This window comes from Myodes glareolus, chromosome 5, assembly GCF_982192425.1.
Source record: "Myodes glareolus chromosome 5, mMyoGla1.1, whole genome shotgun sequence".
In the NCBI taxonomy this organism is placed as follows: domain Eukaryota; kingdom Metazoa; phylum Chordata; class Mammalia; order Rodentia; family Cricetidae; genus Myodes; species Myodes glareolus.
In genome coordinates, this window is record NC_142030.1 from 104,181,434 (window position 1) to 104,303,329 (window position 121,896).

At 48.1% G+C, this 121,896-nt stretch overlaps 1 protein-coding gene across 1 annotated transcript; it reads left to right on the forward strand.

Moving 5' to 3' along the window:
• Positions 1 to 45,720: 45,720 nt before the first annotated feature.
• Steap3 (STEAP3 metalloreductase) lies at positions 45,721 to 98,853 on the forward strand. The gene is made up of 7 exons (XM_087906594.1): positions 45,721 to 45,838; positions 46,376 to 46,724; positions 70,515 to 71,014; positions 73,314 to 73,841; positions 81,028 to 81,192; positions 89,045 to 89,210; positions 97,876 to 98,853. The coding sequence occupies exons 2-7, from the start codon at positions 46,637 to 46,639 to the stop codon at positions 98,082 to 98,084; spliced, it is 1,656 nt and encodes a 551-aa protein (XP_087762720.1). The 5' UTR covers positions 45,721 to 45,838; positions 46,376 to 46,636; the 3' UTR covers positions 98,085 to 98,853.
• Positions 98,854 to 121,896: the final 23,043 nt, after the last annotated feature.

Consider the following 121,896-nt stretch of genomic DNA (forward strand, 5'->3'; position numbering starts at 1 on the left):
ATTGAAGAGGCAGGGTCTTGAAGCAGCTAGTCACATCATAGCCACAGTTGAGTGTAAACGGAGACTGCTTGTTTGTTTCCCAGCCACACACAGAAACTATATTAATGATATCACTACCTGGCCTGTTAGCTCAGGCTTTTTATTAACTAACTCTTACATCTTAAATTAACCCATTTCTATTAATCAGTGTATTACCATGAGGCTGTGGCCTACCGGTAAATTCTGGCGTCTTTCTCCTTCGGCAGCTAACTCTGACCATTCCCTCTATAGATCTCTGCTCTGTTTTCCTGCTTGACATTGTTCTGCCCTGCTATAGGCCAAAGCATCTTTCTTATCAACCAATGGTAATAAAACATAGTCATGGCATACAGAGGGGAATCCCACATCAGTGGAAAATATACAACAATGAATTAATGTATAAATTTCTAAACTCTTTAAAAACTTTTTTTGTTTTGTTTTGTTTTGGTTTGGTTTTTCGAGACGGGTTTATCACTGTGTAACTTTTGTGCCTGTCCTGGAACTAGCTCTTGCAGACCAGATTGGCCTTGAACTCACAACAGAAATCTGCCTGCCTCTGCCTCCCGAGTGCTGGGATTAAAGGCACCGTGTATGTGTGTCCTGCATGTGTATCTATTCCACATTCCTGCAGGGCCCATGGAGGCCAGAAAGGGGCATTGGATCCCTGGAACAAGCCTGACAGACAACTATGAGCTGCCAAATGGGTGCTGGAAATGAACCCTAGACCTCTGGAAGAGCAGCAAGAGCTCTTAAATACCAATCCATTTCTTTCAGTCCCTCCAGTTTTAAACAGTTGAGACTAATATACCCATGTATAAATAGATTAAGTAAACATGTACATATATTTAACATATGCATCTATATAATTCATATATGGACACACACGTCTGTGTATGGGGAAGGAGAGATGGTTTGGAGAGGAAGAGTGTTTGTTATGCAAGCATGAGGACCTGAGTTCAGATTTGGATTCATGGAGATTCACCTCCCTCTGCCTGCTGAGCACTGGGATTAAAGGCATGAACCACCACATTCGGTCAAATTTTAGTTCTATAAGGGGCACATCAAGATTTGTACATCTCAAATGACCAAGGTTCAGTAAATCACAGGAGCGAGCTTTTCAGCACTAGCCATAAAACAGGCTTTGTGGATTGGGGTGCAGCTCAGTTGGTAGAACACTCTCCTGGCATGCACAGAGCCTGGGGTTCCATCCCCAACACCACAGAACCAAGCTTGGCGACATGTTGTGGAATATTACTTTGGCTATGTAAAGATGTGTTACATTTGTTTATGATGCATTTGTTCACTTATGTAAAGATGTGTTGCTTTGACTGCCTAAGGCACCTGATTGGTCGAATAAAAAGCTGAACGGGCAATAGCTAGGCAGTAGAGGAATAGGCAGGACCAGTAGGCAGAGAGAATAGGCAGGAGGAGAAATCCAGGCTTGAGAGAGAACAAGGGAGAAAGAGGGAGACACCTGGGGCCAGCCACCCAGGCAGCTGCCAGACAGACAGACTCGGCTGCCAGACAGACAGACTCGGAGGAAGCAGGGAAGGAGGACGAATAGAATGAAGCAAAGGTAAAACGGCCCCCAAGGCAAAACATCGATGAAGAGAAACAGGTTAAATTAAGTTATAAGATCTGGTGGGACAAACACAAGATAAGGCCAAACACTCATAACTGATAAAAAGTCTTTATGTCATGATTCGGGAGTTGGTTGATGGCCTAAAAGAAAGCCTGCACACATGTAGTCCCAGCACTCAGGAAGTGGAGAAAGGAGAATCAGAAGTTCAGGGTCGTTCTTGGGTGGCATGGCAAGTTTGAGGTTAACCTGAGACACAGGAGACTCTGCCTCTAAAAGATAAAGCTTTAAAAAAGAAAAGAAAAGAAAAACTCAGATGTGTGTTGGATGATTTGCCGGTTGTCAGCTAACGGCAGTGCTCTGGCCACAGTTGAAGCAGGCTGCACCCGGCCAGATTTGTCCAGAGAATTTTCTACCCATGTGTTTTGTGTATATATAGTGGTGGGGGTGAGAGTGTGCAGGGGCCAAGGAGGATGTTGGTGCCCACCCTCCATCACTCTCTGCCTTCTTCCCTTGAGACAAGGAGTTCAGATAGGCTGGCGCCCAACAAGCCCATTTCTGCCCCCACTGGAGTTACAGCCGTGTGTGGACACACCCGGCTTTTAGTGCCTGCTGGGGATTAAAACCCAGGTCCTCATGCTTGAATAACAAGTACTCTTACTTATTTGGAGACAGTCTTACAAACTTACCCAGACTAGCCCTGTGCCATCTTCCCAACCACACTTTCTCTTTGAAAGAAATTATTTATTTTATGTGTGTATGTGTGTGCCCAAGTGTATATGCATATGTGGAGGAGCCCCCAGAGGTCAGACGAGGCATTCGATCCTCTGGAACTGGAGTTACAGATGGTTGTGAGTCACTATGTGGGTGCTGGGAACTGAACTCAGGTTCTCTCCTAAAGCAGCCAAGTAAGTGTTCTTAACCTCTGAGCCATCTCTACTCTTTTTTTTTTTTTTTTAGACAAAATGTCACAGTGTACTTGTGGCTGGCAGGGAACTCACTATACAGACCAGGTTGACCTTAAAGATCCGCCTGCTTCTGCCTCTTAAGTACTGGGATTGAAGCTGTGTGTCGCTATGCCCAGCTAACTTACTCACAGTTTTTGATTGACAATGGATTAAACACGACATTGTCCCAGCAGATGCACGTGTATGAATATACATAGATGTACATGCTTGGATATGCACAAACTATTTCTAGAAAGACATGCGAGAGGTTGGTGCCGTTGTTGCCTCTGCAGGCCAGACTGGCATCTGCTAGAAGAGAAGCAACTTGTCACTGTGCTTCATGTTAATCAGGTGTTATTACTTCCTTCTGTCGGAGGAGATTTGGGTTTGTTGGTTCTGTTCTGTCTGGAGAGGCAAATTTTAGCAGTAACAAAACCAAATGGCAGTGCCATCCAGTTCTTGTGCCCTCCCAGAGTCTCTCATAACTTCTGGTTTGCAAGCAGATTAAATACAAATGAAGAGCGGTCCCGTGGAGCTGGTTGTTTAGCAGCAAACGTGACAGGTGATGTGGCCTCTGCTTCACTGAGCTCAACCACCTCATCTTCCAGACCCTGTCTTCCACTTCTTAGCCTCGTGGCCTGGAGTCCAGCACGTAATTGGGGGTGGGAGGAGATGTCATCTCTTCCCTTCCATTTTTAGGAGTGAAGAAAACCCACAAATCTAGACATAGTGATCCATGCCTGTAACTTAGCACCAAGGAGGTGGAGGCAGGAGGATCTCCGGTTTGAGGACTAGCCTGGGCTTTATACCAGAATCTTGCTCAAGAAGAAAAGGAAGCAGGGCCTGGTGATCCAGGCCTATGATCGGAGCTGTCTGAGAGTTGAGGCAGGAGAATCATAAGATCAAGGCCAACTTTAGTGACATAGTGAGTTCAGGACCAACATGGGTAAGTTTTCAAGATTGTCTCCAAATTTATATATGTATGTGTATACACACACACACACACACACACACACACACACACACACACACACACACACTGTGGATGTGGCTCAGGAATAGTGGTGAGAGGGTCTAGCTTGTGCAAAAGCCCTGAGTTCAACCTCCAATATTTTGGGGGAAATGAAAACAACTGAAGAGAGAAAGAAGGGAAAGAGAGAAAGAAAGACCCATAGCTACTCAAGGACGCCCCTCGCCCCATTTATCTCACTGTACTAAAGCACATAAAAGATTCATCACCGAAACAATCTCTGTCGAAGGAAATAGAGCACTTTGAACTTCCTGGAGCAGGCAGGCTGTCCAAGCAGACTGCCCTTCTTAAAAATGATATTCTTACAACCCCTCTCTTTCAGAAAACGACTGTTCTTAGAACAGCTCTCCCTCAATCCCCAAGCCAAAATTCATAGATAAAACAATCCACCTGCAAAGACACATTTCAAAAAACAACCAGAATAAAGCCCTGTTGTAATAAAAAGAGAATTAAAAGCAATTTATAACCTGGGGGTGTAGCTGGGTGGCACAGAGCTTGCCCAGTACAAGCAAAGCCCAGAGTTTGATGCCTTGTCCTGCAAAGAACAATACCAACAGCTTAGAATAAGAGGTCTTTCGCCAAACAGACGCTCAGGACACTGCAAGATGCACTGAGGGAGGCAGGTGCTTGCAGATGTATTGGAAATGCCAAGGCCAAACCAGTGTTACTACATGGGGATGCAAGGATGACTCAGCCAGCACAAGGCCACTGGCATTCATAGAACGCACTCCAAGGTGGCAAATAGATCTGGTGACGCTTTGAACAAAACACAGTACGATCTCTCTTGACTGGCAGAGTGGCTGTGTTCCTAGGAGAGCCTGGGTATTAAAGCCAGGCAGAAGGCTGCCCACAGCTTAAATACCACACAGAATGACGTCTGAGGCTTCAAAGGGCATTAACGCACATGAAAGTCTCATGGGATATCAGGGTTCTCATTCCGTGTGAAGTCCACCCATGGGGGGGGGCAATGGCTAGTTGGTAAAGTGCCAGCTACTTGAGCATGAAACCCCAAGTTCTTTCCCAGCGCCCATGAAGAAGTCAAGCCTGGGGTACACTTATTGTCCCAGAGCTGGAGTGGTCGAGACAGGAGGATTCCTGGGGCTCACTCTACAGCTGGCCTACCTTAAAAACAGTGAGCCCTGGCTTCCAGCATAGACCCTGTCTCAAAAACTCAGATGCAGCCAGGTAGTGGTGGCGCATGCCTTCAATCCCAGCACTCAGGAGGCAGAAGCAGCAAGATCTCTGTGAGTTCAAGGCCAGCCTGGTCTACGGAGTAGTTCCAGAACAACAAAGGCTACACAGAGAAACCCTGTCTTGAAAAAACAAACAAACAAAAAAGATGCATAGTTCCTGAAGAATGAGCCCTGAAGTTGACCTTTTTTCCTCTCCAGACACGTATCCATGCAAGCATGCATGTGTGAGTGTACCTGTGTGTGTGCACGCGCACACACACACATGGTGAGAGGCTCAGCACCGTGTGTTGTCTTCCTCCCTGTCCTGCTGGTGTGTGTTTGTTTGTTTTTGTCAACTTGACACAAAATAGAGTTATTTAGGAAGAGGGACCTCAATTGAGAAAATGTCTCCATCACACAAGATAACCCTAGCCTGTGTCATGTTTTCCTGATTGCTAATTGGTAGAGGGGAGCCCAGCCTACTGCTGGCAGTGCCACTCCTGGGCAGGTAGCCCTGGGTTGTATAAATAAAAAGTGGACAGAACAAGCCATGAGGAGCAAGCCAGAAAGCAGAGTTCTCCCATGGCCTCTGCTTCAGTTCCTGCCTCCAGGTTCCTGCCCTGGCTTCCCACCATGATGGGATGTATACTGAGTGTTGTAAGCTGAAAGTCGCTTTTGGTTATAGAGTTTTATATCACATCAACAGAAGCCCTACTTAATATGCTCCCCAAATGTCAAATCTCCCCCGAGTTCCAGAGCACACTTACGCACCTCCTTGAAATCTGTTGCTTCATCAAGCAGCTTCTCCCTGTCCACATGACTCCACAGAGCTGCAGGAACACCTGGCTAAAACTGGGGTACCCCCTCAACTCGGGGCTCAGGGAGCTATGGAGAAGAGGAGGCAGAAAGATTGGAAGGGCCAGAAGGGATGGAGGGCTCCAAAGAAGTGTCTTCCAATTACAGCAGGATTGATGCACACAGAACTCACAGAGATCGTGGCAGCCTGCGTGTGTGTGTATGTGTGTGTGTGTGTGTGTGGTGTTTATATGTGCTTTATATGTATTTAAAACATTTGTGGAGAGGGTCAAGTAAGACAAATAGTTAAAAATAGAAAAAATAAGAAACATTTAGATATATCTACACTGACTTCTTCTATATGTACATAATTGTTTGTTTGTTTTCCTATATTCCCAGGGTAATCTCAAACCCCTGGTGTTTGACCCTTCTATCTTAGTCTCTCAAATATCTGTAAGTATGACAAAGACCCCAACTATATTGCAATTTTTTTGGCAATTAAGTCTCATATAACTCAAGAAGGCCTTTGACACTTTGTAGCCAAGGGCAGTCTTGTCGTTCCAACTCCCGCCTCCACCTCTAGTCCTGGACAAGGGACACCAAGTCTAGTTAATGAAGTACTAGGGACTGAACACAAACACAGGGCCTGGTCTGTTCTAGGCTAGCTGCCTTAGCAACTTTACACACCGGTGTGACTAAATACCCAACCAAAGCAACTCAAGGGAAAAAGGTTTATTCTAGCTGACATTTCCAAGAGGGCTACAGCTCATGGCAGGGAAGGCACAGAGGCAGGGGCATGATGCTGGGTTGCCACCTTGCATTGCCTGGGCCCAGGGCTATGAAGCCTCAAGATGTCACTGAAGTGATGAGTCATTTCTTCCAGCAAAGCTCCACCTCCTAAAGGTTCCGTAGCCTTCCTTTACAGCTCCACCAGCTGGGGACCAAGTGTCCAACCCCATGAGCCTAAGTGGGACATTTCACATTTAAACCCCAACATGACACTCTACCACCACAGCCACAGTCTGGCTGTGAACGTAAGGAAAAACATCTGACTTACAGAATGGCAGAACTCTACGGGCACAGCCGAGAAATGGCTCCAACCTGCTCTCCTGACTCTCAGCTCTGCATTACCAGGTCCCCTTTTCCAGGCTCTGAGTGACAGTCTGGGCAGCAGAATCTCAGGTACTTTGCACAACTTACCCCAGTAGTATTCTCAAGCACAGGGCACAGCCTTGTCTAAAGTCAGCCTTGCATGAACTTTTTTCTCCTAGCTCAGACCTACACCGTGGCCTAGAGGAGGGTTGATCAGCCTATTCCAACTCCCCTTTGCATTCCCAAATTTGACTTTGATGGTACCGGTACTTTGGTATGCCTTTGGTTCCCTATCTGGGGTGAATAGACTTCTCATATCTCAGCAGGATCAGCATCACACAATGATGCTAACTGAACAATCTACAGCTCAGCCATGTCCCCAGCCCTGGTTGGATGATTTAATCTTTGTGTAAACATCAGCTTGTGCCTACACAAACTAAGGCAGTGATGATAACACTGAGTGATAAATACTATGGGACCACTTTCTTCACCACCTCATTATGCAAAGGATGACTACGCATATAGAGAGAAAAGATGTTATTTGGTAATTTTATTATTTACAGAGAGGCTGTCTTGCTACTTGCAATATTCTGAGACTTTCCCACATAAGGTCAGACATCTTTTCAGCCCTGTCTCACATTCTCTTGGCTTATTTGTACACAGAGGTTACTGTGGCAACCAGCTTTTCCCAGGTGTGGCTACTGGCTTCCCCTTAGCAACACCAAATATACCCATCTTCTGTTCCACCCCAGCCTTCTGCTTCACTGGCAAATCCGGAAGTTTTGGGGAAGTTCTTGCCCAATCAAAGATGGGTCAGTGAATAAACACTGCACACCTCCAGGTCAGCTACAGATTTCTAAGGCAAATTCCACTTGATCTCCCTGAGAGTCCCCACAGTAATAACGGACTCCTCGGCTTCCCCAGCACATTTCTCCAGTATCCTGACACATCACCCCGGAATCAATCCCCGAGATAAATTACCTGAATGCAATCGCTCGTGTCATGCTCTTGACAGAATCCAGACTAAAGCGCCAAGTTCAGAATATTGTTAAAAACACAAATCTATGTTGACTGATATTGATCTGTTTTCACTGTCTTCGAGTGTGCGCAGGAACTCTGTCTTAAGATGGTGACTGAGCACTCATAAGGTCAAGACCATCTCAGTTAACATACCAAGAAGCTATTGGCTTACTCACTCTTATGCCCACACAAGTCTACAGTGTTTTCAGGGGACAGCTTCACATACAGAAGTTCCATGTGCTCCGTCTGGGAGCAGACAGCAGAATGCAGCTGGATCTGCCAATCAAGTTTGGTACGCTAATAGGCTGACCTGAGTTCAGCGACTCTGCACATTTTCTGTGCGCTCTGGCTGCTGTATACGATTGCCATTAGCTCCTTCTTGAACACAGAGCAGAATCTACCCAGAAGCAGTATCTGCCTAGTGTCTTCAGCAGGGTGGGTCTGCCTGTCAACCTGTTCCCTCCAGTGTCGTTGTGGTATTTTTACTTTTTAACCCCTTGGGGGATGTTTACTGGGTACATCATCCACGCTTTGGGGTTACCCACATGTCTGTAAGCAGCGTCTCTGTAAATAAGCCTAATAAACTCACTGGTTTCTGGGGTGAACCCTTGGGTGGAAACCTTGTTTGCTTTGTTCCTGGGAACCTATGAAGAGGAGACAAGTGTTTGTCTCAGGGAAGGATCTCACGGGAGCAGAAGCAGCACCACTTCAGTGTCATCGATGTTAGTACATTTAGTGTCACTAAAGATTGGGGACTTAACGTTCATGTTATAAATAGCTGTATCTATTTGCTAAGAAAGTGTATTCTTTTCACATATACACCTACAAAACAGAAAGGGTAACATCACCCAGCTTGACCCCAAAGCCCCTCATCTACTCCTGTTTGGGGTTCTGGATACACATGAACCAAGAGGTCGTCCTGATTTCTCCTCAAGTCTAGTCCTGGGTTGGTGCTTATCATTTTTCTCCCTTTCTTTATGACTCCAAAAGGAAGACTTCAGCCTGTACCATTCTATCATCCTGAATCTATTGTCTTTCAAGGGCAAAGCTCTCTGCTGCATCAAGGAGCTACAGAGGCACTCGGACATGCAGCTGAACCATCCATTTTGCTTTAATGATGCCAGGAAGGTGGCAGGTTCACACGTGGGAGACTGAGACAGCTGCTGCTCTCCGAGGAATGCAAGGGCAGGCGCAGTACAGAGGGCAGTGCTGACTGTGGAGGGGACAAAAGACGGCCAACTTTCTGCCCCCCCGACCCCATACTGGGGATCGAGCTGAGGACTCATGCATGCGGGTCAAGTGCCCATCCACTGAACTACGTTCCCAGCAGTAAAGTGTCTGCTTTTTAAAGTGACAACCAAGAAGTAATTAAGGGCTGCCTAGACGGCTCAGTGGGTGAAGGCACTGCCGCCAAGCCTAACAATCTGGGATCAATTCCGGGACCCACGTGGTGGATGGAGAGAACTCGCCTGTAAGTTGTCTTCTGACCTCTACATGCAAGGCACGGTATGCATGTGGCCTCACACATGCAAAGGTGCACAGACACATATAGATAGATGATAGATAGGTAGATAGATAGATAGATAGATAGATAGATAGATAGATAGATAATTGATAAACAGACAAACAGACAGATGAACAAATATAATAAAATTTCAAAATAACATTTTTTAAAAATGTAGTTAGCTGGAAAATAAAAAATCAATCAAGCTTTGTCTGTTGCCAATGATACAATGATTAATTATTTACCCTTAAAATACAAGTTAACTATTTCAGGTTAAGACAAAAAGAGGCAAGAAGGGGCTGGGGATAGGGTCTACCATGCATAGAGCCCTTGGGTTTGATCCCCACACCACATAAACTGAGCATGGTGGCACACACCTGTAATCCCAGCGCTTGGGAAGTAGAGGTGGAAGGATTGCAAGTTCAAGGTCATCCTTGACTATATAGTAGGCTCAAGGCCAGCTGGAGATACATGAAACCCTACCTAAGCTGGGGAGGGGGGTGTTTAGGATGCACTCATTTCCTAAGTCCAGTCGGGACAGAATGACTCAGCTCTGAGTACTGACTGCCTGGGCAGAGAGCTCACACATTCCAGAACCAGATGGACAGCTGTGTGTGACCTTGGCCAAGTCACTCGTCTGCCCTTCTGGACCTCATCAATTTAGAAATGGGGATGTACACATAAATTAAAAATAAAGTGAATCCTAAGAAGTAAAGGAAAAATCAGAAGAGGACAAAGGAAGCAGACACTGCCACGGTCCACCCCATGGACACTGCTGTGGCCAGCGGGTGACCTGGGTCACTTTTCTGTCATTGTGAAAGCATTTTGTGGAGTAAGGGTTGCCTTTGGCTCATAGTTACAGAGGAACAGAGTCTAACATGGCAGGGTAAGCATGCCTACCTACAGGAACGGGAGGTCAGCCAGCAGAGACAACAAGAGGTGGGGACCACATTCCTCTTTCAAAGCCTACCCTCAGTGATGTAGTTCCTCCAGCAAGACTCCACCCCTAAAGGCCCTGTAGCTTTCCCAAACAGCACCACTGTCTGGGAATCAAGTATTCAAACACATGTAGGAAATTTTATGCTCAAACCACAACAGATATGGTTTGTTCCCTAAGAGTCATGGCTTGGTCCTCTCTGTGGTGAGGGATTAAGGTGACACATGACATTACCCATCACAGCTGCTGTCTCTGTGTGTGTGAAGAAGGGGAGGGACAGTCCCTGGCTGTTTTCTCCTCTTCCAGTCGGGGTGGCTGTTGAGATTCTGTGGCCTCTGACAAGTGAAAGCTGCAAGGAAAGGAAGGTGACCATGGCATGGAGGAGCGGAAAACCAGATTGCCCAACCCAAGTCTCAGCCCAGTGCTGTGGGAGCTCCTTCCGCTCCTTCAGCCAATCACCACTGAGTTACCAGCCCATTGGGGCGTGGTCTCTCTCTCTTTAAAAAAAAAGCAGCAGCTGTCCTCCACTCTCTCTCTGGCTTCCGGCTCTGCTTCCGGCTCCTAGACTCCTTTCCTGTTTGCGCGGAGGGGCTGTTGTCTGGGACGGTAATCTGTAAGTTTTTTCCCCTTTGAATAAATGACCATTCTATTAATCATAATTCCAAACTGGTGTGGGATTGTCTGTGACTTATGCCTTCATCTGGCGCCCAATGTGGCACCAGTCCAGGAGGCTGGACTGCCAGAGGACTGAAAAGATCTCCTGCTCAGGCTGCTGCTAGGCACGGCTGGTCTGAGACAGGACCTTTTGTTTAACAGCACCGAGGATACACCAACACTTGCTGTATCCTGAAATCACCAAAAGAACAGGCCTGAGAAGAACTTCTGTATTTGTTTGGAAGGGGCAAGGCAGATAACTCCACAAGTGAGGTTTTCAAGTATAAAGCAAGTGTTCCTCCATCAAACCAATGGTGAGAAGGACACCACATGCCACGGTGAGCATGTGGAGCTCTGTGGACAGCTTGTGGGAAGCGGTCCTCTCCTTCTACCATGTGGCTTCCCAGGATCCAAGCCATCAGGCTTGGCAGCAAGCTCCCTTATCCACTGAGCCATCTCACTGGTCCGAGACTGTTGGCAAGCTCCATGAAGTACACTGGGCTTTCACACTCACGTGCAGAAGCTGACACGGTGGCTTCTGTGTTTTATCAGCAATAGGAAGCCCCCAACGATGGCGCTTGCAGTTTTTGCTACCCCTGCACTTTATTTCTTGTACATTACATCAGCTTTCTCATGGCGACAAAATTGCTAACAAAATTCAGTTTAAGAAAGACAGAGTTTGCCTTGGCTCACAGTTTAAGAATACAATCCACCATGGCAGGAGCGTGAGGCAGCTGGTCACATGGCATCCACAGTCAGGAAGCAGGGAGTGAAGACACTTGCTGCTCAGCATATTCTCTCTCTCTCTCTCTGTCTCTGTCTCTGTCTCTCTCTCTCTGTCTCTGTCTCTCTCTCTCTCTCTCTCTCTCACACACACACACACACACACACAATGAAAGGCTTTTTTATTAGGAGTGAGGAAATACACACATGCAGCAAGGTACACAAACTGTCTGCAGAGCATAGGGGGCGCTCTGGGGCCTGAAGCATGGACTCTTGAAGGCTCATCTTCTCCTGTTTCCACAGCCCCTCTCCAGCCCATGCCATGTGCAGCCTACCTTCAGGGTGAAATCTCCCACCTCCATCAGCCCTATCTAACAACTTCCTCACAGACACAGCCACAGGTAATTCTCGGTTCTCTCAACTTGACAGTATTAACCAGCACATACTTGAAGCCACTAAGCTACCTGCACCAGCAAATGTCTTCCTTCTGTTTAAAGCATGAAATAGGTTTTGATGGGTATCAGATGGAGACAGGGCGAGGCAAAGAATGATGTAAAAGAAGCCCTTCCCGTCCCGCCCCCTCCAGTCACTGACTTCCTTATTCAAATCTCATCTCTCTCTCTGAGTACAGACTTTGCTCTCTGTGTTTAACATAAAGCCCAAAAAAATCCTCCAGGCTCCTGCCTGAAGAACTGCAGCAGCATCTCCACTTTCGAAAAGACACAGAGACAGCTTTGCATCTCTTTGTGTCTGTCTCTGTTGTTTGGAGATGGCTATGGATGGTTGCAGAGTAGCTCTCAGCTGTGGCAGCAGAATCACAGGGCTGCTAGTTCCTTTCTCAGCAGATCATGAAGCAGAAAGAGGCTGGGGCTAGACAGGGGACAGGCACTGTAACCCTCAAGCTCCCAGAAACCCACTTCCTCCAGCAAGGCTCCACCCGCTAAGGTCCTACAAACTCCTGAAACCGCACCACCAGCTGGGGACCATGCTTCAAACACACACACACACACACACACACACACACAGAGGCACATGCATACACACGCACACATGTGCATGAGCATGCGTCTGTAGCACACGTCTTACTTCCACACCATGACAGAGCCTGCCGCTGACTTTTTAAAAGTAGAGACAACCTCAGAAACACCAGCAGGATCCCGCTACCAGCTTGCTGCCATGGAGTGCCAGGAGAAGAGGAGAAGAGCGCTTCCACTTCAGCTCATTGCACAGGGCTGGGCAGGATGCGGGTTTGGTGCTCGGGCTCTGTAGTCTTCCTGGCAGGAGAGCTTGTATTTTAAAGAGATGTTTATGCTATCAGACTCTTGAAACAATGGACCCCAAAGGATCAAAATTTCCTCAGGAATCTCATGCTAAGGAAAGGAAAGGCTGAAACCATGGTGCCCACTAGAGGGTGAACTTGTCTCCCAAGAAGAGTTCACACAGGTCTGACAGCTTATCAAAGCAGCTGGAGACACTGGAGCCCAGAAAATGATGGGTCAGTAATGCACAGACCATACCTCGAGCAGGACTAACTGGCTTTGCATACCTCATGCCCTCTATTTAACCCCCGATCTCATGTTGGCTCCCCAAAGATAAACTCGGTCACTAGACTTCTTCATTTGTTCCTCTTCCCGATGTGACCACAATGAATTATTGTACAGGGATATCTTCCCTGTCACACTCTTTGGGAGTTCATCTGGGTCTGTTCACAGAAGGTCATTGTCTTAGTTAGGGTTTCTCTTGTGTGAAGAGACACCATGATCACAGCAACTCATTCAAGAAAACATTTAATTGGGGCTAGCTTCAGTGCAGAGATTTAGTCCACTGTCATTGTGGTGGGAAGCATGGTAACATGCAGGCAGACATGATGCTGGAGAGCTAGCTGACAGTTTTACATCTAGACTGGCAGGCAGTAGGAAGAGAGGGTGACATTGGGCCTGGCTTGAGTTTCTGAAACCTCAAAGCCTGCCCCCAGTGACATACTTTCTCTAACAAGGTCACACTTCCTAATAGTGCCACTCCCTATGGGCCTATGGGGGCCATTTTCATTCAAACCACCATAATCATCAGAGTTGGACTTGCTAACTGTTGAAGCTCCCCTGTAGAAGGATGAGGTAGGGAGGGTCATGGGACCCTTCTGAGCATTCAAACATCCCTTCCAAGTGTATGTGGCCTCAGGGTCTCAGGGAAGGGCTAGAGTATATAGATATAGATATGGATAGATATAGAAATAGAGAGAGCGTATAGGTGGAAAAAGACTAGAGGAGGGGCTTTATCTACATAGCCATGGGGTAGTCAGCATCTATGTTGGGCATAGATATTCCAGTGTGGCTCTTATAAGATCATCCATGCTCTTGCCCATAACCCTTCCCCCACCACTCTGTAAGCAAGTCTAATACGCTCATTGGTTCCTCAGAGAGAACTTGGTGCCTTGGTTTGTGGTTTGGACTGTAGGAGGGGTAGGCATTGTTTACAGCTCCCACAGGGAAGGAGACTCAGCCACAGAACAATCTCCTTTCTCTGCTTTTCACTGTTACTCGTCTATCTCATTGGCACATTGGGGACAGGTGACTGAGCCTTGCTTCCTGTGGCTACCAAGGTGCAGGCTTTAGTCTAAAGCTCACACAGCAGGCATGTCCTCTGACTGCTGCCAATCCAGACTGGCATCGTGTAGCAGAAAACTTCTGTGGAGAGAAGCCAGTCAGCAGGGAAACATGAAACCCTTCCCTGACTAGGCAACAGGAAACAAAAGAAACAAGAGGAAAGCCAGGATGCACAAACACAGAAGGGGGCGCTATGCAGTGACCTGTCAAGGAACATGACTGACTCAGGCGTGTTTTCTTCCCACTCACTAGCCTTCACTTCCATCCTCACGGATGCCTTTGTTCCTTCTTGTAATAAACTGCCTCTATTATTTCTATTATTACCTCTTTGTCCCTGATCCATTCATTGTTCAAGACACAGAGACCCGTACATCTCGGCAGGTGCCCTCCAGACCCATGCCTATTATGTGTTGACACACCACAATGGGTGCTTCATAAGAATGGGCGGGGGCAATTTCCGTGTGCTCTAGTTTCATTTCTGTCGCTGTGATAAAATACCCTTAACAAAATTCAATTCGGGGAATAAAGGCTTTGTTTTGGCTCACAGTTCCTGGTTCTTGGGCATCATCAGAGTCAGTCACAGTGACAGGAGTTTGAACCAGCTGGTCACCTCATGGCTACAGCTCGAAGCAAAGAGAGATGAATGCGTGCATGCACACACACATGCTCACCCGCTTACTTACTTGCATGCGCTCAGTTCAATTCCTCCTTTCTTAGACAGTTCAGAACCCCTTGGCTAGGGAATGGTGTTGCCCACATTGGGCTGAGACTTCCCACACCAGTTAATGTAATTAAGACAATTTCTCACAGACATGCCCAGAGACCTACCCAATGTAAACAATTCCGCCCTGAGATTCTCTCTCTCGCAGGTGATTTAGGTTATGTCAAGCTGACAAAGATAGCCATTCCATCACCTATCTTGCCCATGACCAGACTCCCCCACAAGATCTGCCTCCTAGATGGTCACCCAGATTTCTTCTGCTCGGTCCCAAGAGTGGCCTGACGGGTGTGCTGAGGCCTGAGCTGGAGGATGTTGATGTAAGCAGCCTGGACAAGAGGCAGATAAATTGACCATCAGTCCTTCTCAGCACACAGAACCACATTCTCCAACCTCTGCAGCCTGGGGCACCCAATCACCCAGCAGGGTCATCCCTTCCCACTAGGCAGAGCACTGGGACTCAGATATGGCATTCTGCCTCACTGTGACCCTCCTCCTCCTCTCTGCGTCCAACTCCCCACCCCCACCCTCCCCTGGGAAACACTCAGGACCCTTTTAGCTCCTTCTCCTCAGGAGACAAAGGCTCTTGTTACAGCTGTGGGTAATTTCCGGCTCTTTTCAACGCACAGTCTCTCATCACTCCTGAACCTGACATTGTCTGCCTGTCTCTGGCAGATTACTCAGAGAGCAGGACACAGACAATAGCCCAGGGAACAATTCCACTCCTTCCGGACAGGGATTCATTTTTCAATTATTTTGTTATCCCATTTACTTAATGAGCAAATCTAGTGTCATCCCATATTTTACGGCCATGGGCAGACTCATGATGATGGGAAACAGTTCAGATCATTGCCAGCGAGGAACACTGTTGCACTGAGCATGCAGGGACCAGAGAAACTTCCAGACTCTCCTCTCTCTGAGCCTATGCACTTGCCGCTGCCCCTCGGCCCTATGTCCTCTTTCCATGACCCAGTCTTTCCCTCCACCCACTCCTGGGCCCTCTCCTCCTCAAAGGGCAGGTGCAATGGGCACCCTTCACAAAGATCACACATGTGCCCCCCAACAAGCCAATTATTCCTTTTTTAATGAGGGAGGGGTTTATTTTGGTTTACAGGTTGGGGATACAGTCTGTTGTGAAGGGGAAGACAAGGCTGGCAACAGTGGCTTGAAGCTGCTGGTCGTCACATCCACACTGAGGAAGCGGAGGGCTGGGGGGGGGGGGAGCCAGTGCAGAGAAAGGCATGAGAGGGAGGTGTGACCTGGGAGACACTGGAGAATGGTTGTCAGGAGGCTTGCGCTCTGGATCATTTGCAGGAAGAAGGTGATGGGAGCAAATCGATCCTGACCTTGAGAGATGAGTTCCCTGGCATTCTGCCTCCACGTTAGAGAGATCAGAGAGATCCGAGTTCCTTACCTGTAGCTCTGGCATCTCAAGCATGTGGCTTCTATTGGCACCAAGTTTCAACTAAAATAGGCAAATTCATAATGGAATGGGAGAGAGAGAGAGAGAGAGAGAGAGGTTTCTTTAGTGTTCACTCTGAAAAGAAGGACAAATACATTCAGTGATATCCCCACATCCAAGTCCATCTTTGGAGGTTCTGAGACGAAGTTAAGGTTTAAGTCAAGGCAGAGTCTGCACAGCTCTGCAATCCCAGGCAAGATGTGTGGTTCCACCACACTGACCCACCAATGCCTCTCTCTCTGACAAGCTGTGAGTCTCTTTCCAGAGAAGAGTTCCCTCTCTGGCCAATCCAGGTTTTAAGCTTTCTCTTCTCACAGTATGAAATTCCTGGGGGAATTCCAGTGTCTTGGGGTCCATTTTAGCAATGGTTTGTTAACCAAAGTAAGGGATATGATAGTCTCTTTATCTTCTTCCTGTCCTGCTTCTGCCGCAATGACACCAGCTGCATGGTCTCCATGGTAAGGTGAAAGTGACTATGTCTGTCTTAGTCATTGTTCTATAGCTCTAAAGAGACCATGGAAACTCTTATAAAAGAGGGCATTTAACTGAGGATGGCTTACAGTTTCAGAGGTTTCATTATTGTCATGGCAGCACGCAGGCAGACATGGTGCTGGAGAAGTACCTGAGAGTTCTGTATCTGGATCCAAAGGCAGCAGGAAGAGAGAGAGACTGGGCCTGGCTTGAGCATTTGACACCTCAAAGCTCACCCTAGTGACACATTTTCTCCAGCAAGGTCACACCTGCTCCAACCTCCTGGTCTTTCTAAAATATTGCTACTTTGTAGTGACCAAACATTCCAATATATGAACCTATGGGGTGGGTGGGTGAACATTCCTATTCGAACCACCACAGTGTTCTTACAACAACTACAGGGACCAGAGAAGCCAGTAATTCCTCAAAGGCCACAAGTGCATCAGAGAAGGAAGCCCGACTCTAAGCCATTACCTTCACTAACAACCACACCCCCTCGGACAATCCCAAATCCAAATCCATCACTCTTTAAACCTCACTGTCTCAGTTAGGGTTTTTATTGCTGTAAAAAGACAACATGACCACAGCAATTCTTATAAAAGGAAGAACATTTAATTGGATGGTTTACATTTTCAGAGGTTTTGTCCATTATCATCATGATACAACAAGATGGCATGCAGGCAGACATGGTGCTAGCAAAGAAGCTGAGAGCCCTACACCTTTGATCCACAGACAACAGGAAGTGAGCTGAGATACTGGACATGGCTTGAGCATATATGAGACCTCAGCACCTACCTCCACAGTGACACACTTCCTCCAACAAGGCCAAACCTACTCTAATAAAGCCACACCTCTGTTGTGGGAATTCTTTCAGCCAATAGCCTTTTGGGTACTAGCCCATTAAGGCATGGTCTGAGGTACTACATGTGGACTGATAAGCAGAGAGGGGAGGCACGCTCACTCTCTTGGGTAGTGGTCTGAGTTCTATTCGCAGCTTCCAGCACCCACAGAGCAGAGGACCGTGACTGTCTACCCTTATTGTGAGTTTTTTCCTAAATAAATATTTGTTATCCTTTATTCTGGGCTCTCGTGCTCTTTCTTAATTACACCTACACACCTCCCAATATTGCCATTCCCTGTGAGCTTATGGGGACCAAATACATTCAAACTACCACATTCCACTCCCTGGCCCTCACAAACTTGTAACAATATCACAATGCAAAATGCATTTGGTCCAACTTCAGAAGTGCCTATAGTCTGTCACAGTCTCAACATTGTTTAAAAGTCCTAAATTCCAAGTGTCTTCTGAGATTTATGAAACACCTTGTTTGTTTGTTTGTTTTTGAGACAGGGTTTCTCTGTGTAGCTTTGGTGCCTGTTCTGGAACTAGCTCTTGTAGAGCAGGCTGGCCTCAAACTCACAGAGATCCACCTGCCTCTGCCTCCCGAGTGCTGGAATTAAAGGTGTCACCACCACTGCCCGGCTATAAAATATCTTAAGTATAATTGATTCCCTATTAAAAAAAAAAGCAGATCACACACTTTCAACATACAATGACACGGGATATACATTACATTCTAAAACATAGGGAAGGGAGTGCAGTGAGGAAAGCAGGACTGAAAGCCAGCTGGACAAACTCCAAACTTCGCATCTCCGTGTCTGATGTCAAAAGGCTCTTCAGACCTTCATCTCCTTCCAGCTTTGTTGACAGCAACGTATTTCTCTCTCTGGTTCCACTCCCTGCTAGCAGCTTCTCTCAGTGGGTATCCCATGGCTCTGGCATCTCCAAGATAATCCAGCTCCAACTTCACAATTTCAAGCAATGGCCTCTTTAGGCCTCCATTCAGGGACACCCCTAACACATGCCTGACCTCAGCAGCTTTCCTTAGTCACAGAAAGAGATTCCATAATTTCTTTCTTTTATCCTTGACTGTAAAACCAGAACCACATGGCCAAAGCTGCCAAGTTCTGCTGCTTGCTGGGGCTGGAACATGGCCCCCTTGTTCAGTTGCATCTTCACCAGTTTTCTGGTTTCCATGGTTTCCTTCACTGCCTAAACTTGGCTATTCTGGAACTTGCTCTGTAGACCAGGCTGGCCTCAAACTCAGAGATCCCCCAGCCTCTGCCTCTGGTGTGCTGGGATTAAAGGTGTGCACCACCACACCTGCCTCTAAGTATTTCTTTAATTCCTTTTCACAAATGGAAATTTAGCTGAGTAGGATATTGCCCTGAGGTCACTACTCCCTTTGTTTCATTTCTTAATCCATTTATCTCCTTAAACACAGGATTTATCTCCAGTCCACTTCCTGGTGTTCCTTTTCTCCTCAAATTATACATTTTTTTTTATTTTTCCTTGTTTAGCTTGCTCTTTTTTCATTATAAATCCTTGTAAGAATGGACACTAGTAACCACATAACAGAGTCTGTACTAGGCTGTTCTGAGATTTCCTCTGACAATAGAATTAATCCAAATCTCTTCACTTTAGGCCCAGGCAGACTCTTCAGACAAGAGCAAAAAGTAGCCACATTCTTCACCAAAATATTACAAGAATAATCTCAAGGCAACATACTAAAATTCTTCTCTGAAACCTCTTACTCTAGGCCCCTACAGTCCTACTCACACCCAGCACCCCTGTCTTCCATGCTCCTACTAGGATGGCCCATAAGGCAGCACTTAAAGCCTTCAGCTGCTTTTCTAATCCACAGTCCCAAGGTCCATATTCCTTCAGACGGAAGCGTGGTCAAGCTTATCAAAGCAATACCCTGGTACCCACTTCTATCTTAGCTTGAGGTTCTATTGCTGTAAAAGAGAGACCTTGATCATGGCAACTCTTGTAAAGGAAAAACATTTAATTAGGGTGGTTTACATTTTCAGAGGTTTTGTTCATTATCATCATTATCATGATGAAACATGGTGGCATGCAGGCAGATGTGGGACTGGAGAAAGAGCTGAGAGTCCTACATCTTTGATCTGTAAACAACAGGAAGTGAACTGAGATACTGGGCATGGTTTGAGCATATGTAAGACCTCAAATCCCACCCCACAGTGACACACTTCCTCCAACAAGGCCATACCTACTCCAGCAAATCCACACCTCCTAATAGTGCCATTTCCTGTGAGCTTATGGGGGCCAAAGACATTCAAACCATCACACTCGCTTTCCTTGACCTCCAAGCAAGATATGACCCATATAAAGCTCTCGTTCCCTTGTCTGACACCCGCTACCTCTTGGTGCTTCTCTCTGCTAGCAGAGAGACAGATGGACAAATAGATGGATAGACAGGAAGATGAATAAACAGCTGGGTGGATGCTTGGATGGATACGTGCATGAATAGATGGACAGGTGGATGGACGGATGATGGAGGGAGGATGGATAGATGGATAGACGGACAGGATAGTCAGACAGATACTGCTAGTAGCAAGTGAAGGAATGCTTACCTCAGAGTGATCTATTTGGGCCACTGCCATTTCCTGTTGGCTCAGCAATGAGAACACCACAGGGCCTATCAGCTCCAAATGCAAGAGAGTGCATGGCCAGAGGAAAGCTCCCATGTCCCTCTTTCACCCTGACAGCTGTCACCCTGAAGGCTAACAGGACTTTGAGGCCAATTCTGCCATCAGAAAGGAAAAGCCCTGGCACAATATTTTGTATTCAGGAAATTAACATTCCTAGCCCAATTAAATAACTATGAGAAAAGCTTCACAGCCACTGGGCAGTGCCCTTTCAGTGGGCTCAGAGGAATGCTGGCACACTCAACAACATCTTTCCTTCTCTGCCATCCCCATTACAAATACCCCTACATAGAACAAAGGGCTCAGGGCAGATGCAGGGAGGCCAGAGGATACAGAAAATACAGGAGGAGTCCCTGGATTTCAGAATGAGCCTTGGGGGGAAATTTGAGAAGGCCCTGATTTGCTCACCTCTGCCTGGCCTGGGCATCTGGGCAGCAGGCAGTATCCCGTGTTCAGGCAGGCAGATGAGCCAGCCAGGGACTCCCAGAAGCAGGTCAGCTCAGAAGTCCTAACAGAACAGGACCCCCCCAAGTGCATAGATGACAGTGAGTGGTGGCACTTGTTACCTACACAGCTGGCTGCAGTGTTCTACTAGACAATCTCCAGCCCAGACCTGGCTGCCTGGGACCCTGCCTATCTCCCCTCAGCCTCCCTAGTTTGGGTGAGAAGCCCTTCTCTCATGCCGGGTCATCAGAGTCCCATCTGTGTAAATGGAACCCCGACAAAGGGAAAGGAAACATGATGCAAACAGACCACTCGGTGGGGCTTCTGGGATTTCAGATTACTTACACACACACACACACACACACACACGGACACACATACACCACCACCACCACCATAGCACAGGATTCAGATGATAGCATGGGGTCTGGTTTAAAGGACCTGCCTGTCACCTCTTTCACCAATGCTCAAGTCCCGTTCCGCATCACTGCTCTGAGGCTCCTTCCCCAACATCGCTTAATTGTCTGCCTTCTGCATTTTCTTATGAGTATTGGGGAGAGCTCCGTATTTTTCCTCCTCAGTTTCTTCATCTTTAAGAGAGGTAATTAGAACCAGGCATGGTGGCACAGACCGTTCATTCCAGTTCCCCCAGTCCCCACCCAACCACATGCACTCAGAAATCAGGTACACCTCCTATGTTGGCTAGTTTGATGTCAACTGGACACAAGCTGAAACCATCTGAGAGGAGAAAACCTCAGGTGAGAAAATGTCTCTATAAGATCAGGCTGCAAACAATCCTGTGAGGGATTTTTCTCAGTGATTGATGTGAAGCACTCAGCCCACAGTGTGTGGGACCACTCCTGGACTGATGATCCTGGGTTCGATGAGGAACCAGGCTGAACAAGCCAGTAAGCAGTTTTATACTTTAAAAATATTGGCATGCCCCAGGCGGCAGCTATAGGCAGGCAGCAGACTCTAGTCCCAAGACAGAGACAACTGTGGGAGCCATGTGAGCAGGCGGCGAGCTCACAGAGTAGCGGAAGCCCTATGGGTCCCCAGGGGCTCGCTCGAAGGTCCCCAGTGAGCCGGCAGAGACAGCTCGCAGCAGATCCGGGAGACAGGAGACACAGACAGACTCAGCATGTGAAATATTTATTCAGGGGGTTATGAAGGGGAAGAGAGAGAGAGAGAGAGAGAGAGAGAGAGAGAGACAGAGACAGAGACAGAGACACAGACACAGACAGACAGAGAAAAGAGAAAGAGAAAGGGAAACAGGGAGATGCACAGACGCCAAGAGAAGAGTAGTAAGAATGTGTGATCCAAGATGGCGGGGAGAGGTCAGGGGTTGCTGGGAGTGGGCGTGGCTTGCCCCTTAAAGGGTCAAAAGAATAACAAGCAGCACCTCTCCGTGGCCTCCGCATCAGCTCCTGCCTCCAGGTTCCTGCCCTGTATGACTTCCTGCCCTGGCTTCCTTCGATGGCAAACAGCAATGCAGAAGCATAGGTCAAATAAGCCCTTCCCTCTGCAAGTCGCTTTGCCTGTGGTTTCCTCACAGCAGTAGTAACCCCGGCAAGGATACCTCCCCTGCCGCTCTGCTCACTATCTCTGGTGGGTGCACCAGGCCTGCTTCCTTATCTCTGCTGTCCACACTGCTCTGTAGCTCTGAACACATGACCTCTGCCCCCAAACTGGCTGAACCATGGCCAGACTCTCTATCCCTAGGAAAAGTTAGAAAAGCTGCACCCCCACTCTCTCCTTCTCTGTCCCCTTACTTCAGGTCCCCCTTCACTGGATCCATGACACTATTTCTTATACGCTTTCATACTAAGTGAGATTTCTTGGTGTTTTTATAAAGTCTATAATGTTGTCCTGTAGGTGGAGACTACTCGTTCGTTTCCCAGTTGCCCAGAACCAAATAGTCACACAGAAACTATATTAATTAAAGCACTGCTTGGCCTATTAGCTCAGGCTTCTTATTAACTAATGCTTACATCTTTAATTAACCCATTTCTATTATTTTGTATTTTACCACAAAGCTTGTGGTTTACCAGTAAGTTTTCCGGGCATCTGTCTCCTTCGGCAGCTACATGGCGTATCCCTGATTCTGCCTTCTTTTCTCCTCTATCTCTGCTTGGAACTCCCATCTTACTCTATTCTGGGCTGCTATAGGCCCAAAGTAGCTTCTTTATTAACCAATGATAATAAAACATATTCCCAGCATACAGAGGGGAATCCCACATCATTGTCCCTTTTCACGTATGTGTCATACTGCCTCTGTTATGATATACTGTCCCTCATAATGCTCTCCTACATCACGGCCCCATGGCCCTCATGATTGTGTGGTGCCCCACCACCACCTCTCTTTGAGACCGGGCTTTCTACATAGCCTTGGCTATCTTGGAACTCACTGTGTAGACCAGACTGACCTCATAGTCACAAAGACCAGATTCATGTGCTTCTGTCTCAGGTCTGGCCAGCCCTCCCTCTCCTAAGCCCATTTTCTGAAGGGTACATTTCCTGTCACCTCCCTTCCCAACATGCCACTCTGTCTCTCCTTGCCACAGGTTGTGTTTACCAATTGTTCTGCAGCCCATACACTGGGGCCAGGCATTCTGCCATTAATCACTGAGCAAGACTCAGGGGGAAGCATGGGGAAACAGGCCCAGAGAGGGGAATGAGACATTCACCCAAGGTTAACAATACAGAACTGGAGCTAGGCATTGAAAGGAACCTCGAAGTTGACTCAAGACACCCTAAGACCAAGTTCTCAATGCAAAGGAGATTTATTTGCCCCAGAGGGACAGGAGACAGGGAAGAAAAGACAAAGCTAGGAGATAAAGGATGAGGAAGGATGGGAAAGGAACAAGGGAGAAGGGGCAGGGGTATTTGTCCCAGGGACTCAGGACTGCCTCTAGATAGAGAGGAGACAGACACGGACCATAGACAAATGACAGTTTATAAAGGAAAAGGGAAAATCCCGTGTTAGGATGAGGTGTTTAATTTTAATTGGGCATGTTAATTAGGTGAGCCAAAAAGGGCATCCGATTGATGGACTTCAATACTTTGATAGCTGGACCTTGGTGGTCAGCCTCAGGACGTAGAAGTGGCCAAATAAGTGAGTAGACCTTGGGGGCAGCTTTAGGAATGTAATCTAGTAGATTTTAGCCAAGCAGAGGGTCTGGGGGAGAGGGGCAAGGCCTGTCAGGCTATGTTGGCCGTGCTCAGGCTGTCTAGACCTCCTTCAGCCATGGTGGTGCGTGCTGATAATTAATCCCAGTAGCACATGGGAGAACGAGGCAGGGGGATTGCCAAAACCAATGCTAACATAGGTTATGTAGTGAGTTTGAGACAAACCTGGATTACATAGCAAGACCCTGTCCAAATAAAGGAGAGAAAGAAAGAAAGAAAGAAAGAAAGAAAGAAAGAAAGAAAGAAAGAGAGAGAGAGAAAGAGAGAAAGGGGAGGGAGGGAAGGAAGGAAGGAAGGAAGGAAGGAAGGAAGGAAGGAAGGAAGGAAGGAAGGAAGGAAGGAAAAGCTGGGTGGTGGTGGTGCACACCTTTAATCCCAGCACTCAGAAGGCAGAGGCAGGTGGATCTCTGAGTTCAAGACCAGCCTGGTCTACAGAGAAAGTTCCAGGACAAGCTCCAAAGCTACCAAGAAACCTTGTCTCAAAAAACCAGAAAAAAAAGAAACAAACACCAAAGAAACAAAGAAAAGGAAAAACAATTTAAAAAAAGAATAAAATGGGAAGTGTACATGAGGAGAAGGTGAGAACCTGTCCTTCTGGGAGGCTCCTAGGGAGCTCAACACCTTCTGCATTTCAGCATGTATTTGCAGATACATAATAATAATAATAATAATAATAATAATAATAATAATAGCGTTATTCCTTTAGGTCTGGTCACTTTAAGAGCTAATTACGCCCACTCCCAGCCACTTTTGACCTCCCTCGCCGCCATCTTAACTCTCTCTCTTTCTGTCCCCCATCTATTGGCCTGTATACACGTGTTTCTGTCTCTCCCTATGTTTTTCTCCATGTCTCTCTGTTTCCCTCTTCTTTAAGTAATAAATGTCTCCCTCTTCTCTAAGTAATAAATGTTTAGCTTTATGTATAGCCTTATGTCCATTTACTCTGCTGTCCACTGCATCCAGCTGCCTGCACTGCTCTGGTGGCAGCCTCTGCCTGGCTCGCAGGCCGCTAGGAGCAGCCCAACCTATTATCTTTTTAAAGAACAATAAATAGTAATAATAAAGGCTGGGTTTGTGCCTCAGTCAGCAGAGTGCATGCAGGAAGTCCTGGGTTCCATCCCAGCACCACATAAAACTGGGTATGAGGTACACTAATCCTCGCACCTAGGAGGCTGAGGTAGAGGATCAGAGGTCCAAGGTCATCACTGAGTATGTAACAAATTCAAAGCCAAACTGAGCTAAATGAGATCTTGTCTCCGAATACCACTGGTGATGATGATGGTAGTGGTGATGATGATGATGATGATGATGATGATGATGGTGATGATGATGACCGAGGTCTGAGAAAGGCCCTAGATCTTTTCAGATGCATCAGCAATGATGAGGACTCACCACTGTGATTCCCAAGGTCTGCGCAGGAAGCCTGCCTTGCCTACTCTCTCCCCTCCCTCATCGAGCACACACATACCTTTCTAGGACCTAGTGGTGCCTCACACCTGGGCCACCTTCCCAATGGCATTAAATGGATGTGATTGTTGAACCAATGAATAAACAAACCTCAATTCTTTCATTTCTAAGGGGAAAGGTTGGGCTAGAATTAACAAGCAAGTTGTAGCCAAATTTTAAAGAGACACTTACTTGTGCCCTTCCCTTTAGCTATAGGCTATAGAGACAATGGACCCCAAGAAACTGAAATTTCCCCCATGAGTCCCATGTTCAGAGGGGAAAATAATGCTAAAGCCTGGTGCCAGAGGAGGGGGGCATGTCTCCAGGAAGAGATTTCACACAGTACTGTTAGACCCCAGGGCAAGAGAGACTGGAGCCCAATGATGGGTCAGTGATGGGCAGGACCACAGCTAGAGAAGGATGGCTTGGGTGTGGAGAACTCCCGCTCTCTGTTTACGACTAAGCAGCATGTCAGCACTCTGAAATAGAGTTGGGGGCAGGTTCATCAGACCCCTTTATTTCCTGTTCCTCCCTGTGGTCAAAGGGAACAAATTACTTTTCTCTACTTTTAACTCTTAGTTTTTTGTTTAATTGACTTGTTGAGGCCTGGTAGCCAAGCCCTAACTGGTAGGGCTAGCAGAGACAAGGCTCTGACCCTAATAAGTTCAAGAACAGGATTCTTGAAATTCCTTCCAAACTAGATGTGGTGGTATATGCTTGTATTAGAAATAAGTTTGGGGTAGCAGAGAAAGAGACCACCACCTCAACCGAAGTGTCTCAACAAGTCAAAACTTCGCTCTTGATCAAGAAGGTATGCTCAAAGAGCAAGTGCCTGGGGACAGGAGATGCACAAGTGCACAGGGACAGGAAAATGCACACATGCATGGGGATAGAAAAATGCGCACACACATGGGAATAGGAAAATGCACAGGTGTATGGGGGCAGGAAAATGCACACGTGCATGGGAATAGGAAAATGCACAAGTGCATGGGGACAGAAAAATGCACACACGCATGGAAGTAGGAAAATGCACAAGTACATGGGGACAGGAAAATGCACACGTGCATGGAAATAGGAAAATGCACAAGTACATGGGGACACGAAAATGCACTTTGCTTTTATCCTAATACAGGGGGTGACTGTGTCTTTTTCCCATTGGCTGAGGTCTGACCTCACAGTCTTTCACGACTTGCTAGTTTTAAAAGAATTGGCACAAAGGAAAAGAAGCAGAAGAGAAAAGGGCCCCTGTTTAATTCACTTCAGTTCTGAGAATACAGCAGGGCCTTTGTGTAAACTAAGGTTTTATTGAAGGGATGGGGATTAAAACATTTGTATAAAAGTCTTTCATGTGGGGAGATGAAGAGACTTGAGTTCCTTGTCACAAATACAAGTTTTAGTGCTTGCTAGAAGAGACTCATATTTAATGTTTCTTACGTCTGGAGTCTCAGCTGCTTTCCAGGCTGAAGCAGAAGGATCTCTGAGGGTTGGTAGGTCAAAGCCAATCAGGCAACAAGGCTACACACCATCCCAAACCAACAGAAAAGAAATCTGCTCTGTTTTTACGTACTCCGCCATTGCTTTGTGCTTGTGGGACTGGATTACCTACAGTCCTTTCACCTCTCCACAGGTCCCTCGAGTCTCTTCTTCAGCTGGCTAAGTGTCTCAGGGTTTCTATTGCTGTGACGAAACACGTGACCAGAAAGCAACCTGGGGAGGACAGGGTTTATTTGGCTTACACTGCCACATTTCTGTTCATCACTGAAGGAAGACAGGACAGGAACTCAAACAAGGCAGGATCCTGGAGGCAGGAGCTGGCACAGAGGCCATGGAAGGGTGCTGCTTACTGGCTTGCTTCCCCTGACTTGCTCAGCTTGCTTCCCTGTAGAGCCCAGGACCAGCAGCAGAGGAATGGCACCACCCTCCATCCGCTGGGCCCTCCTTCATTGACCACTAACTGAGAAGATACCCTACTTCTCAATTTGAGGCCTCAAATGAAGCTCCTTCGTCTCTGTGACTCAGCTTGTGACAAGAAGACAGTAAGAAAAGGTGGGTCCAGGGCCAAGACCACACTGCCTCTAATGGCCAGATGTGTGTCCTGGCGGATCACTTGCCCTGTGCATCACATACTCCCTCGGTCACCCTCTGATCATCGTCGTCTTCTGACCACAGTGCCCTTTGTACCTCCAGTCATTCTCTTGGTCTAGGGCTTGTCTGACACTGTGCTGAACAGCAGACAAACATTCAGGGCGGTCAAGGACCCTTGCAGTGGCAGCAGCTGCGGGACACTCAATGACACTGCATCTGGGCTGGCTGCTTCCAGCTGTGTATAGAAACTGCTTTACAACTTAATTGCGGGGTGGAGCATTTACCTTTCCTTTTAATGAAAACTAATAAAATGAAATAGACTAAAAATTTTCAAAAGTCCCATCCTATCACATCATAAAGGAAAGTTGCATCTCCTAACACTTTGGATCTAACAGGTCAGATCCTATAATCAGTTGACCAAAGCTTGAACGCCATCGCCATACATTTCTATGACAAACAAGTAACGCAACAATTTCAGACATGAACATTTGCAAACAAAGAGGAGAGACGGGAACTACCCCCATGACTCAGGCAATGAGGGCTCCCACCACAGGGAAGGAAAGGAGGTCACTTGTTATCTCCAATCTTGTTTCAGAACAAAAGTCTGGCATCTGCAAGAGTTTTAGAATGCTTGCTTGTAGATATAAGTAAGAAATAGTGTGGGGGAATGATGTCTTCCAAAGGAGAAAGCTCATTTATTTATTCTGTATGTGTGAGTGTTTACTGCATGTATGTGAGTGCTTCAAATGTTTACGGTGCCTGAAGAGACTAGAAGAGGGCATTAGATCCCCTGAAACTGAAGTTACAGATGGTTGTGAGCCATCTTGTGGGTGCTGAAAACTGACGGAGACCTAACCAAGACACACGCCATATTTGACTTTTTGAGACTTGCTTAATCTCTTACTATGATTATCTCCGATTCATCTGTTTTACTACAAACCACTGTGATGACAGTGTCAACTTCAGAACCGAGAAGCACTGGGGACCGGCCACTCAGTACACATGTGGGGGAGTGTCTGGACTGCATTAGCTGAGGTGAGAAGACCCACCACAATTGTGGGTGGGACCGCTCTCTGAAATAGGGGTCCTGGAGTTTGAATTTGTGTGTAGAGGGGAAGCCGAGCACTGTCATGCATGTAATCCTTGCTCTCCTCTTCCAGGTGAAGATTTAATGTGTGCAGCTGCTTCCGGATCCTGCTGCCTTGACCTCCATGAGGGACTGCATCCTGACCAGTGAGTTAACACCAGCCCTGTCTCTCTTACGATGCCTTTGCCAGAGTATTTTACCACAGCATCAGGAAAGAAACCAAATCTGGGCAGTGGAGGCCCAGCCTTTAATCCCAGCACTCAGGAGGCAGAGACAGACGAATCTTTGTGAGTTCGAGGCCAATCTGGTCTACAAGAGCTAGTTCCAGGGCCGGCTCCAAAGCTACAGAGAAACCCTGTCTCGAAAAACAAAAACAAAAACCAACCAATCAAACAAACACAAAAAAATAAGACAACCACCAAACTTCATTCGGTGAAAATAATTCCTCTGTGCATACGTCCCTCACTTTCTTACATATTACCCTCTGTTGATGGACACCTCCCTCCGATTGTTTCTATAACCTAGCTGTTGTCCATAGAACTGCAGTAAATACGGGTTGTGTTTAGGAACTTTCATACTGATGTCCATAGTGACTGGCCTAGCTTACTTTTCCAGCATCGGTGGATCAGGCTCCCTTCTGTTCACTTCCCAGTCGGCATTTGTTTTATTTTTTAATGACTGCCGTTCTGACAGGTGTGAAATGAACTCTCATGGTTGTTTTTATTTGCCTTTCTCTCATGGTGGGTGACACTGAACATCTTCTCCTGAGTTTATTAGTTATTTGTACTTCATCTTTTTAAATTTTTTAGATTTTATTTATTTTTGCTTTATGTATGAGTGTTTGAATTATGTCTTGCGCCACCTGTGTGCAATGCCCAAGGAGGTCAGAAGAGGGCACTGGAGCCACAGACGGCTGAGACACTATGTAGTCTCAGGAACTGGAATCACATCCTCTGGAAAAGGAACCAGGGCTCTTAGCTTCTCAGATATCTCTCCAGCATCCTGTACTTCATCATTTATCTATCTATCTATCTATCTATCTATCTATCTATCTATCTATCTATCTATCTATCTATCTATCATGTATACAGTATTCTGTTTGCTTGTATGCCTGCAGGCCAGAAGAGGGCACCAGACCTCATTACAGATGGTTGTGAGCCACTATGTGGTTGCTGGGAATTGAATTCAGGACCTTTGGAAGAGCAGGCAATGCTCTTAACTGCTGAGCCATCTCTCCAGCCCTGTACTTCATCTTTTGAGAATTTCCTGATCATTCATTTCTGTAGCCAATTTTTATTGATTGAGTGCTTATTAATTGATTTTATTGCACATGTGTGCAAGTGAGCCCGTGTGCTTATGTGTGGGTGTATATATGTAGTTTATTTTTAATTATTTTTATATTATAAATATTAGTTCTCTGTCAGATATCAAGGTAGCAATGTTATTCTCCAATTCTTTAGGCCCTGTCTTCAATTGATTGTTCTCTTTGCTGTTTTAACTTTAAAACACTGAAGAAACTAAAGAAGTTATTAAAAGATGGAAGGACCTCACACGATGTTAGATTAGAAAATTTTGTTTATAATAATGTTTTTATTAATACTTTGAGAATTTGAAGCAATGTATTTTTTTATTTTTGAGACATTAATTTAATTGCAGTGTTTCTTCTTTCCCTTCCCTCCCACCAAATCCTCCCGTATGCCCCTCCCGATTCTCCTTCAAACTCATGACTTCTTTCTTTCATTAGCTGCTATTGTATGCATACATGTATTTGTACATACATATACATTCCTAAAAATAACCTGTTGAGTCTAATGTTACTTGTATGTACTTTTTCAGGACTGAGGTTTGATGTTAGAAATTTTAATATTGAAACTGGCTGTGCTTCCAAAACCAATCTACAGATTCAATATAATAGTCATCAAAATTCCAATGTCATTCTTCACAGAACTAGAAAAATAATCTAAAATACATGAGGAAGCACAAAAATTCCAGCTAGCCAAAGCAATTCTGAACAACAACAACAACAAAATACACACGGTGTTGGAGTTAACACTCTACCTGATTTTCAAGATGTATTTCAGATCTACAGTAACAAAAATCGCATGGTTTTGTCTCAAAACAGAAATATAGATCAATGGACTAGAATAGGATCACAAAACAAAATGGATGCAAAGTCAAGACGCCACAACACTTGAAATAAACATAGTCTCTGCAATAAAAAGTGCCAGGAAATTGGATATCAACATGCAAATGAACAAAGCTAGATCCCTATCTCTCACCCTGTACAGAAGTCAGCTCCCACTAGATCACAAAGCCTTAACATAAGATGGGGGGTTAGAGGAAATATTTCAAGATGCCGTTGTGATGACCTTGTTTGCCAGCTTGAGTCTAGATGAACTAGAGTCAACCAAAACCATAGTAGCTGGGCACATGTGTTGGGGATTTTCTTGACTGGATTATTTGAGGTTGGAAGACCTACCCTAAATCTGGACCACACCTTCTTGTGGCATCCCACATAGAGACCTGCCTGCTAGCCCTCACTCGCACCGGCAAGTTTATCGATCCTGTTGCCGAGGCATCCTCCAGTGATATTAGAATCTACTTATGGGATCCCAGCATAGGCTGGAGACCAGCTGAGTCATCCAGCCTCGTGACTGAACAACTACCGCATTCTTGGCCTTTCTATTGGGAAACAACCATTGTTGGAATAGCTGGACCACAGCCCATAAGGCACTGTAATAAATCCCCTTCTAGTGTGTGCGTGTGCGCGCCTTCAGAGAACTCTGACACAGTTGGCATAAGTAATTACTCTCCCAGCAGGACTCCAGTTGCTCAGGAAATAGCCCTCACAATTAACCACTGAGATTGAATGAACAAGATGGTTTTAAAATACTGCTTCAAGGATTAATTCTTCATATACTCCTATATTTCATTTTGAACATTTGTGTGTTTCATAATATTTCTGACTTTCATTTCTTTACTGTTTTCAGTAAAATTAAAAAAGTTTTCATATTATTATTATTATTATTATTATTATTTATGTGCATGTGTGCAACTGTGTATGTGCATGTGCCTGAAGTCAGAGGTCATCCCTGAAGCTGGAGTTACAGGTGCTTGTGAGCTGCCTGATGTGGGTGCTACAAATGGAACTCTGTTCCTCTGCAAGAGCAGCCACTGAGTCATCTCTCCAACACCTGAAAAATTAAAAAAAAAAAAAAAAAGGTGGCCTGTCCCTGGCGCCTGCACCTCTAACTGCCATGCGTGGAAGTTTATGTGCACCTGGATATATATGCAGACTCTCACACACAAAGGCTTGTGAACACGTACACACACACATACACACACACACATACACACAGCCCTTGAAGCTAACTTGTGAATGTGAACTTTTGTTCAGCAGTAAGTAAGACTGCTGGAGTAGAAGTCAGAGCCTTGGGTAAGGAATAAAGGCAGCTTCCTGGGCCAGGGCCATGCTATAGACTCTCCAGTTTTCCTGGGCCTGGGTCACTCCATGGTCACTCCAGCTCCTGGGCCTGGACAACGCTATGAACACTCCAGTCTTCCTGGGCCTGGACTACACTATGGACACACCAGTTTTCCTGAGTCTGGGTCATGCCATGGAACTCCTGTGTTTCTGGGCCTGGACCACGCTGTGGACACTCCAGCTTCCTGGGCCTGGCCACACCATGCACACTCCAGCTTCCTGAGCCTGGCCACACCATGGATAGTGTTTCTGGGCCTAGGTCACGCCATGGACACTCACATCTTCCTAGGCCTGGACCACACTATGGACACTCCAGCTTCCTGGGCCTGGACCACACTATGGACACTCCAGCTTCCTGGGCCTGGCCACGCCGTGGACACTCCAGTCTTCAGGCTACCTGCCCAGAGACACTGGTGAGAAAGCCTGCGTGGGGCAGGCTCTCTGTTTTCCTACTCACTCCTTTTGCAAATGGCACTGAGCTCTGGCTGCCTTGTGTGTGCAGCGTGGGACACACTGTTCTATGAGCACCCGAGCTTCAGCCCCTCTCCACGGCCTAGTCCAAGGTATGTGGCTGACTTTCAGTGGCCCTTGCCTTGCTAACGGTTTGTGAAGTGAGATAAGTAAGCCACCCATGCCCTAGCATCCTATTCTCCCAACCCTGCCTTATGGGGCAAGAAATCAAGGACAACCCTGCTTCTCAGAGTGCATTCAGCTTGGGTTTGCCCTACTCAAAGAACCCCTGACTTTGCTGTGGAATCTGATGTCTTGGGATACCCATAATACTACCTGCTCCCTGGGAAATGATACAATTAGATACAGTCAAATTCAGAATCAGGCAAGGCTGTGTGAACAGCTCTGTACTCAGAGTTTGCCGGAGGAAGAACCCCACTGCTGAATCCAGGGACCATATGCTGCTGGGAGGATTCTTGACTCTGGCCAGCTCTGGCCTTTGGTTGGTCACCAGCATCCTGGACTCGTTCAGTATTATCCTGCCGCACTCTGGCTCGCTGGCCCTAGGGACACAGCAAAGCTGAGCTCTGGAGGTGTCTGGGCTCACGACCTGTGTCCCCACAGACATCACTCACTTTAACTTCTGAGAGCGGCATCTCCACAGCACAAGCTCCTTCCATTACTAGAGTTGTCATGGCCAGAACCTGGGCCTTAGCAGCCCTAACAAACCAGGTTTGGCTTCTGGTCCATGATAATCCAATTAGATGGGTAACAGTGGAAAATGGGGAGGGGGGAGATTTACTTACTGTGGCCATAGTGGGAAGAACAGCAAGAAGGTCCAGAGACTATGGTCAGCATCCCGATGTGAAGCTTAGGTTTAAGCATCGTTAGCATACTGATGTGAAGTTTAGGCTTAAGAAGAGGGCAAGAGGTATACGTGTGATTCAGTAATCCTGGTCAAGGTGGGGGTCTGGTATGGGAGATCCTTCTGTATATATGTTGCTTTTATTGGTTAATGAATAAAGAAGCTTCTTTCGATCAATGACTTAACAGAATATAGCCAGGCTGGAAGAGATATATATATAGAGAGAGTAAGCAGAGTCAAAGATGCCATGGAGCTGCCAGAGGAGAAAGACGCAAGCCACCAGCTGGAACCTTGCCAGTAGGCCACAAGCGTCATGATGAAATATAAAATAATAGAAATGAGTTAATTTAAGAGATAAGAGTGAGCTAGAAATATGTATAAGCTATTGGCCAAACAGTATTGCAAATTATATCATTTCTGAGTTATTATTTTGGGAGTCTGGGTAGCCGGGGTGGCCGGGAAACGAACAGGCGGCCTCTAACAACAGGGGTCCTGCCCATTGCTGGCCCATCATTGCCTCAGCTCCAGTCTCTCCCTCAAACTGTCTGACAGGTCTTCAGGGCTGTCTGGAATCTCTCTCCAGGAGACAAGCTTCCCAGCTGTTACCACAGGGCTCGCTGCCTTTCCCCAGCATGAGATTCCTGGGAAATTTCTAATCTCTGGGCCCTTTCCTTCAATGGTCTGATAACCAAAGTGGCTCTTTAGAATATCTTCATTCATGTTAGGAGGGTTGCAGGCCTACTGCCTGCCCAGAGATTTACCTCCTTCCACATAACACGTCCACCCCACCTCTCCACTGTGACTGGAGTGTCTCCTCCCAAAGAACTGTCTTCCAAGAAAGAGCCTTCCTTCAGCCTCAGATCCTGCCACTGTGTCTCATGAGGTGGGTGACTCCAGGACACGAGGGCTCTCCAATGAGGACCACAATGCCTGCTTGCCTGGGAAAAGGATGACCGTCTCTGACTGTTCAAACATCCGGTCATGACTTTGAGCCAAATGCCTCTGAAGTTCAGAGTGTGCCCGTGGTCAGCCCTAATTCCCAGATCTCAGCTCAGTTCCTACCAGTATCCACGTGGTTCCCTGCACCTGAGGGGGAGGTGTGTACATGAGAAGGGAGGTAGCCATTCAACCTCCAGAGCCAGTGGCTCTCTTCTGTTTATAGGCCAAGGTCTTCAGGCCCCAAGAGACCTTTGTCCCAAGTCAATGACTATTCCAAGCTCCAGCAGTAACTTCTTCCCCAGAGACTGGCTTATTGAATACCCCCATTCTCTGCAGCTGAAAGACCACACCCCATCCACCTTGGGGCACATTTTCAGCATGGACAGGACTAACTTCAAACAGTCAACAGGTAGGCATGGTGGCACACATTAGTAATCATAGATCTGAAGAGGTCAAGGCAGTAGTATCCTGACTTCAAGCCTAGCCTGGGCTACACAGTGACTTCCAAGTCAGTCTGGGTTATAATCAAACTGTCGCAATAAACCAGCAGCAGCAAGGATACAATTCAGCAGAAAAGCGCTCACTTAGCATACACAAGACCAGGGGTTCTCCCCTCCACCAAAAAATAAGCAAGCAAGCAAACTTAAAACAGACTTCAAGGCTCTGGTGGCAAGCTTGTATTCATACCTGAAGAAAAACATTCCCTGAGCTGGCAGAAAGAGAATCTCAGACTGCTGTGTTTTGGCAGGCCTGGGCCTTCTGCAGATAAGAAAGAGTATCCAAGGAATCTATAGTGACCCCATAGTCACGTGTATAGGCATATCAGCTACTTCCAACATTTAATTCCTTCCTTCTCTTCCTCTCTCCCTCCCGAGCTCTCTCATTCTGGTGCTGGGGATGGAACCCAGAACCTCATGCAAACTAGGCCAGCACTCTGCCACCAACACACACACACACACACATGCACATGTGCCCATAACCATACCACATCTGTACCTTCCATAGTGATGTTATAATGACAGCAAGCCACCAAGCAGGCAGGTGTGGCAGGATTGCAGTACCGCACCCTTAGGATATGGGGCAAGAAAACCCTACAGCCATCTTTCTAAGTACCACAGCTTCGTTTCCTGTTAAATGAGGTCACTCCTCAATCACACTGTGCTGGGCCTAAGGGTGTACTTGAGGTTGCCCCTCTGTTGTCTCTCAGAACCCTTGCTCTGTGGAGCCTGCTTACGGCAAGTGCTGTACAGTTGCTTATTGTCTCCTGCTGACGCCCACTGCGAAGAGGAGCTGTGCAGAAGGAAGCCAGTGGCCCTGTCCCTGTAAAGTCCTCAGAGGCTCAAAGCAAAGTCAGTAGGAAAAGAGAGGGGGCACCCCATCCCCAACCAGCTGCCACTATCCCTGGGTACCCACCCTAAGGGCAGTTTCATTTGCATGTCATTTGCATAACTCTGCACAAGTTCTCTATTCCCTATGGGTCTTACAGCCTATCATTTCATCCGGGCAGCTCTGCCTTCCATAAAGGGGCATCATGGGACCGGGAGATGACTCAGTTAGTAAACCACTTGCCTAATAAGTGTGAAGGTAGGAGTTTGATTTCCATAACCCACATAAAAAGCCAGGCACAACTGGGCACATTTGTAATCCCAGAAGTGGCAAGATGGGAGGTGGAGACAGGTGACCCCTGAAAACCTGAGGGGTGTGCAACTAGTGAGTTCCAGCTGACAAGAGACCCTGTCACAGACAAAAGGTTGCAAGCACCTAAGGAATGACTCCTGATGGTGCCCTCTGACCTTTACACATGTGCTCTTACCAGTATGCATGGGCATCCGTGTGCACGCATACACACACACACACACACACACACACACACACACACACACACACCCTATACCACATGCTCAGGCCCGTGCAAGTGCATACTTGAAATAAAGAATCTAAATCCTCGAATTCTGCCTCTTTGGTGTGCTCCTGTGAGACCTTGTTTGACCTCATGGAGTTTCGGTACTCCGGGAGCAGCTTCTGCAATCCTTTCTCCTGACGATGGACAAGAGAAGCAAGAGCTGGAAGGAGAGCTTTCCATGCAAGAAGCTGGCGGGTGGGCAGCCGTCACCTTTCCCTCCTGTAGGCATCACAGAGATATGACCTTGGCTGAAATGCCTGTTCGGTCTGGACCAAGGGGCTGCTGCTGTTTGGAATGCTCAATGTGTCACTCACTGTAAGCCTTGGGGACAGGTTGATAACCCATAAAATCCATTGTGTCTTCTAAAAAGTTTCAAGATACAAGGACTCACCCATCTGACTGTTGCTAATTACCCCGGCCTCATTGCTTCCCCGGTCTGCTTTTGTTTTGTTCTGTTCTGTTTTGTTTTGTTTTGTGACGTGGTATCCTGTAGCACTAGGTTGGCCTTGAACTTGCTATATAGCCAGGGATGACCTTGAACTTATGAGCCTCCTGCCTCCATTTCCCAAGTGTCACCATGCCTGGGTTATGCAGTGCTGGGGATGGAACCAGGACTTTGTGCATGCTGGGCATGATGGTTTGAATAGGTATGGCTTCCATACCTATTCAAATTTGAATACGTGGCTATATGGAGTGGCACTATTAGAAGTTGTGACCTTGTGGAAGAAGTGTGTCTCTGTGCAGGCAGGTTTTGAGGTCATATATGCTCAAGCTACACCCAGTGGCACACAGTTTCCTCCTGGTGCCTGCAGATCATAATACTCTCAGCTCCTTCTCCAGTCCCATCTCTGCCTGCATGCTGCCATGCTTCCCACCATGACTGTAATGGATGAAACCTCTGAACTGTGAGCCAGCTCCAATTAAATGTTTTCCTTTATAAGAGTTGCCTTGGTCATGGTGTCTTCACAGCAATAGAAACCTCAACTAAGACACTAGGCAAGCACTGAGACACATGTCCAAGCTTCCATTTTGGATCCACTGTCTCATAGGGGAGGAACAGAGTCAGTTCTGGAGTGAACATAGACAATTAGAACACAGGGGTGGGCAAGGCATGGGTGGGTGCTCCATAGATGTCATACTGTGTGCACCAGACAGTTGATATAACCTTCTTATGTCCTTGTTTGAAAATGAGCAAAATGCCCTAGAAAGATTAAAGTTATAAATACAATTCTAACAATGCAAAGTGCAGAAAAAACAATACCAGCTAGTCTGTCACAGATTCTGGCCCTCTTCAACCTTCCTTGATGTAATGATTTCAACCACATAAGGCTGATACTTCTAGGTTCTAGGGGTCATGCAGGTGCAGATCAGCCCTCAGGAAGAAGTGCTTAATGGCCCTCGGGGATGCTAAAGGGCCCATATGATCCATGTACAACTCAGCTAAGCCCTTGAGTGTGTGTATGAGCCCCGTCATCTGTGTATGCCATGTCAACCCCCTGTGCACATGTGCTAGGCAACTTTTAAAAGCTGGACCCACGATCTTCCTCCTTCTCTCTGCACACTGACTTCCCAGGCCTGTGCATGCCCCCTTTAATACACTCCTAAGTGGGTTTGTCGCATGTTCCATGTTTCCTTCTCACTCACGCCAGGTAATTTTACCTGAATCCCACTGCTAGCACAAGGTAGCAAAGGAAAACCAGGACTTACCTTGTCCATGTCTTTTCTTCCCAGCCCCTTCTTGCAGAGATATGGGGGTTGGCAGATATCACAAGTCAGGCTGGGCTACCAGTCTTCAAGAGGCCAAGTAAACAAACAAGTAATAGTAAAAACCTGTTGCATAAGTTTTCTTCTGAGACCAAAACACTGTCCTGCAAGGAAGTTCCATATGACAGAAGACAGACAACTCAAAATAGCTTCAGGAAGTCCCTGAAACTGACCAGATTCACCAGGGTTCTCCTTCCCAAGAGGAAACAATAAAGATTGCTGAGAGTCTCTCTCAGACAATCAGCAAAGAAGACTGAGATCAGACCAGCTTCCTGGAAGAAGCAGAAACCAGTTGAGCTGCCTGGAAGGGGCTTAGACCAACTAACCACCTGGAAAGAACATCTCAAGGGAGCAATTTCTGAGGGAGTAGGCCAGAACTAGAGGCCTCTGCGGGTCTAGGCCTGAGTCTGGGACCTTTGATAGAGTAGGCAGGAACTAAGACCTCTACAGGTATGGGCGTGAGTCTGGGACCTCCAAGGAAATAGGCCTAAGCCAGGACCTCTGTGGGTCTGGGAATGAGAATGGGACCTCCAAGGGAGTAGGCTGGAGCCAGACCTTTAAGGGACCAGGTCCAAGCCAGGGACCTCTGTGGGAGTAAGCGGGCCCAGACTAGGAATATTTACGGAAACATATCTGAGCCAGCGACCTAGGCCAGATCAGGCCTGAGACAGCAAACTCCACAGGAGCAGGTACAAGGGAGCAACTGCTGAGGGAGTAGGCTAGAACCAGACATCTACAGATACGGGTACAAGTTTGGGATCTCCAAGGGAGTGGCCTAGAACCAGAGATCTGTGGGTCAGGGCACGAATCTGGAACCTCCAAGGGAATAGGCCTGAGCCAGGACTGCTACCAGAGCAGGCCCAAGGCAGCAACTTCAGCATAAAGATCCCCAAGCAAGCAATCTCTGTGGGAGCAGGCCTGAACGACCTCTGGTATTGCAGAGCGAATCTTGCAAGCCCCGAACAACCTCCAGGAACACTGAGTGACAAACAGAGTGACTGGAACTGTGGACCTGACTGCACCACAAGGAACAACCATCTGAGCCTTGTATCCACTGGCACCTGGAAGATTGATCACTAGAATCACAGACAGCCCCAACTACACCAATCAGAGGAAAAGATGGGTAGACAAGGTAAAAACACATGCAACACCACAAAGAGCAACATGACACTGGTAAAAAAATAATGACCCTACAACAGCAAGACGTGAACAACCAAATATAAATGAAGTAGAAGAAAATGACCTAAAAATAACTTTAGGAGAATGTTTGAGACACTTAAAGAGGAAATGAAAAAATCCCAAAAAGAAGTGGAAGAAAAGACAAACAAAAAAAATTGGAAGACATCAGCAAATTCCTTAAAGAAAACCAAGAAAAAGCAATCAAACATACGAAAGAAACTAATTCAAGACCTGAAAACTGAAACAAAAACAATAAAGAAAACACAAGTCAAAGGAATTATAGAAACAAAAATCATGAGAAAATGATCAGGAACCACAAATGCAAGCATAAACAGCAGAATACAAGAGATGGAAGAGAGAATCTCAAGCCCTTGAAGATACAATAGAGGAAATAAACTCATCAGTCAAAAAAAAAGCCCATTAAATCTAACAAAAGCTTAACCCAAAATGTCCAGGAAATCTGGGACACTATGAAAACACCAAATCTAAGAATAATAGGTATAGAAGAAGAAGAAGTTCAACACAAAGACACAGAAAATATATCTAACAAAATCATAGAAGAAAACTTTCCCAACCTAAAGAAAGATATACCTATGAAGATACAAAGAGTTTACAGAACACCAAATAGACTGGAAAAAAATTCCCTCACCACAAAATAATCAAAACATTAAACACATAGAATAAAGAATTAATATTAAGAGCTGCAAAGGAAAAAAGGCCAAGTAACATATAAAGGCAGACCTATCAGAATACAACTTTGAGATGCCATCTTACACCTGTCAGAATAGCTAAAATCAAAAACACCAATGATAACCAATGCTGGAGAGAATGTGGAGTAAGGGAAACACTCATCCATTGTTGGTGGGAATGGAAACTTGTGCAGCCACTTTGGAAATCAGTGTGGTGGTTTCTCAGGAAACTGTGAGTCAACCTACCTCAGGACCCAGCAATTCCACTCTTGGGAATATACCCAAGAGATGCCCTGTCATACTACAAAAGCATTTGTTCAACTATGTTCATAGCAGCACTATTTGTAATAGCCAGAACCTGGAAGCAACCTAGGTGCCCCTCAATAGAAGAATGGTTAAAAAAGGTGTGGAACATATACAAATTAGAGTTTTATTCAGCAGTAAAAAAACAATGACATCTTGAATTTTGCATGCAAATGGATGGAAATAGAAAACACTTTGCTGAGTGAGGTAACCCAGACCCAAAAAGAGGAATATGGTATGTACTCACTCATAAGTAGATTCTAGCCATAATTAAAGGACATTGAGCCTATAATTCGTGATCCTAGAGAAGCTAAATAAGAAGGTGAACCTGAAGAAAATCATATAGTTATCCTCCTGGATATTGGAAGTAGAAAAGATTGCCAGGCAAACTTGGGTGCACGGGGGTTGGGGGATGGATGTAAGGGGAGATGGGTAGAGAGAAGGGAGAAGGGGAGGATTGGGGAAACTTGGGGGAATGGGATGGGTGGGATGGAAGAAGGATGGATATGGGAGCAGGGAAGTAAATATCTTAATTAAGGGAGCCATTTTAGGGTTTGCAAGAGACTTGATTCTAGAGGGGTTCCCAGGTCCAAGAAGAGGTCTCCAGATTGTTCCTTGGGCTGCAGAGGAGAGGGTGCCTGACCTCTCATTAGAAACAATAGTCAAGCCTTATGAAGACATTAAGAGACCATAGTTGCCAGCCCAGACTACTATACTCAGCAAAACTTTCAATCACCATAGAAGAACAAAGCAAGTACTAGAAGGAAAACTCCAACCCAAGGAAATTGACCACATCAACAAAAACACAGACAATAGATGATATCACAGCAGCAAACACAAAGAAGGGGAAAAACACAAAATAACATCACCAACAATGAAAACTAAAATAACAGCAGATAGCAATCACTGATAATTAATATCTCTTAATATAAATGGAATCAAATAAAAGACACTGGCTAACAGATTGGATACGAAAACAGAATCTATCTTTCTGCTGCATAGAAGAAACACACCTCAACCTCAATGACAGACATCGCCTCAGAGTAAAGGGTCGGGAAAATTTCCAATCAAATGACCCTAAGAAACAAGCTGGTGTAGCTATCCTAATATCTAACAAAATAGACTTCAAACCAAAATCAATCAAAAGATACAAAGAAGGGCATTTCATATTAGTCACAGAAAAAAATCCATCAAGAGAAAATCTCAATATTGAATATCCCTGAATACAAGGGCACCCTCATATGTAAAAGAAAGATTTCTAAAGCTTAAATCATACATTAAACACCACACACTAATAGTGGGAGACTCCAACATTCCCCTCTCACCACTGGACAGGTCAATCAGACAAAAAATTAACAGAGAAATAAGGGAACTAACAGATGTTATAACTCAAATGGAATTAACAGACATCTATAGAACATTCCATCCAAAGATAAAAGAATATACCTTCTTCTCAGCACCTCATGGAACCTTCTCAAAAATTGATCACATACTAGGTAACAAAACAAACATCAACAGATACAAAAAAATTGGAATAACCCCTTGTATCTTATCAGATCACCATGGCCTAAAATTAGAAATCAACAGCAACACTAATTCCAGAAAAGCCCACAAACACATGAAAATTAAACAATGCTCACTTGAATCATCAATGGGTCAGGGAAGAAATTAAAGACGTCTTAAAATTTAATGAAAATGTCCACACAACATACCTAAATTTATGAAACACAATGAAAGTAGTGTCAAGAGGAAAGTTCATGGTACTAAATGCCTACATAAAGAAGCTGGAATTACTAAGAAAATTACTAAAAAAGAGAATTACAGACCAATGGCACTCATGAACATTGACATGAAAATACTCAATAAAATACTGACAAATCGAATCCAAGAACATATCAGAAAAATTACCCACCATGATCAAGTCGGCTACATACCAGAGAAGCAGAGAAGGTCAACATACAATAATCTGTCAATGCAGCAATCCACCATAAAAACAAACTGAAAAATAAAAACCACACGATCATCTCATTAGTTGCTGAACAAGCCTTCAATAAAATACAACATCCCTTCATGATAAATGTCATGGAGAAAGCAGGGATACAAGGAACATACCTAAACATAATAAAGGCAATATACAGCAAGTCAACAGCCAGCATCAAACTAAACGAAGAGAAACAGCGATCCCACTGAAATCAGAAACAAGACAAGGTTGTCCACTCTCTTCATATCTATTTAATATAGTTCTTGATGTCCTAGCTAGAGCAATAAGACAACAAAGGGAGATCAAGGGGATACAAATTGGAAAAGAAAAAGTTAAACTCTGGCTATTTGCTGCTGCTGATAGTTTACATAAGCGATCCCAAAAAAATCTACCAAGAAACTTCTACAACTCATAAACACTTTCAGCAATGAAGCAGGATGCAAGATTAACTTTAAAAAAATCAGTATTCCTCCTGTACACAGATGATAAAAGGGGCGGGGAAGAAATCAGAGAATCAATACCCTTCACAATAGCCACAAATAACATAAAATATCTCGATGTAACTCTGACCAAACAAGTGGAAGACCTGTAATGACAAGAACTTTAAATCTTTGAAGAAAGAAATTGAAGAAGACTTCAGAAAGTTGAAAGATCTCCCATGCTCTTGGGTAGATAGAATTAACATAGTAAAAATGGCAATCTTACCAAAAGCCATCTACAGATTCAATGTAATGCCCAAGAAAAGCCCATCAAAATTCTTCACAGACCTCAAAAGAATGGTACTTAACTTCATATGGAAAAGCAAAAAATCCAGGATAGCCAAAACAATCCTGGGCAATAAAAAAACTTCTGGAGGCATCACAATCCCTGGCTTCAAACTGTACTACAGAGCTACAGTACTGAAAACAGCCTGGTATTGGCATAAGAACAGACAAGAGGCCCCATGGAACCAACTCAAAGACCTGGATATTAATCCACACACCACCTATGAACATCTTATTTTTGACAAAGAAGCAAAAAATACCAAATGGAAAAAAAGAAAGCACATTTAACAAATGGTGCTGGCATAACTGGATATCAACATGTAGAAGAATGAAAATAGACCCATATCTATCACCATGCACAAAACTCAAGTCCAAATGGATCAAAGACCTCAACATAAAGCCTGAACCTCATAGAAACGAAAGTGGGAAGTACACTTGAACACGTTGGCATAGGAAACCATTTCCTAAATAAAACCCCAGTAGCACATACACTGAAAGAAACAATTAATAAATGGAACCCCCTGAAACTGAAAAGCTTCTGTAAAGCAAAGGACGTAGTCAACAAGACAAAACAGCAGCCTACAGAATGGAAAAAGATCTTCACTAACCCCACATCAGACAGAGGTCTGATCTCCAAAATATACGAAGAACTCAAGAAATAGGTCATCAAAATAAGAAATAATACAGTAAAAAGAATATGGAGTACAGACCTAAACAAAGAACTCTTAACAAAGGAATCTAAAATGGCTAAAAGACACTTAAGAAAATGCTCAACATCCTTAGTCATCAGAGAAATGCAAATCAAACAACTCTGAGATTCCATCTTATACCTGTAAGAATGGCCAAGATCAAAACACTGATGATAACTTATGCTGGAGAAGATGTGGGGAAAAGCGAACACTTCTGCATTGCTGGTTGGAGTGCAAGCTGGTACAGCCCCTTTGGATATCAGTATGGCGATTTCTCAGAAAATTAGGAAGCAACCTATTTTAAGACCCAGCAATACCACCTTGTGTATATACCCAAAGGATGCTCAATCGTACCACAAGGACATGTGCTCAACTATGTTCATAGTAGCATTGTTTGTCATAGCCAGAACCTGGAAACAACCTAAATGCCCCTTGGCAGAAGAACAGATAAGGAAAATGTGGTACATTTACACAATGGAGTACTACACAACAGAAAAAATAATGACATCTTGAAATTTGCAGGCAAATGGATGTATCTAGAAAACATCATATTGAGTGAAGTAACCCAGACCCAGAAAAACAGATATCATATGTACTCACTCATATGGCTTTTAGACATAAAGCAAAGAAAAAACAGTCTATAAATCACAATCCCAGAGAACCTAGACAACAATGAGGACCCTAAGAGAGACATACATGGATCTCATCTACATGGGAAGTAGAAAAAGAAAAGATCTCCTGAATAAATTGGGAGCATAGGGACCATGTGAGAGGGTAGGAGGGGAAGGAGAGGCAGGGAGGGGAGCAGAGAAAAATGTAGAGCTCAATAAAATTAATAAAAAAAAAAAAAGAAAGAAAGAGAAAAGAACATCTCCAACCTGTAGAGCAGTCCACAGGCTCTGCAGTGTGTTTCAGGTTTCCAGCTTTACTGTACAGTGGACTTTGGTAATGCAGCTGTATCTGGATCATTTCCGCTGCTCTATGTAACCCCTCATTCATATTCCTGTAAGTAACCTGTGCAGGTTTGAATAAGAGAGGTCTTCATAGGCTCATACATTTGAATACTTAATCACCAGGGAGTGGATCTCTTTGATAGGCTTAGAAGGATTAGGAGGTGTAGCCTAGTTGGAGAAAGTATGTTGCTGGGGGTGGGTTTTGAGGTTTCCAAAGCCAGGCCAGCTTGCTAGTGCGCTCTCTCTCTCTCTCTCTCTCTCTCTCTCTCTCTCTCTCTCTCTCTCTCTCTCTCCCCACACACACACACACACACACACATTCCCAGTTTTCTCTCTCTCCCTGCAGATCAGGATGTAGGACTCTTAGCTACAGCTCCAGCATCTGCCTACCACCACGCTCCTTGCCAAGATAATGAACTAAACCTCTGAAACTGTAAGCAAGCCCCCAATCAAATGCTGTCTTTTATAAGAATTGCCTTAGTCATGGTGTTTCTTCACAGCAACAGAACAGTGTCTCTAAGACTTTAGCCAAATAAAATTCATTGGTTCACCAAGCTGAGCTTCGGGATTGTCTGTACTTTGGTCTGTGGTGGGCTCCTGATATGGGATGAGTAGATGTGGTGTGTTGCATCTCCTCAGGCAAAGCCTGTCAGACAGCACAGCAGACAAAGGCGCTTTATTCAATGCAGGAACATTGGAAAGAGGAACAAACAAAGAGGTCCAGTGACACTTCAAGTCCCTCTTCCAGGTCCTGACATGCAGTTTAGGTTAAACAGCGGGCAAGAGGTATTCATAGCTAGGTAGTCCTGGGCAAGTGTGCCTGCTTATCGTGGTTGTCTGGCCTTTGACTCTCCTGCCAAGGGGGTCTGACGTGGTGCCAGATCTGTGGGACATCTCTTTCTAGGAAACCAGTTTCCCCAAAGGCCACCAGGCTTCAGACTTTTTCCTTTCCCTGTATAAGATTCCCGGGGAAATTTCAATTTCTAGGAGTCCAGTTTCTTTAGAATATCTTCATTCTTGCCTGGAGGTAAGTTATAGATCCTTTAAGGTCCCCCAGGCTGTCACAGGGTGGAGCCTTGTCCAAGTAGCTTTCACCAAGGCAGGTTGGGGAAGGGGTGCAGGGATAGGAAATGGGGGTGGGGTAGGTGAGTTGAAGCGTGAGCTGCCACCTTGTTAAGAGACTGGGGACAGTTGCTGAGATCTCCCTAAGCAGGGTGGGGCCTGTGGTGAGTTGCCTGTGGAGAGCATTATCTCCTTCCAGCCAGTCAGTGTGCACCACCCTGAGGGCCTCACTCTCAACACTTCAGACCTTGAGCTAAAGGAGTCACCCAAGGCGAGGAGGCCACTGACTGCTGGAGCCCTTCCACCTGGGAAGGAGGAGCAAAGGTGATCCTGGGTTCAGAGGAACCTGGTTCAAATCTCAAGTGTGCCACATCTCGCTTTATAATAGTGTATCGCTCTGTTATCTGAAGATAGGCTTGATCTACTCTTTTGTCTTTAAATTTTATTGCATTAATATTGCATTACCTTTATTTACTTATTGTGTACATGTGTGGGGGTACATGTGTGGGGGTACATGTGTGGGGGTACATGTGTGGAAGTCAGAGGACAGGGTCGGTTCTTTCCTTCCACCATGCGGGTCCCAGATGGAACTCTAGTTGCCAGGATTGATGGCACTCACCTGAGTTTTCTCATTGGCCTGGTCTATTCTTTTTTGTTTGTTTTATTTTGACAAGGTCTCCCGGTGTAGACCAGACTGGCCTTGAACTCACAGCAATCCACCTGCCTCCAGTCTCTGAGGGCTAGGATTAAAGGCACACGCCTCCACATCCAACTCTGATCTATTCATTTCTCAGAGTTCTCAAAGTAGCAGTTACCAGTTCAGCTCAAATGTCACGTCCCTTCTCTCCCCTCCTTTTGCAGGGCCAAGTCCCAGGAAGCAGAGAACAGCAGGGCAGGGGGAGTCACAACCTACAGTCTAGAGGCTTTCTGTCCACCTTTGAACTCCGGGTAGTTGCAGATGACCTGAGGCCATTGACCAGCACCCTCCACAGCCCACCAGGTCCTGGGCGGGGCTGGGACCTGCTTGCCTGGAGCTTGGTTTCTACAGTTCTCCACTGCTCAAGCGGTGTGGTGAGCTCCAACCACCCAGCCTGGGGGACCCAGCTTCAGAAGAACAAAGACATGGCTGCCAAGGTCCACGGACAGCAGGCTGCTTGCTCCACCATCACCTCATTGGAGAAGGAGGGCAATGCAACCTTCTCTAGACCTGGTGAGCTGGGGTCTGTGGGCCAGGGAGGAGGCAGGGCATGGCAGAAGAACAGAGTAAGTATCCTAACCAACTCTCCCAGCAAGGACTCAGCCCAGCTGCTACGGCTCCTTTCTCAGGTACCTCAGAAGCCCATCTAGATAGGCTTCCTCCAAGCAAGTACACACCCTCTTTCCCTTTATTTGTGTGCATGTGTGGATTCACGCCTGGTGTGTGTGTGTGTGTGTGTGTGTGTGTGTGTGTGTGTGTGTGTATACAAGAGCTGTCAACCTCAAGTGTTGTATGCCTAACTTTTTTGAGAGAGAGTCTCTTGGCCTGAAGATCACTAGATTTAACTGGTCAGAGAGCCCCAAGGATTATGGGTCTCTGTTTCTCTGGAGCTGGGTGCACCTCTAGATCTGGCTTTGTTCGTGTGCCTGGGGGAGTTTTGGGAATCAAATTCTGGTCCTCATACTTGCATATCAAAAACTTTACTAATTCACCCAGCTATCTCCCCAGCCCACCCATTTCCTTCTGGATTACAGGCAAGAAGAAAGGAACTGACAGTGTGTTGTTTGCTTATGGAGTGAGCTTGACCCGAAAGTAACTTGGGTGGCTCACGGTGAAAAGCTAACCAACAGAGTAATAGTAATAATAAGAACAGCATTGTCAGGAACATGACTCTGTGTTCTTGTCCTCGTGGTAAAGGAGGGAGTAGGCTAGAGTCTACTCTAAAGCCTTGGGTTGTTTGTTTTATTTTATATAGGAGTAGAATGTGTGATGATGTTTGTACATGTATGTGCTTACATGTGGAGGCATGAGGTCAGCCTCAGGTGTTGCCCCACAGGATGCCATCTACCTTGTTTTCTGAGGCAATGCCTCTCTCACTGCACTGGCCTAGAGCTTACCAAGTAGGCTGGCTTGTGAGCCCAGAATCTGTCTCCTAGAGCTAACATTACGAATTTGTGCCATTATGCTTGCTTTTTTTTAAAATGTAAATTCTTAGGGATCAGACTCAGGTCCTCATGCTTGCAAAGCAAGTACTTTACGGACTGAGTCATCTCCTTAACTTCCCTAGACAGATTTTCCAGATCCAGCACTGTGTGCAGGCAGGGTGCCCAGGGCCATCAGCGATCTCCAGACACTGGTTCTTGTCTGCCCAGAACAGGGGCCAGCCTTGGCACTTCGCCTAACCCTCCGCAACACTGTGTGACACCTTGCCAGTGCTATAATCTGAATGGATAGAGAACCTTTAGGAATAGCCATAGGGGCTCCGAGATGTGTTTGCTGGGCATGTTTAGACCTTGGGACCCTTGAATGGAATTTGAGAAGGTTCTAGGCCCTGGGGCAGACAGAATAGAGAGCTGGGGAAAGGATTGCAGAACAAAGAAGGGACCCTCTAGCCAAGAGAAAGTTCAAGATGCTCTTGGGAGCTCTGGGCTCCTGAGAAAGCAGGGAAACCCCTCTAAGAGCAGCATTCCCTCCACAGAGAGCACAGAATTCGGCTTCTTTATCCCACTGCACCTTTAAGGAAAAAAAAAAATTTATTGTGTGTGTACACAAGCTTGAAGAGTACACATATGGAGGTCAGAGGACAACTTTTAGCAGCCGGCTCTCTTCCCTCTGTAGGTCGCAGACTGAACTCGGGTTAACAGGAACTGCATTTACCCACTGAGCGGTCTTACTGGGTCTCCCTTGATACCGTTAAGCAGCTGGTCTAGGGCCATACTTGAGGCCCAGACAGCTGTACTTCCCAACCTCTCTAAATCTTATCTCCCTGACACCCAGGGGTTTCCTGGAAAACAGGATTCTCTGAATTCCTCAAAGTGACTTCAATGGAGGCTTGGTGCCTCACACCTGTAATTAGTGCTGTGACTGGAAAGTTGCTGCAAATTCAAGGCCAGTCTGAGATCCTTAGGGAGTCACTGGCTTCCAAAACAATGGGGCTCCATTGGTAAAGTGTTGTTAAGCAAGTCTGAGGATCTAAACTCTGGTCATCAGCACCCATGTATAAAAAGTCAACACAGCATGCTTGTGATCCCAGCACTGGGGGGGGGGGGCAGGAGGGGGCAGGAGGGCTTCCCAGTTTGTCTAGCCTAGCCGAGAGCTCCAGGTTCTTCAAGGGACACTGTTCACAAAATAAAGTGGAGAAGCAATTGAGGAAAAGACCTTACTTTAATCTGTGGCCCTCACACATGTACAAGCACATTTGTGCATGCACCCCTCCCCCCATATACAATACCTCTACAGGTCCCTCACCTGCCTGCCCAAAAATCAAAGCCCCTTATCAGGAATTAAGGGATAATCCTTCTTCTGACCTCTAGGAATGTCTAGGAAAGCCGCACTCTCACTTCCATAAACTGAGCAGGACGTTAATGCCCTCCTCCCCGACCAGGGCCATCAGTAGGTGAGGCCAAAGCGTAAGTCTGAAACAACAACACTGTGTTGTGCCCTGGTGTGTTGCCGTACAACAAAGCTGGGGGCATTGTGTGTTGGGAGAGTAGCATTAGGCAGTGTCCCAGGGCTGGGGACGCCTTTGACAGGGAAAGGTGACATCTTGGAACTCAGAGGTGTGTGTAGGATTCTAGCTTAGCCAGTAGTTCCCAGGGAGCCATGACCAACCAACACAAAACCAATGGGGCTTGAAACCTGCAGACTTCTGAGGACAGGTCAAAAGGCATCTCTAAGGGAAGTAAGGGATGGAAATGTGACCCAACTACAGCCACCCCCACACTTCGTTCCGGTTGTAAACCTGTGCACATTTGCTGTTGTTCCTGCTTTCACTGCAGACGAGGGAAGAAACCCAGCCCCACTTGTCACCTTGGGCTCTGCCCACCTGGGCAGCCCTAGTTTGCTACCTAAACTACACCCATGACGTTGATCATAAACTACACAGGGACTTGAAGTGTTCTTCAAGTGGGGGAGGCGTGAGTGTCTGTCTTCCCACTCCTTTCTCCTGGTCGGGGTGGGGGCGTGGTGGTTGGTTCTGCTCACTTTACTGTGGGCAGACCAGGAAGTGACAAGACCGGCTCTGAGACTCCCTAGGGAACGGAGGAGGACGGTGGCTGGTAGTTTCCTCCTCTTGCAGTGCAGGGCGGGGACCGAGAGCCTTGAGCTCCGCGATTGAGGGCGGGAGGGGTGGCACTACTGGATAAGCGGCGGAGAGCGGGCGGGTGGTCACGACCCGGCCAGGTCCGGCCCCACCGGCGGGCGGGGCGCAAAGAGAGGAGGAGTCTGGGGCCGTGCCACCGCCTCCGCTGGCGACCTGCAGCTGCCACGGCACCTCCAAGCGGCGGGCCGCCGAGGTGAGTGACCCTCTCCAGGTTCGGGTGCACTGTCCCCGGGACCCCTGGCGCGCTCCTGCTCTGACGCACCCTGAGCGATCGCTACAGATCAGACAACCTCGTCCCCCTAGGAACAAGCCACGCGAGCCTGGTGGCAGAAGATCCCAGCGGGGTAGTCACAGACAAGGGGGAAGCAGGCTCCAGAGTCCATGTTGCACTTGTCAGCCACCCTCCGGGCAGCCCTGGACTACCATGGGTGCCACGTGCTCTTCGTTTTTTGTTCAGCAGCTTTCAGGGGAGGAAGTACCTAGTACCCAATTGGCAGGTCTGCCCAGTGCCCGCCTCTGCCCGCGGAGCCTTAGTCTGGAAAGTTCTTCGTCTTGCCCACGGCTGCCGGCAGGAGTGTAGTGGTAACTTTGGTCACTATGGTTAGCTAAAGTGAATGTTGTGTCTTACGCGGTTTGGGTCAACAGGCAGCGTGTGCTGGTGCGGGCAGGGAGGGGTTGGGTGAGGGTGGTACAGAGCACCAAGAAGTCTAACACGTGTTCAGAGTCACTTCTGAAATAGGCTCCAGGAGTGGGGGTTAGCGAAATCCGCTTGGGAGGTGTGTCTGCCCGGCAGAGTGCTACCATGACATAATCGGAAGCCAACATTTCTCAGGCACTTGCTAGGGGCTCTGATGTGCTAGCCCAGCCACTCCTGGTAGCCAGGAGGCCCTGTTCTTATTTCTGGTTATTCAGGGGAATGCTGAGCCTTCTAGATCTCTGGTATTTTACAAGGATGCACAGGTAGCAAGTAGTAGAAGCTGCAGGTTTCTGGACAAAGGGGTCTTCTAGAAGCAGGCCAGATCCTCAGAACGTCTGGACAGCCCACTGAATGCAGTGCTGGGTGGCACAATGTCCCCAAGACCAAAGGGCGTATGCATAGTGTGTCTGTTGAGGCCAGAGGTGGATGCTGGGTGTCTTCCTTTATTGGTGTGCACATTTTAAAAGGTGGGATCACTCACTGAACTCGGAGCTCACCAACTGACTAAGCTGTCTGGCCAGCAAGCCCTGGGAATCCCTGTCTCCACTTCCCCAACGCTGCCATTACAAGTGTGAATGAGTGCACTAGCTTTTCACCTGTGTTCTAGGCATTTGAACTCAGTTCTTTGTTCATGCATAGGAAACACTTCACTGATTGAACCATCTCCCTGTCCCCTACAAAGGATGTCAAAAACACAGATGCCCAGCCTCCCTGGGCAACCATCTGAATCAGTCAGAAGCACAAGGAGGGCAAAGCTGTGTGTGTCACCAGGGGCCCGCACAGGGGTTGACAGCAAGCAAATGATTAATCAGTGTCTAGTGAATGCATAGATGGGAATGGGACAGGCAATGTCACTGGGGGAAGTGGTGGGTGGGAAGACTTTCTGCAGGAGGCCTTGGAATGGGATTGTCAAGGGAGGCTGTTGACCTCAGGGCCAGGCTGGCCCAGCTGGTCACGCGGAGTTTGACTAGACTGCCCCAAGCCTGCTGAGGTCTTCCAGGCCTGGTCTGCTTAAACTTGTATCTCTCCATCCTGAAGACATCAGGACCCAGCCTGTCCTGTCTTCTGTCCTTGTTTTATGGCTCTTCCTTCCTCAGGCTTATCAGAGACAGGGTTTCAGGGTGTTAAAAAGTGAAAGTTCTTGATCAGAGTCCAAAGCCACAATCCCTCACAGCATGAAGGCAGGTAACCACTGGTAGGGGAGCCTGGCCTTGCCGTCAGCAAGCGGGAGTCTGAACCTCATTCCACACTGAAGTTGGCTGGCTCCCTGAACTTGGTTCAATTGTTGAGCCTTGCCCAGGTCTTTGGACACTACATTCCCATAAGGCAGAGGGAGTGGTGGCCTTGGGCAGTAATTATATAGCACTCGGAACTGCGGGACTTTAAGTATCAGACCCCTCCCTCTGCTCCTGGGGGTTTGAATATTAATATTGTGTGTTTGTATTCATGTCTGTGTTGAGGTATGTGGGTATATGTGTGTGTGCATGTACGTGTGTGCTTACATGAGCGTGAAGACCAGAGGTTGACCTCAGCAGTCATTCCTCAGAAACCATCTTGTTTTTCAAGACTGGCTCTCTCATTGCTCTGAGACTTTCCAATTCGAGGAGGTCGACTGGCCAGGGAGCCCCAAGGTCTGTCTGTTTCATCCGCTTCCTCCAGCTCTGTGATTAAAAGTGTGTACCACCATGCCAGGCTTTATGTGGGCTCTGGGGGTTAAACCAGGTCCTGATGCTCGCCAAGCAAGTAGTTTATCATCTGAGCTGTTTCCCCACATAGATGTGAGGGTTAATCTGGTCGGACCTTCCCAGTTCTTTTGCTCTTTGGTAGACCATTGAGGCCTAGAGCGGACTCCGAGATGCCCTTCTCTGTGACAGGCCTGGCCCTAGCTCCAGGTCCCAGGAACCCTTCTGAGAGTCTGGATACCTCTCTCTCAGGAAGGGTTTCTCTGTGCCTCCTGCTGCTGCAGACAGAAACCTTAGTAGGCTGGGGCAGGGGTGGAAGGTCTTCTGGGACTTGAGTTCTCTGCCTTCCAATTGAAACTGGATCTGCCTCTGGGTGCCTTCCCTTCCCTGCGAAGCACTCAGGACTTTCTGGGTTGGGCAGGAGCTGAGTACCTAAGGGCTCTATGGAATCCTGCGAGTGTCTGGACAAGGAATGGGCCTCTGGTTTTAGAAGAAGGAAGTTTGTCCTTTTAGAACCTATGCTTGCCCCTTTCCTCCTTTGTGAAGGGGTAGATGTGCGCCTCTAGCCTCTATTTTGTGATCTATGAAGACATGTGTGTGGCGTGGTACACGTGTGGAGATCAGAGTCTTTCCCCTTCTGTCTTTACAAGGTCATGGGGTCACTGGGCTGGCACAGAAAGCGCTCTACCCACTGATCTACCCTACCCGCCCACCTGCCTGTAGGAAACTCCTGCCCCACCCAGGAAACTCCATCTTAATCTGTGAAGGTATGAGTGGGTGGGCTCGCCAAGTGTTCAGGAAATCACCTCTTCTGGTTAGCCCCCCAAAACTGGGCCTGCTCTCCATCCCTCTCTACCTCTCACAGGGCTCTCCGGCTCACACTTCCATCCTTGGCCTGCCATGCACTGATGCCATCCTACCCAAAATGACAGTCCTCTTTCCTGAGTGGTTAGCTTCCCACACATCTGAGCCTGGACCAAGCAGTATATATACACAAGTTCACTGTACCTTGAGACTCTTAGGAGATGATGTTATTCTCCCAACCACGCGACTTTTTTCCCAAGGGCAGACTAGCCTCCAGCCTCTTTTACCCCAAACCAGGCTCCTTACCACTTGCTCTATGCCTGCCCAAATCCTGCTTCATTAATTATTCATTCCCCCCAACATTTAGGCGATACTAACTTGATGTCAGGCCCTCAGACCAGCAGACTTGAGACTGCCATTTCCTACACTCCCAGGCTCACCCATGTTCTCTATAATTCTGAATACAAGTAAGAGGAAGCCTTCTCTTCCGTGTGCCTCATTCTCCAGAGCGCCTCTTGGAGTAGACCTCTGTCCAGTTGCCCCTGCAGCGTAAAAGCCCTGCACTGGAGAGTTACTCCTCCCACAACACATCCCCACTCGTCACCTTGGTCACCCACAGGAGCAGCCGTGAATGTCACTGTTCAGTAGTCAGGTGTCTGTCTTCTGCTCCACACCAGCAGCCCAGTGTTTAGACATTCCTTCCATGCTGGAAACTCACACAGGGCTAGAGCCTGCTAGGCAAGCGCTCTTCCACTGAGCTGCTCCCTGGCTCTCATTGCTTGTTTCTGAGCCTCCTTAGTTTAGGAGATGACTCTGTACAAACAAGAAGATGGCCCCAAGAGCATCACACTAGTCAGTGACACAAATGTAGAGGAATATGAGGCCAGTGAGGGATGGAGTGGGCTGTCCCAGGCCATGTGAAGACAGCAAGGCCCTCCTGGGGTTGGAGATGGGGACCATAATGCACCTATGCTTTCAGGGTCTCCATGAGAGAAGTCCCATGGAGCAGGTGGAACCCTAAGAAACCAGAGAGAGAGTTAGTCAGTTCCTTTCCCCTCCACCCAGCAGGTATTCTTTCCTGGGAAAATGTCCCTTCCCTTCAGAGCAGCTTCTCTAGGGGAACCTGGAGATCAGCAGCCTTGACTGGGATACAATATTCTGAAGACCCCTGTTCTGAGTCAGAAATTCTGCACCAAATCCTGCTGCTCAGCTCTCTGGGTGATGCTGGGGCTCACTGGTGATGGAGAGTTCTCCTTGATCCCCACTCACCCCACAGGCATCATCCAGCAAGTAAGCACAGGTTTCCATCCTCAGCTGATGCTGTCCAGGGGACATGTGGTACCTCCCAGCAGCAGCGAGCAGATCCAGACTCTAGGCAGACATGTGCAAACAATGTAACTTACTGAGTAACTTCTGTCTGTAAGGGTGTCCATAGTCACTGTTTTATTTAACAATCAAAACATAGAGGGAACACTGGTGGTGTAGCTCGGCTGGAAGAGTGCTTGCTTAGCATGTGGGAAGCCTTGGGCTCCAACCATAGAACCACATGAACCGGGCATAGTAGAGCATGCCTGTAATCCTAGCGCTTGGGAGGTAAAGCCTCGAGGATCAAGAATTCAAAGTTATTCTTTACAACACAGGGAATTTAAGGCCAACCTGATCTACGTGATACCGTCAGAGTGGGAAAGAAGCCTGCCTAAGGTCACATGTTAGCATGTGGTTGAACTCAAGTTCATACTCAGGGCTGTCTAAGTGCAGATGCCAACTGCTAACCTAGCCTTATTTGTTAGAACAGAGTGGGTAAATGTTGTCCAGGGTCACAGGAGATGACAGGTGCCTTAAATATTATCCAACAGCATGGGTTGGATCTCCAAAGGAGGAGGATTTGGGTGGGTGAGAAGCATGTTAAAACTCAGATGGAAGTAATAGGCTAAGTGAAGGGCGGGGGGTCACAGGTCAGGGCATGGAAGGCCAAGAGTACAAACCAGTCTCTGTATTGGCCTGTGCTGGACTCCAGGAGCTGTCAGAGGCTAGCCCTGCCCTCATGAGGCTTTAGCATTAGGGATAGGTGCAGAAGACTGCCGGACAGACAGCAGTGTGGGCCCTGCTCTACTGTTTGGTCTGGGATGTGGTGCTCGTGTCAACAGCTTTCACTAGACTGCAAGATTGCCAGGTCTCTGACAGGTTGAAGAAAATCAGATATGTCCATCCACAAGCCCAGATAGCGTGATTCCCTTCAACAATATAGAAGTTTTGTGAACTCTGGGCTGCCCTTGCAGCCTTGGAAAGCAGCGGTAAGCCACCAGCAGCGGGTGGAGGGTGCCTTTATCTACCATTTCGGATAAAATGCTCTTCTGATTGTAGAGCTGTCTGTCATCATACTGCTATGGGCATTGTCTGGCATGCGGTGACAGAGCAGCCTCCTCTCTCAGCACAAAGTGCTGAGAGAATCATCGCTAAGCTGGTGACAGCCGTGGTGAATGCAATGGATTACCCTATGAGAAATTGATCAGTTGCTACTTTCTGTAACCATTATGCTTGCTTTCTACCTTGCAGAGTCTCGGTGGCTCTGCCTCTGCCACCACCCCACCCCCCTTTATGTTGGATGACATTTATTCATTTTATGCATCCTGGCTTCAGCTGGCCATCCTGCCTCAATTCCTGTAGCAAAGGCACTGGAGTCTGAGCCACTAATTACCACAGTGAGGTTTCCTCCCCAAACAGGAAGTCTCCAGCAGAATTGCTCTCTCAGGGCCCTCTCTGAAGGAGCATCAGTCACCCCTCCCAGGCCGGTCCTGTGGCCAGCTGTAGGCGGGCAAGCTGAGAGGGGAGGTGTCCCAGTCACCCACACCCTAGAAGGCCTGTGGCCGCCCCACTTCTGAAAAACCACAGTCAGGCTGCCGAAGGAGGATGCTTTATGGCTTGCAGAGGGGCTGTCTAGGGACTCACCTGAAGGCCCGATGTCGCAGTTGCCCGTTGCCGGCGGTAAGTCTGATCAAGGCTCTAAGGTGGCCACCTCATTCACTAACTAGTACACCACCCCCTTGCCCACTTGAGAGAGTTCCTCTGATGTATGGATTCGCCAGACTCCAGAGAGAGCAGGGTTTCCCTGAGGGTGACACAGCCTCGGGTGGCAAAGAGCATAGGAAAAGGGGGTCCTGACAAAAGTGGGAGACTGTCGGCTGTGCACACCTCAAGACCCCCTTTAAGGGAGAACATTCAGGCAGCAAATACAGGAGCCTGTTCAGAGTGTAGGGCTTCAGTTTCCACACACAAAGCAGTAGCCTTGTGGGTTTTAGTGTGTGTTGCTTTAAAAAAAAAAAAAGTTAATGTTCTTGATGTATTTCTGAGGAATGTGGGCCTGCTGGGAATTATAAATTTTACTTAATTGGTAACCATTTCTGCCTTGGTTTATCACAGAAATGCTGGTTGCAAGTAATCGACCTGGATTTTTCTAGAAGGACTTTGAAAAGCTAGATGTTTGTAAAAGCCCTATCAATTATTCATCCACTTTTATTTTGCAAAGTGATGTGGGGAGAAAATTTTGTTTTGTGTCAGACCAAACCTGTGTGCATGAGTGTGTGTGCGGTGGGGGTGAGAGTGGTTTATGCGCATGAGCTTCGCTTTCTCTTCAGTAGAAACAAAAACTGCCTTCCTTTAAAAAAAAAAAACATAATGATTTTTATGATGTCTAAATAACAATTCCAGGTAGTATTACAAGAAATGTAATAGCAAAGTGTTTGTAAGAGTCCATCAGCTAGGAGGAGTGCCCACAGAGAAAACAGAAGTGTGCCATTTAGAATGTGCTTGTCTGTTATTAGCTGTTTTGTTTTCTTTTGTTCGGAGCAGAGCCTCCGTTGCCCAAGCCGGTCTCTACCTTGTGTAACTGAGATGACTTTGAACCTCTCATCCTCCTGCCTCTATACCTCCTACACGAGGATGGCAAGCACACACCACCAGGCCATTTGTACGGTTCTGGAGATCGAACCCAGGGCTTCGTGTGTGCTATACAGGTGCTCTGCCAGCTGGCCTGCAGCTCCAGATCTACCGCCAGCCTTTAAATGCTTATTTGAGACTTGTGGTCTCTCTTCTCTTCCCCTTGCCTTGGGGAGTAGAAGTAGGGGTTGGGCAAGGAGAGAGTCTAGAGTTCCCAAGTTTGACAGCATAGGAAGGAGCGAGATCCTGGGTCTGAGCTAACCCCAGTTCAGGACCTAGGATGGAGGACAGCCCCACTTTACAGGAACAGCCAGAGGAGTGACTGGGAAACGTTCCCAGCAACGCATAGAGAAGATAAAGGACACAGGAAGGAAACAGACAGGAATCCAGAGCCTGGTGCTGGGCAGGTGACATCTGTAACACCCACATACAGAGCCACCGTCTTTACTGGCCAAAAGATGGGTTGAATGCAGAGACTGGATCAAAGTAACTCTGGGTCCAGGAGGAAGTCCCTTAACCTGTCTGAGCCTTGCTTTGGGATGCGCAAAGTGGAAGAAGTGACTGCCGTCTGCAGAGCCTATCACAGCATACATCTGAGGTTGTGGTTGCTGCAGTGTAATCTGGTCTTCTAATCTCTTAGCATTTGACCCTGGGGATTTGGGCTGTATGGGTACCAGACACATACAGAGTGCTGGGATGTGCTGGCTGCCTCCCTCAGTAGCTTATGCCCCAGGGAAACCCTGGATCACTACGTGGGGAAGTCATGTGGCAGAAATGGGGAGAAGGAGTTGTCCCTGGGAATGGCTTCCTTTGCATAGCAAGGGTGTAATTTTCACCCAGGCTGTGCCAGCAAGCCCCAGCTTAATGATGGCCTGACATGGGATCTTTCAACTTAAGGTGGTACAAAAACAACATTCAGTAGAAGCTGTACTTCAAATTTTCAGTTAGGAACTTTCCCCAGGCGTTTTAAACGTACAGTATCATCAGTTTACAGTGGATTTGCTGGCTGCAACCCTACCCTAAATCAAGGAACATCTGTGTCTTCAGGGCTTCGAAATGAGCAAGATTTATGTGTGTCACTTGAATACATCTGTATGTTCACACATGTGAGATTATATATAATCACATTCACATGGAAGTCAGAGAACTTTCTCAGTCATCCTCCACCATATATATTGAGGTTGAGGCAGAGTCTGTAACTTGAACCAATTGCTTCCCAATTCTGTTAATCTTACCGGGAATCCCTGTCTCTGTCTCTGGAATACAGGCAGGCTGCCACTCCTGTCTGGCATTACCTGGGTGCTGGGGATCTAAACTCTGTTATTTCTACTTTATTGGCATGTTCTTTACTCCTGAGCCATTTCCCCAGCCCAGAAAGACTTTCTAGACATTAGTACTCAGCACCTGCTATGTAAATTATTCAGATCAGAGTGTGTTAGGTCTAACATGGCCATAAATATGTGGGAAGGGGTGGTGGGAGGCTATGGGCTTCCCAACTCTAAGGGAAGGAAGGTACCTGGCATTGTACACTTGCTCCACTCCTTTGGCAAAAAGCCTACGGGATCAGAGAACAAAAAGATTGATTTTGTCTTAAAGAGGAACTGGGAAGCTTCTCCTCTTCCTTCTCTTTAAAAATGCAGGTGCGCATGTGTGTGTGTGTGTGTGTGCTCATGTGTTTGCACTAACGAGTGTGTGTGTGTGCTCACATGTGTGTGTTGGGGATTGTATATGGAGGCCATTGGAAGACATCAGGTGTCACCTTTGGGAGGTCACCAATTAACGCAGAGACAATCCTGTCTGCCTCCCCAGCACTGATATTACAAGTCCTTGTCACCACAATCCACTTTGTATGAGGGTGCTGGAGATCAAGTTCTGGACTTCACACTTTCTAGGCAAGTCCTTTACCAACTGAGCCACTTCCCCAGCCCCAGCAGCCAGGCCTTCTGTTGGGCCTTGTAATTGGCGACCTTGGTTGTAAACTTGACTGGACTTGGAATCAGATAATTTTGAAAGCTGCTGGACTGAGCTGCGAAGGACTTTGTTTTGGTCTTGGCTGGTTTCGTTGCTTGTTTGTTTGTTGAGACAGGTTCTCATTATGTAGCCATGGTTAGCAAAGAACTCACAACGTAGACCAGTCTGTCCTCAATCTGATAGTGATCTGCCTGCCTCTGTCTCTTAAGTGCTGGGACTAAAGGTGTGTGCCATCATGCTAGACTGCGAGACTACCTTGATCAGATTATCTGAGTTGGGAAGGCTCACCCTAAATGTGGGTGGCACCTTCTGGTGGCATCCCTTGTAAGAGGACGCGGGACAAGGAGACACTTGGTGCCTGCTGTCCTCACTCTCGCTGGCATGTTCACTCATCTTGCTGCTGCAGCAACCTCCGGTGACGCTAGAACCAGCGTCTTTGAATTTCCATCATAGACTAAAGACCAGCAGCTCCCCGGGAGTCCTCCTGACTGTTAGGGACAATTTGGGACTGCTGAGATACCCAGCCAATAGACTGAGGAACTCTGGCCTCTCTAGCACGAGATAACCACTGTTGGGTTACCAGATGTCCTGATTTATCCCTCGTGAGGAACAAGCAGTTTAGTGACACTGTATATAAAACCTTTGGCCATTTGGGGGACAATGTGGAAAATAACAATGCTGACTGGAGACTTCCAGAATCTCCAGATAAAGTGACAGAAGAAAAGAGGGAACTCAGCGCTGAAATTCCCCAGCTCCAGACACACACAGACGGGCTGAAGTTTCTTAGGTGTGGCCTGGAAGAAATCTCTCCAGAAGCCATAAAGTTCAAGTTGCCAGAAATCAGACCAAGCCCTCATTATAAGGTCGGCTTACTTCCATCCAGACCTCAGGCCCCAGCCCTGAAGGGTGTCAGCCAATACAGTGGAGTGAGAACTTTGAGAACAAAATGGGGACCTTGTGGTTCGGGATGGAGATGTGGGGGACCCTAAGGTGGCTGAGGGCATTGAATCTTCAGATTTCTTCATCTTAGGGAGTAGCTTCTTCACCCTTAGAAGATGTGTCCTCTTCTTTTTCTGCAGAATTGCCTTCTTCACCCTTGCTGGCCAAGACAATGCTGATGTCCCTTAGTTCCCGTAAACCATTGTCTCTAGAGTGTGATGGGACTCAAGGCTAAACAGGTTCCTCGAGGAGAAACAAAGTGTGGTCCATAAAGAGGTGTGCTAGGAGTGTGCTAATTTGTGCAAGTGGAAGTCTGAGGAATTGTACAGGGGTGGATTTTAAGGGTATGGTATAGTGGTGGAAGGAACAAAACCAGACTAGCCCGCGTTTATGAATATGAGCTCATTAAGCAAAGATTCTAGGTTTAAAACGGACCTTCGCACAATTAAACAAAGTGCTGAGCATGGTAGGTCTCAGCTTTAGGGCCAGTGCTCTCGAGGCAGAGGTAGATGGAGCTCTGAATTTCAGGCTAGATAGGACTACACCAGTGTCCTCAACTTTCCAAATGCTGCGGCCCTTTAAGACGGTTCCTCCAGCTGTGGTGACCCCCCAACCACAAGGTTATTTTTGTTGCTACTCCATAACTGTGATTTTGCTACTGTTGTAAACTGTCATGTAAATATCTGATGTGCAGGATATCTAATATGCAACCTCCAAAGCAACATAGAACAGACCTCGAGCTTTGTTAGTTGGAGGGAAGAAGATTTGCAGGTAAAAAAGATTAATTCAGAAAGCCAAACACGATCCCTGAGTTCTGGTCAGGGAGGCACTCAAAACAAGGAATGGGTGCCACAGCCTCTATAATTATTTGTATATTTAAACTCATTTGTGCTGTGCCTGGGTGGCAGTTAGGTTCTAAAATCATCACTACGTGGCTGTGGGATAGAAACTTGGTGAACTCCAGAGCAGTCAGGGACTTTCAGGGAGGTACATGGAGCCTCGGTAACCACAGGTAACCACATCTGAGCTTGTTCCCTGCCTTCCATGGGCAACCACAGGCACAGGGATGGGGGTGGGGTGGGGAGAGAGCAGGGAGGGAGGAAAGGAGGGAGAGAGTTGTGCTAGTTCATGACCACTGGGATGCAGAGCCCCAGCTAGGTTCTGGGAGAATAGCTAAGAGCCACAAGCACACCCTGCCCATGGCACAGAATCCAGAAGTCACATTATTCAAGCAAATATTAATTTGGTACCTCCTGGATGTCAGGCTATGGGCTAAATGATATAGGTGCATGTATGAGTAAGAAGGAGCCTCCACCTGGCGCAGGGACAGAGGAGAGAGCCAATAGGTGAGGCGGTCAGTAAGGAGACAGAGGGGCCTAAGGCTCCCCCTGCCCTGGCCCAGGAGGAAGCCAAGAGTCACTCCTGCTGTTAGTCCTCTGAGAAAGCCTCCTCTGACCCATGACAGAGCTGGGGAGTGGCTGTATGATCTGGTCCTCCCCAAACAGCTGGAGAGTGTGGAAGCCAAGTTCAGTGTCCAAGTTTGGAGTCCAGAAGGAGTGGCTCTTCAGGGCCAGGGGAGTTTCCCCCAAAGACTTTCTAGGAAAAGAACTCTTAACTAGATGGAACAGGAAGAAGTGATGTCATCAAGGTTGAGCCCCAGGAGGAGGGCCTGCAGCTGTCTTTGTGTGTCTTGACTCCCTCTGCCTTCTCTCTACCCCTACGCTTCCCAGCTCAGGAACAAAGCTGGGCTAGACCTATTTTTCTGATTTTGCGAATCCCTCCCCATGGCAAGGAGAAAGGGAGCCACAGCCACAGCCTTTGGGGCACATGGGCTCCAGGCTTTGCAGTTCAGTTTCCCCAGGGAAGCAGGAGACTTCATCTCAGGAGCGGAGGCTGCAGATCCGGGGCTGCTTCTCCATGGCCTACAACCTGACTGAGGAAGCTGGCTGACCCTCGGGCCCCACCCTGGAGCTCCCCAGGCACAGCTAAACTGGCCCTCCCTGGCTGTCCTGGTGCCTGGCCAGGCAGGCTCTCATTGAAATCTGTGATGGTTAACATGGATTGTGAACATGATAGGATCTAGAACCACCTAGAAGACTCCCTTTTATTTATTTGCCTCTGCTGCCTTTGAGGGATTATCTAGATTCTGTTGAGATGGGAGGGCCCAGCCCTGACAAAGGAGAAAGTAGGCTGGGCACCAGCATCATCTCTCTCCTGGCTGGGTACCATGTGACCACCCTCCTCTCTTGCCACTGCCATCCCTTCCAGAGCACTCTTGGACATGAGCCACAATAAACCCCTTCTTCCCTAAGATGCTTTTTCGTGATATTTTATCACAGCAACAGGGAGAGAAACCAAGACAGAGTCTTCTGCTTCCAGCTGCATTGCAGAGCCTGCTCATTTCCTAAAATCTCCGCAGTGGATCTTGTATCTTGTTTCCCCTGTGTATACCGTGGGGATTCCTCTGAGAAGGCATGGCGGGTCTGAGTGTTGTTGAGCACTGCTGGGCCACAGAGGGCACTGTGCACATGGGTTACTCTGTAATGGTACTGTGTGCTGATGATGCAGGAGCTGGCTCATCCTGAAGCTTAGAGTCCCTGGCCTTAGTAATACTTCCTTCCCTCTCCCGGCCAGCACTGACCAGCTCACTGAGTCTAATGACTGAGGGTTGAAGTGAGCTGTCCTGACGAGTAGCTGTTCTGATTTTTACTGCTGAAGAAGTGAAATTGAACAAATGGGAGGTGGCCCATGTGGGTTCTTCAGCCGTCCTTCGGGGACATCCTCCCAGCCAGGGTGTCTGTTAATGTCCTGGCCCTCCAGTTTTTGTGAATTCCTAATACCACACTTCTCCCCAGCCTGCTGTGGGTCTGGTGACACACTGGTGGCAGAAAAGGAGACCATCAAGTCTGCTTCTTTGGCTGAAGCGCCACCACACCCCCATCCTCCTCTCCTCACATTTGTTAAGAGTGGTGTGTTAGTGACCTTGCTCGCCGTTGTGACAAAGTTCCTGAAGAAGCAGCCTCAGGAAGGAAGGTTTATTTTGGCTCATAGTTTGGGGGTACATGCTGTCAAGGTGGGGAATGCATGGCCCCAGGAGCATAAAGCATCTAGTCAGGAGGGGAAAGAGATGGATGCTGTTGCGTACCCCATTTTCTTTTAATTTATTCCAGGCCCAGCCCATGGGATGCTGCCCTTCACATTTAAAGAGGGTCTTCCCCTGAAGTTCATCTAATCCAGAAACTCCCTCACACACAGCCAGAGCTCTGTCTAATGAGTCTAGGTCCTGTCAGGTTGATAGTATTGGAAGTTTATTCAAGTTAAGCAAATCAAACACTCTGAAAAGAGACTTGAGTAGGCTGCCCCAAGCAGGGAAAACCTTAGTAGGTCCTTGTTGTGGGTTTTTAAAGAGATGTTTATGAAGATTTATGGAGTAGGTAGCATATTCATGGAGTGAGATGAATCTTTCTCCCCAGTCAGGTCATCAGTTGTCCCTTTCAGGGACATGTCCTTCTAAGAAATCCCATCAGGTGGTGGTGGTGGTCACGCCTTTAATGCCAGCACTTGGGAGGCAGAGGCATGCAGATGGGTCTACAGAGGGAGTTCTAGGCCAACCAGGGCTACACAGAGAAATCCTATCTCAAAACAAACAAACAAATAAATGAACTCTCATAAACATGGGCCAGGGTAGTTGTCCAAAACCACAATACAAATGATGTGATAATGATGTTAGGTCTTTCGAAGATGGAAGTACGTGGGAGAATGCCCTGTAGCCGAGAACTTCTGAGATCCTCCTGCCTCCACCTTCAGAGTGCTGAGATTGCCTTGCCCACCAGTGTGGTGCTGGTGAGCAAACATTGGGCATCGTGCATGCTGGGTGTGCTGGCTAGCTTTAAGTCAACCTGATAGGCTAGAGTCACTTTGGAAGAGGAAGCCTCAATTGAGAAAATGCACCCATCAGGTTGGCCTGTGGGGCATTTTCTTGATTGATGTGAAAAAGCCCACCCCATGGGGCCAGTGTCACCCATGTGCTCGTAGTCCTGGTGCTTTAAGAAAACAGGCTAAGCAGGCCATGAGGAGCAATCCAGGAAGCAGTGTTCCTCTATGGCCTCTGCTTCGGTTCCAGCCTCCGGGTTTCTGCCTTGTGCTTCTGCCCTGACTGTCAGCAATGGAATGTGATGTGGAACTATAAAGCTGAAGTAACCATCCCTCCCCGCGTTGCTATGGTGTTCATCATGATGATGGAAAATACTTAAAACCCTAGACAAGTACTGAGTACACCCCAGCCCTTTTCCCAGTTCTTCACTGAACACCTACTACAGTGGCATTCAGAGCATGTCCCCTGGACTTTCAGGAGCCCAAGATCTGGGGAGAGGAGCTCTGCGGTGGGTCCCGTAGGACCTCTGCAGTGGGTCCCGTAGGAGCTGTGTGGTGGGTCCCGTAGGAGCTGTGTGGTAGGATCCATAGGAGCTCTGCAGTGGGTCCCACAGGATCTCTGCAGTGGGTTCCATGACCTCTGCAGATGCCAGTGAGACTTTAGCTGAAGTTCATGTGCTGGGTCCCCACAGTAAACCGCACTAAGTTCCCACCTTGGAAAGACTACCTCACAGAGCAGAGGCAGCCTTCCAGGGCCAGGGAGGCACAGGCAAAGCAGTTGTGGGTTTAATTTGGGAACTGGGGATCCTGGCAGGGAAGGGTGACCTGGGGATGCCGTGGCTTAAGGACTGTTGCTAGCAGACACCCCAAGACTCAACTCCAGAGTTTGCTGGTGTCCTGCCTATCTTCCTACTGACCCCCCACCCCAGGCTCCACCAGGCTCTCTTCTGAAAGTCAGACAGCAAGGTCTCCTTCCTTTTGGCTGTCTTTGTGTTTGTTTTCCTTTACATAGGGTCTTATGTGACCCAGACTGGCTCAAACTTACTGTGTAGGTGACAGTCACCTCACAGTTCTGTTCTTCTTGCCTCTGGGATTCCAGGCATGCACCACCACTTCCAGATTACTGTATGGGGGTCAAACCCAGGGCTTCTGGCATGCTAGGCAAGCGCTGTGCTGACTCAGCCACATTCCCGTTCTACCTCTGCCCCACTAAACTGGCTTAAGGTGAAATGCATGTGTGCCTTCAGGCCATTATCTCGGAGCACATTTTTAGAAAATGCGACCTATTGATTTGAATGAATCTGTTTCTGCTTTACAACAGACAAAACGGAGGGTTCTCTTGTTGTTTGTTAAATTTTTCAAACTCTAGACAGAGGGGTAAAATGAGAACGTTAATTTAAGAACCCCAAAAGTCTGGATATGATGGCTCAAGCCTTTAACCCAGGTTAGCCAGGCCTACACAGTAAGACCCTGTCTTAGAGACAGACAGAGACAGAGAAAGCCCAGAGCGGATCCTTTACTATGAAGCACCATGGTCCCTTGTGTAGAGAAGAGGCTGGGTTCTGACAAAGAGAACTTGCAGTAAACTCTTCTTCTACCAGTGGGTCCTAGGAATAGACTTCAGGGGTCCAGTCTGGTGGCACATGCCTTTACCCACTATATACACCAGCATGCAAGGGGACACAGCAAGGAAACTGCCGGAATGGCCACTCCACTAGGAGAAGGTTTTATTATGAATAAGAGAGAAAATAGCCAGAGGCATCTGGAAGAGTCCAGAGCAGAGAGAGAAAGAAGTAGGCTGGACATGGCCAAGGCTGTCTTCAAGAGAATAATGTGGGTTATAAGGAGGATGTGTGGCTGGGGGCAGAGATGTCCATGGCTAGAGTGGACCCCAGAGTTAGGGTGGGGGAGGAGGTGAGAAAGGCCAGGAGGCTATAGTGTGGGCTTTGCAATATATCATGGGTACTGGTGAGTAGGGACTGAGGGAGCCTGGAGACCATCATGGGCTTTGATAGGCACCCACGGGTATACACCAGTGGAGAGCCACATGGCCCTTCTGATAAAGGCAAGGAAAAATGTCTCCTTTTGGAGAAACTGGAACCCACTTAACAAGTTCCTGAAGAGTTCTGGCTCTTATCTAACTGCCAGAAATCCTCCTGTAGTCCAGCTTGAGCTCATTTCTAGACATATGGACTACCTGAGCTCCACACTACTGAGCCATCCCATCAGGCCCGGATCCTGTCTCCTTGGCATGGAATTTACTGACTTGGCTATGTTAGGAGCCCCAGGGATCCTCCTCCCCAGCTGTGGTGAGCAACTCACATAGTTTGAATGTATTTGGCCCCCATAAACTCATAGGGAGTGGCACTATTAATAGCTGTGGCCTTGTTGGAAGAATTGTGGTCTTGTTGGAGAAGGCTGGGTGACACACACCTTTAATCCAGACCTTGAGGCTGGAGGGCACACCTTTAATCTGGACCACACCTTCTGTTGGAAGTGTGCCACTGTAGGGGGCAGCCTCTGAGGTCTTTCTCAAGCTTCACTCAGTGACAGTCAGTTGATTTCCTGTTTCCTGCAAGATGTATCCCTCTCAGCTCCAGCACCACCTCTGCCTGAAATCTGCCATACTCCCTGCCTTGGCGATAACTGACTGAACCTCTGAAACTGTAAGCGAGTCCCCTCAATTAAATGTTTTCTCTATAAGAATTGCCGTGGCCATGGTGTCTCTTCCCTGCAATAGTAAACCCTAACTAAGACAACCACCATGCTGGCTTTTTTGCATGGATGCTGGGTTCTCATGTTTGCAAGCATGGATGCTTAGGTCCTCGTGTTTGCAAGGCACAGTACTTCATCGACTGAGCATTCTCTCCAGCCCCTTTAATCCACCTCTGATGTGCTTCCCCTTCATGCCCCGTAATGGCTACGTTTCAGTGTGAGCTTCAGAAGAGACAGAGCAGATTCACACCCGTGGAGGAATGAGAGGCAATGCACCTCCTGGAAGACTGGCTGCGGTGTGCCGTACCCTGCTGCATGGCCTCATTTAAACTCCAGGCCTTTCCGTGGGTAGCGGAGGATACCTCTGGGAGCCGTGGAGCGGCCCCGAGACCTCAGCACTCACACACAGATCCAGCCACACCAACCTGGAATGATGGTAGAAAGAAGCTACAGGGCAAGCCGAGACCAAGCATGCTGTGGAGTCAAGGGTGTAGCTGAGTCCCAGAGACCATGGCTCCTCCCCAACAGTTAACTTTGGCTGTTGTGTAAGTTTGACTTCTCTGCAGGTCATGGGACTTAAAGGGCTCAACTAGGCAGAAAACAAGGAAAGAAGCCTTGAATGCGGAGACAAATGAATCACAGAATCAGACTCGACCCCCAAAGTGTGTTTACTTTTCAGTCACAGAAATAATAGTCCTTGGAAACTCAGTTTCTTTAAAAACAAAAACAACTTGTGTGTGTGTAATGCCTGGGATTAAACCCAGAGTCTACATGCTGAGCAAGCATATAAAAACTTTTAAAAAATTTTTATTATTTTTCATTTTTAATTGTGTGTGTATTGATTCATGCACATGACGCCTGTGGAGGTCAGAGGTATCAGACTCTTCTTGAGCTGAAGTTACAGGTAGTTGTGAGCCACACACCGTGTGTGCTGGGAACCAAACTCACACAGCTTCAAAAGCAGTGCAGGCTCCTAACCACTGAGCCACCGCTCCAGCATATAGTTTGCATATGTTCAATTGTATTGTACTACTGTCTTAACACACGCGCGCGCGTGCAAACACACACACACACACACACACGAAGGTTTAAAAGGAATTAAACCCATAAGTGGGCAGAGGATGTAGCTTGGTGGCAGAATGAATTTGATCCTTCATGTGTTCAAAGCCCTGGGCTTCATCCTTAGAGTGCGGACACACACCCAAAGATAACGTGGGCATCCTGGCAGCCTGAGGTAACCCTGGGTTCTGGGTGGGAGTCTGTCTGCTTTTCCTTATAGGATCTATCATAATTTGTGAGGATAACTGCACCCAAGGGACTCCTGGTGGCCATCCATGACCACCTAAAATCCAAAGGGTGGCGCAACCCATGAGAAAAGGCTAGGGCCATCATCTGCATGGCTATTCTCACTCCGGCCTCCCCAAGAGCAGGAAGGAGCTAGCAGATTGGTTGTGTATCAGAGCCAAAATTGCAGTCCATGTTTTGGCTCTGCTGGGAATCGAGAGGGGACAAGGAGCCTGGCCGAGACCCCAGGGGACTGGGCCACCCCAGCCACAGTGCTCTTCTGTCTGTAGCTTGGCAGGCAGGTGAGTAGATCTGTAGCCTGGCTACGGACCCAGGCCCATCAGCTGCAATCAGATCCCCTCGCCCTCTGTGCCCTCTGTCTATAAATAGATCCCACATCACAGCCAGGCACATGCAGAGGCCAGACCATGCAGACTCTTACCTCTACCAAACACGCAGGCAGCAGTGACTTCTGAGCCTCTCAGAACTCCAGGATGTGTGCCAACCACTTTGTCCCTCCCCACAGCCATCAGAACAGTGGCAGGTCTTGTGTTTGGGTGTGGCCAAACCTGTGAAGAACTGTGAGGGCAGGGGTTGGGGAGGTGCCTCCGTAGGTAAAAAGCATTTGCTGTGTAGACATGAGGATCTGAGTTCGAATCCTCAGAACCCATGAAAAAGTTGGATACAATAGTGTCTGTAACTCCAGCATCCTTTTGGGAGATGGGAAGTGAAGACAGAGCTCCTGGGTCAGCTAGTCTGGTGTGTGAACAGGAGAAACAGACCCTGTGCCAAACATGGCAGAGAGTGAGAACTAACATACAAGGCCTATGTCTACACATACACAGGCTCACAAATGTGCACACATATGTACATCACACATATACACATCCACCCATACCTGTGCCAGTGGCCTGATTTAGTTGCCAAGGCCAAGGGCTTTCAAGGTTTCTTCCTGTCTTCTTTGTTTCTTCCTTCCTTTTTTCCTTCCCTTCCTTCCTTCCTTCCTTCCTTCCTTCCTTCCTTCCTTCCTTCCTTCCTTCCTTCCTTCCTTCTTTCTTTCTTTGACAGGGTTTCTCTGCGTAGCCCTGGCTGTCCTGAGACTCTTTGTAGACCAGGCTGGCCTCGAACTCACAGAGCTCTGCCTGCCTCTGCACCGCCCCTCCCCCCCAAGCGCTGGGATCAAAGGCGTGCGCCTTCCTCACCACCAGCTCTTCTGCCAGTTTTTGTATGTTAATTTTGTAAGATTTTGCCCAAAGTCTTCCCAACCTTTTTTCTTCCCTATTCTCCTGCCTCAGCAATTTGAGAGTTGAGATGGAAGACACCCTTCTGTTCATCCAGGTTTCTGAGGTCGCACAAATGGTTAGCAAATGTGGACACCCTAGCCTGGAAGCCTTGTGGGGTCAGGTGGGACGGTCCCAGGTTCCAGATGACTGAGCAGAGGGTCTCCATTGCCAACCTGCAGAATGATTGTCCTGACTCCTGCTCCCCCACCATCTCTGATCTCTAGGGCCTAACGGGTACCTGGCATTGGTGCAGAGGGTTCTTCTCCTGCCGCTGGGGCTTGCTCAGTGCTTATGGCTTGAGTCCAGCCCTGTTTGACTTATTTCTGCAACCTTGTAAGGAAAACGCTATTATCTCCTTTGTGTGTGTGTGTGTGTGTGTGTGTGTGTGTGTGTGTGTGTGTGTTTGTGTGGGGGTCAGAGATCAATGTCAGGTGTCTTTTTTCAGTCATTCCCCACCTTAACTTTTTGAGACAGGGTTTCTCACTGGGACCTGAAACCAATTTAGCTAACTAACAGGCCAGTAGTTCCCAAGGGATCTGCCTGCCTCTGCACATATGAGCACATGCTGTCACACCTGACTTTTGTACATGGATTCTGGAGATCCAAACTCAGATCCTGGTGTGGCGAGCACTTAGTGCTCTGAGCCATCTCCGCATCTCAGGTCATTGCTATTTTAGCATTTTCTCTGTGTATAAGTGTAATCATGTGAACAGCGTCACGGCAAACATTGCTCATGTACTGGAATTCATGTACTGGAATTCACCTAGATTCCTTTCCCCTTTCCCAGGTCCTCTTTTCTTTTCTTTTTTTAAAGACTTATTTATTTTGCATACAGTGTTCTGTACTGCATGTATGCTGCAGACCAGAAGAGGGCACCAGATCCCATTACAGATGGTTGTGAGACACCATGTGGTTGCTGGGAATCGAACTCAGGACCTCTGGAAGAGCAGCCAGTGCTCTTAACCTTTGAACCCTCTCCAGCCCCTCCCACGTCCTCTTAAGTGTCCCTGTCGTCTTTCTTTCCCCATGTTGAGGTATGTATGTTTGTGCATACACATGCCTGTGGAGGCCCAAGGCTGGCCTATATCCTCTGTTGTTCTCTGCCTTACTCAATGAGGCAGGGTCTCAGAGTGAACCCAAAGTCCACCAATATGACCAGGCTAGCTATTCAGCCTGCTCCAGGGATCCCCTCTCGCTGCTTTCTGAGTTCCATGCCTACCCGGTGTTTATGTAGACACAGAGATCCAAGCTCTAACTTCCATGCTTGCTGAGCCATCTTCCCAGCCTTCATTTTCTGTCTTTCCAGCCTTCCTCAGTTGGTCAGAGTCCTCCCACTCTATGCATATATGTCCTTGTCCAGTGGGGCTGCTCTTGCTCAGCTTGTCCCCTGTGTTTGCATGGAATACTTGGTGTCTGCTGGATGAAGACCTAACCAGCCATGTTTGACCCAAGGTAGGAGGTAGGAGGCCAGATGCCCTGGGAGGCCTCTAGTGACCAGGTCTCTGCATTCTCTTACAGCCACCGCAATGTCCGGGGAAATGGACAAGCCGCTGATCAGTCGCCGCCTGGTGGACAGTGATGGCAGTCTGACTGAGGTCCCCAACAAGGCCCCCAAAGTGGGCATACTGGGCAGTGGGGATTTTGCCCGTTCCCTAGCCACACGCCTAGTGAGCTCTGGCTTCAGCGTGGTAGTGGGGAGTCGTAACCCCAAACGCACAGCTGGCCTCTTCCCCTCCACAGCCCAAGTGACTTTTCAGGAGGAGGCTGTGAGCTCTCCACAGGTCATTTTTGTAGCCGTGTTCCGGGAGCACTATTCTTCACTGTGCTGTCTGGGCGACCAGTTGGCTGGCAAGATCCTAGTGGATGTAAGCAACCCCACGGAGAAGGAGCATCTTCAGAACCACCAGTCTAACGCCGAGTACCTGGCCTCACTCTTCCCTGCTTGCACTGTGGTCAAGGCCTTCAATGTCATCTCTGCTTGGGCCCTGCAGTCTGGCCCAAGGGATGGCAACAGGCAGGTAGGTGCTAGGGAATGGCAGCCAGCATCCCTCTTGTCACCATAAAAATCTCATCTTACACAGCAGGAAATCAAAGCTCGGAGACATTAATGATGTTAGCCCAACGCTGGTGAGTTGGGATTTGAACCCTATTTATTTATTTATTTATTTATTATTCTGGTTTTTTGTTTTTTAAATATTTATTTATTTATTTATTATGTATGTATACAATATTCTGTCTGTGTGTATGACTGCAGGCCAGAAGAGGGTACCAGACCTCATTACAGATGGTTGTGAGCCACCATGTGGTTGCCGGGAATTGAACTCAGGACCTTTGGAAGAGCAGGCAATGCTCTTAACCACTGAGCCATCTCTCCAGCCCAGAGTTTTTTGTTTTTTTAAGACAAGGTTTCTCTGTGTAGTTCTGGCTGCTCTGTAACTCACTCTGTAGACCAGGCTGGTCATGAATTCATAGAGATCCACCTGCCTCTTCTTCCTGAGTGCTGGAATTAAAAGCATGCACCACTACCATCCAGCTTGAACCCTATTTATATGGACATGGGATCCATGTTCTTTTTGAGATGGGGGCTTGGTTTCCTCAGTATGAAGGAAAGGATGATGGCTGTTGACTTGGGGTTCGAGGAGGAGATATCTTGGGGTTGGGGAGCTGGTGCAGTGGGTAAAATGCATGTTATGTGACCATTAGAACCTATATTTACATCCATATAAAAACTATGTAGTGGTTATCATCCCAGCAGTACTGGGGCAGGAACGGGGGACCCCTAAGGCTTAGTAGCCAACCCGTACCAAAAAGGCAAGCTTCGGGTTCAGTGAGAGACCCTGTTTCAACAAGGAACATGGAAAGGAATAGTTTAAGACTCCTGACTTCACCTCTGCCCTCAACATGCACATGCACACACATGAACTCATATGTACCCACATACATACATCCTCACAAATACCACACACGATCAAAAGAAAGCCGGACTTCACACACGTGGTAGAATGTCCGTCCATAAACCTATCCAGGGCCCAGCTCTGAGAGAATCTAGAGGCACCTGGCTATCCACCACTGTGTGACCTAGGGACAGGTTTTCATATGGTGCTCTCATTTTCTTTCCATTGCTGTGATAAAACCGTCTGAAAGCAACACAGGGGCAAAGGGCGTACGTCAGCCTACAGGTCATAGTCCATCACAGAGTAAGTCAGAGTAAGAGCCCAGGCCTCTGTGCTGTTCCGTGCAGCATCACTGCTGTGCCAGGAACTCACTTCCAGAAGATGAGGAAGTACAACAGAAGTCGTGGAATGCTGCTGCAGCCTCATGCCCACTCCTGCTAACTAGCTTTCTCACACGGCTCAGGACCACCTGCCTCCCACCATGAGCTGGGCCTTCCTGCACCAATTAACAATTAAGACAATCCCCCATAGACATGCCCACAGGCTCATCTGATGTGGGCAATCCCTTAATTGAGGCACTCCTCTCAGATGATTTAATGGCCATCTTGACAATTAAAGCTGACTAAGACAGAGGACCTGCTGGAGAAGACCCTCAGCCGGCCTTAGACTCAGGCTCAGGAAGCAGGGAGGGCATCCCAGGCTGATTTGACAACCTGCAAAGGTACCAGAGTAAAAACTGAGGCCCTCAGACCTTAGTCTGTTCATCTGAAAGATGGGTGTATTAGTACTGACCTGCAGGCTGGGCAGGAGGCTGAGATGACTACTCAGACTAACTGCTCAGTTACGGTGGGAGACTAGATAGACCTCAGGTGTGTCAACAGGGTCGCTCAGGATTCTTGGGGACCCAAAGACATCAATGTGTCTTCCAGTGGAGCTCAGGGGGTACAGTGGACTTGCAGGCCGAGACAATGGGGCAGGCAGGGTGGGGACTGAGGTCTCTGTGGAGTCAAGGGACAGCACCATAGAGAACATCTCTGCACTGAAGGATGCAGCTGCAGCTGCTTCCTCACATTTGGTGACTACATGCAAGAGAGGCAGGCACTGAGCAGTTAGTCCTCAGAAGCAGTTGTTCCGGAGGCCACAGGGGCCGCCTGACTGAGCATCTACCGTGACAGGACAGCTACAGGGAGAGCATTGTCTCTTCATCTCCAAGAGAGGCTGCAGGGCCTCTGTTCCCAAATCCTTGGCTTGAGCATCAACCATCTCGCACTCTGAATTGCATTCTCATCAGTTGGCCACTCACTGGTACCTGCCCCTCTGTGCCTCAGTTTCTCCAACTCACTAAGGAGCTTGACCCTGGTGGTCACCTAGCCATGCCCATACCTGTGACTCCAGCCAGCTGTCCCCTTCTCTCTTCCTACAGGTGCTCATCTGCAGCGACCAGCTGGAAGCCAAGCATACCATCTCAGAGATGGCGCGCACCATGGGTTTTACACCTCTGGACATGGGATCGCTGGCCTCAGCCCGGGAGATAGAGGCCATACCCCTGCGCCTCTTTCCTTCCTGGAAGGTGCCCATCCTTCTGGCACTGGGGCTCTTTGTGTGCTTCTATGCCTACAACTTCATCCGGGATGTATTGCATCCATACGTGCGGAAGCATGAGAACAAATTCTACAAGATGCCCTTGTCTGTGGTCAACACCACACTGCCCTGTGTGGCTTATGTGATGCTGTCTCTGGTGTACCTGCCTGGTGTGCTGGCAGCTGCCCTTCAGCTAAGGAGGGGGACCAAGTACCAGCGCTTTCCGGACTGGCTGGACCACTGGCTGCAGCATCGCAAGCAGATCGGGCTGCTCAGCTTCTTCTTCGGAATGCTGCACGCGCTCTACAGCTTCTGCCTGCCGCTGCGCCGCTCCCACCGCTACGACCTGGTCAACCTGGCCGTGAAGCAGGTACAACCCACCACCTTCACCGGGAGCTATCTGGGTACCACTGTGGCTATCCTCACTCGTGCAGATTTAAGTGAGGCAAGGCCAAGGGAGAGCAGGTACTTAGAGCATTGTGGAGGAAGACATAGTAGGGAAAAAGTGCCAGTGTGTGTGCGTGTGTATGTGTGTGCATGTGTGTATGTGCGTGTGTATGTGTGTGTGCGTGTGTGTATGTGTGTTGCTGCCTTTAAGTGTGGGTATATACTTGCCATGGAGCACTTGTAGAAGTCAGAGTTGGTCCTCACCTTCTACATTGTTTGAGGCAGGGTCTGTTGTTTTCTTCTACATACCCTAGACTAGCTGTCCTTCAAGTTTCTAGAGACTCCTATCTTTGCATCCCGTCTCTCCACAGGCGTGCTGGGATTGTAGATGTACACTACAGCACCCCACATTATGTGGTTTGGGGGATCTGAAGTCAGATCTTACGGCTTGCTAGCAAGTTCCAGATCTGTCTGTCTCTGCCTCCCATCTTTGCATTCCTGGGATTAACATTATGTGTGTGTATGTGTATGTGTGTGTACATGTGTGGTGTGTGTGCACATGAGTGTGCGTGCATGTGACCTGCCCAGCTTATGCCCAGCTTATTTGTGGGTTTTGGGATTCAAACTCAGATCCTCACAGTTGCAAGACAAGCATTTTACCAACTGAGGTGGCTCCTCTCCTTTTTAATTGAGGCGTGGTCTTATTTACTCAATTAAGAAGCCATATGGCACCACCCTGCCCAGTGGGTTCTGGGACAGTGGGGGTCTTTGAGACAAGGAAGCAGGAATGGTGGCATCAGCAGGCAGCAATGCATACAGAAGCAGCTTGTCCCCTGTCTCGCCTACTTTCCTGCTTGGTTCTCTACTCTTAGCCCCAAGTTCAGAACTATGGCGTCTCTGCTTTTCTTTTTCTATGTCAGCCTTGGGCCCCAGGCTGGTGGCTGCATGCTGCCCACGTAGGACATCAGTCACCCAGCAAGGTTCAGCCCAGGGCTAGCAAAGTTCATCTCATCCACTCCCAGGGTGCAGGGACTCCACGAGGCCGATCCCCACCCTGACATGCTCCCCTAGGGACACAGGGCATGGGAGTGAGGTCACGTCACTGCTGGACCACAGGACTCCACCCCTGCCCACCTTGGGCACCCGCTTCCCTGCCGGTGGTTTCTCAGAGGCCCCATTTTCCACCCAGAGGCACCTGGCACCACCCCTGTGGGTTTAGGCTTTGATCAGAGAGGAAGCACCAGACTCGGGCAGAGGAGTGAGGTCCTGGCTGGAACTAAGAAGGGAAAGAATAATAGTTACAAGTTCTTCCAAAGGAGCTCACTGTGTTCCAGGCGCCCTGGAAGAGCGGCACAAACCCATGGTGGATTCATCTGCCCCCTCCCCAATTCATTTCTTAAGGCAAGTGCTGTACTATACTGATCTTTACAGATAGAAAAACCAGGGCACTGAGAGGTTAAGTAATTAGACCGAAGACACACAGCAGTGTTAGGATCCAGAACTGGCCATTCTATACCAGAGCCGTGCTGGTGCCCATGTTATTTTCTACAGGAAAAAGAACCAAATTAACAGCTGAGTAAATGACCTCAGAATTTGAGTCATTTGTTCACTCAGAGGGCATTTGCTCTATAAGGCCCGGTTGCCACGGGAATGAGTAAGAAAGGTGCAGTCCTGCCCCTGGCCTCAGCTGGTGTGGGGTGGCATGGAGGCCTGAAGACCAGAGGCCCTCTTATCTGCCACCACTGATTAGAACCCAGACTGTGGGTTCGGGGTAGGGTGGCTCAGCCAGCAGAGCACTTGCATAGCGTGTGTGAAGTTCAGCACCACATAAATGAAGGTGAGGGGAGTGAGTGGGGGTAGGGGGCAGGGGGTGGTGAATGCTACTCAGAGCAGCTCCCAGGAGGTGGAGGCAGGAAGTTGAAGCCCATCCTTGGCTACTTAGTGAGTTGGAGGCCAGCCTGAGCTACATAGAACCCTGTCTCAAAAACAAAATAATGAGATAGTCAGTATGAATAGCCAAAACAAATAAAATAATCACTATAAGCCCCAAGCCCTTATGACCTCAGGTTCCCAAGGCAGAAGCCATTGTCTTTCTTAGTGTTAATGGTTTTGATGTTCTGTCCTGGCTTTGCTGTTCTAGTTTTACCGTGCTAGGGATAAAACCCAGGATCTCCCAGAAGCTAAATGAGTACTCTACCATTAAATTACACCTCCTCACACCCTGCTTTTTTTTAAAAAAAAAATTGAGACAGGGTCTCACTAAGGGGACTGGAAAGATGGCTCAGTGGTTAAGAGCAATGCTTGCTCTTCTAAAGGTCCTGAGTTCAATTCCCAGCAACTACATGGTGTCTGTAATGGGATCTGGTGTCCTCTTGAGGAAGAGACCTGGTCAGTCCTCATCAACTTAAACTATGAAATCCAATATGGACAAGTTCGACAGAACCACCATATACGGGCTGCCCATGCACGCTTCAGCATTGCCAGGGCATAAATTTCATTTTTTTTTTCCCTCACTAAGCTGCCCAGGGCATCCTTGAACTCATCTGTAGCCCAGAAGTTGGGATCCTACTGCCTCAACTTCCTAAGGAATTAAGACTACAGACCTGCAGCAAGTCCAGGGTGACATTTTCTTCTACAAAAGTTGAGTCCCCTTGGTGTGGAAGCCCTGTCCTACTGAAGGGACGTCAGGCAGCGTGTCCTGCCCCGGAAATGGTGATGCAGGGGTTGGAGCCCTGAGTATTCAGCCCTCTGTGCTGAGTTGGCAAGTGTTCAGGCAGAGCTGAGAAAGAAAAGGCCCACCCTCTCCCAGGACCCACAGGAAGCCACTGCCCCACCACCACCACGCCCCAACCCTAACTAATTCCCTTCTGTGTGTATGAGCATGCTCACCTGTGTGCAAGTACACATGCATGTGGGGGCACATAAAAGTGTTGGCCTGTCTACGTGGAGGCAGAGACCACCTAAGCTGTCAAACACTATGCAGCTTGGGTTTTGTGCTTATTGTTTGGGGGACTTTTTGTTAAATTTGTTTTGTTATTTTTAAGACAAGGTCTCTCACTTGCCTGGAACTTGCTGAGTAGGTTCTTCTGTCTGGCCAGTGGGCCTCAGGGATCCACTTGTCTCTGCCACCCCACTGCTGGGGTCACAAGGACATGCCACCACACCCAGCTTTTTGATTAGGTTCTAGTGATCCAAGGCAGGTCCTCGTGCCGTTGTCTGAGCAGCTCCCCTCCCACTTAATGTATGCCATTCTCTAAATTTTCTGTCTGGCCCAGACCTTCCTTGATGTCATTAACCCAGTGTTGCCTTCATGCCAACTTCATGGCCCAGATGGCACAGGTGAATCATCTCGCTCCTACAAGACACTCTGTGCCCTAAAGGGGCTTCAGCTGTGTTGAGAAATTCTCAAGTGGGGAACCAGGCTGATGGAGCATGTCTGAGGTGACAGTCGGAGAGTTTAGCATGCCAAAGCCTGGCAATGATGGGCCAGTTCAACCTGAATGTGTTTAGGCAGGTGAATGGTAGGCCACACTGATCGGCTGCACCTTTGGGTCCCAGGCCTGGACACTGTTGAGAAATGTATCCAGTCCCTGAAGCCTTGCCTGCGGGGCGGGAAGCAGTCCCCTTGCCTGCTCTTGGCTACCTCCCTGTGGCCGCTGCTCACACTGGCTGCTTCAGGGCTTTGCCGGAACAAGGAGCACAATAACATGGACACCGGAAACCCCTCTGGGATTTCCCTGAATCCCAAGACAGTGCCGCCTGGAGGCTTTTAAGACCACCTTTTCCAACAGCATCATTACGACCTATGTTGTAGGTCGTTGTTGTGTTGTAGGTATGTTGTAGGTGTTGGTGTGGCTTTCTTAACTTGCCGGTGCTGTTCCTGGAGATGCATTTCCAGGTTACTTAGAAGTCAAGTTCAGAAGCAACAGCTGACCCACAGGCAGCTTCCCCTGTCCTCCTCACTCCAAAGCTGACCAGCGTGGGACCACCAGAGAAGAGATGAAACTTAGCTGAGTGTGGGCCTGGGGAGAGTCATTCAACAAAGAGCTTGCCTTGCCAGCATGAGGATCTGAGTTTGATCAATCCCCAGAAGCCATGAAAAGCTGCTGGGAGTGATGGCACATGCCTGCCACCCCAGGCTGGGGAGGTAGAGACAGGCAGATCCCTGGGGCTCTCTGGCCAGCAGCCTAGCTGACTTGCCAAGTTCCACATTCATTAAGAAATCATCTTAATAAGCAAGGTAGACAGCTCCCGAAGAATGTCACCCAATGTTGACCCCTGACCTCCACACAAACTCAAACGTTGCACTCACATCATAAAGGTGACAACGATCGGGCCCCCAGGCCTGCTCCCTGCCCTTCCCTCCTCATCAAGGTGGGGGTGGGGGAGCAGGGGAGGTGTGGGGGGGTGGGGGGGTGGGGGGTGGGGGAGGCGGGGAGGAGCACCAGTGTTGCAAGCCACTGTTGACTAGTCTGCAGTCAGGCACAGCGAGACTTGTGATGTGAGCCACCCAAGCTCAGCGAGCCGCTGAGTAATGAGCGAACAGCAGAGCGCATGGAGATGACTCGCTTTGCTAACACCAACCGTGAGTCAGTCTTGTTCAGGGGCTGCTGCTGCGGCAGGGACCTGAGCCTTTTGCAGGGTCAGACCTATCTCTTCCCACTAGCAAATGCTGTTCCAACTTGTTTTTACCCACATTGTAATTACCGGCCAAAATCCCAGCTCGTTTGGATCTGTCAGATAAAGAAACAGGTCCAGAGATGGTATCTCAGAGACCCACAAGGCCAGTGGTCTTCCAACTCCTGGTCCTTTGTGGCCTTCGGACACCAATATGAAGAAGCCTGCCCTACAATAATCCAGAATGGGAAACTGGATGCGGCTCAGCCGGTAGTGTTTGTTCAGCACGCAGAAAGCCCTGGGTTCCATCCCAGCAACACCCACAGCCTAGCCGCATGGCACAAACTTAAAATTATGACACTTACTTGGGAAGTGGAGGCAGGAGGATCAGAATTCAAGGTCATCCTTGGCTTCCTTGTGAGTTGGAGGACAACTTGTGTTACAGGAGACCCTGTCTCAAAACAGAAACAAAAACCAGGCCGTCTTTTCTCGCCGGGCAGGCAGTGGCCATAGATGGCATTTTCTTGACTCCTTTAGTTCCTTTTGTAAACTTTGCAGCCATTGTTGCTTAGCCCCTGGATTCATTTTTAATATTCTGTTCCAGTAATGGGCTTACACGAGGTGTTTTCTTCCTGCTGAAGTAGTTCACACACACACACACATACACACACACACACACAGACACACACACACACAGACACACACACACACACAGACACACACACACACACAGACACACACACACACAGACACACACACACACACACAGACACACACACACACAGACACACACACACACACACACAGACACACACACACACACACACACACACACGTCTGAGTCAGTCTCCTTATAGGAGGGGCAGCCTGCTTAGTCTTCCTTCCTCGGGGAGGCTTTCTCGCTTTTCTGATGGCAGATTAAAGGGCTAGCATTCAGGACTGACTGGGAAATGATGGCAGTCCTGATGGAAGGACCTTGATTCCAGCTCTTCCCCGTACAGACCCTGGGTCAGGCAGGGCCAGTGGGTGAGGAGGGGCCATCTCAGAGCTCAGAGCAACCCTGATGCACGTGTGTGTCCTCGGAGCTCAGTGGGAGACACCGATGTCATATGCAGATGTTCTTATGTAGTCCCAGGCTCAGCACACAGTAGGTACTTTCTAAGTGCTTGCTGAACTAACTGGTGAGGGGATGTCAGGCTGTTGCCGGGCAACAGATGTGCAAGAGCTATGTGCCCCCGAGAGAAAAGGACACATGGAAAGAAAGGGGTCTGGGGATTTTGAGTTTGGAGATGTTGACGGGTGGCACTGAGTGTTATCGTGTGTCCCAAGCGTGAGGCATGAATGAAGCAGGTTGGAAAGGGTCCAGATGGGAGTGGGGGCAGCTGGTATGGCTGTGGGAATGCAGTCCTGAAATGGGGGCTGCATTTCCCACCTTTTCCACTGTCCTGACTGGGGGCTGGAAAACAGTGTGGTATAGCCATGCTTAGGGAACACAGGCTTCTTTTGTTGGCCGGGGGTAAGATATGAGACAGAGTCTCAATGAGCAGCCCAGGCTAGATTTGCACCAATGATTCTCTTGACTCAGCTTCCTGAGTGCTGGAATTATAGGCATGCATTCCCAGGCCCAGCTGAAGGTCTGTATATCCTGGGATACTCTGATCTCTTACCCTCAAGCTGAGATTGGCCATCAGTCAGGAAGGGAGCTGGGACGTTGAGAAATCAGCTCAATCATTGTCTCTTGTTTCCTAAATCCCTAAAATGGGGGTATAGTGCTCTCTACCTTAAGGAAACATCATGAGATTAATGACTTTTTAAAGATATTATTTACTTAATTACTTACTATTATTTTTTCAAGATAGGGTTTTTCTGTGTCTTGGAACTTGCTCTGTAGACCAGGCTGGCCTTGAAGTCAGAGATCTGACTGCCTCTGCCTCCCAAGTGCTAAGATTAAAGGCCTGTGCCACCGCCACCTGGCTTAAAGATTTATTTTTAGTAACTTCTGTATATCTATGTATGGGTATGCACGCATGAGTGCAAGAACTCTTAAAGACCAGAGAAGGGTATCGGAGCCCCTGGAATGGGAGTTACAGGTGGTGAACTGCCAGACGTGGGCACCTAGACCCAAACTTGGGTCCTCTGCAAGAGCAGCAAGAGCTTTTAACTACTGTGCCATCTCTTCATCCAGTGTGGCTTTCAAATACCTGGGGAGTGCTTAGTCTATGCCTGGCACATGTTAGCTGTTCAGCAGAGCATGAACATAGCTGTGTTCTCACTCCTGTCCTTTGGTGCTTAGTCACACGTGCTCCAGGGCGATGCACGCTCCAGGGCGATGCGCGCTCCTGGGTGACACATGCTCCTGGGTGCTGCGCGCGCGCTCCTGGGTGACGGACATGCGCTCCAGGGCAATGCGCGCTCCTGGGTGACGGACATGCGCTCCAGGGCAATGCACGCTCCTGGGTGACACGCGCTCCCGGGCAACACGCGCTCCAGGGTGACTCGCGCTCTCTGGTACCAGCTTTTGCTAATCGTGGTTATGGTTTCCCTTCTGCCAGGTCCTGGACAACAAGACCCGCCTCTGGGTTGAGGAAGAAGTCTGGCGCATGGAGATATACCTCTCCATGGGCGTGCTGGCCCTGGGCACGCTGGCACTGCTGGCTGTCACCTCACTTCCCTCCATTGCCAACTCACTCAACTGGAAGGAGTTCAGCTTCGTACAGGTAAAGCAGATTTCCCTTGAGCTCCAGCTGCAGCTTGGCCCAGGGCCAGCCTAGTTTTGTGCTCTCTGAACTATTTCAGTTTAGATCCTGGTTGTGACGGGACACTGAGTCAGGTGCTGAGGATTCCCCATCTTGTAGGGTCTCCAATCTCCTGATCCTGCTTTAGCTTGCCCAGGGCAAGTTAGACTTCCTGACCCTGGGAAATCTACCATGTAGAGCTCTGACAAAGACGGTGGGCAGAGCATGGGACCCTGGGATGAACTTCCTCAGGGGACAGGGTGTTTCCATAGTCATTGCAGGAGCCTGGTGTTCATGGGAGGCAGTGAGCTATGAGTGCTCTTAGAAACTCCTTTCTCAGCATATACACACCCTCAGCTCAGCCTCCACTGACACACACACCCTCAGCTCAACCTCCACTAACACACACATCACACCCTCAGCTCAGCCTCCACTGACACACACACACCCTCAGCTCAGCCTCCACTAACACACACACCACACCCTCAGCTCAGCCTCCACTGACACACACACACCCTCAGCTCAGCCTCCACTGACACACACACACCCTCAGCTCAGCCTCCACTAACACACACACCACACCCTCAGCTCAGCCTCCACTGACACACACACACCCTCAGCTCAGCCTCCACTAACACACACACCCTCAGCTCAGCCTCCACTAACACACACACCACACCCTCAGCTCAGCCTCCACTGACACACACACCACACCCTCAGCTCAGCCTCCACTGACACACACACACGCTCAGCTCAGCCTCCACTAACACACACACCCTCAGCTCAGCCTGGTGCCTGGTTCCCCTGTGCAGTAGGTGGGAACTAGTGTGAGGACTGCTCTATGATGAGATCAAGCAGTGTTTCCTAAATGGTGATGTTTCTTGGACAAATTCAGAGAAAAAAGTGTGAAGACTGGGATGTCACTTAGAGGTAGAGACTTGCTAAGTGTGTGCAAGGCTCTTGCTTCAATCTCTGTAAGAGACAGATAGACAGACAGACAGACAGACAGATATAGATATTGATTGATAGATATTAATGGTTGATAGAGAGAGATATTGATTGATAGTAGATAGATAGACCAATAGATATAGATATTGATTGATAGTAGATAGATAGATAGATAGATAGATAGATAGATAGATAGATAGATAGATAGATAGATAGAGGATTCATGTTGGTATAGGTGGATGGATGGATGGATGGATGGATGGATGGATGGATTAATGAATGCATATGTGACTTGCTGGTGATAGGTAGACAGACAGATGGTAGTTGTCCAATGCATAAATTATGGATTTACTTTCTGTAAGAGTCACAGTATACCGTGGGAATCAGATTCTAGTGCAGTCTGTACACACAAACTTCTGATAACTGGATATTTGTGAACACCGCCACCACGATTCTGTTTCTCAGCCAACAGCTGCCAACACTCAGGGAAGCAATGCTGCTGGGAAAGGGTCTCCTTGCAGTTTTCAGGGCAGTGGCCAGTCTGAGCACACACTGTACCAGGCATCACTATAGGCCTAGGATACAGCTGGGATCAAGGTGAGCAGAGATCGTAAGGGACACAGCCCACATGGGGGACATGTCTCAAATTCCCTGGGCACCCCCCAGTGTTCTTCAAAAAGTACAAGAGGGTCAGTGCTGGCAGACCAACTCATCCCTCTGGTGGATGGAGGCTGACTCATCTCGGCTCCTGCCAATTGTATTGTATCAGGGCAGAGAACAGCCTTTTCCACCCCCACTGTCAACCAAAATCTGCAGCTTCTCTGTTCAACAAGGACTCAGAGGGACAGTGACAGAATACTGCTCTTATATAATCCAAATTAATTCTTTGTGACTGAGACCCTTAGCGAACCTTAGAACCAAACAGTTGTGGCCGAGTTTTAAAGCAAGGCTGTGAATCTCCAGGGCTGTGCTTCTCCCAGAAGGCCCCTGGAGGAGGGCTCAGGGCTGACACAGGCTGGCCTACGAGGGTGGGGAGAGAAGGAATTTTCTTGATCTGCCACTAATCCCTGTTTGTCTCACACCCAAATCTTGGATTTCTCACTTGCCGCCTCAAGGATCCTGGGTATGTGGTTCGGTCACAATTAAAACAGGCTGTGGGTCGCTTCCCTTTCCAGAAAGTTCTTCCCTTAAGCAGCTGTAGATTACATGCTCCGGCTCTGGCTGCTGGAGGAAGCCTATGGATTTGGTTTTGTTAGCAAAAGCTGACTGGGTCTCCAGAAGCCATGCTTTGCTTTACATATTGAAGCGAGTGGGTGGAACGGCAGGGATTCATTTATGGGGGTCTGATGTCTGCACTCTAGCCCCAGAAACCTCATGCTCTCTCTCCCGAGAACCCAGTATGGAGGAGGGTCTGCCAGGAGCTCCTCAGTTCCAGCATCACCTGCTCCGCTGTGTAGACCGACCATGCCCCTGCCCACAAGTCTCAATTTGCACTCCTGAAAAATGAAATTAATGCCATAAGAGAAATGTTTGTGAGACACAGTGAAAAATTATAGGTGAAAGGAAAACAGCACATGGCTACTCGTCTTGGGGTGTCTGGTCACAACCCTACTTGCTCTGATAAGCACCAACTGTCTGCCTGTTTTGGTTTTGGGGATGGTGTCTCCCTGTGTTACACAGGCTGGCCTCGAACTCTTGGACTAAGAGATCCTCCTAGTTGGGATGACGTGCACGTCAGCACACTAACTCCTAACTATTACTATCTCTGGTGTTTCCCTCTCGATGCTGGGTTATACCTGGCTGTCCCCTGGGCATTTGTAATGCATAATGCACTTCTTATTGTCAGCCACCATCAAAAATGTCCATAGCAGGTGAGGACAGGTTTTAAAGCCACAAAGCATTTCTAGAGAGATAGGGCCCTGCTACCAAAGGGCTCAGGGACAGCCTGGAAGTCGGGGTGACCCCTAAATGTACATGCTGCCCTCCAGTGGCAGGAACACAGAGCCTTCCTGTTCCATCAGCCACGTGTCTCCCTGCTTTGGAGCTTCCGACTCAGCACCTCCCTGTAGCCACCCAGGACCACGACAAGGAAGAATGTGAGCAGGATCCATGGGAAGCGCAGGCTTTCTTTGCCCAGTAACAGCTGGGTTTTCCCTTTTTAATTCATCTATTTATTTTACATCCTTGCTGCAGCCTCCCCCACCACCATCTTCCCTTCCCAGTCCCTCTCCCCGATTGCCCCCTTCCCCCTTCCCCAATCCCCTCCTCTTCCCTCTCCATCCGAGAAAGGGCAGGTCTCCTACAAGTGTCAACAAAACACGGCACATCAAATCAAGCTACAGTGAGGCTGAGCTCCTCCCCATGTATTATGGCTAGGAAGGGCAACCAGTATGAGAAGCCGGGTCCCAAAGCCAGCGAAAGAGACAGTCCCTGCTCAGCTGGGGGTTTTGAGGGAAGCTCTGGCCTTCTGGAGCAGTGAAACCTATTAGTGTTCCATACAGCCTGGGCAAACCCTTGGCCTGGAATGCTCTATTTAGCTGAGCTGAGAGCCATTGGAATATTGATCTCATTAAAAGACTCCGTGAGCCTGCATTTACCTTTTGTTTCCAAGGTGATTTGGGTATTGTTTCATTTCTTTTAGTTTCGGGGGCAGGGTCCCATTTAGTCCAGGCTGGCCTCAAACTTAATCAAGGAAAACATTGAATGCCTGCCTGATCCTTCTGCCTCAACCTCCCAAGTGCTGGGCTCTCAGGCCTGTGTCATCACACCCGTTTCTGTGAGGCTGTGATGGAATCCGGGCATGACTTATACCCTTACCTCATTTGTTTCCTTTTGGAGACAGGATCCCCATGAAGCCCAGGCTAGCCTCAAACTGGCTACATAGTTGTTGAGGATGACCTTGAATAGACCCTCCTGCCTCTGCCTCCCAAATGCTGAGATTATGTGTGTGCGCACCAGTTCCTGTTTATGTGATGAGGATGTAGGGTGAGGGGATAGATCCCAGGGATTTGGACATGCTAGACAGCAGTGTGCTCCTGAGCTATATCCCCAGCCCCTCACGGTGGGTTTAGAAGTTTTCAGTTTGGATTAGTGTTTGTTTGGGTGTTTTTGTTTAGCATAGTCTGTATCGAACACTCCCTATTCAGCCAAACTCCACAGCATTGTGGTGTCCAGGGGTCTACATTGTCCCTGCGTAGACAACCTGGATGCAGCCCTGAAGGCCCAGTTTTGACCCCAAGTTACAGGCACTTCCTCTGATCATGCCTGATACAGCCACTGCCTGAAATAATGACAAGGACTAGCCTGACCCACACTTGGTGAGCGATGGCCAAAGACCCTTCATGCTGTGGTACTTGGGTGCCAGCAGGAGCCACGGTTAATGAGCTTCTGGGTAATAAAAATGGCACTAGCTTGGTGTATATGTCTTGGGGGTGTTACTAATTGCTTCATAACAACCCTTTTTCTTCTAATTTTCTTTGGTTATTCTAGAATTTTTTTTTTTAAACAAAACTGTTCCCAAGGACAGAGAGAATTTTAGGAAAAACAAATTCTCTGAAAACATCGAGGCTTCCCAGCAGGCCTGGAAAATCTAAAGGCTTTCTGGCTATCAGCCCTAGCTAGAAATTACTAGCCCAAAGTTGGGATTCCTGCTATGTGTATCATGGGATGCAGAAAACAAAGGAAAGAGGGGCTGTGAGGTGCTGCCTGTGGCTGGTGGACCCCGGGAAGGTCTCCATACTGGGCCAGCATGCTCGCCCCTCAGTCTTCAGATGGAGTGCTGAAGACGGGAGCCCACATGGGTCAAACACTGGTGTACCACAGAAGAGATGCTGGGCCCTCGTCGTCCTTGGCCTCGGTGGGGTCTTACTGCTGCTGCATATCAGGAAGCCTGGGGTACACATGGGGTCCGTGACTCTCTAAAGACGAGCTAGAGCTGGGCCCTCACCAATAAAGCAGCCTGGGTACTGGGGCCCTGCGTGGGATCTTGAACCTCCAGCTAGAAGGGTGTGGGTGAGAGGGTTTCCAAAATTAGTGGCTTAGTCCTGGTGACACATTTGTATCATCTGCTGAACTCTGAAAAACAACAGATGACTGAGCTCCACCCTAAACTAGTTGAATTTGAATTTCCCAGGGCCAGGCTGGTGCACTCCTGCTTCCCCACAAGCTTTCCAGGTGATTTTAACATCCAGCTTCCGTTTGGAACCAGCCTCCAATTGACCAATCCTTAGAAATAAAATCCAGTGGAGAGAGACCGGGAGGGGTGGGGGCTCTTACTGCATTTGGGTATCTTATTTAGAGCGGGAGCAAAGCTAGGAAGATGGCTCAGTGGTTAAAATGCTTGCCACACAACTTGAGAACCAGAGTTTTGGTTTCTAGAACCCACATGAATTCTGGGTAGGCATGGTGGCCTACCTGTAATTCCAACCTTAGAAGGTAGAGATGAGAGCCCTAAGCAAGCTAGCTGGTGAAACTAGGCTCATCAGCAAGCCCTGGGTTTGACTGAGAGATCCTGCCTCAATAAATAATGTGGAAGAGTAATCACAAATGATTCCAACATCAATCTCAGACCTCCACATGACATGCATACACTCATGCGCACGTGCACACACACATAGGCATGCACACATATATACTCACATACGTGTGTGTCCCCCGCACACAAATGGAAAATGAAAAAAATATACCCAGGCAGCTACCCATGAATACAGTGTGCAGCCACTGGGAAATGTTTGTTGTAATGCTTCACTGGAACATCACAAGCAAATCCTTCTGAGTGATGCTCTTTCTCTGGCTGGAACTCACCATCCTGGTTTAATGCAAGAGCAGGTGCAAGTGACAAGAATAAAGCACAATGCTTGATTAGTGCCATCTATCCATTTGTACTACTTCAGTTTTGCTGTGCTGTGCATGGATCCCGGGGTCCTCGACATGCTAGGCTAGGCAGAGGCTTTCCCACTGAGCCAGCCCCCAGCCCTACCAGACCCCAGTCCCTTTGAGAATGGAATCTGAGGTGAGCTCAAACAAGGAGGCATCACAGCCAAGGCCCCCAACGCTATGTTGACAAGCTTGGTTAGGAAGAAATCTAGGAGGCCAGTCGCGGTTTTTCTAGAAAGCCCCAAACCAATGTCTATGGAGCAGCAGCCCCATGGATGTGCAGCCTCTTTAGGTCATACCAGTGTGGCGGCTTCTTAAGAAAACAGCGCTCTTTGTTCCATGATGACCTCCACATAATTCTCCAGCCTAAATCCTCACAGCATTCATCCAGAGATGCCCAGACCTCCCCTCTTGCCCCACACGGCCCACTATCCCCACACCCACACCTTGCTCAGGCTTGCTGCTGTAATCCCCTGCTTGTCACTGAAGTTGATGACATGCTGTGCTCAGGACCACTGTCAGTCAATCCCAGCAGGCGTGACAAGATCAGCATCTCCCGTCGTCTGTGGTCCATGAGAATCCCTGGAGGTTGCACACCTTTAATCCCAGCACTCAGGAGGCAGAAGCAGGTGGATCTCTGAGTTCGAGGCCAGCTTGAACTACAGAGCAAGTTTCAGGACAGTCAGGGCTACACAGAAAAACCCTGTCTAAAAAAAAGAGGAGGAGGAGGAGGAAAGAGAAAGCAAGAGTCCGGTGTTCATTGGCTGCTCTTGCCTGGAAATAACTTGCAAAAGCCACCTATACCTGCAAGGGTGGAAAACTATTGTAAGAATTCAGACATTTCTGTCTGGGGCAGCAATGCTCATAAGACTACAACATTCAGTTTTTCCAAGTGAGAGATATGGCTGATAAGGTTCTAAGTTAGTGCTGGGCAGGAGATGAAGTCAACAAACACATTGCATCTTGGTGGTTGTGTTGGGTTTTCTGTACAGTGCCAGGTCACCAGACCACAGGCCCCTGGAGCCACCATCACTGCTGGTACTGAGTCCTGCATGCAAACCAGCAAACTCTTATGTCTGTCTGAGACGGGGTCTCACTATGAAGCTCTGGCTGTCCTAGAACTCACTAGGTAGACCAGGCTGGCCTTGAACTCACAGAGATCTGCCTACCTCTGCCTCTCGAATGATGGGACTAAAGGCGAGTTCCACCATGCCCAGCTACCTGTTTCTCTTTAAGACAACTTATAATGAATTCCCTTCTTAATTCAGTCTTACCTCAGCCAGGTATTATCTGTCAGATTCTGGTCTGGACATGCTGGCAGACTTTTGTTTCTATTCTAATACATATGAAATCAATAGAATGCTTTATTTTTTTAAAGTCCCTTCGGTATAATTCTATCTAAGAGTTTCCTGGGAATCATCAGAAGTCCAAATGTCATAGTCGAAAGAGGATACAGAAGAGGACAAGGGGCTTGGTCGTCTGTCAATCCTGAGATGCCGTTAGCCTAGAAGTGTGGCTCCTGCTTTCAGCCAGGGACACTGGGGCCCACCCAGATGGTTTAGGAAATAATCATCGTGCCACATGTAGGCCTTGGGTTGTGGCTTTGGTGGCTTGCAAAGCAAGCCCTGGATTCTCTCCTCCACAGGGGACATCAGGAGGTCAAGGGCATCCTCAGCTAGATACTGAGTTTGAGGCTAGACTGGATGAGAAGCCCAGTTAAGAAGAAGTGAAGGAGAGAGAGGAGGGCGGAGTGCCAGGGCCAGCAACATGGCTCAGTGGTTGAGGCAGCTGCAGTTGTCAGGGCTGCCAAGCTGAGCTTCATCCCTGGGACTCACATGGGGAAGGAGAAAAGCGACTTCCTCAAGCTGGTCTCTGACCTCCACACACGTGCACATATGCCAAATAAAACGTAGAAAGAAGTATAAGAGAAAGAGGTGGGGCTGGGGTTGGAATTCAGCGGGGCTCTGGCATCCATGGTCCTCTCTCACTTCTGCCTCCTTTCTTCCCACAGTCCACGCTGGGCTTCGTGGCCCTGATGCTGAGCACACTGCACACACTCACATATGGCTGGAACCGTGCCTTTGAAGTGAAAGACCCCCCTGAGGGATGCCTTCCTTCGGGAGAGACCCCGTGCCCAAACGGATGCAAACAGCAAGAGATTTTATTCCGATGCACAGGTACCTGGGGTGACAAAGTCTCTCGGAGGACTTGCGCGCCGTCAGGCTGAGGCGAGGGGTTTTTATAGGAGAGCAAAAGCGCGGGTACAGAAGCGAGATGCATGGTTACAGGAATTCCATTGGTCAATTCAAATAAGGCCATTAGCTCATGCTGGGTGGCAAATTCTTGGCCTTTCACCTAAATAACAAGGAGGGGATTGCCCAGGGGCTTTCCGTTCTCCTTATCTCTTCCTCCTTCCCCTAGCTGGAGACCAGATATCTGATTGTAGATATCCTGCCTCATCCTTCCTCCTTCCCCTGGCTGGAGACCAGATGTCTGACTCATGACAAGCCCTGACTTGTTTATTTCTTAGGCCTTGCAATATGGCATTACTGCTACTAGCATCCAGAGTGATATTTTCTTCTTTTTCTTCTTCATTCCCCCATTTTCTTTTTTTATCATTGAGTAAAATCTTTTACTCAAGTATTTATAGGATCTCTGTTTCCCTTTGGTTTAATCTTTGGTATTGGCTGGTTAAGACTAGGGTCTGAATAACCGAGAGTCTGTCCTTAACAAATCGAATCAACCGATTTAAAATGCAAGGGCCAAACGCAAGAATTAACATTAAAAGAATTATAGGTCCCATTAAGGAAGAGACTAAGGTGGTGAACCATGGGGATCAGTTCCAAAGCCCCTCATACCATGTCTGTTGGGCTTCAAATTCTTTTTTACGTTTTTCTAGCCTTTCTTTTAATTTATCTAAAGTTTCAGTCACTATGCCGGTTCTATCAGCATAAAAACAACATTCTTCTCTTAAGGCCGCGCAAAGGCCCCCTTCTTTTAAAAAGAGCAGATCCAGTCCTCTCCTATTTTGTAGTACTACCTCTGATAAGGAGGTTAAGGACTCTGTCAGGACCCTAACTGACTTTTCAAGGGCCCTCAGGTCCTCATTCATAGCTTGATGTAAAAACATGTATTGATCCGTACGTACTAGAGCGGTGGTCCCGATACCTACCCCTGCAGCAATGCCTCCTACCCCTAGGAGTACAGCCAGGGTCAAAGTAATAGCTTCCCGTTTTTCCCTCCGGGGCAGGTATTCATAATATTGGAGGACGGTTTCGTCTGAGTGGTATGTGATGCACGGCCAAATTTGTACCAAAACGCAATACTCATGAGTTTGGTTGAATACTGCTGCCAAAACACAGGGGGTTAGGCCGGTATTGCAGGCCCAAAAGGTCCCATTTGGTGGGACTAGATAATAGTTTCCCTTGATGACAGGCAGGGTAGAATTGCAAAAGGGCTGGCCAGATGCAGTTCCCAGGCAGGATCCGGTACCCGTCACCTGGGTAAGGGTCAGATGATGGTCCATGCCCTGGCAGGTGGGGGGTGGCGAGGTGACATTGCTATAGTTACCCCAGAGAGCTATCCCTTCATAGTATGGGGGACTTGGGTTAAGACAGAGCCAGCAATCGTTGGCCCGATCCGGGTCTGAGTGATTTAAGGCCTGGTAAGCCCCCCTAATGAGATTCAAAAGACGATCTCCCGTTCCCCTCTCCGGCTCAATTGTGGCTGCTGGGGGGGCAAAGGTGGTGGTGGGAGTAGTGGTAAAGTTAGTCAGGCTAGGGGTAGCTGGTGCTTTGGGTAAAGCTGGGGGCCTCTGATCTGCCAGGACCTGGTTGGGTCCTATTGACCGGGAGACTATGGCCTCAGCTTTAAGCTGTATTTTGAAAGTCAACCCCCTATCTGTGGACGTCAAGTACCGTCTAAGCCCCCATGTATACCCTTGCTGCCATTCAGTGGCCTTTTTACCTTGTTCGGTGAAGGTGATGTTGAGAGGTAAACATTTCCCATTGTTGCCTGAGGAACAATTAAAGTTCCCCCAGTCTGTCATTTTATCATCATCACATCGCCCTATATGTTGGTTGGGCCACCATTCAGGTGGTGGCCGGTTCCAGCCTCAGGTAACCTTAATTTTATCCCAGCTGGAATGGGGCTTCCAATAGGCATCCCCAGTAGTTTCACATCCCCAAGCCACACAGAACATTTCATTATATCCTCCGTGGCTCGATCTCGGCCGTCTCGGGGGCAAACATAAAAGTTGGCCCCTGCTAATTGACATCTCCGCACGGGGCTGGAGCAGCCCTCAACCCCCTCTCCCCCTGAGCTCGGATCCATCTGATCCTTTAGTTGGGAGTGATCGTAGCTGGCTATATCCCAGGAGTCTAGTCCTGCAGCTAGCTGACAGAAATCGGGGGTGAGGAGAGGCCACCAAGTATTGAGGGCATGTTGGCCAGTCGTCTTCAAGACTACCTCCCCAGTCTGGGAAATAATTTGCCAAGTTAAGGAATAAATTGCGTGGGGGCTTCCATTAGGAGCCCCCATGGATCCCAAGGTCAACATGGGAAAGACTAATGCCCATAACGTCATTCTCAAACCAGTCTTATCTTTAAGGGGTTTTGGGAACGTTGGACCTTCCATCCTTTCTTTTGGCTGGCCGTCTGTTGTTCCGGACTGGCGGCTTTCACGTGTGAGGCGTGGATCCAGGCAGCAATTCCGTCCACCTTGAGCGCCGTTGGGGTAGTCAGGAGAACAGTGAACAGTCCTTTCCAGCGTGGTTCCAGGTTCTTAGTTTGATGTCTGCAAACCTAAACATTGTCCCCAATCTGGTACTGATGAGGCGCCACCGGCTGGTTAAGGTTGTCTTGGTAGGCTGCTGCTAGAGGTTTCCAGACCTCTTGTTGTACCAGCTGCAGGGCCTGCAAGTGGGCTTGTAGAGAAGGGGAGTTAGCATAGTCCACAATGTCTGTATCAAAGAAATGTATGGCTGGGGGTGGTGACCCACATAATATTTCAAAAGGGGTAAGGCCATGTGGCCCAGAAGTGTTCCTGGCCCGATATAGGGCCAGGGGCAGGAGTAACACCCAATCCTTTGAGCCAGTTGCAAGCGTTAATTTAGATAAAGTCTCCTTAATAGTTCTATTCATACGTTCTACTTGTCCTGAACTCTGGGGTCTATAAGCACAATGTAATTTCCAATCAATCCCCAGTAATTTGGCCACCAACTGACTTACCTGGGAGACGAAGGCTGACCCGTTATCAGATCCCAATACCTTTAGCATTCCATATCGGGGAAAAATTTCTTCCAATAGATTTTTGGCAACCATCTTGGTCGTTTCATGTTTGGTGGGATAGGCCTCTACCCATCCTGAAAAGGTGTCTATAAAAACCATCAGGTACCTGTACCCATACAAGCCAGGTTTAACTTCAGTAAAGTCTATTTCCCAGTGGACACCAGGCCGATGTCCTCTGGGGCGCACCCCTTGGAGGGCTTTCGAGTGGCCTGCATTAATTTGGGCACAGGCCCTGCAATTGTCTGTTGCCCGTTGGAGTGCCCCATCCCTGTTCAGGAGGTACTGTCCAGTTTCCATTCTGTCTAGGAGGGTTTTCATTTTCTTCGTACCCAAATGGGTCAATTTATGTAAAAAGTCTATAAGTTCATGGGTTATTTTCATGGGCACTGCTATTTTTCCCTGGTAAACTCAGCGTCTATTCGCTGGATTATATTCTGCCCCCAATTTTTGGAGTAGGTGTATATCCTCTTTATCATAGGCCCAGACTACTGGGGATTGGACGGGCTCTGATACTAGGGGGAGAATTTGTGGTCCCAAAGCAGCCTCTTGGGCTGCTCCGTCCGCCTGCTGATTTCCTCTGGCTTCGGCGTGATCTCCTTTTTGGTGTCCAGGGCAATGCATGATGCTCAGTCTCTTAGGGAGGAAGAAGGCCTCTAATAGAGCAAGGATCTCTGCTTTATTTTTAATTTCCTTGCCTTCTGAGGTTAGGAGCCCTCGTCTCCGGTAGATTTCTCCATGTATGTGTGCGGTAGCGAATGCATACCGACTGTCAGTATAAACATTCAGCTTCTTACCTTCTGCCAATTTAAGGGCTTGGGTTAGAGCGATGAGTTCAGCTCGTTGGGCCGAGGTGCCGCTGGGCAAGGCACTGGCTCAGATTACCTGGGTTTCCGTGGTAACTGCGGCTCCCGCTCTGCGTTCTCCATTTTGTAGATAGCTGCTCCCATCGGTATACCAGGTGTGGTCTGCATCTGGGAGGGGCTGATCAGTCAAGTCCATTCGGGTTCCATGCATTTCCGCAAGGATCTGAAGGCAGTCATGCTGATCGGGTCCCTCCGGCGAGGGTAGCAAGGTAGCCGGATTGAGGGCGACTATAGGTCCGAACTGGACTCAGTCCGTATCCAACAGCAAGGATTGGTAGTGTGTCATGCGGGCATTGGAGAGCCATCGGTTAGGGGGCTGCCTAACCAAGGCCTCGACGGCATGGGGAGCCAGAATGGTCAAGGGCTGTCCCAAAGTCAATTTACCAGCATCCTTAATGAGGACGGCAATGGCTGCCACCATCTGCAGGCAAGGGGGCCAGCCTGAGGCCACTGGGTCTAATTTCTTTGATAAATAGGCGACAGGGCGTTTCCATGGCCCAAGTCTCTGGGTCAAAACCCCCTTGGCATAACCTTGTTTTTCATCGACAAACAGTTCGAATGGCTTAGTGATGTCAGGCAGGCTTAGTGCTGGAGAGGACAGGAGGGCTCGTTTGATGTTCTTGAAAGCCTTTTGTTGTTTATCTGTCCATTCAAATGGGACCCCCTGCTTGGTGAGGGGGTAGAGGGGAGCTGCCATTTCAGCGAAGCCTGGTATCCATAAGTGGCAGAACCCGGCAGTCCCCAGGAATTCCCACAGCTGGCGATGGTCTCAGGGTGCGGGTATACGAGATACAGTCTTTTTGCATGCGGTTGTAAGCCAACGCTGCCCTTCTTTTAATTTATATCCCAAATAGGTCACTTCAGTCTGGCATATCTGGGCCTTTTTGGCAGATGCTGGATAGCCCAGCTGTCCCAGAGTTTGCAATAGGGCCCCCGTACCTTGCCGGCAGTCATGTTCTGTGGAGGCTGCCAGTAGAAGGTCATCCACGTACTGGAGCAGGATCAATGACGGGTGTTGAACTCTGAAGTCCGCAAGGTCCCGGTGCAAGGCCTCATCAAAGAGGGTGGGACTATTCTTGAAGCCTTGTGGGAGTCTGGTCCAAGTCAGTTGGCCTGAAATCCCCAATTCGGGGTCCTTCCATTCGAAGGCAAAAAGGGGTTGGCTTTTGGGGCTTAATCTGAGACAGAAGAAAGCGTCCTTCAAGTCTAGCACCATATACCAGGTGTGAGATGGTGGCAGGGCGCTTAGTAAATTATATGGATTGGGGATGGTTGGGTGTATGTCTTCAACCCTTTTATTAACTTCCCTGAGGTCCTGTACCGGTCGATAATCCTTTGTCCCTGGTTTCTTTCTGGGAGGAGGGGGGTATTCCAAGGTGACCGACAGGGAGTCAGAATACCTTGTTCTAATAGCCTCTTTATATGAGGTCTTATCCCCTGGTAGGCCTCATTCGACATGGGGTATTGTTTGACTGAGACTGGGGTGGCTGTGGCCTTCAGGTCTACGATCAGAGGGGGCTGCCGTAGGGCTAGCCCCATGCCTCCTGTCTCGGCCCATGCCAGTGGGTACTCTGTAAGCCATATGTCCAAGTCCCTGGATCCTTGTGTCTTAGAGTCCTGTTCATATAGTCGGTATTCGTCTTCCAAGTGTAAGGTCAAGACTTGGAGGGGGTCCCCATTTGGGCCCGACACTCAAGCCCCTGCTCCCTCAAAATGAATTTGGGCTTTCAGTTTGGTGAGTAAGTCTCGCCCCAGTAATGGATAGGGACAGTCTGGGACATGTAGGAAGGAATGAGTTACTTTACCAGTTGCTAATTGCACCTTCCGCTCGGTGGTCCAACGATATCTTCTTCCGCCCATGGCGCCTTGTACCCAAGCAGTTCGTTCACTGAGCGGGCCTGGTGACCGGGTAAGAACTGAATGCTGAGCCCCGGTATCTACTAGGAAGGTAACTGGCTGCCCCCCGACATCGAGTGTTACCCTGGGCTCAGGGGGGGACTCCTGGCCCTGACCTCCCTAGTCTTCATCTAGGGCTAGGAGTGAGGCTTGTGGTTTGGAGCCTCTGGGTTTTCGGGTCTTCTTAGGGCAGTCTTTCGCCCAGTGTCTTCTTTCCTTGCAGTAGGCACATTGGTCGCGTTCCATGTGAGGGCCTCTCCGTTCTCCCATCCTGTCTCCCTTTCGGCTGTCCTGACTCTGAACTGCGGTGGCCAAGAGGTGGCTCAGTTCCCTATTTCTCTTTCTGTCTCTAGCATTCTCCTTTTCCTCTGCTTCTTTTCTCAATCTATCCTCCCTTTCTTCTTTCTCTCTACGGATACGGTCCTCCTTTCTTCTTGAGTCTCCCTCTTATTAAAGATTTTCTCTGCTTCCTTAAGTAGATCTTGCAGTGTATATCCCTGCAAATTCTCCAACCTCTGTAACTTGTTCCTAATGTCAGATGCAGACTGCCAGATAAAAGACATTGACACACCGGTAGCCTGCCCTGGGTCCTCGGGATCATAAGGCATATACATACGATATGCTTCCTTAAGTCTCTCTAAAAATGCTGCTGGAGACTCATCTGCCCCTTGAATTATCTGTTTTACCTGTGCCAAATTAGTGGGGCGGCGACCAGCCCCTCGGAGACTCGCTATGAGCAACTGGCGGTAAAGGCGTAGGTGCGTCCTACCTGCATGCGTAGCAAAATCCCAGTCAGGCCTGGTGAGGGGGAAGGCAGCATCAATCTCATTGGGCAACTGAGTTGGCCTTCCATTGTCTCCTGGGACCTGCTTCCGTGCCTCTACGAAGACCCTTTGTTTTTCCTCAGAAGTGAGGAGAGCCTGTAAAAGCTGCTGACAATCGTCCCATGATGGCTGGTGGGTAATCAGAATAGACTCTATTAAGTTAGTTAATGCCACAGGGTCTTTGGAAAAAGGAGGATTGTGTTGTTTCCAATTGTATAGATCAGAGGCGGAAAAGGGCCAGTATTAAAGTTGGCCGTTATTTCCCTGTCGCAAGGGAAATGCTCGGGAGGTTGAGTCTGGGGGAGACGGTTCACGCTTTCCCCGGAGCCTGCTCGCGACGGGGGAGGCAACAGGTGGGGAGTCCTGTGACGAGGGCGCCACAGGGTCAGCTTCATGATCTCCGGGCTCCTCCTGGGGATTATAGGGAGGAGGATCTTCGGATAGGAAGTCAACAAGAATTTGGGTCAGGGGGAAGGACAGACGGCTTATGGGTCTCCTTCGGCTTAGGGGGTCTCCTTCTTCGTCAATGCGGGATAAAGAGAGGAGACTGTAGGAGTAAGAGGCTTTGGTAGGGAAGGCAAAGGAGGGGAAGGCAAAGGAGGGGAAGGCAAAGGAGGATTCGGGGCCGAAGGAACGAGGCTTAGGAGGGTTGGGGTTTCTCTGGAGGAATAAAGGGGGCCACCCAGGGGGGTGGATCATAAGCCAAACTCTCCCAGGTGACGATATAAGTGATCTGGTCAGGGTGTCCATGGGGTCCTTTATCGAAGACCCGTTCTTTGACCTGCAAGATAATACTTTTGTCAAAGGTGCCGTCCCGTGGCCAGCCCACGTAGAATGTGGGCCATTCCGAGGAACAAAAAGTCCGCCACTTTTTCTTCTTGACCTCAAGCGACTGATTGCTCGCTCTGTTAGAGACGTCCAACCAGTGGTCTAGAGTAAGGCTTAAAGGGGTAGTTAGAGACTGTCCCATGTTTGTATTCCAATAAACGAACAGACAAACCACAAAAATGAACAATAGGATGAACAGACCGACAATCAGACACGCTGCGCGGCTTCGGCGCAAAACCAAGAGCAAGAATTCGGACGGAGACTTCGGAGAGGGTCCGGATCCCTCGCCTCCCAGAAGAACCACGTACCCCTCGGACAAGGGCGGCGACCCAAAAAGTCCAACTCTGGTCGTGGGTTCAGACAAATGAGCCCCGAAAAATCGGGCTCCAAGCACCCTTGGAACGTCTTCCAGGGTTGCGGGGGAGAAGTTCGAGCTCGTCAGCTCCTTCTGAGGCCCGCCAGATACAGACCAACTCAGCAGAATCAAACAGAATTCAAATTTGCAGCGCAACACTTAGACAACAAAAGACATATAAGGTGCTGGCCAGCTTACCTCCCGATGGTGGGTCGGTGGTCCCTGGGTGGGGGTCTCAAATCCTGGACGAGCCCCCAAATGAAAGACCCCCCCCAAGGGATGCCTTCCTTCGGGAGAGACCCCGTGCCCAAGGATCAGTCGAGACTACTCGTACGGATGCAAACAGCAAGAGGTTTTATTCGGATGCACAGGTACCTGGGGCGACAAAGTCTCTTGGAGGACTTGCGCGCTGTCAGGCTGAGGCGAGGGGTTTTTATAGGAGAGCAAAAGCGCGGGTACAGAAGCGAGATGCATGGTTACAGGAATTCCATTGGTCAATTCAAATAAGGCCATTAGCTCATGCTGGGTGGTGAATTCTTGGCCTTTCACCTAAATAACAGGAGGGGGTTGCCCAGGGGCTTTCCGTTCTCCTTATCTCTTCCTCCTTCCCCTAGCTGGAGACCAGATATCTGATTGTAGATATCCTGCCTCTTCCTTCCTCCTTCCCCTGGCTGGAGACCAGATGTCTGACTCATGACCAGCCCTGACTTGTTTATTTCTGAGGCCTTGCAATATGGCATTATTGCTACTAGCATCCAGAGTGATATTTTCTTCTTTTTCTTCTTCAGAAAAAAACCACTACAAGTTCTACCTGCCGCCCACGTTCACACTCACACTGCTCCTGCCCTGTGTGATCATCCTGGCCAAGGGCCTCTTCCTCCTTCCCTGCCTCCGCCGCAGACTCACCAAGATCCGCAGAGGCTGGGAGAAGGATGGTGCTGTCAAGTTCATGCTGCCTGCTGACCACGTGCGGGGGGAGAAAACAAGCCATGTGTGAGGCCCTGGAAATGGAGACAGGCACGGCTTGTGGGGGCCCTGAGCTGAGTTCAGGTCTCTTTTCCGGATGCTGCAATTGGAGTGATGATATGTGCATAGGTGGTTGAGATCTGAATTCCTGGGATTCAGGTTATACCACGGTATTCAGAGTGACACACCACACGTGTGTGATATGTATTCACATATAATGCATATATAATAGGATTTGCTATTATTCTTACTTAACTAAGAAGCTGGGTCCCTATATTTCAACTTATGTATTTCAAAGCAAGTGCCACACATTGAGTAGCAGATACCACCCTTGTGACATTGGCAGAGGCAGACGCACACTTGGTATAGGAGAGATTTGTATTTTGTTGGGTTCTGGCCTTTAGGCTTTGTCCTCTGTATTCCCTGTTAGCTACATTCTAATGTTGGTGCAGAGCTGGGCCAAGAGCTGCCCCAGATGCAGCCCTGCCCCACACCCCAGGGCTAAGAAGGAGGCCCTGAGGGTAAAGAGAGACTAGGTGTGGACCCTCCTGCTTTCCTGAGCATGTGGGGGTGGGGTTCACCAAGGCACCCTGGAATCCATGCAGGAGCTTTTGCAGGCCTGTCCTTTCTCCAGGGAAGGATCTGAAGCTGCCGCATCTGATCCTAGCTGAGCTGAGGAGACTGTCCCTCCTCCCGGAAGGTCCAGAGTCACCGTGGAACCTGCAAATTGCTCCTTCTCTGAAGGTGTGAAGTCGCCTCCTTGCCAGAGCCATTAATAAAGGTGATCTTCAGAAGTCTAATTGTTCTCCCTCCATTAAGTCGGTGGTGACCCTCCTTTAAACCGCTGTGCCTTCTCGCCTTTCCCTTCATTAATTTGGACATCTCCCTGGAAGGCATAGAGCAGGCGCCTGTCAGAGCAGCCCAAGGTGGGGGGTGGGGTAGGGGGCATCAGAGCCTGCAGAAAATAACCAGCCAACCCCCTTGGATACTCCCCAGGGCTGTGGGACTACCTTCATAAAATGGGTCCCCAAGGAGAGAAACAGGCACCCCTGTTACCTTTGGGCAGACAGCCTACCTTCTGAGTGCCCAGAAACCACATTGGCTCCATGTTCCTCCTATGGGGGTTCCCCAGCCCCCATTGTCCATGCTTTTGCCTCCTTCCCTCTCAGATACGTTCAACCACAAAGGTCTGCAGATATTGTTTTTTGAATTCTTAAAGAGACCATACTCTCGTTTTATTATAGCTACAGTTTCCTTCGTTGTCATTGCTCGTATTACTGTCTTCCTGTGCTTGGTTTATTAATTAGACCTAACCATGGGTCCGTAAGGGGAAATGTAACTTATGCGTGTGAGTGTGTGCATGTGTGTCTCAGTCTGTCTGCAGTCTCAGGAGTCCTGAACAGCAAAATTCAAAACAGCTGGGAGGGGCTTTTCTGCCAAAGCTACAAGTGTCAAACTTTGCTGCCCCAAAGTAAAGGAGGCCAGAACATACCCAAGGCAGAGGGCACCTATCCTCCCAAGCCCTGCAACATCCATGTGTGAGGGACAGCTACTCAGCACAGTTCCCTCAAATCCTGCAGAGATGGAGTGATCTACCACCATTACAGAACAGTGATCCCACGGGGCTCCCCTGGGCCAGGAAGCATCTTTTGATGCAGGGAAAGAAGGACCAGCCAATGTACACAGGATGAGATGCTCTTCTTTCCACCAGGCAGGCATCATAAGGGTCCTTAAGTGAGAAAGGGACAGAAATCCAGTGCAAGAACCTCTCACTAGGCCTATGGTGGGCAGAAGTGTCACACTGGAGAGTCTGGCAGCTTCTTGCAGGTATGGGCAGCAGATATCCTGTTCTAGGAACAGGACCTAGGACCTGAACATGGCCCACAGAGAAGACCACTGGAGGCAAAGCAGAGATTCCATCATCACAGGGGCCAATGACTTCCCTGCTGACCCAAAGCAGGAAGAACAATGAAAGTAGCAAAAGTGGGAGCTGTGAATGGTCCCATCTGGTAAGGGTCTACCATCTTCTCCGTCTCTCTGGAGAAATGTTCCCGGGGGAGCAGTGGAACTTCCCCCTTTTCTTGCCTTACTTCTGCCACAGCTGCTTACTGACGGGAAGTGGGTACTTGTCAATCAGCTCACGGATGGCAGGTGGACCATGTACTTGGTCCCAATCTTGCATCTGTCCCTGTTTCTCATCTCCCCAGGCAGTCAGCAACTTCGAGGAGGTGGGTCACTCCCTAAGCCTGGTAATGTCTTTGTTGTTTGGGATCCAGAGTGCCCCAGCCTGGTGCTCTAGAAACCAAATGGCTCAGCCTGAAGTGGACATGCAGTCTGTGGTGGGCCCAGCCACTCTGTCTCATCGTACAGAGCTGTCTTAGAAGCGGTGACACTGCACAGCTGCCTTTTAAACTTCAGGCTTTCCTCTCTGGCAATCGGATCACATGAGCATTGGTTCCTTTGTGGATCCATCCAGTTCTGTAGCAGGAGCCTGTGCTCCCTCGGCCATACATTAGATGGAAGGGTTGCCAGGCTGAACATTAATCTGTGCTGGACGTGGCTACTGAGGAGTGACAGGCCAGTGATGGAGCAGGCAAGGTCCCCACGGCACAGTCTGAGCTGTAAAAACCACAGTGCCAGAGGAATGAAAGGCAAGGTTGTCCTCTAGCCTACACATACACACACACACATGCGTGCGTGCACACAAGTATTTCCTGGAAGCATATTTTTTTCTTTGCCTCACAAATTTCTATAATTCCACATAGCTGATCTCTGCTGAATTAGCTTTCTGACAGCATTCAGAAATGCCACTGCTTCATACTCAAGTAGAAACTTGGATGTGCTGGCCATGTGAGCCCTACCTCCCCTCCCACGAGGTGAATAATGAGGCCCTGTTTACCAAGAGCTGATTTCATTTATTGGACCAAAAACCTGACTTGTTTCTGTAAGTTCTCCATGTAGAATGAACCTAGTTTTCAAAATACTGCCATAGTCATTAGTGAAAAGTTTCCCTACCCATCAGGCTTCCGCTTCCAAGATCCATCCTGCTACATCCAGTCTCTGGACTGAGAACATACTTTTTATTACATTGTGTGTGTGTGTGTGTGTGTGTGTGTGTGTGTGTGTGTGTGTGTGTGTGCGTGCGCGCGCGTGTGCAAGCCAGGAAGACATTTGAAGGAGTCAGTTTTCTGCTTCCACCATGTAGATGGAGCTCAGGTCTCGGAAGCACATGGCTTTTCTCACTGAATCATCTCTCTGGCCTTGAAAAGATTCTTTTAAAGGTTCCACTGAACTCTCAGGAAGAAAAAAAAATTAGTGGGGCCAAAATTAAATGGGGCGAACAAAGAGCTACTGCCTATTGGGTGCTTCCCGGTGAAAAACAACTTTGTTCACACCAGTTCACCTTCAACAAACCACAGGTGAGGGCACAGCAGCAGGGACCTCAGAGAGCAGAACTGATGTCTTCCAGCCACGACCAAACCACTGCACCCAGGAACCCCAGCAACCATGGCCGCCTGAACTAGGTGGAGCCACTTAAGGGCAGTCCACCTCCAACTGAGGCGCTGCGGACAGCTGATGGCTTTCGGAGTAGGGAAAGACTTTATCAAGGGTATGGTCACTGGTAGACTGACCACATTCCAGTGGATAGTCCCTGCCCCATGAAGATATGGGCAGCACAAACTGAACTCAATGGGTTGTTAAATCATCAACAACAAAGTCATGAAGTTGGTAGCGAGTAAGAGAGGATTTGGGAGACACGGGGGGGGGGGGGGGATGAGTTGAAGGTAAATATGATCAAAATATATGTTTGCATGTATGAAATTCTCAGAAAATTGATTAAAATATTGTATTTTTAAAAGAGATGGAGAGATGAGTTTTTGGTTAAGAGCACTTGCTGCTCTTCCAGAAGACTGGGACTCAGTTTCCAGTATCTGCAGAATGGCTCACCATCCTCTGCAACTCCAGTCCCAGGAAACCTAACACCTTCTGGCCTCTGCAGGCACCAGGTACGCATGTGATACAGAGACAAACATGCAGGTGAAACATCCATACACAGAATAAAACAGTAATACTTTCTTTTCAAAGGAAAAGCAGTTGAAACTAAAGAGATACTAAATGGTCCTGGGGCAGGCGACGTGGCTCAGGTGAAGAGCATTTGCTGCTCTTGCAGAGGACAGGAGTTCAGTTCCCAGCACACACATTAGGTGGCTCACAAGCACCTGTAATTCCAGCTCCCAACGATCCCATATCTGGTCTCAGTAGGCACCTGAATACACGTGGTTCGCAATTGGGTGTGCACACGCGCACGTGAGCACACACACACAAATGCACACACATTCCAAATAAAAATCTGTGAAAGGGGGAGAGGCTGGAGAGATGGTTCAGTGGATAATAATGTCCGTTGCTCTTGTATAGGATTTCCAGCACCCACATGGTGGCTCACACACATCTGCAAACCCTATTCTAGGGGGCTCCAAAACAGGTATGCATGTGGGACACATCCATACACACAGGCAAATATTCATACATATAAAGTGAATAAAAAATTTTAAGATAGAAAAGGAGACTCACACGCCACCAATTACTGGAGTTGGACACGGAAAGAACTGTGGGAAGGCAAATTGTGAAGAGGGGAAATCCAAGATTTGCTAAAGCCAGTAAGACTGGGATCTCACTGAAGCAGATAGCAGTGTTCACCGACAGGCAGGGAAACAAACTAAAAGTAAGCCACCTTCAGACTCAGTGAGCAACTCTGAGAAGCAGCCAGGAAAGACAAAAAGACAGGTCACCTACAGTCATAGAACCATAAGAGATCTCCTGACATGTCGGCAGAAAACAGAAAATAGTATCACAGCTCTTAAAAGACAGAGGGGAAGTGATCAACTTTAGTTATTTATTTGCATAGTCATTTGCATATTCAACATTTACAAATATAAGTATATATTATGCTTTGAGACAGAGTCTTATTATGTAGCCTTGGCCAGCCCGTGACCATGCAGACCAGGCTTAGTCTTGAACTAATAGAGACCCACCAGTCTCTGCCTCTACCTCCCGAGTGCTAGAGTTGAAAACACATGCACCATGCTCAAGTTCGGACTTTACACACACATAAAGCCTCCCTTGGGTTTGATCCCCAGCACCGTATAAACCAGACATGGTGGTACAAACCTTCAACTCCAGCACTTGGGAGGAGAATCAGAAGTCCCAGATCATCCTTGGCTATATAGCAAGTCTGAGACCAATCTGGATGCAAACAACCTTGTTAAAAGAAAGAACGGAAGGAAGGAAGGAAGCAAGCAAGCAAGCAAGCAAGCAAGCAAGCAAAACGAGTATGTTTCCAGGAACAATGAGGACGTCATTGTGCACTGAGGTGAACTCACCAATGTCTACACTCTCTCAACCCCCTGAGTCCCCAGGTCTGACAGGGTCTTTCCAACACAAATCCACAGTCCTGAGGTTTTGTATAAACCTAGACATCAGAATCTACTGAGGCAGAGCCAGGAGTCCAGCTCCAGGGTTTCCTGCTCACAGACAGTGAACAGGAGCCCCTCATTCCTGAGAGCCTGCCTTCCAGCACATGGAGGCCACCAGGACAGAAACCAGCCTCCCTGGACCCCCCTTCACACTGTAGCTGAGGAGCTCAGGAGGCGTCCACTCTAGATTTTCTATCCAGGAGCCATTGAGATCACGGGGCTGTGGCACTGCAGGGCACCCTGTTCCGGGAGGAACAAGGATAACACTCAGTGTCTATACACCTCTTGCTAAGCTGGGGTGCTGCATGTGTGTACATTCTTTCCAAGAGCTTTAAGAAAGAAGTGGGGTGGGGGGGAGCTGTCTCAGTGGATGGAAACACTTGTACATAAAAATCAGGGTATATAATGTCTGTAGTCCCAGGGATGCTACAGGGAGATGGGACGCAAAGACAGGAGACTCCTTAGGAGATCAAGGGCCAGCTAACCTAGAGTACACAGCACTGAGCAAAAGATTGTATCAAAACAAGCTGGAAAGTAAGGACTAGCACCTGAGGTTGACCTCCAACCCACACCTCACACAAAAATGTGTAAAAAATCACATACACACTCACTGAGTGGGGGAGGGAAAGGAGGAGGGAGGGAGAAATACAGACAGAGAGACAGAGAGGGGGCTGTGTTAGCCAAGGGCCTATGAGCAGTCACCACAGTGAACACAGATAGATTGCATTCTTCATTCGAAAGATAAAGATTGTGAGGTGTGGCTATGAAACCTTCCCCCTGGCTGAGGAGCTACAGGCACGGGATGGCTGATGCAGGAGGGATCGTCGGCCTCTGTTAAATCCCCATGCTCCGATGGATGACACCGTACCTAGGTATACACTAGCAGCGCTAATTCGACTCAGTGGGGCAAACAAAAGATATCATGAAGTTGTGAGAGAAACAAGACAGGGGAGGTCTGTGAACAATTAAAGGGGAAAGGATGGGGTAGATATGATCAAAACATATTGGATGCATGCATAAAAGAAAAATGCTATTCTGAAAGCATAAACAAAAATATAGTTCAAAAGAGAGATTACCTGTTTGGCTTTTGTCAATATAACTATGCATATAATTAATTATGCATACAGCTGCATATCTAAAGACTAAAGGCAGTGGTAGAAAGAAATGTGTTAGGAAGAAAGAAACATTAAGATGGGGGTGGCTACATTATCATATAAAGTATACTTTATGACAAAAGGCATTATTTGGGGTAGAGAGGGTCATGACATAATGGTAAAATATTTAGAATTGAATATATTAAATAGTGTGCTTGAAAATACATAAAGAGTGGCTAGGAAAATGTCTCAGTGGTTAGGAATACTTGCTGATCTTCCAGACGACACAGGTTCTCCTCACAGCATCCACACTGAGAAGCTCACAACCACTTGTAAGTCCAGTTCCAGAGGTTTCCAATAAGCCCTTCTGGCCTCTTCAGACACCTGCACTCACATGCACAAGTTCATACACAGACACACTACATACATACAATTAAAAACATAGACAGACAGACAGACAGACAGATAGATAGATGTTTTAAATACTTAAAGGAAGAGACATATCTTAGTTTGCTTTCTGTTGCTGTGATTAAACACCATGACCAAAAGCAACCTGAGCAGGAATAGATTTATTTCATCTTACACCTCACATTATGAAGGGAATCAAGGCAGGAATGCAAGGCAGGAACCTGGAGGCAGGAATGAAGCAGAAGTCATGGAGGAACAACTGCTCCCTGGTTTGCTCCCGTGGTTTGCTCAGCCTGCTTTCTCACACACCCCAGGTAGCGCTGCCCACAGCAGGCACAGAGCTGCCTACAGACAATCTGATGGCTGGGAGCCCTAGGTTCCTTTACTAGGATGATTCTATCTGTGTCAAGTGGATTACAACAACTAGCCATCACAGCAGGGAGTGAGGCAGGAAGGACCACGCTAAATCCCAGCAAGTAAGAATTACATGTGTGTTTAACAATACAAGCTTGCCATCATAACAGGAAAATTCTATTTCTAAGAAAACATATTATGCCATAAAGCGATTTTTAGCAAATATCAAAGATATTTATCTAGAGTATATTCTCTACGTTCAGTGAAAAAAAATACTAGCATTCAAGAACAATGTGGTATTTTAAATGTCTAGACTTTTGAAATTTAAAATATTCATCTCCAATTAGGTCATTTTTCAAAGGGAAAATTGTAAGAGAAACTTTTTCAAAAATTTTAATTGGATTACTATTAGCTATCTCTATCAAAGAGTTCTGGATGCAACAAAAATATTAATTAGAAAGAAACTCATGGCTTTGACAAGAATCACACACCAAATAAATACATGAAAGTAAAAAATGAAAAATTTGAAATCCCGGCAAGGTACACAGGACAATAAACACAGAGCAGAAATCTGTGAAACAAGAAACAAAGACCTGGCAGAGGGGACAGTGGAACTGAAAGATCCTCTTCCAGTTAATCAGATGAATGAATCTTTGATTGGTTGTTAATGTCTAAAAGGACAAAGGTTCAAATAAACCATTGCAAACACAACAGTACAGATAAAACAGAATTTTTGTTTAAGAGACCATAAGCAACTATGCTATGGACCGGCTCAGGGGAGCCACTCAGACCGTGAGGGAATCAGGGCGAAGGACGGAAGATTTCAGGATACAGCGGAGGAATTGACAGACAGACCATTCTCAGTGTATTTTTGAAAATGATGCTGTGTTTTACTTATTCAGTGTGAAGTTTTTATATTATTACAAACAAAGAACTTGGCAAAGGCATACATCATCAGATCATTAAAAAAAAGCATAGAATAGTTTACAAAAAGAATCTTTGAAAATGCTTTGACTTGGGCACAAGAACTTTCGCCCAGTCTGTACCAGGCGGCTGGCAGGGCTAAGTGACCTTGTGCTCAGAATATCTTGGGGTGTGAGAGGAGAAGGCCACTGTCTTCCTGGGAAAACTTTCTGCTAGGAAATTTTAGACATGATCTCAAACTTGTCTGAATCTGGTTTCATACCATAAATCTCAACTTTCTTCCCTCCCCGACTCTCAGGGTCAGATGTTGTAATTAGCCTAGGTTTATTCTGGCCATAATGAAGGCTGCATAGGCCTCCTGCACGTAATTCTCAGGCAAACATCTAGTGTTGCTGCAGCTGTTTTCCTGCAGAAGGCTTCTAAGGTTTCTCCTGATAAGAGCAACTCCTTTTGCTCCACATCATTAAGGAATTATTTTAACGATGACTTCCCCATTTTCCAGAACTGGCTATTTCTTTAAAGGCTTTAATGAATAGGGGCGCAAAACTCAAAAATGTCCTCAGCAGTCTTGTTTGTATCCGCAACTGCCTGGAATAGTCTGATCTGTTAGCAATATGCAAGGATCACAAAGAACACACAGACAAGGGGAAAAGACAGACATATAGCACCAAGTACAGTCAGGTCGAGTCAGTACAAATGGCAACTCAGGTAGCATTACACCACAACTGATTGCCAAGGGACAGCCCAGGACACAACTCCGAGAAGCGTGGATCCTGATCCTTCCGGCAATATTTGCCCATCCAGTCAGCATTTCTGCTACACTGGCGAGACAGCCGTGGATGTAGCACAACTACATGTGAGGGCTGGAGGGATGGCTCAGTGGTTAGGAGCACCTACTGCTCTTCCAGAGGACCTGGGTTAAATCCCAGCACCCATGTCAGGTGTCTCACAACCACCTGGAACTTCAGCTCCAGCCGGATCTGCACCACAGGCCTCCGTGGGCGCCTGCACTCAAGTACACATACTTCCACAATACACATAATTAAAAATAACGAAAATAAAATTTAAAGAAGAGTTTACATGTGAGGTTATGCAAATAGCTTGGAAACTTGTTCAGAATAAGCAAGGCTATAATTATGTGTGTGCAGTGCTCAGGGAAGCCAGAAGAGAACGTTTGGATCCATTAGAACTGGAGTTACAGACAGCTGTGAACTGCCATGGCTGGGAACTGAATCCGGGTCCTCAACAAGAGCGGCAAGTGCTCTGAACCTCTGAGCTATCACTCCAGAACTCCTAAAAATATTTTTTAAAACACACTATTCTCTAGCTTACTCTATGGGATGATGAGGGATAGTCGCAGATAATATATGCAATATATAAATTATATTCTATTCTTACTGCTAACATGAAGAAGAAAATTGCATGCAAAACAGGCTTAATCTTGTGATGTGAACAAGATCATACATGTGACTAAGTTGGCTTACTCTAGGAATACAAGTGTATCTTAGTGTAGATTCTATAAACAATCACCACACGTCACCACATGATAGTTCTGATCATCTCAACAGAAAGAAAAAGAGAGAAATGATAAAGATCTATCATCGATCTGTTAAGGTTAGGATGTCATGCAAATGTGTCTCCCAAAGGTCCATGCATTGGAAGCCTGTCCCTATGTGGCGTTATTAAGAAGCGGTGAGATCTTTTAGAGGTGAGGCCTGTTGGGGAAGGTGACTAGGTCATTACTGAGCAAGGCCCTTGAGGGGGAATTAACACAGGTCTCAAGAGAGGTAAGTAGTCCTGCAAGACTTGGTTGATAGAAAAAAATAACAACAAAAATAAAAACAAACCAACAAAAACTCACCAGACCCAGTGAGGCAGCTCAGTCGGTGCCTTCCTTAGGGTCACCATTGCTGTGATGAAACACCATGACCAAAAGCAACCTGGGGAGGAAAGGGTTTATCTGTCTTATATATCCCGAATCACAGTCCACTGAAGGAAGCCAAGGCAGAAATTCAAACCAGGCAGGAGCTGATGCAGAGGCTGTGGAGGGGTGCTGCTTACTGGCTTGCTCTTCATGGCTTGCTCAATCTGCTTTCCTATAGAACCCAGGACCACCAACCCAGGGATGGCACCACCGGCAATGGGCTGGGAGGGCTGAGAGGGCTGGGAGGGCTGGGCCCTCCCCTTTCCTTCCCTTCCTTCCCCTTCCCTTCCCTTAATTAGTGATTAATTAAGAAAATTAATTAATTAATTAAGAAAATGTCCTGCAAGCTTGCCTGCAGCTGGATCTTAGAGAGGCAATATCTCAGATGACTCTAGCTTGGGTCAGGCTGACACAGAACTAGCCAGCACAGTTGGTAAAGCCCTCACCTTATGAGCATGTGGACCTGAGTCAGGTTAGCCAGAGGCCCCCAACAGTCTCTGCACCGACACAGTGGGTAGAGTTCCGAGGCTCGCCAGCTAGGAAGCCTGGCCTACCAGGCAAGTTCCGGGTCAGTAAGAGACCTTGTCTCTTAAAACAGGGTGTATGACACCCGAGGTTATCCTCTGGTCTCCATATGTACACACATGCACTTGTTCTTAACCAGGTACACATGGATCTGCACACACACAGCATACCACACACACATAGCACACCACACACACACACACACACACACACACACACACGAAAAAAGAGCTTCTTCTCTCTTGGTCTCCGGGTTCTGTCTCACACGAGATCTCTCCCTCTGCACATATTCCCACAGTTGAGTTGCCATCAACCAAAAAGCTATCAAAATCCAAATCCATAAAGCTGTCCAGTCATGGACTTTCAGCTTCCAACCCTGTCAACAAAACCGTTCCCTTTACAAATTACTGAACTTCATTTATTTGGCTATAGCAGCAGAAAACACACCAATCTATCACTCACAATGAGAGAGAATTTTCTTAGAAAAAGAGAAAGCCAACAGAACTTTTCCTTAACTCAATACGCACCATCTATAAGTTTACAGCAACTATCATCTAGTACTGAAACGTCAGTCACATCTGACTTCAGAACCAAGGTGCAGGCCAGTGGCCCAGTACTGGCCTAGCATGTTCAAAGCCCTGGATCCCACCCCCAGTGTTGCCAAGATCTAACTAATTAATTAATTAAAGAACAAAACAAGGGCCCTCATCATCAACACTCTATGTAAGACAGTGTCTACTGCAGAGATGGCAGCCAAGGCACAAGGACCAAATGACTAAAGAGGCAAAGCTAGTGCAACAAGGAAGACGCACCTCTCAGTACTTTCACTTGCTCTGGAAAGTCGGAAGAATGTAAACGCTCTCAGCCACGCAGAGGCCCTAGCCAGCCTGCTTTCCACTAACATAAAGATCTGTTGATGGTGGAAGGTAGCTCAGTCCGTAGAGAGTTTGCCTCGCATGCACAAAGCTCTGAGTTCCTGAGTTCTGTTCCCAGCACAGAATAAACCAAGGCTGGTGATTCAACCCCAGCACTCATGGAGAGGGGTGGAGGCAGGAGGATCAGGAGTTCAAGGTCAGCTTCCAGGGTCTAGGGAGTTTGTGGCTATCCTGGGCTAGCGACACCCTGCCCTCAAATAAATAGATGGATGGATAACTGACAGACAGATAGATAGATAGACCTTCAGGATCCTATCTCAAGAAAATAAAAAACGGACAGGCAGTGGGGGTGCATACCTTTAATCTCAACACTTGGGAGGCAGAGGCAGGCAAATCTCTGAGTTTGAGGCCAGCCTGGTAAACAGAATGAGTTCCGGGACAGCCAGGGCTACACAGAGAAATCCAGTCATGAAACAAACAAACAAAAGAGTGAATTTTCATATGTTAACAACAGTGATTTAAAAAGAGAACAACTTTAAAATGACTTTTAGAATGACAACAAGAATATAAGATGTGTAGAATAAAATCTAATACATACGGGAAGAACTGTAACAAAATGACAGAATTTTATTGAAAGCATTATATATAATTCTGAGAAGGAATATCCCATGTTAGAAATTCCAGTTTTCTCTAAATGTATCTAGATATCTAATGAGATCAAAGCCCAATAATCTTTTTGGAAAGAAATTGTGTCCAGCTATTTTAATAGGTTACATTAGTATTGTGTTATACTGAGGCCAATAGAGCATTATTATACTCACAGATGGGGGAGGGGAGAGAGAGAGAGAGAGAGAGAGAGAGAGAGAGAGAGAGAGAGAGAGAGAGAGTTTGCGCTATGATTGGCCACAGGAGGGAGCACTAGGGTCAGTGAGGCAAGAGGAGGGGGAGGGGATGGGCAAGTGACTTCATCATGGAGCCCCCAGAGGGAACTGGCATGGTAGAGCAGGCAGGTTTAGGGTATCAGTGGGCTCTGGGAATATGGGCTGTCTCAAGGTGTTGAATATCTGGGTATAAGACGACCATGTGGGTACAGAGAGACCTAAAGTGTGAGACTCCACTACAGAAGGAGCTGCAGACACACAGTGAGAATTTATGGCTTGCTATGCAAGTATTAGAACCTGAGTCCAGACCCCCAAACCCACACAAAAAGCCAGGACCGGGGGCTGGAGGGATGATTCAGCAGCTAACAGCATCGGTTGCTCTTCCAGAGGATGCAGGCTCTGTTTCTAGCACTCACATGGTGGCCCACAACTATCTGTAACTCCAGTTCCAGGAGATCTGACATTCTCTTTCGGCCTTGTTGTGCAACAGACACCCATGTGGTACACAGACATACAGGCAAAATACCCATGCACACAAAAGTGCTTCTATAACCCCATTCCTATAGGGAGGAGGAGACGAGGACCACCTGGGGCTTGCTGGTGCTAGCTTGCTCCAGGCAGAGTGAGGGATAGAATGGAATGCCCAGCATCCTCCTCTGGCTTCTGCATGTGCGCGTGCGCACACACACACACACACACACACACACACACACACACACACACACAGTATGTACCCTAGAAGGAGGTGGGCGACAAACAAACAAGGAGCCAAGGCAAGGTGGCTTGATCATATTATCAGGTTGTCCAAAATAAGGTGCGCCTGGCAAACACAGGTAGGTGGGTGTGAAGTACCGGCTCTGAGAAGCTGGGGCCACAAGTGTGGAGCCTGGTGCCAACATCTCTGCAGAGAAACTGAAGACCCAAGGCAAGTTAAGGTCCTCGTGACGAATCAGACGTGGAAATGCGCCCTACCAAATATCAAGATGTATTTTAAAGTTATCCTAATTAACACAATGCGGTGGAAAGCCCAGGAATAGACAGAACAGAAAACCTAAAAACAGACCCACACAGATATGGGAACCCGATACACGTTTTATTGATTCAGAGACATATATTTTGCATATTTGAATTTCTCTGAAATTAGAACACGTCTTGTAGTTGATAGCCTCTACGGCAGCACTGGCTAGCAGTTACTCAACTGTTACCTTCCACCAGCACGTTAGATTTTTAAAATATTATTACATTTATTTATTTGTGTGTGTGTGTGTGTGTGTGTGTGTGTGTGTGTGCGCGCGCAAACGTGTATATGTGCATGGGCACACATATGCCACAGCACACATGCCAGAGGACATGTTGGAGTAGTTGTTCTCTCTCTCCACCATGTGGGGCCCGGGCATCGAACTCGGGTCATCAGGCTTGGCAGCAAGCATCTCCACCTGCTAAGCCCTCTTGCCAGCCCTTGCACTACTGTTTGACTCCCCTTCTTGCACTGATCTTTCAGACAGGAAGTGATTCAAGGAGTCGTATAAAAAGAAGCTAGATGTGTAGGGGTTCTCATGCTACAGCTACCTGCTGGTAAAATCAGGAGAGTGACTTTGGAGGGGTTGGTGGTGCAGGCATGTAATCCCTGCACTTGGAGGTCAAGGCAGGAAGACCAGGAGCCCCAGGTTCTTCTCCGCTACACAGTAAGTTTAGGGCCAGCCTGGAATACAGAAGACCTCCAAAAATGAAAGAGAGGGAGAGGAAGAAAGAAAGGAAAGGAGGAAAGTAAGTGCCTTTGCTACAACTCATAGAATACTCACCCAGTTGTATGGAAGAAAATTCCAGAAAAAAAAAGCCCATCAAACTAATTTATCACTCTTCTTAAAGCCCTGCGTAGTAAAAAGAATGGGGCTACTAATACAAACAACTATTAGTTCACTGGCAAAGACCTCCTGCTGAGCCAGAGGAAGGCAGGCACAGAAGGACGGAAAAGGACACACTCAGAATCCATTCATGCCTGAGGACGGCAAAGCTGAGGGATGTGGAAAAGAATTCAGTAACAAACGGGAAGAGAGGCCACTGGACAAGGACATGAGTACCTTTGGAGATGGTGGACACGTGTGGGTGGGCACACGTGGGTCACATCGGCAAGAGTGGGGGTTGTACGGAGACTACAGTTACAGAGGATCAAGCTATGCCTAAGATCCACATTTCAACAGCTTATTCATTATGCCTCAAAATATGTTTCCAAATTACATATCAACAGAGCTTTATTGTTTCTTCTTCGGTGGAGAGTAAAACCCCCACTACTTAAGGATTTTGGGGTCACAAGGAGCTATACATGGCCATGGAGAAGAAGGAGCAAGACAGGAAGGGGAGGAGGGTGGGTAGAGAAAGATTAAAGAGGAAGAGAAAAACTAACCCCCAAATGGACAGAATCAACTCTTTCTGAACTCCAGAAATGAGTTCAGCTTTACAGTCACTTGGGGTTAACGCTGGAAACAGACGACAGTGAGGAAGAGTGGGCTCTGTGCTGTCCAGCTCTGCCGGCATGCCTGTGTGTGCCCATGTCCATATGTGCATGTGTGTATGTGTGTGTGTGTGTGTGTAGCACTCTCGTGCATGTGTGTGTACATACAGAGGCCAAAGGACAACATCAGCTGTCACTCCTCAGGAGTCAATCACCTTGCTTTTTGAGAAAGGTCGTTTTCCGGGGACCTGGAGCTCACCAGCTCACTAGGCTGGCTGACAAGGGAGCCCAGGGATCACCCTCTCTGCCTGCCTAGCACTGAGATTACAAGTGTATGCCACCAGGTTCCACTTTTAAAACACTTTTGAAGTGTATGTGTGTCTTGCTTTAATGCCTGCCTGCATATCCTGTACATGTAAGGCCTTAGGAGGTCAGAAAAGGGTATCAGATCCCCTGGAACTGGATTCTACTGACGACTCTGAGTCACCATGGGGGTGCTGGGAATCAAATCTGGAAGAACAGCCAGAGCTCTCAACTGGTGAGCCATCTCTCCAACCCATGTTCAGCTTTTTAACTGGGCTCTGGAGGTCACACTCAGGGCCTCATGCCTGCAAAGCAAACAAACAAGTGGGCCTTTCCTCCCTCCCTCCCTCCCTCCCTCCCTTTCTTCCTCCCTCCCTCCCTCCCTCCCTTCCTTCCTTCCTTTCTTCCTCCCTCCCTTCCCTCCCTACTTCTCTCCCTCCTTCCTTCTTTCCTTCCCCTTTCCTTCCTTCCCTCCCTCCTTCCTTCCCTCCCTCCCTCCCTCCTTCCTTGCTCCTCCTTCCTTCCTTCCTTTCTTCTGTCCATCCTTCCTTCCCTTCTTCCTTCTTTCCATTCTTCCTCCCTCCCCTTCCATCCTTCACTCCTTTCCTCCCTCCTTCCTTCCTTCCCCCTTCCTTCCTCCTGTCCTTCCTTCCTTCCGTCTGTCCTTCCTTCCTCCTTCCCCCTTTCCTTCCCTCCCTCCCTTCCTCCCTCCCTCCCTCTTTCTTTCTTTCTCTCTTTCTTTCTCTCTTTCTTTCTCTCTTTCTTTCTCTCTTTTTGAGAGTTTCACATGGTAGTCCAGGCTAATCTTGAACTCTTGCCAACTTCCCCAGCCCCATTTTCCACATGCTGGGGTTACAAATGTGTAAGGTACCATGATTGACCTGTTTTTTTTTTTTAAAGATTTATTTATTTATTTATTGTGTACACAGTGTTCAGTCTCCATGTATGCCTGCAGGCCAGAAGAGGGCACCAGATCTCATTACAGATGGTTGTGAGCCACCATGTGGTTGCTGGGAATTGAACTCAGGACCTCCGGAAGAGCAGTCAGTGCTCTTAACCTCTGAGCCATCTCTCCAGCCCCTGACCTGTTGTTTTGTGATCTTAAGTTGATCAAACTGGTCTTAAATTCAATTCTCCTAATTCACCTTTCCAAGTCACTGGGATTGCAGATACACATGACAGTGGTGAGCCAGAGACATTTGTGAAAGACAGCAACAAACACTTCACTGAGCGGCTGCCTTGGGTGTTAGGTGAGAGTCAGGGCAGACTGCCTGAGCTATAGAGGAAGATAAAGAGAGAGAGAGAGGGAGAAAGAGAGAGAGAGAGAGAGAGAGAGAGAGAGAGAGAGAGAGAGAAAGAAAGAAGGGGAGGGAGAGGGAGAGAGGAAGGGAGGGAGGGAGAGAGAGAGAGAAAAGCAAGCAAGAGAGGAAGAGGGGGAGAGAGAGAGAGAGAGAGAGAGAGAGAGAGAGAGAGAGAGAGAACGAACTTGGGGTGGGTCTGAGAAGAGCTGAGGTAAATATGATCAAAATACATTGTACACATATGTAGAATCTCAAGGAGTTAATAAAAAACATATTTAAAGTCAAAGTTTATCCTCTTTTTCCTGCCTTCAAAGAAAGAGGTTATCCCTAACCTTCTTCTCAATGAGGCGTCTAACATTCAAAGAAAGGAAAAACATCTAGCTGTATGTCACACGGGTGTGCACTCAGCGTGAAACAAGACAAAGGTTAGCAAGACAGAACAATGAACACTTCACATAGTCATGTAAAAGAAACTGCCCTGACCCCATAAACCTGGCCTCCCTTTCCCAGTGCTCCCTCCCCAGCCCAGAGCATGATAACCGTCTCTAATCGCTTGTGTGCAGCAAGGCCTCCCTGTCAAACCACCACAATCTCACTCTCCCACTCTCTCTCCCTGCTGGGATCTCTTTAGGTCTGTTCTATCTGGTAGTTTCCTGTCGTCTCTTCCGTCACTGCCCTTTGTCACTTTAGACAGCGTTTAGGTTGGTGAGATGGCTCAGCTGGGAACGGCACTTGCTGCCAAGCCTGATGACCCAGGTTCCATCCCTAGATCCCCTAGAGTGGAAGGAGAGAACTTACTCCCTTGGGCTGTCCTCTGCCTCCACACATGCTGTGCACAAACACACACACACACAGAGACACGCACACACACACAGACACACATGCACATGCGTGCATACACACACACACAGAGAGACGCATTTTTAAGGGTACATAGCATGCATTATTGTACATAATTACTCCAAACTGGAAAGCAACTCAGATTTAATCTAGAGGAGCCTGCACGGATAAATTGTGCCATTCAGATGATGAACAACCTGTAGCTGAAAGAAACTTAAAAACACAGCACAGGGTGGAAGGACGGCAAGTAAGAGAATACCGGATGCCATGGGCTGCCATCTACATAAACCTCAGAAGCCAAGCAAAAGCTGGACAGTGTATTGCTGAGGGATGCATAATTACACAACGTTTAAAGCTTTCTGTTAAGGAAGCATGGTAGACAAAAACAAATTTAGCATAGATTATATCCTTCTTAATATGATTTTTATGATTAGACACAATCACAGACAAACATTATTACTGAGCAATGTGATTTAAATTTTTTAAATATATTTACTTCTTTATTCTTTTTTAATTTACTGTGTGTATGTAATGTGCACATGCATGCCACAGTGTTCACGATGGTGATGGGGGGTCAGAGGGCAACTTGCAGAAGCCAGTTCTCTCTTCAGCATGTGCGACTTGGGATCAAATGAAGGTTCCCAGGCTTGGCTACAAGGGCCTTCATTCACTGAGCTGCTATATCAGCCCTAGATATGTGATTTTTAAAAGTTCGTTTAACAAAAAAGAGAGAATGATGAAAAAAATTCTGGATAGTTTTTGCTGTTGTTTTGTTTGCTGGAGGCAGAGCCTCATGTATCCCAGGCTAGAACTCGCTGTGGACCTGAGACCATGAGCTTCTGATACCGCCTGCCTCTACCTCCCGAATGCCCGGTTTCTGGGTATGTGTACCACCTTGGTTTATGCTGTGCTGTGGATCAAACACAGGGCTTCATGCATGCTGGTGAGCTCTTTAGCAGATGTGCTACAAGCCCAGTGCCGAGCCCAGTTTTTTTTTTACTCAGGAAAGCACAAAGAAGATTGGGGCTATACAGTAAGAGTCTAAAGCCATGTAGGTTCGTTATTGTGTTTTGGGATTTCCTTTGTTCTAAATGAAGAATAAAGAGGATTTGCACACGAAGAATAAATGTACACTTTCACCTTTCGGCAGCCATTAACTCAATTAGTCCCTCAAAAGACGGTCGCTGTGCACCTACACCATGTAGGCACACGAGTTCCAGGACACAGCAGTGGGTGCCACTGAACCTGTTCCTATGGCACAGCCTTCCAGGAGTTGACCACACTGCCAGCAAGTAGGTCTCAGAAAGAAGATCCAGATCAATCCAGAATCAGAGTCATCAGTCTCAGAATAATGCAGAGATACCGTATTTCTCGGTGTCATTTGAAGGAAGTTTTTAGAAAAACAAAGGCAGTGAGACAGGTCCCCTGGTGAAGTGCATGCCACACAGCCTGGTGACCGAGCGCAATTCTGGGAAGCCATGAGGTAGGAAGGAGGGAAACAACCCCCACAGCCGTTCTCTGGCCTCCACATGAGCATGTGCACACATACACACGGTAGAAAATATTTTAAGTTACATTCTATTCGTCTAGAAAACCTATCAGAGAACACGTTTTCGCTTTTATAGAAGGGCTGGGGGAGTTCTGAGGAGCGGTGACACCAGTCGAGACAGCCTCTTCCCTCAGGGAGCAGACCTGAGAGAACCCTGGGCAACTTTCTCCTTGTTCTATCACCGAGATCCCGCCCTAGTTCACCTATACTGAGCAGCCAGGGTCAGGGCTCGGGCTCCGGCAGGAAGGCTCAGCTTGGGAACCCATCCTCAAGAGGCCAGGAGTGGAACAGACAGTAGTGAAAGGCAGAAAAAAGAGATCAATCCGCCAAGGTCACACTGAGAAAAGGAATAAATAAAGAGGTGCCCCATATGTCCATCTTCAGGGTCCTGACACAAGGTTCAGGTTTTAAACAGAGATCTAGAGGTATGCAGAGCCAAAGAGGCCTGGTCCAGGTGTGGTTCTGCCCCCAGTGCTGGCCCCTCATTGTCTGGGATCCAGCCTCTGCCGCAAGGTGGGCTGACTGCCTGTCAGCACTGTGTGACCTATTCCTGGAGACACCCTCCCCCTCTGCAGACACCTGCTCCGAGTCTTTTCCTTCCCCCAGCAGGAGACTGCTAGGGAAATTCTCACTTTTTGGGGTCCACTGATAACCAAAGTGACAGGCACAGTGTCTCCTTAGAACATCTTCCTGCCTTCTGGGGTGGTTACACATGGCTGTCCATGTCCAGGAAAGTTCTGGAAAGGCTATTAAGATGTAAAAGTTGAGGGAGTTGGAGGTATCCTGAGTAACAAACAAAAATGAGACATGAATGGAGGGGCCTTTTGTGGATGTGCTCAATCACCCTTGAGCAGAGAGCAGGCTCTCACACCTACCTTTCTCCTATGCAGGATTCTGTTTTTACTTTGCTTTGAGGCTTTGCTGTCTGAGCATAGCCAGAACAGGACTGTCACTCACCGGACTCCTTGCTGTCCTTGATCCAGGGTGATGCAGCACTTCCTGGGGGTGATTCCAGGCGACACCTTCACAGCCAACTCACCTTCTGTCCTCTAGGGCAGAGAGGCTGGGCTGGCTTTTGATTCCCACACATTTATTCCTTCACCATCTGAGACGGAGGACTGGATGGTATTAATGGACTTGGGATCTTGGTGCCGCTGAGCCCCCTGCCTCACTGTGTGGTTCATGTGACGAGCCCATGTAAGGTGTCACTCTCTCTGGACTTGGTGGACAGGGTGAGCACCCGCGCGTCGCTCTGCGAGAGGATCAAGGGGATGGCCTGAAAGCGGAGCTCCAGCTCCGTGGCTGTCCCTGGAGGACAGGAGCTGCAGAATCAACAACACGCGCAGCTCCGCATAATCAGCCCCACAGCAGAAGAGCAAAAACAGGAAAGAAGATTAAAAAGTAATCCAGGGTTTGCGGTGCTGAGGGCTATGGAGAAATGAGACTCGGGTAAAGGTGTCACAACCAGAACTGCCAGTGTGTGCAGGTTAACGTGCATATGCGTGCACGTGCATGTGAGGATGACCTCAGGAGCCACTCCTTAGACGCTCCCTAATTTGGTTTTTGAATGCATTTATTTTTGAGACAGGGTCTTTCACTGACCTGGGACTGACCAACATGTTTTAGGCTTTCTACCCAGAAAGCCTTAGGATGCCTGTCCCTACCTCTTTAGTGCTGGGATTTCAAGCGTGTGCCACCACACCTATATAAATATATATGGGCTTCTAGGATGGAACGCAGGTCACAGCATTCTACCACATGGGCCATCTCTCTGACTGCTTTCACTCTCTTAACACCGCACGCCTGAGGTAGCAAGCCATCTGCCTACCCTTAGGAGAATTCACCCAAGTCCCTCTTTAAGAAGGAATTTCACATCTGACACTCTCTCTTTGAGGATGTACACAGAAGAAGCTGTGAAATTCCAACTGACTTGGAAGGGTGTCACAAATCGTCAGCTGAACCATTTACCAATAGTCCCCTATGTTAGTTACTGTTCTCCTTGCTGACAAACTACCTAACTCTGGTGGTCTGAATGAGAATGGCCCCAGAGGTGCACATAACTGAATGCTTGATCCCTAGTTGGTGGAACTATTTGGGAAGGATTAGGAGGTGTGGCCTTACTGGAGGAGGTGTGTCACTGGGGGGAGGGTTTTGAGGTTTCAAAAAGTCTATGCCATTCTTAGTTAGCTCTCTTTCCTTTGTGCTTGTGAATAAAGATGTGAGCTCCCAGCTACTGCTCAGAACTATGCCTGCCTGCCTGCTGCTCCAGAACCATGCCTGCCTGCCTGCCTGCCTGCCTGCCTGCTGCTCCAGAACCATGCCTGCCTGTCTGCCTGCTGCTCCAGAACCATGTCTGCCTGCCTGCCTGCTGCTCCAGAACCATGCCTGTCTGCCTGCCTGCTGCTCCAGAACCATGCCTGCCTGCCTACTGCCATGCTCCCCACCTTGATAGTCATGGACTCTCACCCTCTGGGACCATGATCCCCAAATTAAATGCTTTCTTTTGTAAGTTGCCAAGTCAGTCATGAATTTTTATCACAGCAGTGGAGGAGTAACTAAGGCACTAACCAAAGCTACTTAAAGATGGAAGGGTTCCGCTGACTCACAGTTTGCAGGACAGTCCATCATGACAGAAAAGCCATGGCAACAGCACGAGGCAGCTGCTCACATGGTACTTAGTCAGGAAGCAGAGGGAGAAGAATCCTGGTTCTAAGCTCACTTCCTCATGTTTTAATCAGTCTGGGACCCCCAGTCTATGGAATAGTGACACCCATAAGGTGGGTCTTCCTATCACAATTAACCTGATCTAGAACCTCCCCATAGACATGTCTAGAGGTCTCCCCAGGCGGCTATAGCTCCTGGCAAGTTGGCGATCAGTATTAACCATCACAGTCCCTTGCTTGCCCAGGGAGTCTGTACAGAGAGCTCTTTCTGAATTCCCAGCTGCCTGAGAGATGCTGAGAGCAACCCTTTGGAGCTCTGGCTGGATGCCCATGGTGGCTTCGGTGACTTGTAGTCGGGGAAACACAGGAGCTGAGCCAACAGCCTGGGTGGCCACTCCTGCCCTCCCATCCTGTGGGTTATGTAATGCATTGGCAGGGAAATTCCACACCACCCTCCATTGCTACAAGCTCCTCTCCCCACACTCCTGGGAGCCCAGCCCAGCCTCTGCGCTGGTTCCAGCTCTCTCCTCCCTCCGTCATCTCTCTTGCATTCATCCCACCGGCCTGTCTCTCCCTCTTTCCTTCCTGACAACCATCTTAATTTTGCAACATTTAAGGATTCAAACTTGAGGGTCTCTCTATTGTTATACACCATCCTGAAATAGAAATTGGTACTTTGGCAACTGACATCTGATACTGGGGCTTCCCAGAAAGTCCAGCCTTGGTGACCACAGACTGAAATGGCCTAGACCTTCATGAGAATGGTGTAGGCAGTCCCTGCTGGATTCTTAGATGCCCTGCTATTCGAAGAGGAGAAAGCAGTTTTTAGACACCACACTCAGGGTAGTGAGTCGGCTCAGTGGTTAAAGGCACCAACCACCAAGCCTGATAGCCTGACTTCAATCCCAGGGACCCGCACAGTGGGAGAGAACTAATTCCCAAAAGTTGTCCTCTGGCCTACACACACACACACACACACACACACACACACACACACACACACACACTATAAAAAATGTAAACATCGGATTCCCTTCACTCCTTAGAGTACACGGTTTTCTCCCTCCAAACACCAAAATTCCCAGCAGTCTCTGTTACTAACCAGGACTGGATTTGGTTGTATGTTTTCCCTGTATGAAGGCAGGAGTGCACTCTGTGAAGGATGCAGGATTCACACACCTCCCCCGCCATGATGAGCTATCCTGCCTCTGTTCTCTCTCTCTCTCTCTCTCTCTCTCTCTCTCTCTCTCTCTCTCTCTTCCACTCCCTCCCTCCCTCCCTCCCTCTCTCCCTCTCTCTCACCTACAGAATCTCTCAGGTGTCAATTTTCTAAAGATTCCACTCACAATTTTATGTGAGTGGGCAGCAACACAGAACTCTCTGTCTGAGGCTTATCAGAGACTTCAGCTTAGCCTGGGGCACTGTAGTGCTCTTCCTTGGAAGGGGTGTGATATCTTTGCTCCATGGGGAAGCTCTTCTGAGGACAGAGACAAAAGACCCATCACAGGGCTCATCAATACCACCTGCTCTTGTTGGGGACTGCAGACCACTAGACCCTGAATTTCTTGTCAACAACTTGCTTTCCTCTGCTCTGGGCAGCCTGCAGTCGCTCTGAGCACGAGACCCTGATGGTAGGGGAGTGGATTCTGATGGGGCTGCAGCTGAGCGATCTCGAGAGCTGGGGCGTGGCCAGAGCCCTATATAAGCTATCCCTGAGCACAATAAAGTGGGCATTCTTGGCACTCTTGTCTCAAGGATGTCCCCGTGGCCCCGTCTGTCTGTGTGTCTCTGTCTCTGTATGGTGTTTTTAAATTTTCAGCCTAGTTCCCCTAGCATGTAACGAGCATGGAATGGAACCGGTGTAGTTTTACACGCTCTCATTTTCCTCAGTCTGGGCAGATGTCAAGAACGAGCTTGCCATGCAAGCATGGGGACCTGAGCTCCCCCAAGACCCGAGATAAAAAGCTGGGGACATGGCACTCAGCAGTAAAGGGCACTGGTTGCTTTCCCAGAAGTCCTGAGTTTGGTTCCCAGCACCCACATGGAGGCTCAAACCATGGACAACTCTCAGCCTACAGAAAGGGAAAAGATCTTCGCCAACCCTACATCAGGCAGAGGTCTGATCTCCAAAATATACAAAGAACTCAAGAAACTGGTCATCAAAAGAACAAATAATCCAATTAAAAAAATGGAGTACAGCCCTAAACAAAGAACTCTCAACAGAGAAATCTAAAATGGCTGAAAGACACTTCAGGAAATGCTCAACATCCTTAGCC

What these genes read in the sequence shown, in the direction of transcription:
- Steap3 (XM_087906594.1), top strand. Translation starts at nt 46,637, where the DNA reads ATGGCTGCCAAGGTCCACGGACAGCAGGCTGCTTGCTCCACCATCACC. An exon ending in CAAGGGATGGCAACAGGCAG is followed by an intron (nt 71,015 to 73,313) that starts GTAGGTGCTAGG and finishes CTCTTCCTACAG; the next exon opens with GTGCTCATCTGCAGCGACCA. An exon ending in TCAACCTGGCCGTGAAGCAG is followed by an intron (nt 73,842 to 81,027) that starts GTACAACCCACC and finishes CCCTTCTGCCAG; the next exon opens with GTCCTGGACAACAAGACCCG.